A 144,179-nucleotide genomic window follows, 5' to 3' on the forward strand; every position below is an offset into this window, starting at 1 on the left:
TAAGAAAACACATAGTATAGTGTTGTAAATGTACGAAAATATAATAGTTTCTAGATATACAATGCTAATAATTGTGGAAATGCATGCACATAAACACATGAGTGTGTAAACGGGACTTTTATTTTGGTCTGGTGATGTGACGTCATATAGCGGAGCCTTTAGCCCTGCATTTGTTGTGATTCGGCTGAAGAAAGGTTTGTGCTTTTTACGTTTTTTAATCAGTGCAACTGTTGTCATTGTAAACGTTTTTACAAGCTACACAAAATAAACGAGTCAATCTTAAATATAACATTGTAATGCTTTGTTATTTTTAGAAAAGTAAAGTGCACCCTCATATTAATTAAAGAAAATGTGCGACTCATTTTGCTCCTTACCCAGGCACATGACTGACCTTCAACGTTGAAATTTGGTTGAAATAAGGTCAGTTGTTGTTTCAACGGTGAAACAACGTTGATGTGACGTTGAATGCTAAATGGTTGAAGATCAGTCAACACATGACCGAAATTCAACGTTGAAATTTGTTTGAAATTAGGTCGGTTGTTGTTTCAACGGTAAAACAACTTTATTAAAACTTTGAATGCTAAACGGTTATATGTGCCTTCAAAAGCAAGTGTTTAAATTATAATATTAATAATAATAATAATAATAATTAACAAGGTTAACTTATAAATCAACATAAGATATGTCTTCAGCATACAAAGAAATGTTTGCCTTTTAAATGATTATGGACAATATTATTAAAATATAAATATGTTAAATATAATCACCAACAATAAAACTAAATACATTTCGCAGAAACATGCTGAAACAATTCCTATTGGTTGTTTTACCATACTGCTTTGATCATGATTGGTTCATCTGGCTGTCATTCAGGAACCTGACAGGTGGAACTGCGCGGGCCTTTGTAATTTAAATTTCGACCGTTACCGCATTCTCTGGTGAGGTTGTGAGCTGCATAGACTGTATGAGAGCTGCTGCTCACCGAAATTATTCAGTTGGTCACGAATTATTTTATATTTTCCTTTTATATTTTTATTTTGAGCGTATTTGAATTGTGAGATCTCAACGGAGAACAAAAACCGGAACACAAAGGAAATAGACGTGAGCTGCGAGTCTCTGAAAACATACAGCACTGGCTAAATCAGGTGAGACAATAAGTATTTATTATTAAGTTACCTTTTAAAAAATAGTACAAGAGTTTACAAATTGGTAAAGGACATGTAAACTGCAGAAGTTAAATACTTGAGTGTGTGTTTGTGCTGCTTTATTATCACAGACAGCAAAAGTTAGATGCTAATCGCATTTAGCGCGCTAGCAATATTAGCTCATTTGGTCGTAGATATATCTGGTGTTGTTGTGTGTTGCTAGTATTTGTTAATGTCTGTCTTTTAGAGATTCACATTTTTCTATATAAATGCCATGCATTACTGCAGGTGTGTTTACATTTTAATCATATAATAACTAGGGGTGGGACGATACAGGTAACTCACGATTCAATTCTGTGGCGATATGTGGCCCACGATATCGATAATATCGCGATTCACGATATCTACGATATTCAATATATTGGAAGAAATTTCATCAACAATATATCACGATATATGTGACTGAAAAAGAAAAAAATACCCATGATAAGAAAATCTTATGCATTTATTAATGCCAACATTTCCAACACTGTGCAAAGAAATATGCATTTGCATAATAACTCACTGCCTCCTGGTCTTAAATGTAAACACTGTACAGCTAGACAGATAAAAGTGCCTGAACATTAAAAAACAACATGAACATTAACTAACATGTGTAAACCTAAACGTCAGTAGTAAGTTTACTGTAAAGTGCTTTATGTTAACCTGGACAGTGGTCTCATCAAGGCATATTCTTCTTGAGGAACAATAACGCCTGTTTCACACATACTCCGTCTGCAATGTGTATGCAGTCCGTGTGCGTTACGTATGCGATGCAGAAGCAGCACGGACTCATTTTGCTTTCACACAGGACACGTTTGCAGTCCGTTCCTGATCCGCGGCTGTTTACCACAAACACACCATTTATCCGTTATTTTGATTTCAAATACAAACGTGCTTTTTCAGCATTGTGATACTCTTTTATCACAGTACACTAATACAATTCTAGATATATTCACGTTTAAACTCAACGTATAATAAACAACGTATTATTCAATGCACTTGCACAGCAACCGCGTGCAGTGTGAACGCTCTAATCCGTTAACATGGGTGCGGAAAAAAATACTCAACGCATTAGCACTGCAGACGGAGTATGTGTGAAACAGGCGTAACTGATCAGCATGCTCAACTAGCGGGTGCGTCTTTGATTTGTTTTTCGTTATCTTCCGCCATTCTTCTCACTTCTCTTTTTTTCTGCGCTTCTTCTCTGATGTTGTCAGATAACTTGTGTTCTTCACTGGCCGCTGCTTCTTCTTCTTCTTCTTCTTCGTCTTTTATAATGGCGGGTGGCAACCGGCATTTAAGGTGCATATCCGCCACCTCCTGTGCTGGAGTGTGGGCCAGAAATGTAAGCATCTAATCACGGTATGACTCAAAAAAAAAAAAAAAAAAAAAAAAAAAAACTTTACTTTACCTTCTTCCTACCTTTATAATTACTTTACCAATCAATTAAATCCTTTTCATTAAACCAGTTTCTCTTAAAAAGTTAAACAACTCTCCCATTATCTGCTCTCCGATTTTAAAAAGATTTTTAAGGCTCAACATGTTTTCTCCAAACTTCAGTACTTCCTCTTTTAATTTTATCCTTTGTTTTTCATATTTGACACATTCACTAATCACATGTTCCGCTGATTCCTCTCCCCTTCCACAATCACACATACCTGAAGGGTGCTTTTTAAATAAATACATAGTTTTATTTAATCCAGTATGTCCTAATCTCAACCTCGAAATAATGCTACTTTCTCTAGCACATCGACCTGTAGGTTTCCTTTTCCCCACTTCTTGCATAATATTGTATAAATGCCGCCCTTTCTTTCCTTCATCCCATTGTCTCTGCCATGTCTTCATAACATTTTCCTTTATTTTAACTTTAACTTCAGCTTTACTTACTGCCACTTTTGTAATTCTGTCAAGTTTCAAAGCTTGCTTAGCCAACATATCTGCTGTTTCATTTCCTTCAATCCCCCTATGAGCTGGAATCCACATAAATCTGACCGCTGCATTAATATGCTGCAGTCTGTATACAGTCTCATATATTTCGTACACAATATCAAGTCTGTTATTAGATGATACCGACTGAAGAGACATTAATGATGATAGGCTATCAGAGCAAATTAAAACCTTGGCAATTTTGTTTTGTTCCACCCACTGTAATACCCTTAAAATAGCTAACATTTCCACAGTAAATACTGTCAGATGATCAGAGGTTCTTTCCTTAACATTTACCTTTAGTTCTGGAATAGTGAATGCAAAACCGGTAAAACCACTCTTAGGATCTTTTGAGCCATCCGTAAATGCAGCTATAAATGAATTATATATAGACCTTATTCTATCCTCCACCTTTTCAACCCAGTTTCCTTTCCCATTAAGTCTTTTTATTTCTCCTTGAATATAGAAGTCTATAATTAGTGGTGAAAACAACCAAGGCGGCGTCCTTGAACAAGGAACAGTAGGACTGAACTTACTCTCCTGCAATTTCATTTCAATTGCTATTTTACTAGATGCCCAAGCAAAGCATTCTGTCTTAGCCTTCCCACTTTCCCAACAAGGGGTAAGACACTTAACTGTAGGATGCCATCTTTCATTATGACCTTTTAGATTGGCCCAATAATTCATCATCAGTTGCTCAAATCTTAAGCTTAATGGTAGCTCACCCACCTCCACTTGCAATGCGCAAGCCGGTGAGGACCTTATTGCTCCACAACAAATTCGCAGTGCTTGATTTTGTATACTTTCCAGCTTCTTTAGTGTTGTTTTCGACGCAGATCTAAACACTATACTTCCATATTCCATCACTGGTCTTATTAAAGCCACATACACCCCTCTTAAGGCTCCTTTACTAGAACCCCACTCTATCCCAGTTAAGCACCTCATTATATTTAAAATCTTCTTACACTTTTCCTCTACTTTCCTTACCTGCTCTGTCCAAGTTAGTTTAGAGTCAAATGTTACCCCTAAAAACCGAAAGGAATTTACCTGCTCAATTTGATTTCCATACAGTAACACCTTAGCATCTTTATCCCTCTTTTGAGTAAAAACCATCATCTTTGTTTTTTCCACTGAAAATTTAAAACCCCATGCATAAGACCATTCTTCAATTAAACCTACTGCTTCCTGTATCTTCTCTTGTACTAAAAGTAAGTTCTTGCCATTTTTCCACAGGGCAGCGTCATCAGCAAATAATGACTTCCCAATATCATACTTTATTTTACTAAAAACATCATTGATCATAATAGAGAAAAGTAATGGGCTTATCACACTACCCTGCGGGGTCCCATTATCTACTTTAAATTTATTAGACACTGAAGCACCAATTTTAACCTGAATATACCTTTCAAATAGAAAACTTTTGACCCAATTAAAAGCTCTTCCCTTAATACCCATTTTATCTAATTTAATCAGTAGCCCCTCTTTCCATACCATATCATAAGCTTTTTCCACATCCAAGAAAACTGCCATAACCGATTCCTTATTTATCAAAGCTTTTCTAATTTCTGTTTCCAAACAAACCACAGGGTCCATTGTTCCCCGTCCTTTCCTAAAACCACTTTGGTAGGGGGATAAAAGACATTTACTTTCTATATAAAATGTCATTCTTTCTACAATCATCCGTTCCATAATTTTCCCCACATGCGACGTTAGGGCAATGGGCCTGTAGTTTGCTGGATTTGTTGGATCCTTACCTGGTTTTACTATAGGTATAATAATAGCCTCTTTCCAACTTATTGGTAATCTCCCTTCTTCCCAGCTCTTATTATATAAACCTAACAGTTTCATTTGCATTAAAATTCCAAACTGTTTCAACATCCTATAACTAATCTGATCTTTTCCTGGAGCAGTTATCTTAGCTTTATCTATTGCCCGTTTCATTTCGCTTAATGTAAAAGGGTAATCCAAAGCTTCCTCTGTACTTTCTTTCCTTATAAGTGCCTCTGGGTATGAATTTCTAGTCACTTCTCTCCCTCTTTTGCCAGCCTCTGACAGATTATTAGAACTATGAATTTCAACCAAAGCCTTAGCTATGATATCAGCTTTTTCCCCATTTGTTACTGCTATGGTTTCTCCTGATTTTAATACTGGAAACTGCCAGTCTTTTCTAATTCCCCTCATTTTCCTTATCATTCCCCACACATTTCCTAATGGAGTCGTTCTACCTATTTTATTACAATATTCTCTCCAACTGTCTCTTTTTGCCTTTTTAACTACTTTCCTAACTTGAGCTTGGGCCTTTTTGTACTCTATTAATCTTTGGAAGTTAAGATTATTCTTCAGCATTTTAAATGCCTTATTCCTTACTTTAATGCTTTTCCCACATTCTTCCGTCCACCATGGAACTGGTTTCCTATTCATTTTTCCTTTGCTTTTTGGAATACATAAGTTAGCCACTCTAAGCACTACGTCTTTAAATTTTCCATCAATTTCATCTATATCCTGGCTTAAATCAACTTCACTACTTGCCACCTCACATAAATATTCAAATTTACCCCACATAGCCTTATTTAATATCCATTTTTCCTCTCTTCCCTCTTCCCTCTCATCCTTTCTCACACATAACTTACATAAAACAGGAAAATGATCACTACCCATAGTAGACTCCTCCCATAACTCCCACTCACAAATACCTGCCACCTCTTTTGACACCAGTGTTAAATCAAGCGCTGAACTTTTACCTGTGTGAACATCTATTCTTGTGCTTCTCCCATTATTAATGCATACCAGATCCAACTCATCCAACAATTGTTCTATTATTAGACCATTTACATCTGTTTTCCCCCCTCCCCATAATGAACTATGGGCATTAAAATCTCCACATAAAATAGTGCGGCCACTTGCTAGCTCAACAATCTGTTTTAATTTATCACCATCTAATCTTCTACATGGATTATAATAATTTGCCACAGAAAACTTATCTTGCTTAGTCCATATTTTAACAATAATATACTCTTCCTCCCTTCCTTTTGATATAACTTGAAATGGAATACTTTCCTTGATAAATGTAGCACACCCACCCCCTACACCATCTTCCCTATCATTTCTTACACTAACATAATTACATATACTAAAATCTAATTTCCGTGATAACCATGTTTCCTGTATACAAATTACATCAGGTGCAGTTGGTAACGAACTAATAAAATACTTTAATTCCTGTCCATTTGCCACCAAGCTTCTTGCATTCCATTGAAGAATAAGGACCATAATATCAGCCAACAGATGAAACTTCCTGACTGGCCTGAGCACTTAGCTCATTCCTCACCTCTTCCCAGGACAAATCATTCAGACTAAGATGGTTCACTGCTGCCTTTACTATTATTTGTATCCTTTCCGTTTTTGACTTCGCCTCCGTTGTAGCATTGATGACCCCTGCTATAAAAATGATTAATTTCCTTAAATCAACCAGAACTTTGCCCTCTTTACTCTGTTCATGTTGATCATTTTTCAGATTCTCACTTGCCTCATTTACTACTCTTTCCTCCCTGTGATTCACCAGTCTAACAGCCTCTGCATATGATATTTTATTTTTAACTCTGACCTGCTGGATCTCAACCTGCCTTTTCATTACTTCACATCCCCCATATGCCACACTGTGATTCCCTCCACAGTTACAGCATTTCAGTTGTACATCCTTTCTACATTTCTCATAGTCATGGTCTTCTCCACATCTAGCACACCTTCTTTTCCCTTTGCAATTCATGGCTGTGTGACCAAACCTCTGACATTTAAAACATCTCAAAGGTTTAGGCACGTATTCTCTCACATTATACATCATATACCCCAGGGATACTTTATTAGGAAGCATTTCATCCTCAAATTCCAACAATACACTTTCACTAACTTGTCTCACCCCATTCTTAAAGCTGGTCAATCTTCGGGCATCTTTCACTTTCCCTCCTTTTAAGTTTGCTTTTATTTCTTCCACATTTACATCAACAGGAATGCCCCAAATCACCCCCCTCTTCCACATGTTTCTCTTCTCCACGCGACTAACACTACTTACTTTATGCCTTCCTACCTCCTTCATTCTACAGGCCCTTTCTCTTTGATCTTCATTTTTGCATATTATTAAAAGGTTTCCATCCCTCAACACTTTGGCCATTTTGACATTACCCACTTGGTTTTTCAAAATCGTAGTCAACTTCACTGGATTCATACCAAGCACTCCATTTTCCTCACCAAATCTAAGTATTACTTTGAACTCATCATCTATCTTCGGATTATCATCCTTTCCATCAACTTTAGTCGTCATCCCTTTGAATTTCTTTGACCCCGCTTTTCCACTCTCACCACCCCGTTTCTCTCTTATTCCATCTGTTTCCTGACTAAACTCCACATGATCCTCGTTCTCAGTGTCATCCGAGTAAGCCCATTCTGGCCCATTTCCAGCACAGCTTTGCCTACCCGACATCGTTGTCAACGCTTTGTCACGCTTCCCCATTTCTTCCAAAAAAGTTCCTTGTCTTCTCTTCATTAGGTGACAGCAACTCGAAGAACTTTTATCATCGCTTCTTCAACTTTTCCTCCCGCGTAAACTTTTCAAAAGGTTTAGCCGACAACCAGTCAAACTTTGTGTAAAGTCTCGTTCCTCCTTCCCTGGCCGCTGCTTCCGCCACTTTACGCCTATTTACTCGAACAGCGCCCCCCGCAAACAGAATGGTAGATATTGGGTAGTGACAGTGACACTGACGACGGGTAAATTAATCATTTGTGTTGTAATAAAATATCGATATTGGCCGTTAGTGTATCGATTATTTATTGCGACAGAGAGCACAACAATATATTGCAATATCGATTTTTTTTTCCCACCCCTAATAATAACAGTCCTAAAGATGACATACTTTATCTTTCTTTTCTGAATATCATATAACGGAATTCATTTAAATGAATTAAGATTGTTTAAAGGAATGGTTTAAAACGAAAAACAGCTTTTTAAGAAAATTCCAATAAATCATTTATTCTTTCTCCTTGTAGAATCATTAAGGATCCAGCTTATTGGCAGTTTGGTAAGGAATTGTTCATCTTTGCACTGTCAGTTCTGGTAGAGATTCATTGATCTTTTGTTATAAGTTTATTTAATGTAATACAAATGTACTCAATATGATTTGAATTGTTTCAATAAGTACACTGTTTAGTTTGAATTGTGATTAAAACCATGTTGTTTTAAACTTTAATCTGAATATGTCAATTTTATAAAATGTTATTTTTGGTGTTTTTGTTTATGCAGGACAGTACAGAAGGCACACAAGTGGGAGAGAGAGAGGAGGGGACAGCATGAGAGAGGACACAGAGCTGGGACTCTTTCAGGGATCACCCGAAGCACAACCATGCTATATGCACAAGGCTGTTGTTATTATCAGAATTTGAAGAAACATTTTGGCTTAAATAATAAATACATTTCATTTAAGGTATTTCCTGCCTAAAGAATTTTAAGGCGATTGCTTTTTGATCCCTTCACCACGACATGGTTTCTTGTTGCAGGTTCCATTCTCAAAGTCTTTTATCCATTTGCACTGCACAAATGTACACATCTCTTATAATGAGACACAATTGTAAACCTGTTTTCACAGAACCATAGTTAACCACCAAATAAGAGATCAAGTGGTTTTAGTCAAAAAAAGGTTTCTCTTGTGCAGCGCAAAATATGCATGTTATTGTACAAAAACTTTGAGTCTTTAACCTTCTGGGGTCTAGGGATTTGGAGAAGTTTAAACCCTGACATCTGTGTGTTTTTTTCAGTATCAGAAAAAAAATACACTACGAGTCAAAAGTTTTTGAACAGTAAGGTTTTTTTTATTTATTTTTTTATTAAATTTCCTTCTGCTTTATAATATTTTTATTATTTAAAATGATATTTAATATTTAAAATATTTTTAAATGTAATTTATTCCTGTTGCTCCAGTCATCAGTGTCACATGATCTTTTAGAAATCATTCTAATATACTGTTCAAGAAACATTTATTATAATCAATATTTAAGCAGTAGATTTTTTTTAGGATTCTTTGATGAATAGTAAGATCCAAAGATTAGCATTTACTTGAAATAAAGCATTTGTAAAATTATATACCATACTTCAAACCTTTTATTTAGCAAGGATGCTTTACATTGATCAAAAGTGATAATAAAGACATTTATAATATTACAATAGATTTCTATATCAGATAAATTGTTTCATTTTCAGTTCATCAAAGCAAACTGAAAGAATTCCACTGAGCTGTTTCCAACATAATTTTTTTGAGCAGCAAATCAGAATATTAGAATGATTTCTGAAGTTTAATGTGACTGGATCTTGAGTAATGATACAAATTCTGCTTTCACATCACAGGATTAAATTACATTTTCAAATATCTTCAAATAAAAAACATTTTAAATAGTACAAATATATTTTATTCAACTTTTCTGTACTTGGATTGGTGAGCAGAAGAGACTTAAAAAAAACATTTAAAATTTTACTGTGAGAAACTTCTGACTGGTAATGTGTAATAAAGTCTGATTACTTTGTATTCATCACAGACTGGGCTACAATAACATGTGAGCAGAATTAATGTATTTGTATTGTTTTTGGAAAATGTTTTTGACAGTTTTTATTTTTTATTTACAGTGTATGTTTCCAAAATAAAACTTGTTTTATAATATTGATCATGTGTTAGTTTATTGAAGTTGATACCATTGCTGCTAGTCATTTGATTTTTAACTAACATGTAGGTACAGTGTTGATCTAAATGCAAACTGGTTGTAATTGAATGTACAGTTGTGTATTCACCGTTGTTGAAAGGTAAGTAAGACGGTGAAACTAAGTCGCGATTTCAACGGTGAATCAACGTCATAATATCAACGTTGAAAATTTTTGCAAATCCGAAAGGTTATTCACCGTTGATCCAACGTCGACAGATGACCATAACCCGAAAGGTAAGAGGGTGAAACAAAGTCGCGATTTCAACGGTGAATCAACGTTGTTACTTCCACGTTGAAAAGACGTCACAATATCAACGTTGAAATTTTTTGCAAATCCGAAAGGTTTTTCACCGTTGATCCAACCATGGTACCTGACGTCGTTTCAACGGTGAATCAACGTTGAAATGCCGGCTGGGTAAATACAAGTCGGTTCAAGTAGAAAGTGCGAGAAAATGAGAATCCGAATCAGTGGTAAAATGATTTAGAGATTCGAATCGTTTGAATCGACTCATTCAGTGACAACAAACTAACAAACAAACATGTATAATGATTACTTTTTTTAATTATTAAATGTTATGTACAAATAATTGAATGCCAAAACTAAATAATAAATGCCTATATCTACTTTAGTCTGGTCATTTCCCATTAAGTATTACTCTGACGGAGTCTCTTACCAGTGCACTGACCGCTGTAGTGAACACATAGAGATTTAGTTTACATTTATTTTTGAGAATAATTTACTGTTAATTATTCTAATCTTACACAGGACAAAAGTGTTCAAACACACAGAGAAAACCCTCCTGAATCAACTGAGATCCACGTGACACACTATTATAAAGATGGAGTTTATTAAAGAGGAGAGTGAAGACATGATGATTGAAGAGACATTCAGAGTCAAACATGAAGATATTGAGGAACAAACAGGTTGGTTTTTATTTTCAAAGCTGAACTGGTTTAATCCTTAAAATGTCTAGCTCTACAGAAATGAATGATATTTATGAGAATGTTTATGAGTGTCATAATTAAAGGCACAATATGTAATTTTTCGCCGCTAGAGGTCGCATTGTTTAAAAACAATAACAGAGGCGACGCTTGATGATGCAATTACGGAGCGTAGAACGATGGCAAATGTGTTTTCACAAATCATGTTCACGGATGAGATACTGTCTTTTTTGCCTACCAATCTTATTGAGTATCACTGGAAGAAGCTATTGTAGATAGTGTTTGAAGAGGCACTCCTCCTCTAACAGAGAACTGCTTAACTTTACACTTAGGATGTACTCACACTAGCCACAATTGCCTTGAACCGAGCCTGAGCGCGATTACTCCGGCCGAAACACACTTACGTACGAGATAACGGCGAAAATAGATTTTTCTAATATTCTACCTAATAATTAATAATAATTCATCTATGCCGTTCATTGATTTTCACTTGTATGTATCAGTGAGTTATTACGGAGAGAGAAAGAATATGAACGTTAGTTAAAGAATTTGCAGCTTTACTGGCAACCTACAATTCCTGTTCATCAATAAGGAGACAACCAGACCCATTATAAACTTAAATATACTTTACTCAAATTAAATTATTTGAAAAGTGTTGTGTTGGTAATTATAGGATACATTTGTAGACACAGAATTGTATTTGTTTTGTGCTCCGACGCGGTTAGCGCTTAAACTATGCGTACCGCGCCCGAGCCCAACCGAACTGCTCTCTGACCCACCTCTTTCAGCCGGGACAGGGCCAGCTAAACGAACCGCGCCCAAGCGCGGCACGGAGCACTTACACAAGTCAAACGAACTGGGCTTTGGGCACGGTTTAAAACGTCTAGTGTGAGTACACCCTTACATACTGCAACATACTGGTCATTTATTTCACCCGTACGTTTGCGCTTCACAGAACGTGCAGGCAAAGCATAATCATGATCCATAACTATGTTATTGATTGAGGTATAAATACTAATATAAACGATATAAATATAATAGTATCGATCAAGACTAGCTACTACTTTTTCTTCTTCATCTCTTCTTTGCTTCTGTTCCCCTTTGTATTTGGCGGTTCCGCAGGAACTTAGAGAAACTAGAGGGGTCAAAGGTTATATGACGCCATAGATGGGCGACAAAACGGAAATAAAGAAACGGACCCGTGTCTTCGAATTAAACAATAAATTTCTCCGGATTTGAAAGTTCGTGGAAACTGTCGGGATAATGTAAGTACACAACTAAAAAATATTTATAACATAGATATAGTGATTTTTGCTATTTTTAAAGCTGAAAAATTACATATTGTGCCTTTAAAGTAGTTGTGGACAGACATGTTGAGATCACATGACCAGACAAATAATAAAATCCTGCTTTCACATAGGAAATTTGTTATTATGGCATCTTGCTTTCAGGTTGTAACAATAAAACAGATTTAGCCTGAACATTTATGTTCTGTAACATTAAGCCCAAATGTCTGCTTCTAAAATTAAAAGCATTCATTTTTATCACTTAATTATGCAGCAGTTTCTGTTGTGCCAATTTTCTATCCAATAAGTCAAGAGGCAGAAAGCATTTAGTTATTTAATTCTTGTAAGAAATGTGGGCAGTTAATTGAAATACAATGTCAGCTTCCACCGATTATGAAAATACAATAATCAAGATAAAACGATTATTGTCGCCCATTCCCTTTCCAGTGGAGCGGTTTCACTCCTCCATTAAACTTACTGTGCAAATCACTGAAATTATGTGATCAAAATTCTGCACTTGGTGATTATTCACATAAACCACCGTCAGTTTTGTCTTAAGTGAACAAAAACAGCTGAGAAAGAAAATATGTGTGTAACAGTATATTGGATCCATGCAGCTCTTAAAACGACAACAGCTCACACTATTCCCTCTGCCATCTGTAATAATTACCAAACTACAAAAGACAAAAGCTTCTGTAGCTGTAATATTAAACAAATCGAGTTTAATTCTTACAGTGAAGGCTATGCTGTTTTATTTTACATTTAATTCTATTTCATTTCTCTTCAGCTGTTAGCTCATAATTAGATAAAAAAAGAATAAGATAATACAACATTTTAAGTAGGCCACACAAGTAACCTAAAACTGAACATCATATGATACCTTATCTAATTCTTAACATGATTTAAATCTAATAAAAAAAAATGAAATATGTAAAAACAAAAATCCATGTCTTTAATATGAAATGCTTCCACTGCAGGGGGAGATGAGAATAGGTTTTGCGATTACGTTTAATAGTTTAGTATTTATAAGATCTCAATGTTGCTGGGCTTGATGTTTGTGCTTTGAGTAATTAAAAATGTGATTAAGGTGAAAAGGTGTTAATTTGGATTTGTCTTCTTTGCATTAGACCTGATGACACTGAAAGAGGAGAGTCAAGAACTCAATGAAAAGGAAGATGATCTCCAGCTTGAGAAACATGATTTCATGGCTGGAGAAAAATCATATAGTTGCTCACATACTGAAACAAAAGCACAAAAGACAGCAAAAAGAAGTGTTTTTACCTGCCCACAATGTGGAAAAACTTTCAGCAGAAAGGAATACCTTAAAGTCCACGTGAGAATCCACTCTGGAGAAAGACCTTTCACCTGTCAACAGTGTGGAAAGAGTTTCATTCGAAAAGACAAACTTCAAAACCACATGAAAACTCACACTGGAGAGAGGCCTTACACATGTTCTCAATGTGAAAGGAGTTTTGCACATAAACACGTCCTTGATGCCCACATCAGATTTCACACTGAAGAAAAGCCTCACACCTGCAAACTATGTGGAAAGAGCTTTAGTCGAAATTCAGACCTTAATAAACACACGAAAATTCACACTGGAGAAAAAACTTTCACGTGTTCTCAATGTCCAAGGAGTTTTACACATAAATATCACCTTGATGTCCACATGAAAACTCATACTGGAGAGAAAGCTTTCACTTGTCAACAGTGTGGAAAGAGATTCACTCATAAAACAACACTTAAAAGACACATGAATATTCACACTGGAGAAAAGCCTTACACTTGTCAACAATGTGGAAAGAGATTCACTGAAAAAAGAAGCCTTAAAAGACACATGAAGATTCACACTGGAGAAAAGCCTGATCAGAGATTTGACTGACATTGAGTAGCTCTTTAACATGTGCACATTGTACACAATCACACCAGAGTGATTAGACTTCAGTTTGTCATTTGATTAACGGCAAAAAAAAAAAAAACTGCTAAATTCAAATATGCTTTTGTGCTTTGGCTGGTGCTGAGCCAGAGATGGACATATTCAGCGCTTGTGTAACGGGTCGGAAATGTGCTTCCACTTGCTATAATTATGTTTCTCTCTGGCCCAGATCTTGACGTATAATGAACTGGTTCCAGTAGGGTCATTAGGCTACGTTTACACTGCGGGCTAATGTGGCCCAAATCCTGTTTTTTGCTCACATGTGACTCAGATCTGTTTTTATCATGACAGTGTGAACAACACAAACCGTATGGAATCTGATCTTTTCAATTCCGATTTCTGCCAGAGGATATTGTATGTATGCAACCTCTCTAACATGATTTTTACCTCCCCAAACATGGTTGGGCTAGCTTCAGAGTAGTTTGAGAAGCAATTTGGCAGATTTAGTTGTAAAATCTTGGAAATCCTATTAGTATCATTCTGTTGTGCATACAGGCCAGTTCAGAACCATGATCTGTTCACACTGGAAAACTGATATTGGTCACATTTAAATCAACAGCTATGCAAAAAAAATCTGAAATAGAGCACTAAGGGGTTGCAGTGTGAATATAGATGGACTGAGAGAGACACTATGATTAAAATATATTAATATAAATAATCATTTTTGTTTGTAACTTTATAAAAATCTTTCATATATTCTAGATTCCTTACATATAAAGTAAAACATTTCTAAAGTTTTGTTAAAATTTTTATGATTAGAGATTCCAGCTCATGAAAGTCAAAAATCCAGTATCTCAAAATATTAGGCATTTTGGCTGGCCAATCAAGCACATTAATATCATATTCAGCAAAAAAAACTTGGAAGTGGTTTTGGCACTGTGGGCAGGTGCTAAAGTTCTACTGGAAAAGGAAATCAGCATCTCTATAAAGCCTGTCAGCAGACTGAAGCACTGATTTTAGACTTGATAAAACACAATGGACCAACACCAGCAGACGCCATGGCACCCCAAATCATTACTGACTTCAGAAACTTGACACTGGACTTCAAGCAGCTTGGATTCTGTGCCTCTCCAGTCTTCCTTTAGACTCTGGGATCATGATTTCAACATTATAACATTACTTATAAATATTTTGAGGTTTTTATCATTTTATGATTTATATTTCTTGTGGAAGTGGATTACGTTGCAGGACATGATAAAACTGAAAGCCTATATCAATACAAAAAGGTGTGTAAAATACAAAATTTTATTTTAATGTCTAGCAAATTTATTATTTTTGCAAAGGTTAGAAAGTTTATAAAATAATACTAAATCAATGTGAAATATTTTTTTTGCAATAGCTTGTGGTTTCTTTCTTTTTGAACCCATTTCACTACCAAGTAAACTTAGAATACAGCTGACATGTGGTATGTATATATTTTTTCTGCATATACAATGTATGTATGGCCAACACAGGACTTTTATTTTGTTTTAGCGATGTGACGCCATAAGACTGCGCTCCGGTGTTTGTGATTCGGCTGAAGAGAGGTTGGTGTTTTTAAGAGTTTAAAGTGTTTAAATATCTAGAAATCGTTAAGGCAGTGCAATCGTTTTTTACAAGCGGTGTAAAATTAATTGATAATCATTCATTGTAACGTTGCAGTGTTTCATCGAACATTTAATATTTTAAAAATAATAATAATAATGTGTGTGAGGAAAACCTACCTGCACGTGATTAACAAACAGTGCTTTTCATTTCGCTACCTATATTGTCAATAAGTTTACAGTAAACATGAATTCAGTCACTGGTTACCCAGCAAACACAGTACGTTGTGAGGACGTCGCCAGTTGGTCGTCATTTGGTCAGCGCGACATTACTTTATGACAACGTCGTGAGGACGTTGTGGTAAGGTTCCATATTTTTGAATTTTGGCTAACGTCCCAGAAACGTCGTAGGCACGTCCTTAAAAGACGTCGCTGGTTGGTCGCGTGGGAAACGTTATAGCGACGTGGTCAGCAGGTCTCCAACTAACTTTTCATATTATTGCACTACATGTATTAAGCTTATTTTTAAAGGTGTAAACCGTTTTAATAGCCCATAATATGGGGAATATACTGAATTCGTCAAGCATTTTGCTTGATGGAATGAATTATTATAATAAGTATAACCCGTCATTTAAAATATAGAAATGTTTGTCATCAAATTAATGGCAAAACAAAAACCAAATAGTTTGCTTAGCAAATGGTGATAATTTATGGTTGTGAATGGTTTATTGAAAGGGGGAACGGGACAAATGTTAAAACCAGCGCACGTCACTTTCTGAGTGCTGCGTAAGTGCGCCGTGCGGGTGCCCGTCATTAACGGTCAACTTCCAGAAGACGGACGAGAAGGAAAAGGTAAGCGCTTAAAATCTACTCTTATTCATAATTTTTTGCTGATATAACGTTAGATGACACGTAAGATAAGTAGTGTTTTGTGTTTTTGTAGGTTTTCTATATTAATTTAATAAATAAATGCCCTGTTTGGTTAATATTAACGTTAATTAGCTTAGTTCTGGATGCGGTCTGTGGTAACGTTAAGTTAACTTTTAAAATCCTAAATTACAATGTTATACCTTATTTTTAGTCTAGTTTGAAATTTACCCACGATAACATACAGTATTCATTTTTTTTTTAATTCTACCATAGTAATGTTGACTGCTTGTCGTTCGCATCTGACAATGCTCATGCTAGCCTAGCCGTATTGTAAACTTAAATACAAACCACTGATGTTATATAAACTTTTAATTAGACCGAGGCTGCCGAAATCCCATTCAGTGTATGTGGGATTAATAATGTCCTGCTTTCCTGTCGATTAACAGGCCTGTAAATGGTGTAATTTGCTCGTTACATGTTATTGGTTTTTACATACAACATTTTTACATAACTTGCATAATTTTTATGCTAGTGACTTTTCATTGACAAACAGATCTGATAGTTTAGTTTTAACAAATATGTATCCAACAAATAGTTTACTATTTTATGTCCCTACTGCCAGTGAACCAGTTGAGTCATTCAGTGAGTTGCTTATTAGAAATGATGTTCATTGATACTACGTAGTAGTTTAAGGATTTTGGCTAAGGTCCCAGAAACGTCGTGGGCACGTCCTCAAAGCTGGTCTCTGGATAATTTTTCATATTATTGCACTAAATGTATTGAGCCTATTTTTTTAAGTAGTAGTTTGAATGCTTTATTCATTGTTCATTGTTTTATCAATGTTTTATTCAAAACTAACATACTTTTTTTAATAACAGGTGGAGAGAGAGTCTGGGCAGCAGCAACACGACAACCATGATTATGATCAGGGATGGGTATCAAGTACAGGTAACTTACTGATTTGGTTCCTGACTTGTTCAGTACCAAAAAATATATATAAAGCAACAGGACTAATGGTGCTGCTATTTGTATTTTAGACACAACCACATGACATTCAAACCATCTCTAAGTGTATGGCAGAAAGGATCCAGGATCAAGAGATCATCCATCATGAAGACTGTGTTCAGAAGAACCCAGAAAATCCTCGGTAAAAAACTAAACCTCATTGTTTCAGTGTCGCTCAGGCACAACTATAGATTTAAATTGATTTCAGTGGCTTAAATATTTATAATTCAGGCCTCCCTGACCCTTCTGTTGTCCTGGATGTGAAGACATGCTGGAACTGCATTTTCTCATGGTTGGAGTTGTGCAGCAGTATCCTTCCTGGACCCACACAACAAAATGCTCAGGAGGAGAGACAGGTAATCCACAGGGTTGGATTTATCATTTCAATTACTCATAGCTAGATAGATATCAATTGATAGTCTAATTCCAGAGCCTGTGAATGATTTTGTTTTTTCCTCAGTCAGGAGACATTTTTTTTTAAATTGTTGATGCTCGTATGATTGTCATATGTCATGGTAACTTACAACAGTGGTTTTCAAACCTGGACCTGGGGACACACAGCACTATACATTTTACACATCTCTCTTTACTGACAGATTTGTTCATGAAGCTCTTTCCTAAGGAGCTGATGATCTGAAGAAGGTGGGTTTAACAAGAGAGACATACAAAATGTGCAGTGCTGTGGGTCACCTGGACCACAATTGTAAACCACTGCCTTCATGAGCACCTCCTGTGCTCCTGATCATTTTTAAACATGTTTAAAAAATATTTGAGTTGGCCTGAATTTGACCAATGTAAGACTCCCCTATTTCTAAATCATACACAACCACATCACTTTGCTGTGTTTCCCACAGGATTTGTTTGAGACTTTGGGGGCTGGACCTTCGTCTGTCTGGGGCATGGCCTAGTGTACAAAAGTATGTACTGTACATTTTAAACTTAATTTTTTCTATCTGGTGCACTTTGTATTAAGAGCTCCGACCCATGCTTAGTGTGGAAATTTAACAAAGAAAAAGTCAATGCAAATGACGTATCCCTCTTTTTGGTTATTGTGGACTCTTAAGAGTTTCATGAATAAGTTTTAAGCTAAATCTCCTTGCCAGGTCACCTAATAGTAAGATCAAATTCTCTGTGAACATGGCCACAGATTGTGCCTTTCCTTTAGAAGCTGGAGAATAACTTAAGATTTCAAAAGGAAGATTTGCAGTTTTATACAAACTTATACAAACTGTCTATAAAATTAATTGGTTAATTAGTTTTATTTATATTTTATGTGGATTCAAGGGAAAGGTGAAAAATGAGAAGGCCTAGGAATGACTGAGGAAGGCAGCCGTGAGGAAAATGAAGTAATCACCAGAATGTAAGTTCTTTGCAATCTGTGCATTGTTTATTACAAGGTGTGTTTTCATTTAAATTCAAAGCTGAATTTTCAGCATCAATACTCCAGTTGTAGGTGTTCAAAATCATTCTAATATGCTGTGTTGCCCAATTTAGTTGTGTACACTAGGTTGGAGTCACTTAAGTTTTTTTTTTCTTTATGAAGACCTTAATAGCAAGGATGCATTAAACTGATCTGAAGTGGTAGTAAAAACATTTATAATGTTACAAAAGTAAAAAAAAAAAAAAAAAGGTAAACCTTAACTATGTATTTATAAAATTATCCTAAAAAGAAATCACAGTTTACACAGAAATATTAAGTAGCACAACTGTTTTCAACATTGATAATAATCAAAAATGTTTTTTGAGCATCAAATCATATGAGAATGATCATGTGAAACTGAAGACTGGAGTAAAGGCTACTGAACAATTCACCTTTGCCTCACAGGAAAGAAATGCATTTTAAAGTCTATTTGAAAAACAACAGAAAACGTATTTTAAATTAAAATATTTCACACTATTATTGTATTGTAAGTTAAATATAAATATAGCTTTGGTGTGTCGAAAAACATTAAAAAAAACTGAAAGACTGCAGATTTTGACTGGTTGTGTGTACATACAGTAGCAACATTAACAAGGTGATTCTCCCTTTCAGCTGCCAGAGAAGGATATTGACAGTACAGCCTCAGGATAGCGAAGAGGAAGAAAAACACCTTTGACATAATTTTCTCATACATTTGCCATGTGTTATAATAAAAAACAATAAACCTGACTACAATAATATGGTCAATTTTATTAAAAGTTTCAAGTTTGCAAAGAATCTGGAGTATGTGGCACTGCATTAGAGGTACTCTTTGCTGAATAAGACCAAGTGCTTAGCAGGAACCTTATTCTTTAGCAAAACTCCTCATCAACTCTCCAAGAGTAGATCAAGAGTGAAGTGTCACCCTCCTATCCTTCCCTCAGAAGAGAGTACCTTCTGCTGCTGTGGTAAGAAAGACATTCTTCTTTTTCTCTCACAACTGTCCAGAACCTAAATTCTCAGCAAAGAGTCTTCTCCACAGCTGGGGACAGATCTAAGATTTTTCTGAAAAAGTCAACAGGCTCATTTACTGTATGTTTTTTGGGTGGGCCTAATACAGGGGAGATGTAATCTCTACATTGTTATATTAACATGTTCTTACTGTTTATTAATGTTGCTATTTTCTTTATTTCTGTTATCTTCTGAGAAGAATTACGGTCCTTTGGTAATTGTTTAGGTTTTGCTTCTGAGAGTGAAGCAGTATTACAGCACTTCACCACCAGATATTTGTAGCAGGTGTTTCATACACAGGACACTCAGAAAACAAATTAACTTAAAGTAATACAGAAATCACTACTGAATTGTTTCTATCTTTGTATCAGTATTTTTGTACCAAACTAGGGGAGTTCTGTTAATAAGAGTAGGCTACTGATAACTATTATTATACTATACCCATCATTAATTAAATATTTAATATTTTTCAATAAAAGTAAAACATTTTAATCAGTGGTTGTATTATTCTTTGATTACTATGTACTTTATGTGATGTGTTCAATTATCTGTGCTAATGACTTGGCAGCACTTTACATGGTTAAATAATAGGTGTCATGTTTAAAATGCAATGGCTTAGTATATGTAGAAAATAACTGAATAAATGGTGATTTAATAAATGAATGCACTGTGTTCTTGCTGATTTTCTGTTGGAATTTAATGATTTTGTATTGGTTTGCATGTATGCAGTGAATATATTTACAAAAACTACAACAATTTGAAAACATAAGGATTTAGTGTTTGTTTTTTACAGCAGAAAATGTTTGAGTTTGTCATTATATACTGATTTCAAGGTGGTAGGAACACATCCTCGGACAGGACTAAAGGTGAGAAGCAAATATTAAAAATACTGGGAAGGTGCTAGTTTGGTCGTTAGGACGTACTTGCCACGTCCTAGCAACGTAACGCAATAACGTCGCTAAGACGAATATGGGAATCACAAAGTTACGTCGTTGGTACGTTATTTGGAACGTCGCCGCGACCAATGTGGTCCTTTATAGTAACGTGCTCACGACGTGCCAGTTTGGTCGTGGAGACGTACTCATCACGTTCCAGCAACGTACCAAATAACGTCGCTACGACGAATATGGGAATCACAAAGTTACGTCGCTGGCACGTTATTTGGTACGTCGCTGCGACGAATATGGTCCGGTCCAGTAACGTCGTCACGACGTAATTGTGTTAGCTGGGTAGTAGTGATGAGAAACGGAGCTTTTTGAAACTCCGAGTCAATTGAATCAATTGCTTTCCAAAATGATTCAGTGATTCGAAGCTCTCAAAACAGTGTGAATGCATTTAAAACGACAAACTCAAAGCTGTCACAGTTCTCACGAAAGTGGAATCTATTGAATGTAATCTAGAAATTATTACATGCCAAATATACAACCGAAAATACCTTATTAATACTTATTAACAGAAATATGTATTTATTTTTGGGCTATTTGGATCATTTAAGACCATTAACTTTTACTCTAATCGACTTCCTCTGATTGAGATACACACAGAGATTAATTCTGGATTTATATTTCTTTCTGTTAATTATTTTTATTTTAAATCTCCAGACACATAAAATCTCATGTGAAGCGTCTGAGATCCACGTGACACTATTATAAAGATGGCGTTTATTAAAGAGGAAAATGAAGGCATAAGGATTGCAGAAGTATTCAGTCTGAAACAAAAAGAGGAACAAACAGGTTGGTTTTTCTTATGAAAGCTGAGATCAGTCATTTGATCCTTATTAAAATGTATAAATGTCTACAGAAATAAATTGTATTTTCAAAGAATGTCATATTAGTGTCCTATTTAAAGCAATTTTATTTGACTATTTAATACAAATATATTGTGTAACATTTAAAAACAATGTAAACCATTAATTTTTAGTACTTAATTATGCTTATTTTTCATAAGCAAAAGGTGAGCCATCAATTTTTAATGGCAATGGTGAAAATGTATTCTAGTAATACAGTCAAAACAATATTGAGTATCAAAACTTTTCAATTTGCAAAATCACAGGATGTATTCAGTTTACATTTTTTTGTGTAACTCCTCAGAACATATCGTTTCAAAGTAGCTTTACAGAAAATGCATATTTCTACATTATAATTAAGATTGATCACAGTCCATATGACATATAATGTACAGTTTTAATGTAATACAAATCAGGCAGTTAGGAAATGATGGTATCTAAGCAAAAAAGTGAACACTTTTAAAACAGTGACTGCATTTTCAGAAAAGATTGGCAGTTTTGTGTGTTGGTTCAGGGTTGGCGTCATTTAAAGTCCTTGCAGGTTTTTGTGTCATCTCTGTTCATGTGTTTAGATCATCTCAGATATTTGTAAGAGGCTGGATTCAATATGTAGCTGGTGTCATCTATAGATGGAAAAAGAAAAGCAGATAGAAAATAATTCATAAAAAAGATATAAAAAGGTAAAACTGGAGCACAAGGTTATGGGATGCATTATGTGAATGGCTGAAGAGATGTGTCTTTAATTTAGATTTAAACAGAGAGAGTGTGTCTAAACCTCAAACATAATCAAGAAGGCCTTTCCGGAGTTTGGGAGCTGGCGTGATGTTTTATAGTGCGATAGAAAATCAATTTGGGTAGGGCCTTAAAGGAACACTCCACTTTTTTTGGAAATAGGCTCATTCTCCAACTCCCCCCGAGTTAATAAGTTGATTTTTACCGTTTTGAAATCCATTCAGCCGTTCTCCTGTTCTGGCGATATCACTTTTAGCATAGCTTAGCATAGATCATTGAATCCTATTAGACCAGTAGCATCGCGTTCAAAAATGACCAACGAGTTCCGATATTTGTCCTATTTAAAACTTGACTCTTCTGTAGTTATATCGTGTACTAAGACCAGCGGAAATGTAAAGCTGCGGTTTTCTAGGCCCATAAGATTAGGAACTACACTCCCATTCTGGCGTAATAGTCAAGGAAGTTTGCTGCCGTAATATGACCGAGGCGCAGTTGTTGCAGCTGTCAGAGTTGCAGCGTGTAAATTGTTAGTGGCTGGATTTACCTGTGTGTGATTAGCTATGGTTATGTATGTGCATTGTAAGGGGCTGTGATAGTAAGTCGAAGACGTACTCTACTACCATGTTTCATAGAATTCCCACGAAAAAAAAACAATTCCGACTAATGAATCAATGGCTGGCTGCTCTGAACATGGATCTCAAAACACCGTTAGAAACGATCAAGAAATGGCGTGTTTGCTCCGAGGATTTTGAACCAGATGACTATTTGGATAGTTTTACCGGTACTACAGCACGGCGTCTAAAGGACACTGCGATCCCAACAATCTTCAAACTAACGTTACAGACAGGACAACGAGGAGCATCGCATGTAAGTGTAACATGACTAATGGCTATTGTTGGCTAACGTTACCTGTGAAATGCAATCCCTGACAACTAGTTTTGGGCGAACAGTTGGCTTACAGTATTTGCTATGACCAAATTCCATGTGTGATTGCAAAAGAAAGTTATTGCGAACAGTCGGTGGTGTTTTAAAGTGAGTTTTGAGTAAAAGTGTACATCATGAATATAAGCCTGAAACTGTAAACTGACAGTTTGCATTCAAAATCTTTATATTATATATTGTAGTGGTTTGCAGGAATAACTTACTCTTGCGACAGCTGGCCATTAGGTCCACTCGGCGTGTGACGTTCTTTCCAGTTTATTTTGTCAAACCGGAAAAAAAATCTACTACTGCAGGCTGCAGCATTGCATCCAAGTCCTCGTTCCAAAACCTCAGCTTCAGTGAATTCTGGTTCAAATTGATACGGTTCAGGATCTGCACCAAAGTAAATATCTTCTAAATTGTCTCTCACAAATGTCTCCATGGCGAGGAACGGAAGTAAACTTTCCACATGTGCTGTGTGATATTACTGCGCCCGCTTCGGTCATATTACGGCAGCAAACTTCCTTGACTATTACGCCGGAATGGGAGTGTAGTTCCTAATCCTATCCGCCTAGAAAACCGCAGCTTTACATTTCCGCTGGTCTTAGTACGCGATATAACTACAGAAGAGTCAAGTTTTAAACTCGTTGGTCATTTTTGAACGCGATGCTACTGGTCTAATAGGATTCAATGATCTATGCTAAGCTATGCTAAAAGTGATATCGCCAGAACAGGAGAACGGCTGAATGGATTTCAAAACGGTAAAAATCAACTTATTAACTCGGGGGGAGTTGGAGAATGAGCCTATTTCCAAAAAAAGTGGAGTGTTCCTGTAAGTAGCAGGTTTGCCAACTTCAGAAAAGGAAAAGAAGGGACAATTGTTGTTCTTTATAGAAAAATAAGGGATTTATATCATTTTATAGCAAAAAACTCTCTTGATATTTTAAGAATCATTACAGAAGAATAAAACAAGGCATATTTCGTTACCTTTTGAAACTTAGAAGGGTTTAATTTAAGCAGATGATTTTACTATCGCCATCATTCAGAGCGCTCTTCCACATTTCATTCAGCATCTGGCTTATATTCGCAAAACTATCATTTTCAATGACTTCAAAATCATTATTTTGATCGCTGGCAGCTTATTCATCACATCCACCATCAAATGACACTGACATTTATGTTTTATTACATACAGTAATTGCTCTGCAGTGAAGCCATTCAAACCAATTCTAATTTTGCTGATGATATCTTTTATTTTATTTATTTATTTTTTATTATTATTTTATACAAAAATGAATCAGAAAACAGACATTCTTTTATATTTAATTAGTTTTTCTTGTTTTATTGTTCATAACAAATAGATTGAGGAATACTAAGAAAGCTGATGCCAAACTTTAAAAAAATGAAGAAGGGAGAGGGTAGTAAATGACTTCCCGGGTTGCTAAAGACCCGAGGTATGCATTTAAAGGTTAAGCATTAGTCGACTGGTCATACATTGATTTAAAAAATATTTAAATCATAATAATGAGCCTTTAATTGGCTATATAGCATAGCACACCGGCAGAAGTAATTATTATGAATGTGTCAGAAAAATAGAGCAAAGGAGACTGCATTAACATTTCAATAATTTATTGATAAACCAGTGCTTTCTTTTTTTTTTAGCTTAAAATATAAAGTCGGCAACACTGACTCGTCATCTCCGTAGTAGTTGATGCGTCTGTGTGCATGTTTCAGACATTATATAATCTGAGAATATTTGTTATCTGTTTGAATTGGTGCATTTGAAAGTAGACATTTAACTTTCTATATATATTTTTCATGTCTGAAAGGCCAGTATCCACAGAGTGACGCAATGAAGTTCACAGAGATGGCAGAAAGCGCATCCTGTTTGCTTTCATTATTTTACAAAATCACAATGTTTTGTTGCTATTCTGAGCACACACAAATACACATAGATTCTTGATTCAAAAGATGTATTACTTTTATTTGTATGACCAAAAATGAGGGAGTATTTTAAACACGCTACTTTTTTGCTTCCACACTCCGTACAGACATTAAATAGTGCACATTTTTCTAGGTGAGCGGCCATGTAGAGCTGCTACTACTTATAGGTTTCAAATGTCAAGCCATATTTGAGGTCGATGAATGAGTGAGCATTTGGATGTCTTGACCGATGTACAATATTGTCACAAAAACCAGTCATTAACCTTCTAACCGTCACAGACCGTGTGACTTATCCACTTCCTGTGTTTGTTTGTTTTTTCTTTTTCAATGCAATACAATTCCGGTCGACCACCCTCTTCTCGTCGACTAACGGTTAGTCGACTATTTGGGGCAACCCTAATAATTATAGATTAAATAGTTTGCTGAGGAAACTAATGTAGGGATGCAATGTGACAAGAAATCATCAGACTAACATTTTTTTTTTGAGAACACTTACAGCATATGAAAATGAACAACTAAACAAACACACACACTAAAAAACTTAGTAGAATCCAAAGCAGGTCACAGTCCACGGATGATTAATAAAAAGTGATAGAGTGAAAAAAGTCTTATCTATTTTCCAGTTCACATGCCAAAATGTCCAACATAGTTGTCCATCTTAATCATGCCTGTTGTAATCAGTACCAAAGTTCCCAGCAAACTGGAAGACACGTATGTATCGTACACGAATGATGAATCAATGGTGAGATCAAGATCTTTGTAAATAAAAGAAAATTTTTAAATTCCTCTCCATATCAAACACCATATTGCTCCACAGAACAAAACGTCCTTTTTCAGTTGAGCATAAAACGTACTCGGTTACTAACGTAACCTCGGTTCTCTCAGAGAGGGAACGAGTACTGCGTAAGATCTCTTACGCTCAGGGAAAATCCTTTTCTGCGAGAGATATTGAAGCCAAAAAATTATCCTTAATTTTGTATTAATGTAAAACGCGTTGCAGCAGTATACAGACATAGGCGAGGCGGCTCGCGTGCCTATTGGCTGCTCTGCGGCAATTGCAGCAGCCTATCGAGTGAGGCCTGGCACGGTGCCAGCTCTAATGAGGGCATTTCGCGCCCAATACGTCATCTCCCGCCAATAATGGCGTGATCCAGGCCTATAAATACCTCTCGTAGGCAGCTATACACTGGTTTTTTTCATCATAAGAGCGCCCAGAGCGTGCGCTTGCACGGCAAGATACGCAGTACTCGTTCCCTCTCTGAGAGAACCGAGGTTACGTTAGTAACCGAGTACGTTCTCTTACGAGAGGTCTCTCGTACTGCGTAAGATCTCTTACGCTTGGGGACCCAATGTAAAACGCCGTGCATGCCAAGATCTGATACCATAGACCCAAGGGCAATAGCCCGGGGTTCATACAGTGCTTGATCGTATAAGGGGCTTATGACAGTAGTAACACTGCCTCATAGTACATCCAGGCGGTTAAACGACCTGGATTAACATGGAATATGGGTCTGCATATCTATTAATATCTAGACCGATAACAACTTGGCCTGTAGGGCGGGAACCTCCAAGTTATAGAATCTTATGAATGTAGACGGAGAGGCCCAGCCCGCCGCCGTACAAATGTCTTGTAAGTCAATCCCACTCGACCAGGCCCACGACGAGGCCACGCCCCTCGTGGAATGTGCTCTGACACCTAGCGGGCATCGCATGCCCTTGGACTCGTATGCCAGTGCAATAGCATCCACTATCCATCTGGATAAGCTCTGTTTTGACGCAGCTATTCCTTTAGAATGGCCGTAAAACGAGACAAACAGCTGTTCTGTTTGCCTAAAAGCAGACAAGCGAGACACATAGACTCTTAGTGCTCTAACTGGACATAAGTGTCTCGCGTCTGCCTCTTCATTCACAACCGGTAGAGCTGACAGGGCGATGACCTGTGCCCGAAACGGTGTGTTAATGGACTTTGGCACATATCCATGCTTGGGTTTGAGTATAACTTTAGAGTCATTAGGTCCAAACTCCATACATGTTGCGCCCACGGAGAGCGCGTGCAGGTCTCCCACGCGCTTCACTGAAGCGAGCGCTAGGAGAAATATAGTCTTAAGAGACAGGTATTTTAGATCAGTCGCCTGTAGTGGCTCGAATGGCCCGCCCTTCATAGCGTCCAACACCACAGAAAGGTCCCACACGGGGACTGAAGGCGGTCTGGGTGGATTTAATCTCTTAGCTCCTCTAAGGAAGCTGATGATTAAATCGTTCCTTCCTATTGACTGACCTAGCGTTGTCCTCGAGAACGCTGCTATAGCCGCCACATAGACTTTGAGCGTGGACGGGGACCTGCCCTTGTCCAGTAGCTCTTGTAGGAAGGAAAGCACATCTGTCACTCCACAGTTGGTGGGTGAAGATCCGCGGGCTGTGCACCAGCCCGAAAATACCGACCGTTTTGAGGAATAGAGCCGTCTAGTGGACGGAGCTCTAGCCTGTGTGATCGTTGCTAACAATCCTGTAGGGAGTTCGTCGTATATTCGCTGGTGACCCAAACATGGAGGGACCACAGCTCGGGGTGAGGGTGCCAAATCGAGCCGCCCGCCTGAGAGAGGAGGTCTCTCCTCACTGGTATTGGCCACGGTGCGATGCTCGTCATCTGCATCAGCGCTGGGAACCAGGGCTGGTTTTCCCAAAACGGCGCTATTAGCAGTATTGCGCACCCATCCTCCTTGACCCTCTCTATCACCTGAGGTAGGAGAGAGACAGGGGGGAAAGCGTAAAGAGGACGGCGGGGCCACGCATGGGCTAGCGCGTCCATGTTTTTGGAAAAGAATTCCAGACAATGAGCGTTGTCCTGAGATGCAAATAGGTCTATCTCCGCTCTGCCTAATCTTTTCCATAGCAGTTGCACCGTTTGAGGGTGCAGAGACCATTCGCCCGCCGGAACATTGTTCCTGGACAGTCTGTCTGGTCCTATATTTAGGGTCCCCTGCACGTGCGCTGCCCTCAGCGAGCGCAGGTTGCGGTGAGCCCATACCAGAAGGCGTTCTGCAAGCGTGTATAGCAGGGGTCTTCAACTAAAACGGCTCGAGGTCCGGTAATGAACCCTGCGCACCAGCCGAGGTCCGGACAATATATATAAAAAACTATTTATGTTTTTTTGCGAGACCAGGGTATCTGCAGCATATTTTATCTTAAATTTCTAGACATTTAAATACCTTTTTAAAGACCTGAACAAAATTAAATTAATAAATAAATAAATTATTAAAATGACTGTAAAAAGCATGATTTACAATTGAGATGCAGGTTTCACGAAACAAAAAAGATTTCTTAAATTATAAAATTCAAGAGTCAAAAGTATCAATTCTTATATTAATTTAAACAATTATTGTCAATCAAGTATTATATTAATTAACATATATTTTATTGCCTTAATTGTTTAAATTTGTATAACACATTGTCGATCCATCAGTTAACATTTACAACTCTACGTGTTTGGTGCTTAAAACCATGGACTGATTTTTTTTTTTAAATTGGTCTTTTTGACAACAGCAGACGTACGAGCTGATTAAAAATGTCAGATCATTCTCTTCCAGCAGGAGGCGCTATCAGAATGATAAGCAGCACGCCGCAGCTGACTTTGAAATGCGCAGCGCTCATTTTTATTCAATGGATAGCCTTGTAAAGTTTCATCGCAATTCTTGCCTTTCAGTCCCCACATTTAAGACCACCTGAAATCATAATTAAGACTTTCTTAACCCCTAATAATACTGCAGTCATCAAAGAAAATTAAGAGCTTTATTTCAAGAACCGACTTTCAAAAACAACCCTTAGCCTACACGAAATACGTTTCCTTTTATTTTTTCCCCACTGTGTTCGGTGCACAAGAGAAATATTAGGGAAGTAAATTAATATCAGCATATGAAGTATATTCGTCTATCATTGTCTCCTAGAGAGAATTTGCACATCAGATGCTGGAAGCACTGTTTTTACTTTCACTTTATCATGCAGTTTTCACGTTGCTTGTGTGATATCCATTGGCTCACCGTCGTGGTTTAAAACATAAATAAAAAATAAAATAAAAATACAGTATAAAAAGATATATTTTCAATATTTCGTGACGTAACCCCAACATAATGCGTTTTCAACCAACGTTTTTCACTCACTGAAAGCTACATCTGTATGCCGATCTCTGTTCTCTTCACTGCACGGAAGATTGCACCCAAACGCTGACCCTAGTGTGCTTGATATAAATTTATTTATTAGAAATAGCGTTTGGCTTCACGGTCCGCATGGACGCATCTTACGGTCCGGATCCGGACCGCGGTCCGCCAGTTGACGACCCCTGGTGTATAGGTTTCTGGACCTGAGACCGCCCTGGCGATTTATGTAAGCCACCACTGACATGTTGTCGGAGCGGACTAATACATGACTTTCCTTCAATAAGGGAAGAAACGCGTCAGCGCATTCTCCACTGCCATCATTTCGAGGCAGTTGATATGTAGTGATTTCTCGCATTCTGACCACTGGCCGAACGACGGTCTGCCCTTGAGCAGTGCTCCCCATCCCTTCACCTTCGAGGGTCTCTCCAGGGTGACACCTGTTCGGTACCAGTCGGCTGCTCTCCACGGCATCAGGGCTGTAACGCACTTCTGATTGATCGTGAGACGGAGTCGACCGGATGCCCACGCTCGGCACGGCACTCGCGCTTTCAGCCAGAACTGCAGTGGGCGCATGCGGAGCATCCCTAACTGTAGAACTGATGATGCTGAGGCCATAAGACCTAACATTCTTTGAAATTTCTTGAGCGGGGCAGACGCGCTGCAGCAGAGCGAGTTCACTGCGCTCTGGATGTTCAGCGTGCGCCTTGGCGATAGCTTCGCTGTCATTGACAGCGAATCCAGTTCTATGCCCAGGAAGGAGATATTCTGGCTGGGAGTCAGCGAACTTTTCGCCCAGTTGACTTTTAAACCCAAATTCTCGAGATGATCGAGTAACATGGTCGTATGCTCCATGAGCATTGTGCGAGATTGCGCTAAAATCAGCCAATCGTCCAAATAATTCAGTATTCACACTCCCTTCAATCTGAGCGGGGCGAGCGCTGCGTCCATGCACTTCGTAAACGTACGGGGTGCTAGGGACAGACCGAACGGCAGGACAGTGTACTGATAAGCTTGGCCCTCGAAGGCGAATCTCAAAAATCGCCTGTGACGCGACGCTATCTGTATTTGAAAATACGCGTCTTTCAGATCCACTGACACAAACCAGTCTCCGTGGCACACTTGTGCGAGGATTTTCTTGGTTGTGAGCATTCTGAACTTCCGCTTCACCAGCGCTTTGTTCAGTTGCCTTAGATCTAGTATGGGCCTGAATCCCCCGTCCTTTTTCAGTATCAGGAAGTATTTGCTGTATAGCCCTCCTTCGCTCTGATCTTGTGATAGGGGTTCTATGACTCCTTTGCTCAATAATGTGGCCACTTCGGCTCGTAGCAGGTGTACTGCATCTGCCTGCATAGTGGTCTCGACGCGCGCCGTATAACGGCGAGGGCGCCGTCGAAACTGGAGCGAATAGCCTCTCTTTACGATGTCCAGCACCCACTGTGAAACCCCTGGAAGCTTCTCCCATGCATTTGCATGTATAGCAAGGGGGTGGGTGCGAAGCGCGCTCCGATCTGTTAATAACAGAGCGGCTTCGGTGCGTTGTGACGCACGAGTGCTTGTGACATGCAAGGCTCGAGGCACGCTGACAGCGGGGACTGCTATTTTTGTGTGTATATGTGGTTGCGTGGTAACGGGCACATTTAACACACTCGACGTGGCTTTCAGACACGTAGACGGGGTGCAGTCCGGTTTCGTTTTTACAGAAACCATAAGACCTGCATGATGTGATATGTGTGGGCACCGTGGGGTGGGCACATTTATCACATGTGAAGCGCAGTCGATTTGAGTCGACTTTATGTGCGCGGGGTTTGTATGACAGGTTGTGCTTATGTGTAGTGATGGGCACTGGGTAGTGGGCATGCATTCTACACACGAAACACCTTCGGCTGTGGCCAGAACACCAGAAAATACACTCTTTTGAGGATTTATTTGGGTAGCCGTGAGAACGGCTTTTGAGTGCAGACAGGCGGGCTGCAGTGCCGGCTTGATGACTGCGGATAATGCTGGAACAGCCACATTTCTTGGGACTGAGCGAGCGAATACTTTCGGTGGGAGTCTGGCAGCCGCGGGACTCGCGCACCGGCGTTTTCCTAGCTGCACTAGGCCTGCTTCGGAGGATCAGGTTTTAGCTCAACCCTGGGCCTCTGGGCGCGCGCTCCGTGGCGGCGGCCTGCAAAGCGGGAACGAGGTCTCGCTCCCTGCGCCTGGTGACGCTGTGTGACAGCTGCAGCGGGCTGAGGCTGGGGTCTGGAGCTCTGCGCTGGCGGCTTCGGGCGGCCGGTAGAGCTGGACCGCTTGGGCAGGAAGTGCTTCATCGCTTGAGAGGTCTTCTGAACTTCAGCAAACCTCTCTGTGAAGTCCTTCATAGAGGTGCCGAACAGACCAGCCAAGGAGAACGGCGCATCGAGAAAGGCTGTACGCTCGGGCTCCGCCATCTCTGAGAGCGTGAGCCATAAGTGCCTTTCCGTGACCGTCAGCGCCGCCATGTTGCGTCCGATGGCCTGAGCTGCCGATTTGGTGGCGCGGAGTGCGAGGTCCGTGGCGCTCCTCAAATCCGGCACGCAGATCGGGTCCGGGCCTTCCTCGTCCAGCTTTTGGAGAAGGTCGGCCTGGAAAATCTGCAGCGTGGCCATAGTATGCAGCGCTGAGGCGGTATGCAGCGCTGAGGCGGCCTGTCCCGCGGCGGCGAAAGCCCGGTGGAGTAGGCCCGACGTTTGTCTACAGGCCTTAGACGGCAGCGCCGGCTTAGCACGCCGTCCAGCAGAGGGCGGGCATAAGTGGGCCGCTATCGCTTCTTCCACTGGAGGTATCGAGAGGTATCCTCTGCTCTCGGCGCCGTCCACTACAGAGAACGCCGGGGAGGAGGATGGGCGCACTCTCGCCGAGTAGGGGGCGCTCCAGGACTTTGCGAGCTCCTGATGAAGCTCCGGAAGGAAAGGAGCCGGTCTAGCGTGCAAAGTTCTCTCCCCCTTCGGAAGGAACCGGCCATCCAGCCGGTTGTGAGCAGGCTGCTCGGGTGAGGACCACTCCAGGCCCAAGCTCGCTGTGGCCTGAGTTAGAATCCTCATGAGCTCTGACTCGATAGAAGCTCTCGCGCTGGGTGGGGCGCGGGCAGGAGGGGCGGTATCCGCAGAGCTCGCCCAATCCTCGCTGCCTGACGCTGCCAGCGAACAAGAGTCCTCCCCCTCCTCCATCACACTCCCCTCGTCAGCGACGTCAGCGGGCGCGGCGGCTGACAGCGGCTGCTCCAGATCTGGTACGGAGAAGGCGAGGGTTGGTGAAGCAAGCGGGCGCGCCGGCGAGCTTTGACGGCTGGAGGACGATTCCAGAAGCCTCTGGGCACGGCGCTTTTTATGGCGCGGCGCCACAGCAGGCACGGGAGCAGGCTGTGTGAAGTAGGCCAGGCGAGTCCACAGAGTCGCCATGGCCAGTGATTCGCAGTGAGGGCAGCCGCCCTCGGCGAGCGCCATCACAGCGTGCTCCTCACCCAGGCAGGAAACGCACACGGCGTGGCGGTCCCCGTCGCTGAGTGCGACTCTGCACGAGTCGCAGGATGGCATCTTTACAAAGACGCTAGCTCTTTTAGAGTATATAAGTGAAAAAGGATATAGCCGCCGGAAAGCGCAGCAGGAAGGCGGCGTAGCCAGCAGCTTCAGACTCGTCCCGCTGAGATGCTCCCAGTCGACGGCGGCTTCTTCTCCAGCTCCAGCGATGCGAAGGCGTCGCGTGAAGGATGAAAAATCAGTGTATAGCTGCCTACGAGAGGTATTTATAGGCCTGGATCACGCCATTATTGGCGGGAGATGACGTATTGGGCGCGAAATGCCCTCATTAGAGCTGGCACCGCGCCAGGCCTCACTCGATAGGCTGCTGCAATTGCCGCAGAGCAGCCAATAGGCACGCGAGCCGCCTCGCCTATGTCTGTATACTGCTGCAACGCGTTTTACATTAATACAAAATTAAGGATATTTTTTGGCTTCAATATCTCTCGCAGAAAAGGATTTTCCCCGAGCGTAAGAGATCTTACGCAGTACGAGAGACCTCTCGTAAGAGAACACAAGTTTCTCAACAAGGACGCAGAAGTTTGGCACATGGCAACAAATCTGTTTTCAGTTGAGCATAAAACTAAAGTCCCTCAATAAAGCCAAGTTTGGCCTGGTTTCAGCCATTGCATGTTGTACTCTTCTTTTATACCATGACATGACTTATAGAGAAAATATTGCACTTTAGTGATATTTCTATGCATAATGTGCAGTAATCACAGCAGTAGTACACATTATATACAAATACGAATATTTTTGTTGTATTTTTTTTAGAATCCATTGATGGCACCAAAGATGATAGAGATGGAATAAGAAGATGACAGAATGAAAGAAGTTGGAAGAAAAGTGTTAATAAAAGGAGAAGAATGATGGGACAACCGTATGTTGGGATAAGCAGGAATGAACAAGTTAACATGGAGCCCCGAGTGATGGGACCAAGATGTCAGTCAGCTGGATGCGTGAAGTCCTCCAAGCATCACTGCGGTACAATTGAAGAAGCAGACAGAGAGAAGATTTTTAAATGTTTCTGGGAGAACATGAACTGGGAAGAGAAGAAAATGTACGTGTGTGGTTTGGTCGATGTAATGCCAGTAATGTGGAGGAGAGGCTGTGAAAATTCAAGAAGGGTGTCTACTCTTATTTATATCTTAAAAGTTGATGGACAGAGAAGAAGGGTGTGTAAAAGTTTATTTTGGCAACACTCGGAATAGGGGAATGGTGTGCTCTTAACTGGGTGCAAGACACAGGAAACACACCACAGAATACAGCAGCAAACCTCAGACGTGAGGATCGTGAGTTCATGAAGAGTTTTCTGCAGGATCTCCCAAAGGTGGCTTTATGCAACTGTAGGTCATTAACATCAAAACAGTACCTGGAGCCTGTCTTCCAGTCCATGACTAGCCTGTATAAAGTCTACCATCATGCTGCTGAAGAAAAGATGCTGAGACCCTTCTCGAGGCAGGTGTTCTCAGAAGAATTTAAAGAGCAGAACCTGGGTCTTTACCATCCAAAGAAGGACAGATGTAATACTTGCAGTTCCTTAAAGACTGGTAACTTGCCAGATAATGAGTTGCAGGTCCACTTTCCTAAAAAGGAAGAGGCCTGTGCGGTAAACGTGGAGGACAAAAATGATCTAAGTGTTAAGCTTGAAATCAAAAGCGAATGGTGATAAAGTATTCTTCTTGTTCTGAAAAGACTGATAAATTTTTAATTTAGATTTTAATATTTGTTGTCTTGTCTTCATACGGCATATGCCTGTGTGTGCTGCTTTCTGTTTGGCTTTTATGCCTTATATGCGGTTGATTTTGTATTATAACAGTCATCCCAATATTCTTAACCTGGTAAGAACTCTAGAAGCTGCATTTTGCACTAACTGTAGCTTATTAAAGATGCAGTCCAGTCTAGAGGTCATGAATGTGTGACCTAGCTTTTCTGTTTAATGAACATGGCATATTCTGCACCTTGGAACTGTTTCTAAAGTGGAAGAAGGCTGTTTTTGTAAAGTGAAATCCATTTTCAAAAGTTCTACTGTCGAGAAAGAAGTAACAGTACATCTGTCTAAATGCAAATTATATTATAAAAGCTGCTGTGCACAGGTTTTTAGCCAAATAAGTCATATTTCTCTTATCTGAATTTAATATGAGAGAATTTTTATATCTGTAACACAGTTTTAATTCAGATCATTTAGAAATGCTGCAAAATTTGGATTTTCTAATAAGTTATATTTTGTGTGGATTGCTCCTGAATAATTGCCTTTAAAATCAGCCCTTGTGAGTATTTAAACTGTTGATCACCAGTTATTTTTGATACATTTTAACTATCACACTGAACGAAGACTAAGTGAGATCATTAAGTCAGAAAACATGTAATTTAATTAAATAAAAAGTTTAATGCACTTCTTGTTTCAGAATGAAGTGTGTTACTGTGTTCATTTAGACCAGAGGTACTCAACTTCAGGGGTCAAGAGGGCCACATTTCAACCACATGAAATACAGAGGGCCACTGGCATATATTAATTTATTTAATAATAAGATAATAACAACAATTTAATGCCCATACAAACGTCTTTATTCATTTAAACCAGGTTTTGGAGATTAAACAGAGTTTTGCATTGTAAATGTAAAGAATATGAGAAAACTATAACTACACATTGGTTCTTACCAATCCTTGAAGCACAAAAACATTACTGATTTTTCAATGAATGAATCCTTATTTGTAAATACTGCATAATCCTTGTGTTTCAAATGTTCATGAAAACCTACTAAAGGCAAATTATATTTCACACATATGTTCACATACATGTAAAAGTACAGTAAGTTTCAGGATCATTTCTGAGTAAGGCAATCAGTCCTTTCTCCTTTCCGACCATTGAAGGCGCTCCATCGGTAGTTACAGAAACAAGCTTTTTAAGGTTAATGTTTTTGCCTGGACCGTGGAAAAAATCTTTTAGTGCAGAGTATATGTCCTCACCTCGCGTTTGGCCTTTTAATGGTAGCAAAGTCAACATTTCTTCTTCAAATTTCTCCTCTTTGAGAAAACGTACCCAGACCATAAGCTGCGCGATGTCTGTGCTGTCAGTGCATTCATCCAATGCCAGACTAAAATACTCGGCACTCTCAATGTCATTTAAGAGCTGTAAAAAGAGATTATCTGTAATGTCTTCTACTCACCTGGTAACCGTTGAATCAGACAGTTGTAGTTTTGAAAGTTGTCTAATAATGTCATCCTCCTTTTTGAAATCCGAAATTAGTGATTCCGTGCAGTCAATAAATGTTTTTTTAGGAACTCCCCCTCTGTAGCTGGTTTCTTTGCTTTTGCAATATTCCAGGTGATTCTGAATGATGCCTCAGTAACATTGTCACTGCATTTAACGTGACTGCGAAACAGGAATTGTTGGGACTGATATAGCCATCTCGCAAAGTCTTTATTTTATGTTTTCTGATATTACTGTCCTGAGGGTACGTGGACCTTGCAGTCGCGTGAAGCTGTTCATGGTGTCGTTGCAGATTAGCCCGCTTTAAAACGGCAATCGTCTTTTAACAGATGAGACACATTGGTCTGTCTTGTACCTCAGTAAAAGCAAATTCAGATTCCCACGCAGAGTTAGAAGTCCTGTTTTCATCATCTACCTTTCTCCTTTTGGTCGCCATCTCAACAATAATAAGAGCTTAAAAAGTTCTGTGACAATAGCTAAGAAATTAAACTGATTTGCCGGTTTCACGCACTAGTCTCGCGATGGGTTGCATGAAAAACATGCATGCTATTAAAATAATTTTAGATTAAAAAAAAAACATTCAATATACTGTGTGTACTAATTAGTTTACTCTTGATTGCAGCATACTTTTATTTATAAATAAAAAATTATTAGGTATCCTCCACTCTATTCTGTGCTGTGCAGACCAATCAGTATATGACGTCAAATGTCCCACGAGAGGACGTTATATGCTGATCGGTCCGCGCTGCTGCGGGCCACATTTTAAAGGGCAATGGGCCTGATGCGGCCCGTGGGCCGCCTTTTGAGAACCTCTGGACTACAGCTTGCTACATTACCCAAGGCTGTAGCTTTAGTGTACCTAAGCTTCATTTAATGAAGAGTAACTATTAGCTTAGCTCACTACATTTTCCAAGTAGCTTGCCCATCACTGGTCTTAGGACATCAATGTATCGTCACGGGCCGCAGGGTGTAATTTGGATTCGTTTTTTTTTTGTTTTTTTTTTTACTTTTAAAGGTTTGGTGCCCATCTACTGCCATTATATGGCTGACAGACTGCACCGGTTTTCGTAAAAAATCTGTGTTTTGCTGAAGAAACAAAGTCGCCTACATCTTGGATGCCCTGGGGGTAAGCAGATAAACATCAAATTTTCCTTTTTGGGTGAACTATGCCTTTCATCATAAGACTGTTACAAGACTGCTCTGACACTTTTATCATACTTACAAGCACTGTTGCACTATATTGTTTGCATGGTTTGCACCATGTGCCCTTATTTGTATATTGTATTTTTCATTTTTATATATTATATGTTTAATTGTATTTATTCATATTTTTAAAAAAATCTACCTTTTGTATTTAATGTTACTTGTATTGACAGTAAAGTTGACTTTGACTTTGAATAACACATGTAGGCTGGTTGGCTGGTTTTAGCTGGTCAGCAGGCTGGTTTTAGAGGGGTTTTGGCCACTTTTCCAGACTGGTCAGGCTGTTCTGAGCTGGTCAGACTGGGAAACCACCATCTAAAACCAGCTACTTCCAGCTTAGACCAGCCAAGGCTGGTTTTAGCTTTTTTTTTTTTTTTTTTTTTCTTCAGCAGGGGACTACTACATCTTTCAAAAATCAACTTTTTTAACTTTTCTGTATTTGAGAAAACAAACAAATATTTATCTTACAAAATAATTTTTTTTGAGTCATTTAACTCAAATCCGAGTCAAGTCTCAGGTCATGACTATCAAGTTAAAGTCAAGTCTTTTATGAATATTTGTCAAGCATGTCTCAAGTCCTAATATTTGTGACTTAAGTCTGACTTGAGTCAAGTCATGTCAAAAAAACGCACAAAATGTTCATGTTATTCTGGTAGATGTGCAAAGCATTGAATGTTATATGAAAGGCATGCATTGATTCTGTCTGGTTTTATTGATGATAGGCAGAAAAATAAACGATTAACTGCCCTATTTTGCACTTTGTCTCATTAAGTATAAATTGTGTACACTGTAATGATGAGAATATGAAAACAAGGAGATGCCCTGTCAACTCTTCCTTTCTCATTTTACCTCTGCATTTTACTTATTGTCAACCACAGGCAAATAAAAAAAGTGCTTTGTCAAATATCTGTATCTCTTTTAAATAGTTAAATGGAAGCTTAACTGACCTTAAAAATGGTCATACATATTTTGTTAATGCATAAATTCTCTTCGTGATATATGAACTATATGGGCCTAATGTTTATTGGGTCACAAGTATTTATCGACTTTAAAATGTGGGTCCCCAGAAAAAAAGTTTGGGAAACACTGATCTAGAACTCATACCCCTTCATATTTCCACAGATTATAATGTTGCTGCCTTCTGTTAAACTGCTTTAAATTACTTTTTTTCCCACATCAATCTTCAATCCATACAACTAAATAGCAAAGAAAAACCAAAAAGTTTTTTTTTTTAAATGACTAAACTTAAACGATTACACTGCATACGTATGCAAACACAAATTTGGGACAATTAAAATTTAGCTCAGGAGCATTCATACAGCTTGTAGATGTTACAACACTCAGAGGAGAGTTAAACTGTGGCAAATTCAGTTGAATAAGTATGATGTGAAAATGCATACAGCTAAAAATACTTATCAGAGCAACATGCATAATGAAGCTCAATTGTAAGCATCATAATGAAGGAAACCAGCTCTGCTCATCAACACCTACATTTAATAGATCTGATGAATTAAAAAAAAAAAGGTAACATATAACTACTTTTTAATTTTTAATAAATGCACAAAATTTGGACAATTCTGTTTTTGCTTTCTCGTGTATGGAGTGTCATACCTGCAAACTCACAAGAGGTCCAAAAGGTGACATAGTTCGGAACCTTACCCTTATATGGGGGGTCTAGGGTAATTACCCTACAGAATATGTTTTTTTTTTTTTTTTTAGAATTTGACATGTAAATTAAGTGTTCTGGTTCACTATTTTTGTGCATTTTTTTATTTTAATGTTTATATTAGAGTGTGTATACTATCAAATTTTACTAAACAAAGAATCTTTTCACTGCAGAGGAAACAAATAGCTGCATTTGAATTGGCATTAGATGTATTTACAGACTGTGTGATGAAGCAGAGATGCCATAAATGCATTTACACCACATAATTTTAAATGCATGAATAATTTAAGATTTACAGTTGCCGCGCATAGAACGATCAGTGTTTAACATCCAAGTACCATGAGAGATTCGAAGCATGCCAAGCCATCTGCTCTTTGTAGCTCTTGCGGTGCTCTGATGTCAGGCTGCGATCGGTCTGCACAGTGCTGCTTATGATCGAACACACCTCTTTAGCTGTAAAGTCTTGCAAATTGATCCGAAATTTTTGCACGTTAAAAAAAAAAAAAAAAGCTCACGTTGTGTCGCTCATGTTCACATCACTGTCATGATCTGGGCTGTGGGGCTTCCCTCAGCCACCTGAGGTCGCTGTTTTCCCTTCCCTCCACTGCACTTCCCCAAATTGTACACTCATGTCTTGTCATTAGCACTGATTACACTCACTCCTGCTCACAATTATCTTGTCTATAAGAACTCTCATTTCCACTACTCTTTCTGGCTGCATTGTCTTATGTCTTCTGTCGTGTGTTATGTTGTGTGTTTCTGATCCCGGCTCTAGACCTTGTTCTTGTTTTGTTCTTTTGAGTTTAAGTTGTGTGTGCCGTGTTGGCCTTTGGTTTTGGTTTTGTTTGTGTCTTGTTAATTAGAATATTCTTTCCCTGCAATTGGACCCAGACCCTTATTCCAACCGTGACAGAATGCAGCCAGCATCAGTGGGTCCAGCAGGGAGGATTTCTTTTTTGCCCTTCAGGGAGAAGGTGACGTTGCCCAAAGAGACGGCGGCCATTTGCGGTCGTTGGGCGGCGGAGGCGGTCGTTGAGGCGACTGAGCCCGAGTGGATGACGGCCATTTTCGCTCGTTGGGCGGCGGAGGCGGCGTCCACTGTCCCTGTTCCTGATGCGGCGGTGACCGCTCTCTCTGTTCCGGATGCGGCGGTGACCGCTCTCGCTGTTCCTGATGCGCCGGTGACCGCTCTCGCTGTTCCTGATGCGGCGGTGACCGCTCTCGCTGTTCCTGATGCGGCGGTGACCGCTCTCGCTGTTCCGGATGCGGCGGTGACCGCTCTCGCTGTTCCTGATGCGGCGGTGACCGCTCTCGCTGTTCCTGATGCGGCGGTGACCGCTCTCGCTGTTCCGGATGCGGCGGTGACCGCTCTCGCTGTTCCTGATGCGGCGGTGACCGCTCTCGCTGTTCCGGATGCGCCGGTGACCGTTCTCGCTGTTCCGGATGCGGCGGTGACCGCTCTCTCTGTTCCGGATGCGCCGGTGACCGCTCTCGCTGTTCCGGATGCGGCGGTGACCGCTCTCGCTGTTCCGGATGCGGCGGTGACCGCTCTCGCTGTTCCGGATGCGGCGGTGACCGCTCTCGCTGTTCCTGATGCGGCGGTGACCGCTCTCGCTGTTCCAGATGCGCCGGTGACCGCTCTCGCTGTTCCTGATGCGGCGGTGACCGCTCTCGCTGTTCCTGATGCGGCGGTGACCGCTCTCGCTGTTCCGGATGCGGCGGTGACCGCTCTCGCTGTTCCTGATGCGGCGGTGACCGCTCTCGCTGTTCCTGATGCGGCGGTGACCGCTCTCGCTGTTCCTGATGCGGCGGTGACCGCTCTCGCTGTTCCTGATGCGGCGGTGACCGCTCTCTCTGTTCCGGACGCGGCGGTGACCGCTCTCTCTGTTCCTGACGCGGCGGTGACCGCTCTCTCTGTTCCTGACGCGGCGGTGACCGCTCTCTCTGTTCCGGACGCGGCGGTGACCGCTCTCTCTGTTCCGGACGCGGCGGTGACCGCGCTCCCTGTTCCGGACGCGGCGGTGACCGCTCTCTCTGTTCCTGACGCGGCGGTGACCGCTCTCTCTGTTCCGGACGCGGCGGTGACCGCTCTCTCTGTTCCGGACGCGGCGGTGACCGCGCTCCCTGTTCCGGACGCGGCGGTGACCGCTCTCTCTGTTCCTGACGCGGCGGTGACCGCTCTCTCTGTTCCGGACGCGGCGGGGACCGCTATCTCCGATCCTGACGTGGCGGTGACCGCGCTCTCTGTTCCGGACGCAGCAGTGACCGCTCTCTCTGTTCCGGACGCGGCGGTGACCGCTATCTCCGATCCTGACGCGGCGGTGACCGCGCTCTCTGTTCCGGATGCGGCAGTGACCGCTATCTCTGTTCCGGACGCGGCAGTGACCGCTATCTTCGATCCGGACGCGGCAGTGACCGCGATCTCTGTTCCGGACGCGGCGGTGACCACTATCCCCGATCCTGACGCGCCGGTGACCGCGCTCTCTGTTCCGGACGCGGCGTTGACCGTGCTCTCTGTCCCGGGCGTGGCGGTGACCGCGCTCTCTGTTCCGGACGTGGCGGTGACCGCGCTTTCTGTTCCGGACGCGGCAGTGACCATTCCCTCTGTTCCGGACGTGGCGGTGAGCGCTTTCTCTGTTCCAGACGCGGCTGTGTCCGCTTTCTCTGTGCCGGAAGTGGCGATGACTGCTGGCGTTCCTCTGGTGGCGAAGCCAACTCACGTTCCTCCACTGCACGGGCCTGGCCCGCCATCCCTCCCCCTGTTTCACCAGTCCTCCGTTCCACCTCCCTCCAGACTTATTTTGGCCTCAGGGAACGTCTGGAAGCCGTTCCGTAGGGGAGGGGTACTGTCATGATCTGGGCTGTGGGGCTTCCCTCAGCCACCTGAGGTCGCTGTTTTCCCTTCCCTCCACTGCACTTCCCCAAATTGTACACTCATGTCTTGTCATTAGCACTGATTACACTCACTCCTGCTCACAATTATCTTGTCTATAAGAACTCTCATTTCCACTACTCTTTCTGGCTGCATTGTCTTATGTCTTCTGCCGTGTGTTATGTTGTGTGTTTCTGATCCCGGCTCTAGACCTTGTTCTTGTTTTGTTCTTTTGAGTTTAAGTTGTGTGTGCCGTGTTGGCCTTTGGTTTTGGTTTTGTTTGTGTCTTGTTAATTAAAATATTCTTTCCCTGCAATTGGACCCAGACCCTTATTCCAACCGTGACACACTGTCTACTAGCTTGCATATATTTCTATTTATCGCTCTATACGGCTAGCAAATAAACTTTCTGGATCTAGACGATTCTCATAAATTACACATCTGGATTCAAAATGGCGATTGCTACAAAATTCGCTGAAAAGTGACAAGTTTGCAGTCTAACATAAGGCTACAACATACCAAAATGTGAAGGAGAAAAAAATTAAGGGGTCTGAATACTTTCACAAGGCACTGTACTTTACATTTTAGTTAAACAAATGTCTTTCACACAGGGCTCATTGTTTTTACCTGGTCAAAAACACAATTTACCCAAGTTTAGGAAAGAGGACCTCAAGTTTATATGTCTTAATGCAACATTTTAATTTAATTTTAATTTAATTTCTTTAGCTAAGTTTCTTGAATGTTGCAATACAGTTACTTACTTTTTCTCTGTCTGCCATTAAAGATTGCTCAAATTCAAAGTCTTGTTCTTGCCGCAAAGCTCGCCACTGCTGCAAGTCCTATCAACACATAAAAGCATCTGAATTAAATAACTATTATGAAAAAACAAATGCTCAACGCAGACTCTATACATTCTAGTTCTAAAAGTTCTGAGCGTATTCTTAGTTACCACTGTGCTGTCTGCAATGTCCTCTGTGCTGGCACTAAGGTCCTGATTAGTTAAATCAGTAAGGTCAATCACCACAGCAGGAATTTTGTCAGAATTGGTTCCTGGTTCAGGTTCAATTTGTGAAGAACACAAAGCATGTGCTGATTCCTGTACAGGTAATTGTAACTGTTAGCATTAACACCACAGCACAGTCTACTCCGGCCAAGATATTTCTTTAATTCTTTGACAGAAGCAACCTGACATTTCTGTAAGTTCTTTCCTCTGTCAGCCCTGGCTAACTCATATCCGATCAAATTCAGGTTGACATCTGCCAAACTCCAGTTCAATTTGATTTGGGCCAGTTTTTCTTTACCTGTGTCATCCACAGGGTTACCTAAAACAAAGAAACAAATAACAATAATAATTACAACTTAGCTAAACATTTGTTACACATTTGATAATCTGATTATTTTCCAAAACTCATAATTCACTGTGCTGTTACCAAATCCAGTTTGTGTTATTTGTCTTCGTAAAGGTTGGGCCAGGAAGCAAAAACAGTCCAACATTCCAACAAAGGTTTTACCGTCTTCCAGACATACCTTTAAACAGAAAATAAACAGTGTGAATATACAAAGTCAGAAAACTCAAGACAACATTTTACCAGCTTGACATGCTACTTAAAAAGGAATAACAAGCAAATGTATGTTAATTAATAAACATGTACATGTGTAAATGTATTTGTGTTTAAGAGTTACATTTGTCAGGTTTTAGTTGTTGTTTAAAAATCAGTTCATACAGATGTAAACACATACAGACACTTGGTTGTCTTTTAATTGCAAAAACAACAAAATGCAGTTGTATTTTTACACATTTAAGTATTCGAGAGCAGTAACTAATGGTTATCTTGGTTATCACGTAATACTGATTATTGTGAAAATTGAGTAATCGATAATTTTTTTTGTAATAAAAACAGACCTAACATTAGCATGTGAAGGTGAAATGATTAAATGTACATAATGTTTACAGAAACTGAACTTAAGTATTTAATTTCCATGTGGTAAAAATACACACAGAGACGCCAATGCGGCAAAAAGCTCATTTGGGACGGATATCTTCTTTTACACTAAATTACGGACCACATGGTCTAAATCTAACAATCTCAACAGTCTTTACAAATTATTTTTCAATGGCAAAGCTATAGTCCTAGAAATAAAAAAAAAACATAATACTACTGCATGTTTTCGTTTTATTGTTTTAGGATACCCCCACAGCTGGCAACCATACTCACACACGGAAAGAGCACTGCAACATTACAAATGTTCAATTAAAATAAACGTATTTTTCTCTGTACAATGTGTCTGCTGTCTTTGATTAGCCTAAAAGTAAAATAAACTGACATCCAGAGAACTTAAAGTGAAAGTCCCCTAAACGTCCCGAACGGCCGCTGCAGGTCCTGTAAACGTCCCCGTGAATGTTCGGAGAACGTCTTCACGGACGTCCGCTAGACGTAATGGGGACCCTACACGCAGACGTACGGGGGACATTCGTAGAGGCCATTTAGGGGACGTTCTGGGGACCTATTTTTGTTAGCTGGGATGTGACTGCCATGAACAGGGTATATGCAGGAATCCTAGAGATAATTTAAATACCTTTTTAAGACTTTTTAAAGACCTCATCGCCACTTCAAGTTCTAATCAGTATCAAACCTTTAACTTAATAAACAATTGTAGTTAAATAAATCAATGGAGCACAACTATGCAACAGAACTCAGATAAGCTCGGAAGAAACAAAGCTTGAAAGAATAAATTAAACCAAAGGCAAGATTTATTAAAATATACCTTAATTAACAAGTTGAGCTGTTGTGTTGGGTAGTGGTGTGGCTGGTGCTGCATAATAACTGGTGATGGACGGCTGCAGCTGTTCTCTGTGGCCAACAGCAGCCTTGTGGCTAGCACCCTGCATTTGGGACAGCGTTTATGCCCATCGACGATATACTAATTTACAATACAGTAGGCCTCGCGTTTGTTTTCAGCGACAGTCTTCAGCCACTGTTTAAACTCATCTTTCTCCAACCAGGAGTACGCAAACTTACATTTTCCCATTTTGCCGTCTGTTTCGCGTGGATCGAGCATGCCGTTGTTAATATTAGGAGGAAAATAAATATATTTATGCTTTTTTGGAGTCAAACATTTTGGACAACGCTTGAACAACATTTAAGACCTCGTAAAATCGTGATTAAGACTTTTTAATACCTTTTAGCGGGCTTCATTTTCTCATAATTGATTTATCAACTTTCAATACTTTTTAAGACCCCGCGGACACCCAGATGAAACTTGTAGTTGTCCTTGATGTCCAGCAATCAGTGGTCAGACACACAGCTGAGGCTTTGCTGACTTTCATCAACACGTCTTCTTTTATTTTGCTGTAGAGCTGTGGTACCAGGGTGTTTGATATAGTCTTTCTGTTTGGTAAAATGAATGATGGATCAAGTACCTTTCAGAATCTTCTAAAACCTGTGTCATCAACAATTGAAAAGGGCTGTAAATCCAGTGCAATCATTTTAACTAACTCCTCATCGACTTTGCTTTGTCTGACAGGGCCAATCGGCAGTGTTACTGTTACTCATGTTACTGTAATTAAGTACATTTTTGGGGTATTTGTACTTTCATGAGTATAATTTTAAGTCTGTAATTTCACTTGTACTTGAGTACAAATTAAGCTAAGTAATTTACTTCGTTACTTTTAAAATTACAATTCGTAATCACTGTCGAGTACTGTAAATTTGAATTTATATTTCAACCACTGACCGGCATTTCGGTAGCCAATAAAAATATCTCATCCTAACGGACCAATGGAAATCCTGGTACGTTATTTGAACCGAAAAATAAAAAAAGTTCTGGCTACTGCAGATTTACGTCAGTTGACCGTCATCATACACATGGAGATTCAAATCAATAATGAATATGAAGAATGCAGAAATGAGGATGAGTGCCCATGGCCACATCTGGAGGAGCTGTTCACCTATAGAGGGAGGAAAGGGGGCAGTGTGCTGATGCAGTGTAAACACTGTCTGCCATCTGCTGTGATTTCAGCTTACAAGACTTCAGCCTCTAATCTAAAAAAACACATTATGGTAAGAAGACTTATGGTGCGTTCACACCGCACACTTTGTCTGCATCAGGCAACGCTCCCAACGCATCTAGTTTGACGCATGTACATTGAAGCTTGCAACGCTTGCAGACGGCTACAATAACCTTGTCTTTCATTGTTGAAAATGATTATTTTTCTGCTCCCGCTTCATTCAAGATACGTGTCGTGACGTCGCTACAGTGAGAAGCTCTGATTGGTTGACGCACTGCGTCAAGTGCGTCAAGTCCGTCAAAAGTTCAGCTAGCTGAACTTCTGCGTTGCTTGCGTTTGCTGCGTTGACGCTTGAAACGTAGGTAACGCTTGAAAAGTTGACGGATCCAACGCACACAGCGCAGCCTCTGACGGACCTCTGACGGACTCAACCATAGGCTTTACATGTAATCTTGCCGCAACTGACACTAACGTTTGGGGCGGTGTGAACGCAGCATTATAACTCTATTTGTGTGATATTTTATTTATTTATTTATATGTTTAGGCACTAGGCAGTGTTGTTCTGTGATTTCTGATGGTTCAGTTCGTGCGCTTAGGTTAACAGCAAAGTTTCTCCATAATTTGCAAGTGATTTTAATCCCTTCAAGTCAGCAAAGGCTTTGGGGCATTTTGCTGCATTTTTTCTTATTAAATCGACTTTTGATCGTACAGATAAGAGAAAGTAGAAGGGTCTATTTTTATTCCTGTATATTTCTGTAGTCTTTATACTCACAATAGCAAAACATTGTTTTTGTAAAATTGCGAGTAGGGTCTGGCTGCGTCCCGCAAGAAAGGGGCGTGTCGCGAATAGGCATAACTTTAGAAAAAGGCGTGTCTTTACTGTTCTGAAAGTCGATCATACCACAGCCAGGGAGATGGCGGTAGTACACATTGCTTGTGAACTGCCAATGAAAGTCACAGAAGAAGAAGATTCACATTTTATTATTGCAGAGGTTTCCCCGTCAAACACATGGAAACGACTGTGGCATATTTATGCTGACGGTGAGATTTATTTTAATTATTTTAGCTTTACGGTTAGTTCATGTCTTACTACCACCCATGCTCTCACCCATCATTTTATGCTCTTTGTTTTTGTGCAGTCTGCCTTTTACATTGCTCTGAATGCTCCTTTTGACTACACAATTGTAAGGAACTGTTATTTCTATTTGCTTGGGGTAGCTTTTAAAATATATATTTAAAAACATATTTACTAAAATGTTATTCTACCTTTGTTTTGTTCAGGAGGATATGCCAGTGCTGAGGAAATGGTGGTGTGTAATGTTGATGGAAAATTTCCCACTGGACAAGTAATGACAAGTATTTCTGATGTGGGGAAAATGAAATAACTACCTCCAAAAACTACATTTTCTAGCCATGAAGAAGTGTTCGCTCACTGGACAGAGGCGTCAAGGGAATTGCTGAGCGGCATTCGGCAGCCAGTATTTCGCCTGAGGAGGTGAAGACATGAGGAGACGGACGTAAAAGTTTGTAATTTCAAGGCAGTCATAACAGAAACTCATGGCACAACAAATGCAGAACAGACTTTTTCTCTTAACCACGAGTCATCTGCAATTCATGTAGTGAAATGGGAACATAAAACTGGCTGAAGTAGGCCCAGTGGCCCTCAAGTTTTCTGACACATGACAATCGCTGTTTAACTTGACTTTGTGATTACTTTATTAGGCTGTTGGCGAAGCAAAACGGGGGAAGAATGATCCCTTCATTTTGGATGATGCCTTGGTCAGTTTTCAGTTAACACTTCAAAAGCATCACAGTAGGATCACACCAAGATCACAAAGTGTTAATGACTTTTTTTTTTTTTTTTGGTCAGATTGTCAGCATGAATGAAGAGAAAAGCCATGAAGATGATCCATGGTAATACCCACCCTCTCTCATCTGTCATCTTGCCTTTCCTACATAATCTATTTCTGTTATATCAGAGCTCCCTGGATGGCTGGACACACAAAAACAACATGGTAGACCAGGGCAGGGGAGGTGTGTATGTGGGCTCCTCAGGTGTTTCACTGCATGCCTCCCCCCTTTCAATGCAAAGACATCTTCGATGAGGCTTATATCAGTGCTTAGGTTGGGCAAAGGCAGTGTGGGGGTGGAGATATAGGCATGTTTTCACCCCTTCACGACACTTCTTTTAATGTAACACATCAGATTAAGCACATATTCTTTTAACATCCATTCTAACATAGGACAAGTTTGGGGTGTTGAGGGATAGGGTTAGGGTTACCCCCACACTGACCCTGCAAACATGGGCCTGGGTGAAAGCGTCAAGCAGGGGCAAACAGTTATTCAAAACCTTGAAAATGAAAGTGCAAGAAATCATCTGGACCGTATTATAAAACAGTGGTATCCAAACTTTTTGCTGTGTGCCCCCTTTCTAATATTTGACACCGTTCCAGCACCCCTTCGATTAAACTCCACATTTTCTAACTACAATAACTAAATACTAGGGGTGTGACGAGATCTCGTGGTACGAGATCTCGCGAGACTCCGATGTGTCCCGCGAGATCTGACTGGTCTCGCGAGAACGTGATGATATCATGGCAAAACATTTTGCAATGTTTATATTAGGGCTGCATGACTAATAGTTATAAAAATATCACGATCTCTATTCATACACCCATGCGATCTTATTCATGAATGACTGTGATTCAGCATTGTCTGTTACAACTGTTTCACGCGCTCCACTGACGCTTACCATGTGAACGTTATTGAAGACATTCGAATCTGCATTCTTACTGCTGTGGTTTCAGAAAGCAACACAAACAGTATTTTTAACCACATAATCATCATCATGTCTTTGTTACAGACATTTAAATAACATAAGTACTGGGATAAAAGCTTATAGTTTGGATATACACACTTATTGTCTACAGTAGCGATCAAAAACGAAAGTATAACACGTATGTAGAGTAACGTTTATTCTCTTCACCAGGAGAGGGCAACAACTGCACGTTTAAAAAAATATTTGTCATTGAATTAAACATTCAAGAGATTCCAATAGTGAAAGTCTTTATTAATTGAGACACGGGCTCCTTCATTTTTTTTAGTTTTTTTTTTCTTTTCTCAGACTTAAGCAATGAACATTATTTCAGAACCAATAGTAAATTATGTCATTTTGTTTAATTTTCTAATCCTTTTTTTCTTCAGAATCGTGATCTCCAGTTTATAAAAGAAAATAGTTTTTCAGTTTACCCAGAATCATGCAGCATTTTTATTACTGCATATAATTCATTAAAATATAAGTTTAATTTCATAAAGTACAAGTTCATATCAAAATGCACCTACATTTATTTATTTTTTTGCATTTTGTGTTTTTTGTTGAATAAAATACTATTGTCCCCTATATATTTCATCATTGAGGATTTATTTAAAAAAGTTAAAAAATCTCGTCTCGTCTCGTTCTCGTGAGCCCAAAATCTCGTCTCGTCTCGTCTCGTGAGATAAGTGTCACGTCACACCCCTACTAAATACACATATTTTCTCTATATTAGAAAATATCAACATATCAGTTTTGAATAAAAACATTGCTTCTTACCTTTTTAGTGAGATGGATGAGTATGGAGTTAGAATTGTTGCATAATTCCAAATAAATACATTATGATCCACAAATAAATGTAAAACGATTGACAAAAAACAAGCGTATACACTAAATAAATAGAATGAGATCCACAAATAAATCTTAGAGTTCCACAAACATGAATTATATTCACAAGTAAAAAAATTTGAATTGCAAATAAAAAACATACTCACAAACATTTTTTTTAATCCTACAAACACAACTTCGCCCTGCATTTATATGTGAAAATTATAATTTGTGTGTGTCTTGTTTGTAAGTGCCGAACCATATATGAGGGCTTAAAGCCCTGTTCACACTACACGCGACTTCTGTCGCTGCATGTCGCCAGAGGCTGGCGATGAGGTCGCTAGTGGGCGTTCTCATTACTGGTTGCTTAGTAACTTATGTATAAATTAGTAATTTATGTCCCTATATGTGGGCAGGGACATGTCATATAAAACAGGACAATTGCTAACGGCAAGAATTAATTTCTCCTTCATCACTGCTGGAGCTGAAAGGAGAATGATCACATGAGCACTGTCGTCTTCTTTCCTATTGGCTGTCGCTCCCGAAAGTCGCTCTTCATTTGCATAAAGTTGAGAGATTCTGAACTTTGTTGCGTCGCTAGACACGCCCACATCCGGTCACCAACGGTCACTTTGCCGGAAATCGCCAGCTCTCCATTAAAATGAATGGGATTGCGTCGCTTTGTCGCGTGTAGTGCGAACGGGACTTGAGACTGCTATTAGCTAAAACCTCACCGCAGACTACACATTGCGGATTTGGATTTTCTGCATCTCCAATCCATGTGAACCCGAAACCAATGTAACTGTTGTTATATTTGCATTTCTTACTTGACATTTTCTCACTTTTTAGCGTAGGCCTAATTCTCTTCATCAGTACATCTCTGCTGGATTTCTCTGTTCCAGCCTGCGCCTCTTCACCTCGTTCGTTATCCTCCGAGTCCATATATTCAAGGCCGCTGCACATCTCCATAGAAGAGGCTGATGTTGATGGTTCATCCCTACTGTCACTTGACTTCTTTAAAGTGCCAGTTTTTAACCAGGTGTCCATTTTGATGAATTTAGTAAAGCAAAAAAATTACGAATGTACTATCACTTAGCGCCTAATGTGAAAGGCTATTGTTGAGCAAACGTGAAAACCACGAGATCAGTAATGCATAGGTTGTAAATTACAATTTGTAATGTGATTTTTTTTCTCTCTCAGTGAATATCTTTTCTCTGACAAATATGATATGTTAAGTTTACCCAAGATAAATTCATAAAAATAATCAAATATTTTTTTTCCCCCACTACAAACATTCTCTCGCGCACCCCTGGTAGTCAGATTGCACACCCCATTTTGGGAACCGCTGCTATAGAGACATCAGACCCAGTGGCAAATTCCATAAAGTCTGACCGAAGTGGATTTGGACATCTAGCATGACACCTTCTGTAAGAAATGCAGTTTTGATAGGGACAATGTATACTAATGAATATTTGTATAAAATATAGCATGTATGTAAGCTGAATTATAGCAACATTGCTAATTTATATTCACAGACCCTAGATAGGTATACATAATAACACATCAAATATACATACAAACTTCATACAGAAAACAAAATACTCCAAAACAATTTACACTTACACAACTGCCAAAAGTGATTTTTGAAAATATGATAAGGCTGTATGGCACCGCACAATCTCCTCCAATGACAGACCTGCTACTCCTTGGGTTTCTGGATGATATGGACTCGAAGTCCTATGAGAAATCTTCAAGGTCTTTAACACTTGGGCGAAGAGATTTGACATAAAATTTGTACCTTGGTCAGTTTGTACAACTCGGGGAAGACCAAACGTTGAAAAGAACTTTACCAGAGCTTTGATTACTACGGGTGCTGTAATTTTCCTAAGCGGTATCGCTTCGGGAAAACGAGTTGCTGTGCACATTATCGTCAATAAGTATTGATTACCGGCTTTTGTTTTGGGCAAAGGACCCACACAATCTACAATAACGTGCTCGAAAGGTTCTCCCAAAACTGGTATAGGAACCAATGGAGCCCGCGGAATGGTCTGGTTCGGCTTACCTGAAAACTGACAGGTCTGACACGTTTTACAGTACTTCACTACATCTGTCTTTAAACGAGGCCAAAAAAAGTGTTTTAAAATTCGGTGATACGTTTTCTTGATACCCAGGTGCCCGGATAAGTCATGGTCATGAGCCAAAGAAAGTACAGCCTGCCTGTAACAAACGGGAATGACTATCTGGCTTGTCACATTCCATTCAGCATCACTCGTATCGTCAGGGCACCACCTACGCATCAACACTCCATTCTCCATGTAAAAAGCAGTTTTTCTCTCCTGTGCCACCTCTGGAGAAACAACAGAAGAGAAACATTTACGCAAAGTGAAGTCATCTTTTTGTGCAGTGATAAGGTTATCACGCGTTACATGTAATTTCGACTCGTCTGAATTTAACACTACAGATTTTTCTTCAGGTTTACCATCGTCAACCATCAATGTATCGTTTACGAATGTAGGGGCCATAAAAGTAGAAAGCAAATCATCTGCATCAGCAAATTTGCGAGCTTGAGCACGTGTAATGGCACAGACAGGGAAAACTTCTGGAAACTTTTCTGACAGGTCATCGGTGGATGTGGACAACTCAAGTTTATCACAAACCTCCAACAATGGCATAACTTTGCCACCAGCTATGTCATTGCCGAGAATGAAATTTACGCCTTCCACAGGTAAACTGTCCCGCACCCCAACTTTTACTACTCCAGTAAACAAATCTGATTTCAGATAAATCTCATGCAAAGGAACTTTGACTGTGCTCATCTCAATACCTCGAACTAGCACATGACTACCGCAAAAAGTTTGTTCAGGACCAGGCAATGCGTCAGTCCTTATGAACGACTGCATGGCGCCAGTATCACGAAGCATCGTTACTTTAACCTGATTAGTAAGCTTGTCGTCAACAGACACCAACCCTTCCATCATAAAAGGTTGATAGCTGGCATCAAACTTATCACAGCGCTCAATTTTAGCGACATCAATGGTTTTTACGAAAGCCACACTTTTAGTATTAATGCCTTGCTGCTTGCGTTTCAATGCAAGACAGTCAGCAATAACATGTCCCGGTTTGCGACAATAATAACACTCCCTATCTTCTTTAACTTTTGTAAGGTTACTTTTCGAGGGTGACTGATCTTTTGAAGTGAAGTGAACAGGTGAAACTTTCTCAGTACGTGCTGAAGTAAAAACACTTTTATGCGTCAATGTGAACTCGTCAGCAAAAACAGACGCTTGAGTCAAAGAGGTTACTTTTTGTTCATTAAGGTAAACTACGATGCGTTCAGGAATACAACTCTTAAATTCCTCCAAGAGAATTAGCTCGCGCAACGTCTGAAAATCTGACACTTTGTTTGATGTGCACCACTTGTCAAACAACACACACTTTTCTCTAGCGAATTCTACATAAGTCTGAGCGGAACTTTTCTTATGATTCCTAAAGCGTTGTCTATACGCTTCTGGTACGAGTTCATATGCTCGCAGAATTGCCGTTTTAACAACGTCATAATCTAAACTGTCTTCTAAAGACAGAGCAGCGCATACTTCCTGAGCCTTTCCTGTTAACCTACATTGCAGAAGTAAAGGCCAAACATCTCTAGACCACTGCAAAGCAGTAGCAATTCGTTCAAATACATTAAAATAGGAATCAACCTCGGCTTCCCGAAATTGCGGTACGAGAGTTATGTGTTTACTCACGTCAAATGTATTCCTGGAGGACACTGAGGCAGTCGACAATGCAGCATTATGCACAGGTTGCACAGGTGAACTAGGTGGAACCGGTGTGTGTCTAGCGGTCAATTCAAGCTCTCGCAGCCTGACTTCCTTGTCCGCTTCGATTTCAAGTCGGCGAATTTCAAGTCGAAGTTCCCTTTCGGCGCGACTTTCCGCTTGTCTCTCGCGCTCTTCCCTTTGAAGTCTAGCAATGCGCGCTTTGAGACGCGCATCGCCTCCAGACTCAAACTCAGCTGGGGAGAAAGGCTCGAAGGGCGGCAAAGCAGCTTTGGCTTCGGAACCCTCCGCCGCAGCAGCTCGACTCGCTTCCCCCTTACCTACCCCAGAACGAGCGTCAACGCCAGGCGAACTTTCAGCCAACAGCAACACACCCAACTCCCCTAAATGCTGCACGACACTGCTTTTAATGTCTCGCTTTAACTGCTGTCTGTTAACTGGAATGCTAAAATGTTCCGCGACTTTTAACAAATCATCCTTGCGACACACATCTAATTGTTCGACAGTTGGTGCACTAATGAAATTATCCAAATCGAAGTCAGCCATATCAACTATACTCGACACATGTGCTAAACAGCCTCCAATTTAGCGACTATTCAAACAATACTCCGTTGAAATATTTGATCCGTCCTCACACCAGCAACAATGTCTCACACATCATCCCAAAGGAAATTATAATCCCATCAAATGGAATCAATCCATCCCACCGCTGCCACCAATAAATGTTACGTGTTTGATGTTTAAAAGGGATGATAGCGTAACATTTAAGTGAGACAGTTGTTGTTGCGTTGTGAGGCAGATCAAAAGATGACAGAAACAGAGTACGTTTAAAGTATTTACTAATTAAGTTGTATTGTAATTGTACAATTAAGTGCAAGCAGAAAAACATGTAACATAAATAGCAAAAGAAAAGATGAGTGTCACCCAAATCAAAGAAATAAACAGAACAAAACAGCCTTAGGTCTAACCTCTAAACTGCTTAAAAGAAAAATAAGAAAAGAAAACCGAAATCTTCAGCGTATGCGACGCTCTAACTAAACTCAATTAAACTAAAAAGCAGAAATACAAAAGTGGCATGACACACACAAAACTAACTAACAACGTACAAACTAAACTCACAAGAACAAAACAAACAGGACTATGGCGGTTGACTAATTGTTCTAATTGTCACAAAGGCAGTTATGGTTAACAAACTCAATGCTCAGAAATCTCAAGAAGGTGCATTCTTAACTTTAAATTTAGCATGAGGTACTAAAACTCCATACGGGCAAAACAACCTCTCTCTACATTCGATACAAGTCAATAGCCAAAACAAATCTAATCAATAGATCAAATTACACTGCACAAAGCATTACTTCGAAAATCAGGATACTTTAAGCATTTGAAGATACTGGTGTAGCACACGAGACTGAAAGCTGACCGCGTGGAGCACAAGGTACGCTGGCGAGGCGCACAAACACAGACTGAGCTCGAGGCCTCAAATGCAGCGGGCAAATCAGCGGATTGGCGGAACGTGATGACGTCATAACGATGACTGACAGTCCGGTCAGCCAATAAACAGAGACCTGGAAATTAGTAAGAAAATAACACAGAAATGGGGAAGTAATGAGAAAAACAAAATATACACAAATGAGGAAACTAAACATACACAAAACACACGTGGAACGTAACACCAGGTTCACCACTTTCTATTATCTTAACCCAGTCTTTTGGTATTGCACTTTTGATAATACCATACTGTTTCGCAATCTCTTTCTTAATGTAGTCCTCCTTCTCATCCTCCATTGCATCAATGACAAACTGAACCGGTAAAAAACCTTTTTGAAACTCATAAAACACATCTCTCACTTTGACAATCCCCACATCACACCATTTCTTAAAAAACAATTCCTTTCCTTCATTGACAATGCTCTTGTTTAAAAACAATGGTTGATTTAAAATATCATCTCTTCCTTTAGGAACATACTGCACATGTTTCAAAAACTCTCCCCAGGCACTTAAGAGTTCTTTGTAAAAGTTAGGCAGATCTTTGCACATCCAATTTTTTGTCTTTATCCATAAAATGTTCTCTCCCAGATTAAAATTCCCACATTTGCTTAAAAAGTACATCATAGTTTTTTTCCAGACCGTGTCAATATTTTCATTTAAAAATTTCTTCACCATTTTGACTCTTAAACTTTTCTTCCTCAATGCTACGTCTAAAAGCCCCAAACCTCCCTTCTCAGCCACCCCTATAAGGGTATCATATGATATTCTCGGTGGTTTCTTTTCCCATAAAAAATCCATAAAACTTTTCTTTAGCCTTTTCTCAACCCAAAGTGGCATGCATGCAACATGTAAAATGTACCATAGCTTCGACACCATTAAAACATTTAATACTAGAACCTTCCCTTTCAAGCACAAGTTTCTCAGTTTCCATAAATTCAACCTTCTTTCAATGGCTCTTAAAATCTCTTCCCACATAATGTCATTCGTTTCCCTGTCATCGTGCCCCATTAAAACTCCTAAAATTTTCACTTCTCTAACTTCTTGAAAAGTAAAAACAACTTTTAAAATAGTAGCTTCACCAAATCTCATGTACACAGTTTTATCCTGATTCACTTTCCCTCCTGATCTACTGCAGTATTCCTGAACCACTTCCATTGCCACTTTGACGCTCTTTAGATCTCTTATTATTAAAGTTGTGTCATCTGCATACTGAAAGATACTATTCTCCTGCCCTCTGCCATCAATTTCTATTCCTCTTACATCCTTATTTTTCATTATAGCAAGACCCAAGGGCTCTGCCACCAGAGAGTATAATAGGGCTGAAAGGGGGCACCCTTGTCTGACAGACCTTGTAAGTTTAAAACTCTGAGTTAAAAAGCCATTACACTTGATTCTAGTCACCACACCTTTATATAAAATTCTTATCCACTTTATAAAATTCTCTCCAAAACCAAATATCTTTAAAATCTCAAATAAAAACTGATGCTCCACCCTGTCGAAAGCCTTTTCAAAATCAAGACTTATCACATACCCTTTCATATTTTTCTCTTTTATGTAACTTATTATATCTTTAATACTGAATGTAGTGTCCGCGATGTCTTTGCCTTTAACTCCGTAAGCTTGATTTGTTTTGATAATTTTTGGTATCACCTCTTTAAATCTGTTAGCTAAAACCTTGGATAAAATTTTAAGATCGGTATTTAGCATAGTGAGAGGTCTATATTTTTCAGGTCCATTTTATCTCCTTTCTTTTTGTATATTATCTTCATTAAGCCCATGCCCATTCTTAAGTTCATTTGTTCCTTTTTAAAAATGTCATCGTACACTTCCTTTAAGATACCAGCTAAAACATCTTTGAAAACTATATAAAATTCACCCCCTAGCCCATCAATCCCTGGGCTTTTCTTCCTGTTTAACTCATCTATAGCTCTTCCTATTTCTTCCTCACTTATTTCCCTATCGCAAAATTTTTTGTCTTCCTCCTCTACTTTTGCTTCTATTATTTTGAGCAGTTCCCCACCTTCGTCCCGCACGCCTTCCGTTGTAAATAATTTCTCATAATATCTTTTTATCTCCTCTAGTATACCTTCATTATTTTTTACTTCTTCACCAATCTCATTTTTAACTATTTTTATTATTTCAGCTTTCCCCTTCTTCCTCTCTAAATCAAAGAAATATTTTGTGCATTTTTCACCTTCTACAGTATATTGGGCTTTACTTCTCAAGCGAGCACCCTCATATTTTTTCTCTTCTGCATCTTTAAGTTTATCTTCCAATTCTTTTATCTTAAGCATGTCTTTTTCTTTCTGATTTAACTCCTTTTGTAAGTTCTCTCTTGTTTCTTTTTCTGTATGCCTTTTACATTTTTCTATCAGTCTACAAAATCTTTTTGTGTGTGATTTAATTAAAAACTTAACATTTTCCCACCACATTCTTTTATCTTCCACATACATTTCATTTGCCTTTTCTCTTTCAATAATCTCTTTAACTTCCTGGATATAGGTGTCTCTTTTTAAAACCTCTGTATTTAAAATCCACACACCCGGGCCTCTCTTAATTACACTCTTATCAAATCTCACATATAGTGGCTTGTGATCACTTAAACTAGTTTCACCGTAATTCACATTCTCTATAAAATCTTCTATCTGCCTCGAACATAATATAAAATCAAGTCTTGACTGGAAAATAAAGTTTCCCCCCTTTTGTCTTCTTGAATACTGCCATCTTTTCCCATTCTTTTCTCTCCACACATCAACTATCATATAATTGTCCATTATCGATTTTAGTTCTTGCCTTCCCAAGTCATTCCTAAAGACCATGCCATCAGCCACATCTAATTTACTTAAAACAGTATTAAAATCCCCCATTAAAATGGCATGCTTGTACTTAGTTAATCTGTACTTAATCTCACACATATGCTTTTCTCTCCAGTTTGTTTCTTGTAACATAATAACATCTTCATTTTTAAACATTTCCTTCACTTTTTCAAATTTGTTAAAATCAGATAATCCTCTGGCATTAAAAGAAGCCAGATTTAAAACCATAAAAAATAGATAGAAAAAAACAGTCAAAAAACCCATGTCCTTAGCTTATGTCATTCATGTCCCTCAAAAGTTCAAATCTATTTTTTAGTAAGTCTTTGTTTACCACCTTCTTCCTTACTCCTTCTAAATTTGGCTTTACCTTTATTTGACGTCTTCTTTTAAAATTCATTGCCTCTGCTTCCTTTTTTGCTCCGTCGCTATTATAATCCTCGTCTCTGTCTGTCCACCAGTGCATGTACAATCCACAGAAAGTTTAATCCAAAATTTGCAGGTGGTGAATGGAAAGGTGAGCTCTAAGATTAGCAACTCCTCAATCCAACAGTTTGGTGACTGTCCGTTGTTTGTCATGCTGCTCTCTTATGCAGTTCTACTTCCTGCTTCCTGTCATGTGTCTAGTCACATGACAGGCCAATCATCCATTTATGAAAGACACATACACTTAAAATGTTAAGAGTAATAAAATGGCCTAAAAAACACATGTAAAACACTTAAAACTCTATAATACATTTAAATGATTGTAATAAATAGAGCGCTAAAACACGTCTTTCTAAAAGCCAGCATATTATATAAATAGTGAAGAAAAGGCAAAAGCTTACAGCACCTGGTATTCCCAGGCGGTCTCCCATCCAAGTACTAACCAGGCCCGACGCGGCTTAGCTTCCGAGATCAGACGAGATCGGGCGCTCTCAGCGCGGTATGGCCGTAAGCGAGGGCTGCTCCAAAGAGTGGGCTATTTAAAGATCAGCCTCCGTAAAAGCCAGCATATTATATAAATAGTGAAGAAAAGGCAAAAGCTTACAGCACCTGGTACTCCCAGGCGGTCTCCCATAAAAGTGTAACAATCAGCCTTATCAGCCGAGTTACAAGACTAAAATGGGGTCAGATTTAACTGTGAGAGATGACTAGTGGTTAAAAGAATGAGACATAAAAGAAAATTGGTTTAAATAGATTTGGTGTATTTACAAGGTTCACATAAAAGACTTTAAAACAACACGATAAAACTAGGTCAACTCTGTTAAAAGAATACAGTTCATTTGTCCATACCCTAAAAACAGTCCAAGAATCCCAGTGTGTTGATAAGTCCAATGTGAGTGTCCACCAGTGTATATACAATCCACAGAAAGTGTAATCCAAAGTTTGCAGGTGGTGAATGGAAAGGTGAGCTCTAAAATTAGCAACTCCTCAATCCAACAGTTTGGTGACTGTCCTTTGTTTGTCATGCTGCTCTCTTATACAGTTGGATTTCCTGCTTCCTGTCATGTGTCTAGTCACATGGCAGGCCAACCATCCATTTATTAAAGACACACACACTTAAAATGTTAAGAGTAATAAAATGGCCTAAAAAACATGTAAAACATTTAAAATTCTATAATACATTTAAATGATTGTAATAAATAGAGCGGTAAAACATGTCTTTCTAAAAGCCAGCATATTATATAAATAGTGAAGAAAAGGCAAAAGCTTACAGCACCTGGTATTCCCAGGCGGTCTCCCATCCAGGTACTAACCAGGCCCGACGCTGCTTAGCTTCCGAGATCAGACGAGATCGGGCGCTCTCAGTGCGGTATGGCCGTAAGTGAGGGCTGCCCCAAAAAGTGGGCTATTTAAAGATCAGCCTCCGTAAAAGCCAGCATATTATATAAATAGTGAAGAAAAGGCAAAAGCTTACAGCATCTGGTATTCCCAGGCGGTCTCCCATCCAAGTACTAACCAGGCCCGACGCTGCTTAGCTTCCGAGATCAGACGAGATCGGGCGACCTCAACGCGGTATGGCCGTAAGCGAGGGTTGCTCCAAAACGTGGGCTATTTAAAGATCAGCCTCCGTAAAAGCCAGCATATTATATAAATAGTGAAGAAAAGGCAAAAGCTTACAGCACCTGGTATTCCCAGGCGGTCTCCCATAAAAGTGTAACAATCGGCCTTATCAGCCGAGTTACAAGACTAAAATGGGGTCAGATTTATCTGTGAGAGATGACTAGTGGTTAAAAGAATGAGACATAAAAGAAGATTGGTTTAAATAGATTTGGTTTATTTTAGGGATGGCCCGATACCGATACTGGTATCGGGTATCGGGTCGATACTGTCCTCATATACTCGTACTCGTACTCATAAAAATGAGCCGATACCACGCACCGATACCACGTACATTTTTTTTAAACGAAACTGGCCGCCGCGAGCCGCAGCTTTGTCTAGGAGGTTAACTGAAGAACGTAAAATGTCGGCGGTTTGGGCTCATTTCAAGATAAGGGAGGATGACAGCAGCAAGGCAGACTGTAAGTTATGTTCAGCTAAAGTGTCGAGAGGAGGAAAAGAAAGTACATCGTTTAACACCAGCAATCTCATTAAACATCTGAAGACGCATCATAGCGCTGAATACACACAGTTTAGTCAAGCTAAACAAGCAAATCAGCAGCCAACATTGACACAGGTTTTACAGAAGCGCGAGAAGATGTCAAGAGATAATCCACGGGCACTAAAAATAACAGAGGGAATTGCATACTTTATTGCACTTGATGACCAGCCATTGTCGGCGGTTGAAAATATAGGATTTCGACATCTTCTTGGCATACTGGAGCCGCGATACGAAATTCCGAGTCGCCATCACATTACAACCGCTATGCTACCGAAAGTGTTTCATGACGTGAAAAAGCAAGTCAGTGGACTGTTGCGTGACGTTTCGGCCGTCAGTTTTACTACAGATATTTGGTCAAGCAGTGTCTGCCCAATGTCTCTGCTCAGTTTAACTGTACAGTGGATTGATGACAACTTTTCTCTTCGCCATGCTACCTTGCAAGCAAAGCCGTTTCGGGGTTCGCACACCAGCAAAGCCATAGCAGACGCGTTTGATGGGATGCTTCAGACCTGGTGCATTCCGAAAACCTCTGTCCACGTCGTGCTACGAGACAACGCTAGAAATATGATTAAGGGCATGAATGATGCTGGACTCCCCAGCTTACCTTGTGCCGCTCACACTCTCCAGCTGGTGGTCCACGAAGGACTTTTGTCTCAGAGAAGTGTTGCTGATGCATTGGCTATTGGACGCAAAATCGTTGGCCATTTCAAACATTCTCCTCTAGCCTACTCCTGCCTCGAAGACATTCAGTTAGAGATCGGTCAGCCTGCAAAACGTCTACAGCAGGACGTACAGACCCGCTGGAACAGTACATTTTACATGATCCAGTCTCTGATTGAGCAGAAACGGGCTCTAGGAGTTTTTGTGTCCGAACATGAACTTCCTGATAATCTTACGGCTCACCAGTGGGCACTGCTGGAGAAGGTTGTAACTGTTCTGGGTCCGTTTGAGGAGTTAACACGAAAAGTTAGCTCTTCTGAAGCTATGGCAGCAGATGTGATTCCTGCTGTCACTGTACTGCAGCGATTTCTGTCTAGAGAGACCGACGATGACCATGGCATCAAAACTATGAAAGGGACTTTAGCTGCAGCTGTCAGGAGGCGATTTTCTGATGTGGAAGAACAACCCCTCTACAGCATCGCTACTCTACTCGACCCCAGGTAGGTGTGTGTGCGTCTTTCTGTGTGTGTGTGTGTGTGTGTGTGTGTGTGTGTGTGTCTGTCTGTCTGTGTGCGTGTGTGTGTTTGTATCTGTGTGTGTCTGTCTGTGTCTGTCTGTGTGTGTCTGTCTCTGTGTGTGTGTGTGTGTGTGTGTGTGTGTGTGTGTGTGTGTGTGTGTCTGTCTGTCTGTCTGTCTGTGTGTGTGTGTGTGTGTGTGTGTGTGTGTGTGTGTGTGTGTGTGTGTGTGTGTGTCTGTGTGTCTGTCTGTGTGTGTGTGTGTGTGTGTGTGTGTGTGTGTGTGTGTGTGTATCTGTGTGTGTGTGCGTGTGTGTGTTTATGTGCGTGTATGTGTGCTAGATAGTGAGTTCAAAGTTGCCTATGTATTGCTGAAAAGTACATTTTAGTATTTAATTTTCATTTAATAAATTATTTGATTAGGCTATGTTATTTTAATAAATATGTATTGTCAGATGCCTAATTTTCTCCCTCTGTTATAGGTATAAAAATCTTTTTTTCTCTAACACCAACACTGCTGCAAATGCCAAGGAGATGCTGATGCATGAGCTGTTGAGGTCGTCTGGAGAAGAGGAGAATCATGACCTGCACGAACCTCCTGCCAGAAAACCACGCAGGGACCAGGCAAGCAGCAGCCTGGACAGTATATTTGATGAAATAGCAGATGAGCAAGCACCAGTCTCTCTAAACAGAGCTCAAGTAGGTTCTACTGCACAATTAGAGACATACCTAGGGGAGACCACAATTTCTCGAGAAGACAAACCACTACAATACTGGGCAGTTAACAAAGTGCGGTTCCCTACTCTGGCCAAAATGGCATCCAGATACCTCTCAGCACCATGCAGTAGTGTTGACAGTGAAAGACTGTTCAGCTCAGTGTCACATATTGTGAATGAAGACAGAAACAGAATCACAGCTGATCATGCAGAGATGATTTTGTTCATCAAAAAGAACCTGCCTCTCATTCTCCCAAAAAGTACCTAAGCTAGTTCAGATCACATTGCTTACTGAAATGTTTGTTTAATTGAAACAAGGGTACTGTCACTGTGCCACATAGTTTAATTGTTGTTTCATTTAAATATGCAGTAGTTTAATTGAGACTTGCAATAGTTACATTGATGTTTTGTTTAATTGAAATATGTAAATGTTTAATTGAGACTACACAACAGTTACATTGAAATTTAGTTAAATTGAAAGCTGGAGACGCTGTCAAATATTTCATTGATATATTGTTGAGTTGACAGTTTTGACTGTACAATATGTTTTATTTATATTTTGTCAGTTGTGAAGACAGTGCCAGCATTGAGGCTTTTTGTTTACACAGAAATATATATAATTTATTTTTGATTTGAAATTGCCTACATTTATTTTTTTAATCATTATTTATTTTAGACTTGTTAAAAAAAATAAAAACAGTCTTCTTACCTGTGTTCTAAAATAATCTTCTGTCTTCTTTTCTGGGAGCCTGTAGTTACTTTTGCGGTAGAAATATCGGTATCGGTACTCGGTATCGGCAAGTACACAAATTCAAATACTCGTACTCGTATCGGTTTGGAAAAAAATGGTATCGGGCCATCCCTAGTTTATTTACAAGGTTCACATAAAAGACTTTAAAACAACACGATAAAACTAGGTAAACGCTGTTAAAAGAATACAGTTCATTTGTCCATACCCTAAAAATAGTCCAAGAATCCCAGTGTGTTGATAAGTCCAATGTGAGTGTCCACCAGTGTATATACAATCCACAGAAAGTGTAATCCAAAGTTTGCAGGTGGTGAATGGAAAGGTGAGCTCTAAAATTAGCAACTCCTCAATCCAACAGTTTGGTGACTGTCCTTTATTTGTCATGCTGCTCTCTTATACAGTTGTACTTCCTGCTTCCTGTCATGTGTCTAGTCACATGGCAGGCCAACCATCCATTTATTAAAGACACACACACACTTAAAATGTTAAGAGTAATAAAATGGCCTAAAGAACATGTAAAACATTTAAAATTCTATAATACATTTAAATGATTGTAATAAATAGAGCGGTAAAACATGTCTTTCTAAAAGCCAGCATATTATATAAATAGTGAAGAAAAGGCAAAAGCTTACAGCACCTGGTATTCCCAGACGGTCTCCCATCCAGGTACTAACCAGGGCCGACGCTGCTTAGCTTCCGAGATCAGACGAGATCGGGCGCTCTCAACGCGGTATGGCCGTAAGTGAGGGCTGCCCCAAAAAGTGGGCTATTTAAAGATCAGCCTCCGTAAAAGCCAGCATATTATATAAATAGTGAAGAAAAGGCAAAAGCTTACAGCACCTGGTATTCCCAGGCGGTCTCCCATCCAAGTACTAACCAGGCCCGACGCTGCTTAGCTTCCGAGATCAGACGAGATTTTTTTTTTTTTTTTTTTTTTTTATTATAACAAATTCTTATATACAGTACATAATTTGCAGTCATCAGTCATCTAATAACACAAACTTTAAAACAAAAAACAAAAAAACTAAGAAAAAAAAAAACAAAACAAAAAAACAAATTGAATTAAAACACAATTTTGGGATTTTCCTATAACAACAAGTTCTGATATACATGACATTTTTGCAAACATGGTAAATGCAAATTTGGTAAAAAGATCCAAACTTTAAAGCATACAAAATTCCACATACAAGGGATCTTCTTATAACAGCAAACTCTAACATATACATCATAGTTTGGAATCAACCTTCTTTTGGTAATAAAACTTTAAACCCTGTCCAAGTCCTTGTGACATAAGGATTATTTTTAACAATACTTCTATCAAATATTTCTATATTATTGCACATATTACAATAATCATATATTACTTGTAATTCCTCTGTTAATATCTGCTCATATAATGCAATTACAGAAATTTCTTTTCCCTTTTGTCTCATTATATTTCTTCTTTTCCATATTGCATATCTGGCTATAGATAACATAAAATTAATCGCATATTTATTTTTAGATTTGCCTCTAATTCCAAATAAAAGTAAATTATCCCATTCTTTTATATCTATTTGTTCATTGTATATAAAATTAGTCACCATCTTTTTTAAAATTTCAATAATACCATTCAACTTTCTGCAATTCAAAAAAATATGTAGTACACCTTCTGCTTTTTCCATACATATCTTACATCTGTCATCTTGTTCCAGCCCTATTTTATGTAAAATCATTCCTGTCATCAAACAATTGTGTCTTAATAAAAAATCAAAATTTTCTATAGTCGGGCTTTTAAAATTCATCCTTACATTTTTCCATATTTCTGAAGCATCAAAATCATCAAAGATCTTTTCCCAAAATTCTATTGCTTTTGGTTTTATGAAAGCATTATTGCGTATTAAAGTGTAGAACAATCTAACAGCACATTCATTAAAAACAATCTTATCTTCACCTACTTTTAAAAATATTTTTGTTTTCTTTTTCTCACTTTCTTCATTATTTTCATCAATAGTTTTAATCCATTTTTCTGGTAAAGCTAACTTTAATTTTGCATATTGCTCCTCAATTTGTCCTATATTTTCTATTTCCTCTCTTTCTTCCAACGAGTCGATTATTGCTTGTGTTGGTAAAAATCCAGGTATAACTTCATATAATATATCCTTAATTTGTCTAAAGCCTACTGTATACCAATTTTCATAAAAGATTTTACTATTATAGTTCTGATTTAAAAACAGAGGTTGTTTTATTAACTGTTCTCTCCCTTTAATTTCTATGTGCACATTTTTATAAAAAGCTTTCCACGTTTTCAACACTTCTTTATAAAAATCTGGTATATTTTCTATCATATTGTCTCTAAATGCCATCCATATAAAATCATCTTTTATTAGCCCACACTTATTAACAAAATAACTCATTACTCTTTTCCAAGGAATATCATCCTCATTTGTAAATTTCTTCACTGTTTTAATTCTCATACTTTTCATTCTTAGCCATGGATCTATTAATCCTAATCCTCCATCTTCTATTTTACCTATCATAGTATTGTACGCTATTTTAGCTGGTTTACCATCCCATAAAAACTTTAATATCATTGCTTTTATTCTTTTATATATTCCCATAGGAAGACTAACTACACTTAAAACGTACCACATTTTAGATAAAAGTAGGGAATTAACTACAAGCACCTTCCCCTTAAGATACAACGCTCTCTGTTTCCAAAAGTTTAGCCTTTTTTCCATTTTATTTACAACTACATCCCAATTAATTTCCTTATTTATACTTTCATTACATCCAAGTGTAATTCCTAAAATTTTTATGTTTTCTTTTTGTTCTTTAAAGTGCCAGTTTTTTGATGGAATTTCTACTTTACCAATTCTCAAGAATTCTGTTTTATCTTTATTAACTTTAGCTCCTGACCCTCTACAATATTTATCAATTATTTCCATTGCTTTGTTTACACTGTTTATATCTTTCAAAATCAAAGTAGTATCATCAGCATACTGAAAAATGTTTTGTTCAACTTCATTACACTCTATTGTTACTCCTTTTATTTTTCTCTCTCTATTTATAGCTAAACCAAGTGGTTCAGCAACCAAAGTATACAATAGCGCTGATATAGGACATCCTTGTCTTATAGATCTGGATATTCTAACAAATTCTGTTAAAAACCCATTTATTTTAACACAACTATAAATATCAGTGTAAAGGCATTTAATCCATTTTATAAAATTATTTCCAAAACCAAATTTTTTAAGCAATTCAAAAATATATTTATGTTCTACACGATCAAAAGCCTTTTCCAAATCAATACTAACAAGGAAACCTTCATCATTCTTCTCTCTTTTGTACCATATTAAATCTCTTATGTTCATTACCGTATCTGCTATATCTCTTCCTATAATTCCGTAAGCTTGATTGGTTTTTACTATTTGTGGAATAACTTTTTTAAGTCTGTTAGACATAATTTTTGCTAATATTTTATAATCTGTATTTAGCATACTCAATGGTCTATAATTCCTCAGATCATCTCTATTCCCTTTCTTTTTATAAATTATTTTAATCATCCCTTTTTTCATACTTTCACTTAATTGTCCATTTTGAAAGATGTTAAAAAATAAATCTTTCAGAATTGGTATTAGAACATTCTTAAAAATTTTATAAAATTCTGATGATAGACCATCAAGCCCAGGGCTTTTCCCATTACTTAGCTGCATTATAGCTTCATCTATTTCTTCTTCTGTTATCTCATTATCACACATTTTTTTATCTTCCTCTTTTACTTTAGCTTTAATTTGACTTAACAAGAACTTTTCATCTATTTCATTAACCCCTTCTGCCCTAAATAAAACTCCATAAAAATCCTGTACCGCCTTTAAAATCCCTTCCTTATCTTTTATATTTTTATCTTCCACTAAAACATTCTTTATCAGATCAGCCTTTTGTCTGTTTTTTTCTAGTTCAAAGAAAAACTTTGTACTTCTTTCTCCTTCTACAGTATTCCTTATTTTACTTCTTATTTTTGCACCCATACATTTGTCGTCCTCCATTTTTTTAAATTTCTCTTCTAACTCTACTATTTTCTTGATTTCCATATTTCCTTCCTCTACTTTTTCCATTTCCTTTTCCCAATCTTTATTTAACTGCATTTCTTTAAAGCTTTTAGCTTTCCGTATTTTCTTTGAACATGCTATAGAAAATCTTTTAATATCAGATTTTAAATTATCCCACCACACACATAATGCTTCGGTATAAAACAGATCTTATATACTATTTATAATTAGGTTTTCTATCTCCATTTTATAAAAATTATTTTTGAAAAGTTCTGTGTTAATAACCCATACACCAGACCCTCTTTCTACTTCACTAAAATCTATGTTTACATATAAAAAGTCATGATCACTTCCACTATAAATTTTGTAAAAAACTTTAAAAATAGCTTTCTCAAAATTTTTATCACATAAAACAAAATCTATTCTACTTTGTTTTAAGCTATTATTTACCCATTGTCTTCTTGAATATTCTCTTTTACCTTTATTTCTATCTCTCCATACATCAACCAATTCACATTTATCCATTATTGTTTTTAGTTCCATTCTTCCTATATCAGCCCTATATACCATATGATCATCAATATCTATCCTTTCTAAAACTGTATTGAAATCACCTATAACAATAACATTTTTCCATAAATTCATTAAAACACTCAGCTTTTAAAAAAATAAGGCTCTTTCTCCATTTTCATTTGGAGCATGTATATTACAGATTGTTATTTCTTCTCCCTTCTCTATAATTTTCACAGTTAAAATTCTTCCTTTGTTATCTTTAAATAAAACATCAGCTGATTCTACTGCTCCTCTTCTAATAAGTATTGCCAAACCTTTTCTCATATTTATATCATTGCTGCACCATATTTCTCCATCCCAACACTTTTTTAAATCATTCTGTATTGTTTCACTCCATCTAGTCTCTTGCATACATATAATATCAGCTTTCTTTGTTAAAGATATTATATTTTCAAACTTGCATTTAGATGACAACCCTCTAACATTGATTGAGACTAAACATAAATCACTCATAAAAAGAAAAACAAAAACAAGATCAACCACAAACTTAAAACAGGTCATCATCTAAATTATATTTATATTCAAATTACTTATTTACATTTGTTTTCCCTAATAACTCTTTTCTTTCTTCTCTTCTTAACTTTTGTTTCTTTAATACTTTTGTAATGTCAAGTTGTCCCACATTTGTCTTTTTACGCGTTTTATTCATAATGTCCAGTATTCTATTGTCTAATTTAAAAGTCATTGGATTACTATCTTCCTCTCTCACCTCTTCTTTGTCCCATCCAGCCATAGCTCCACTTGTTGTTGCACATTCCTTAAGTTCCACTTGTCTATCATTCGTATCTGTGTGTTGTCTATCAGTCTCCTTTACATGCTCCCCGCTTTCTCCAGCATCCCTGTCCTCTTCTTTGTCCCATCCAGCCATAGCTCCACTTGTTGTTGCACATTCCTTAAGTTCCATTTGTCCATCATTCATATCTGTGTGTTGTCTATCAGCCTCCTTCACATACTCCCTGCTTTCTCCAGCATCCCTGTCCTTTTCAATTTCACACATTTCCCCTGCTTGAGCCACTACATCCTCAGTACCTTCGTTTGTCTCCTGTGTTTGATCCTTTCGTCTCTCGTTTCTTGTCTCCTCTGTGTATTCCTGTATGTCTGTTTCCATTTCTATATTGTCCTCCTCCTCTGATTCACACATGCATCTCATCCATGTCTTTCCACAGCCTTGGCACCGCGGAGCTTGACAGTCCCGCGCAAAATGCCCCTGTTCAAGACATTCCCTGCATTTGTATTGTGGACAGTCCTTTTTTTCATGACCTGCACTTGCACACAATCTGCAGGTTTTTAGTTGATCATCATGGATCACTCTAAAATATCTCGGTCCCTCTTCAGTAATGATTCTCAGATTGTTCGGTAGAGTTTCAACGTTCTGGGGGAATTTCACTCTTAGAAATCTAGTCCCATCCGCTACTGTCGTTCCCTGGTAATATCTCCTTCTAACAGGGAGGATCGGATTTACTCCCCAGTCCACCAATTTTTGCAGTATTTCTTCATCTTTTATATAATTTGGTAAGTTCAGAAAAGATACAATTTTCTCTGTTTTACATAATTTTTTGATTTCACAAAACTGTTCATCTACAAATATTCCTTCCTTTAACTTGTCATAATCCGTTTCTTTTTCCATAGTTAATTCAAATTCAAAGTTACTTTTTTTCCTCAGTCCATGTAGCTTTCCAATTCCAGTTTTTTCTTCCACAGCCTTTATTATATTCATCACTGTTATCTTCTCCGGATTCTTTACAGTCATTGTTAATGTAGCTTCTTTTTTATATTCTCTTTGGTATTTAGATCTTTCTTTCATCTTTTGAATTACATCTTTTGTTTGAGTTGATTCCCTCCTTTCTATCATTTGGTCTCCACATGATTTACCTTGGCCTTGTTGTGTCTCCTTTGTCTCTCCCTGCTGTGTATTCATTCCATTCTTTTTCTTCTTAGAAACAATTGTTGCCCATGTTTCACCCTTCTCTTCTTCGTTGTTTGATTTATAGATCCTTTCAGTAGTTTCTTTGTCCACAGCGTCTTCGTTTGTAGAATGATCCATTGTATCGTCCATGTTAGCAATCCAGTTCAAAACCAAAAAGCTGTCCAAAAAAAGGAAACCCCAGACAGTAAAAACTGTCTGGGGTTAAAGTAAAAAAAAAAAAAAAAAAAAAAATACTAACTAAAAAAATAAACTTCAAAATAAATCAAAAACAAAATATATACAAAAATATAAATACAACTAAGGGAGAGCCTTTCTCTCCCAACTGCTGCTTAATCACTTCCTGTTAGCAAGTGCGCCCTCAGGTGGCGGTATCAGTGCGGTATGGCCGTAAGCGAGGGCTGTTCCAAAACGTGGAAGATTGGTTTAAATAGATTTGGTTTATTTACAAGGTTCACATAAAAGACTTTAAAACAACACGATAAAACTAGGTCAACTCTGTTAAAAGAATACAGTTCATTTGTCCATACCCTAAAAACAGGTAAACTCTGTTAAAAGAATACAGTTCATTTGTCCATACCCTAAAAACAGTCCAAGAATCCCAGTGTGTTGATAAGTCCAATGTGAGTGTCCACCAGTGTATATACAATCCACAGAAAGTGTAATCCAAAGTTTGCAGGTGGTGAATGGAAAGTTGAGCTCTAAAATTAGCAACTCCTCAATCCAACAGTTTGGTGACTGTCCTTTGTTTGTCATGCTGCTCTCTTATACAGTTGTACTTCTTGCTTCCTGTCATGTGTCTAGTCACATGACAGGCCAACCATCCATTTATTAAAGACACATACACTTAAAATGTTAAGAGTAATAAAATGGCCTAAAAAACATGTAAAACACTTAAAACTCTATAATACATCTAAATGATTGTAATAAATAGAGCGGTAAAACACGTCTGTCTAAAAGCCAGCATATTATATAAATAGTGAAGAAAAGGCAAAAGCTTACAGCACCTGGTATTCCCAGGCGGTCTCCCATCCAAGTACTAACCAGGCCCGACGCTGCTTAGCTTCCGAGATCAGACGAGATCGGGCGCTCTTTTTTTTTTTTTTTAATTAAGAAATTTCAAATATTAAAATACAATAAAATTAAAAGTTTTCCATAAACAAAACATGTTCATATTACATTCTCTATCTATACATTCAGAATTTCAGAAATCTCTTTCAAATTCTGGCAGTTTCCACATCAAATCTTTTAAGACAGAACAAACGTGTGGAGTAAAAACATGATAAAAATCATCTAAATTATTTTCACACTTAAAATGCACATACAGTCTTTCCATGTACACGTCAGTTTTCCTTTTAAACACATTCCAGACATCCAACACAATTTTTTCTTTTTTAGCCACAGTTCTTCTTTCCCATATTGCACTTTTCATCAACATTACCCACAGATTTATAAACTTTTTGTTTTTACACTTCTTTTCCCACCCCAACATCACCACTCTGTTCCAGCCAATTACATTTTCATCCCATTCCACAGTCAAATCCCTAATTACACATTTACATTTGTTTAAAAAGGCCTCCAATTCTTTACAATATAAAAACATATGTAAAATCCCCTCCTCTTTCTCCTGGCACACTTTACACATTGCGTTTTGTTCCATCCCTATTTTCTTTAAAATAACCTCAGTAAAAACCACTTTATGTATTATAAAATATTCTAAACATTCCAATTTTGTCTCCACACATCTTCCTCTCATGTTTCTCCATATAAAATCTTCTTTTAAATCTTTGAATTTTTGCACCCAATACTTATTTACAATTGGTTCTTTAAAAACACTATCCCTAAAACCACAATAAAACATTTTTACAGTACATTCTTTAAAATCAAACAATTTCTCCCCCAATTTCACATAGATCTTCTCTGTTTGCACTTCTTCCATACTTTCAATCCTTTTAATCCACTCTTTTGGTATTGCATTTTTTATGGTTTCATAATTGTTTGTAATTTCTTTTTTACTATATTCTTCTTTTGCCATTTCCATTGTGTCCTCAATGTATTGTGTTGGTAAAAAACCCTCTTTGAACTCATATAAAATATCTCTCAACCTGGTTATCCCCACTCCCATCCATTTCTTAAAAAATATTTCTTTCTCTTGTTTTAAAATGTTGTTATTTAAGAACAGAGGTTGATTTAAAATGTTTTCTCTCCCGTGTGGATTGTACTCAATGTTTGCTAAAAACTTCCCCCAGGCACTAAAAATTTCTCTGTAAAACTCTGGTAAACCTTCTGTCATCCAAATTTTTGTTTTCATCCATAAAATTCCATCCCCCATGTTAAAATCACCACATTTGTTTAAAAAGTATTTCATTGTTTTCTTCCACTCACTTTTGTTCTCCTCTTGCGGGTATTTTTTTCACTATTTTCACCCTTAAAGCATTTTTTCTCTGTTCTACATCCATCAGTCCATAAAATTCCAATCCATTTAATAAAATTCTCCCCAAAACCAAAAGTCTTTAAAATCTCAAATAAATATCTGTGCTCGACCCTATCAAAAGCTTTCTCGAAATCTAAACTGATTACATATCCTTCTTCTTTTTTTTCTTTCATATACCATATTTTATCTCGTATACTCATTGTAATATCCGCAATATCCCTGCCTTTAACCCCATATGCTTGATTTGTATTAATTATACTTGGCATTACTTCTTTTAACCTATTTGCTAAAACCTTTGCTAAAATTTTAAGATCTGTATTCAACATAGTAATGGGCCTATAGTTTCTTAAATCAGCCTTTTCTCCTTTTCTTTTGTATACAAGCTTCATTAACCCCATTCTTGTTCTTTCATTAATTTCTTCCTTTTCAAAAATTTCTTTAAAAACCTCATTTAAAATCTCTAATAAAACGTCTTTAAAACATACATAAAATTCAGTTCCCAAACCATCTATTCCAGGACTTTTCTTTTTATTCAGTTGACTTATTGCTCTTTCAATTTCTTCTTCTCTAATTTCTTGGTCACACTCTTTTTTATCTTCCTCACTTACTTTTGCTTTTATTTGATTCAACAGTTTCTTTTTTTCCTGCTCTTCCACACCTCTTGCACTAAACAAATCCTCATAAAAATCTTTTATTTCTTCTAAAATCCTTTCATTCCCTTTGACAATTTCCCCATTTTTTCCTCTTATTTCTTTTATCATTTCTGCTTTCCTTCTCCTTTTTTCAAGATCAAAAAAGAACTTTGTACATTTTTCTCCCTGCACCACATATTTTGCCTTGCTTCTTAATTTCTCATATTCTTTTTCTTCTATTACTTTCAATTCTCCCTGTATTTCCTTTATCTTTTGTATGTCCTTATTTTCTTTGTTCAATTCCATTTCTAAACTTTCTTGCATTTCCCTTTTGTTGTTTCTTTTGCATTTCTGTATTAACTTACAATATTTAATTGAAAACTTTTTGATTAAAAACTTTGTATTCTCCCACCATATTCTCTTATCCTCTTCATACATTCTGTTTTCCTTTTCCTTTTCTATCATTTCTTTAACCTTAAAAACATAGTCTTTATTCTTTAAAATTTGTGTATTTAAAATCCAAACTCCAGTCCCTCTTTGCATGTTACTCCAATCCAAATTGAAAGTTAAAAACTTGTGATCACTAAAGCTTGTCTCCTTATACTTAATATTTTCTATAAAATTGTCTACATTTCTTGTACATAAAACAAAGTCAATTCTCGTTTGGCATACAAATCTCCCCACTATTTGTCTTCTTGAAAATTCTTTTATCTTTTCATTTCTTTCTCTCCACACTTCTATTATATTATTTTCTTCCATTAACGCTTTCAATTCTTTTCTCCCCGTATCAGTTTTATAAACCATTCCTTCAGCCATATCCTGCTTACTAAAAACTGTATTAAAATCACCCATCATAATAATTTCCCTATAGTTCTTCACAAGCCGCCTTAAAACCATAAAAAATTCTTTCTTTTCATTTTGTTCATTTGGTGCATGGACATTAACTATAATTACTTTCTTTTCCTCATACTCCATTTCTACAGCCATACATTTACCTTCATCATCTTTATATACAGTTTTACACTTTGCCCCACTGTTTTCTTTTATTACAGTTTTTTACAGACGCTAGGACACATTTCTCAATACTTAGGTCACTTTTGCAAAACTCTACACACAATTCTCCTAACTGACTTTCAGCTTGGCAAAGCAGTTCATTTCACATTCAAAATGCACTACAACTACCAAAACACTTTATTCAGGTCTCAAATAAACTTATTCTTCCAGAACACTAGCAAAGGTTGACAGCCGACAAACACACTTTGTCACCCACAAAACAATGACCTAAAAAACACTAACAACATGTAGCATTACACAGTGTTTTTTTGTGTAAAACAAGGAAACATCTGTTTATAATTGCAATATATATTGTTTATAACTGCAATATATGTTACTGGAATGAATCAGACATGATGCAGAATTCGTCAATATTTTATGTTGTTTATTTATTTTTTAATTTTAATTATTTAATTTTTAATTTTACAGTTTTTTACAGACGCTAGGACTCATTTCTCAATACTTAGGTCACTTTTGCAAAACTCTTCACACAATTCTCCTAACCGACTTTCAGCTTGGCAAAGCAGTTCATTTCACATTCAAAATGCACTACAACTACCAAAACACTTTATTCAGGTCTCAAATAAACTCATTCTTCCAGAACACTAGCAAAGGTTGACAGAAGACAAACACACTTTGTCACCCACAAAACAATGAGCTAAAAAACACTAACAACATGTAGCATTACACACTGTTTTCTTGTGTAAAACAAGGACACATCTCTGTTTATAATTGCAATATATATTGTTTATAACTGCAATATATGTTACTGGAATGAATCAGACATGATGCAGAATTCGTCAATATTTTATGTTGTTGACTCATTTTTATTTTTTTGCACTAAGTAATTCCAAAATACAAGAATTTGTATACACACCATCCACTGTTACAGATACAATAGTAATGCTAATCTACTTGCATTTTTAGATTTGAAATATGTTTCAATAAAATATTGCTGTTGAATTTTGCTGTCTTATTCAGTTTTGCATTATGTTACAGTTTTTTCCAATTGCTAACACACAATTTTTCAAACTAGTCTGGTTTTATCAAAATACTTAACACAATTCACAAAACCACACACCCAAACGGCAAAATACCTCATATATCCTGTAAAATGAAGCACTGCAACCAAAACTACACATAGCATTATCAAAATCAAACTTTTGCATGAAATGGCACACACTTCATTCATATTACCAGATTTTTGCCTAACCAACTACACACTCTTGGGCATAATGAAAAGCACCCCCATCTTTAGTATGCTTTGCCATAATACTAAAATATGTATCAGATTGCTCACATGCACAGAAATATGCAGATACACACACATCCTGTTGCAACATTTTTTTTTTTTTCACTACAGTAAACAAGTCAGTGCAACATATGCACAGCAGATATATTGTAAGGAGTGAAATTATCTCCTCATGGCTGTAAGGAGTGAAATTATCTGCTCATGGAATTAAAATACTGTACAAACAGATGGCATGCAACAAAACAATAAACCTAAGGGATCTTCAAAGAAGACCAAACAACCCCACCATGCTACTTTGAATTCCCCACCTCTCACTCTCACACCCACACCTTTCTCCCTAAAAGCTTTTGCTTACAGTTTTTCTCAATTGCTTAAACACATTTCTTGAAATTATGCCTCTTATTTGCGAAACTCTAAACACAAATCCACAACTCCTAACTCATTTCCCCAAACTTCCTATATTGAGGTCAAAATGAAGCTCTCCACTCAAAACTATTCAATCTTGCTGAAAAACCAAACTTTGCTTTCAGACATGACACACAAATCCTCAAAAACAAACACACTACAACACAGTTTTACACACTGATGAGATAAATTCAAAACAATACTACAAAAACAATACAAATAAAAAACTTTTCACATGATGAACACAACAAATCTATTCCTTTGCAAGTGTTTTATTCCTTAATTTAATGTACTGTAGAGTACAGTACAAAACAGCAAAAAACAACAAAATAATTATTCTGCCCAGCATCCTGTCTTTGGTCTGGGACAGGCCAAAGAACCTCTTCAGCATCACAGGCTAAATTAGCCCTGGCCAGGCAGCAGGAGTAAAATCCTCTTGCATGCCTGATCCAACCCTGGCACTCATTAACTAAAATATATGAGACTGCTTGTCTTCTTGCCCTTGCTCTTCCTCTGTCTCTTCCATGTTGTTGTCATCATCGTCCTCCTTCTCCTCTTCCTCTTTCACCTCCTACTCTTCCTCTTCAAAATGACACATTTCTGTACAGTATGTGGGATATTGATTGAAAAAGACTGGATAGGATTCACAGTTACACTTGTACTAGTGGTCTGACAAAAAATAAAAAAATAAAATAAAAGCACACAACGTCATTGTGAAACAGAAAAAAAAATATATATATATATATGGGCACAAAGGTGAAAATAAAAATAAGAAAGTCCACTGTCAGAATTTGTAACTCCTGAGCTGTTTCAGAGAACTGCTTTATCATTGGTTGATCTATATTATCTTCATTAGTGAAAGTCAAGATTCACTTGAATAATTCATGGCAAATTTACAAAAAGTCTAATAGAAATGTGTAGAATATATGATTGACAGTTTAGGACAACTAGATCAAAAATTTTGCATTTAGGTAATTATTTATACGATGAGCTAATGACTTGATGTTTTGAGGGGTAAGACTATTGCACAGAGAACTACAGTATATAATACATTTTGAGCAACATGACAATAGCAACTGATAATGTAGGAAACTGCAGACAAATGTATATTTAATTTCTGATCTGAGAAATGCACCAAAGTGACTGAGAAAACTTTTATCCTTTTATCTCCATCGAAGGTTCTGATTGGTGTGTGCTAAATTTTGACTCCTAGTGTTTCCAGTTGGGTAATTGTGTGCTAATTGAGCTCAAACTTCGCAGACTTGAGTGAACAATATTGAATGCTTGTGCTTTCTAAATGACCTCATGGTGTAAGCACTGAGAAATGTAGGGATTTGTGTGTAGAGTTTTGAAGTAACAGTTCACCAAATATAACTCATGTGTCAAAGCAGGGAATAGTGTTTATAGTTTAGGGAAATGGGTGTGCTTTTTTAAAAATGGCGTTATAGTTTTGAAATTTTAGTTCAAAAGACTGGTTATAGTGTTTTAGCAATTGAGAAAAACTGTAAAGTCACATGTGGAAGATGCACATGATACTCATGTTATATCTTGTGAATGTATTGTTTTTTCCCCTTCATGTTTAGAATCATTCTAATGGTCTCTGTGCGATTGGTAAAATGGTCTCAATTTCATAGCAGTCACATATACTGTAAAAAAGATTGAAAACTTCCACAGAATTGGGTTTGCTGCTATTGGGTGTGTTTTCCCTTTAGGGGCAGATGGGAACCTCCAACCAGGTGCGAACCTGGGGTTGCGAGAACTCCTGAAAGACCAAAAGGTCTTTGTATTTTTACAGCTGATTGGAATATTTGTTTGTTCTGGTCTGGTATATAAGGCAAGTGATGAAACACAACTTGGGGATTTTTGTAGCCAAAACCCCCACACTGTATGTATGCGAGGGTCTCTGGAGCTAAACCTCCAGGTCTCTCTCATGCTGCAGTGTGTCTCTCTGGTAGTCAGGTATGTCTTTCCCACTCTTAGATACATCTTTGAGTCATTGAGGTTATGTATTTATCTAAATTGAAACTGAATTGGGTTCTCATTGTTTAATTGTGTAATTGGCATGATAGATTTTACCTGACAAATAAAATGTTATATTTGGCTATTTTGATATGTCCTGAAATCAATATGACTATTAAATTGTGAGGAGACTTTTGTTATAGACATTAGGTCCTCCAACGAACGAATAATTGAAAATATGGAATGTCTAGAATAATCAAGTAGTTAATTCATAATCAATATTTGTGATAACCTTTTGATTGGAAATATAGTCTAAATTTAATGATCACTTAAAATTAGAGTCAGATTAGAACGGAGCAAGACTAAAATTGAAACGCAAATCTTGAAGCGCTGTAAAAGACCGAACATGTAGTAAACCTTCATCCAGATCGCTGGAACTTCGTTTTCGGGCCAGTGAATCGGTCCTTTCAATATTTACATGGGACTGAACAAAAATATTCTTACAAAAAACAGTAAACTGAAAAATAAAATTTCAGAAAAAATATATTACAGTTAAAAAAATAAATTAAAAAAATAAAAAAAAATTATCACCCGTGGTCTTTTTATAGTGCTTACATCCTGATTGAAGTGTTCACAATTAACCATTGAGGTGTTTGGCCAGGTTGCACATGTAATTGGCCAATTAGCTCATGCAGTGTCATTTTGAATAGCAGTGTTTTGAAATGGCAAGCATGTGACTTTATGTCAGATTGTTGTGTCTTATGCAGAGAACTGTTTTCAGTGCATTTAAAAAGTGTCATTTTGAATTGCAAAATGTGTGTAAAGCAGAAAATGTGTTTAGACTTTTGAAGACTTGAGAAGAAGTTTTGCTGTCTGTGTGTCAGTTTAAATAATTGTGCTGTGCATGTCATTTTAGTGTGTTAGCAATTGGAAAAAACTGTATTGTTTTGAACATAAGTTTAACAGTTTTGAAAACAGTATGTAAGCATGCGCAAAATGTCCTGTACGTACAAAGATTTTTGGCAGTTGTTGTGTCTGAGTGAGAAAAGAATTCATGAAATTTGAGAGATGTAGTCATTGAATGCATTTTGTGCCAAAACAATGATAATTGATCCTCAGTTTAGCCCACATAGACTTCTGTTGTGCTCACTGTGTGAAGAGTTTTGCAAAAGTGACCTAAGTTTTGAGAAATGTGTCCTAGCGTCTGTAAAAAACTGTAATTATAAGTAATTCCAAAATACAAGAATTTGTATACACACCATCAGCTGATACAGATAAAAAAGTAATGCTAATCTACTGCATTTTTAGATTTGAAATATGTTTCAATAAAATATTGCTGTTGAATTTTGCTGTCTTGTTCAGTTTTGCATTATGTTATTGTTTGGAACATAAGTTTAACAGTTTTGAAAACAGTATGTAAGCATGTGCAAAATGTGCTGTACGTACAAAGATTTTTGGCAGTTGTTGTGTCTGAGTGAGAAAAGAATTCATGAAATTTGAGAGATGTAGTCACTGAATGCATTTTGTGCCAAAACAATGATAATTGATCCTCAGTTTAGCCCACATAGACTTCTGTTGTGCTCACTGTGTGAAGAGTTTTGCAAAAGTGACCTAAGTATTGAGAAATGTGTCCTAGCGTCTGTAAAAAACTGTAAAATTGCAACTCCTCTCCCCAACCTTCCATCTCCATTATTATACAAAAAACTTCCTTCCCATCTCTTTTTAAAATCATTCATCGTATCATCTTTCCAGTTCGTTTCCTGTAATGCAATGATATCTTGTCTTTTACATTCTTCTTTAACTTTTCCAAATTTGTTTAGGTCCATCAGTCCTCTTGCGTTAAATGTCACACAACTTAAAACCATTAAAAAGAATAGAAACAAATTAAAAGCCATCCTTTCAGTCCTCCTCCTCCAAACCTCTCAACACCTCATATCGGTTCAAAAACTTTGCTCGTCCTTTTTTCATAACTTTTCTCCTTGCAAGCTCTAGATTGGGTGTTACCTTTATTGTTTGCCTTCTTGTTCGTCCCTCTGCTTTGTCCTTTTTGATTTTCTCCACTTTTTCCTCTTCTTCACTGCTCGTTTATTTGTTTTGCTCCTTTTCAGCTTGTCCCGTTTTTTCCACCCTTTCCACAAAGTCCTTAAAACTCGAAGTTAATTCCATTGGTGTCCATGTTAAACTCTGTCCTTGCGTTTGCTCCTCATTATTTTTTGGTCTATTTTCTCTGTCCTCCTCATTGTCTGTTTCCTTTTCCATTTCTCCTTGTTGTGATCGCTCTGTTTCTTTCTCTTCTTTGTTAGTTTCTGGGTGTTTGTTGCCTCTTTCATGCATTTGCCCATCCACCTGGCTTTCTCCACCCCCTTCCTCTTCCTCCATCCAACACTCACATCTGTTTAAAATCTCTCGGCATTCCGGGCACTTAACCGCAGGGCAGTCACGTGCGAAGTGTCCCCTCTCCTCACATTTGAAACATTTAAAATCAGAGCAGTCTTTCATCAGATGTTCTGGGCTCATGCACAGCCGACAGGTCTTCACCTGGTGACTGTGCATCACCCTGAAATACTGTGGCCCTTCCGCTGTGTCCAGCTTTGTGCTGTAAGGGAGGGAGACAACTTCTCTTGGGAACCTTGCCTTGGTGAACCTCGTGCCATCTTCAATATTAGTGCCCGGATATAACCTTCTTTTAATTTTAGATACAGGGAGAACTCCCCAACCATTCAATTTTTCTAAAATTTCTTCATCATCCAGGTAGACAGGCAAATGCATGAAAGAAACAACATAGTCCCTGTTTTGTAGTTTTTTTACCTCACATGTTGCTCCTCCTATTGTCAGTCCATCCATCAAATCGTTGCACATTTCTTCCTTTTTCAGGGTCAGTTCATACTCTTTGTCTTGTCTTGGCCGTACTGCTAAAATTTTCCCTTCTCCAATCTGTTCCGCTACCGCCTTGATAACATCCACCGCTTTGGCATTGTTTGTTTTTTCCACATTAATGATCACCGTAGCCTCCTTCAAATATTTTCTTTTCTCAAGCACTCTCCTCACTTCCGAATCAGGTCCACGTCCAGCTCGTTGTCCATATTCCAGTCCAGCATTGTTGTGTTTCCTTGTCTCTCCAGCCATTTCCGTGTTGTTTGCCATAGGTCCGTCCATTTTAAGAAAAAAAAAACACTGATAAGAAAATAGAGAAACCACCCTCCAGCCAGCCTAAGGCCGCTGTTGGGTGGTTAAAAAGACAAAAAAAAGCTTTAGGAAAGAAAAAAACAAAAAACAAAAACTATAGAAAACAAAAAACACTAAAGAAAAACAAACAGGTGTGGGAGAGCCTTCCTCTCCCCTCTGCAGCCAAACTACTTCCTGTTGACTCAACAGCGCCCTCAGGTGGTGGTATGGCCATAAGCGAGGGCTGCTCCAAAATGTGGGCTATTTAAAGATCAGCCTCCGTAAAAGCCAGCATATTATATAAATAGTGAAGAAAAGGCAAAAGCTTACAGCACCTGGTATTCCCAGGCGGTCTCCCATCCAAGTACTAACCAGGACCAATGCTGCTTAGCTTCCGAGATCAGACGAGATCGGGCGCTCTTTTTTTTTTTTTTTTTTTTTTTATACAAGTTTAAAATTCATTACATGAATGAAATAAAAATGACAATTAAATTACATTTGAGCATATACAAGTCATCATCCACAAAATACATCAAAATCAAAACATCAATTTTCTGGCATTTCAATCCCATTTCCTTTTAACACTTCCTCCACTTGTTTTGAAAATATTTTGTAAAACAGCATCTCTTTTTTTTCCATTTTAAAATAATTCCACAGTGTTAAAATGTACTCCTCAACCTTACATTTAAATAATCTCCACAGATCTAATACACACCCTTTACTCTTTCCTAAATTCCTCCTTTTCCATATAGCACTTTTCGCCAAAACCAATAACAACTCTATCACTTTTTTATTCTTGCATTTTTCCTTCACTCCCAAAATTAAAGTTTGATTCCAGTCACTCTCTTCTTTCCCATCCCTTAAACTCTTAATCATTTTCTTTAACATTTGAAAAAATGTTTCCAATTTTTCACAAAATAAAAACAAATGTAGAATACCTTCATCCAGTTTTTTACATATTTTACAAATGGCATCACTTTCCTTCCCCATTATACAAAGCCTCATTTCCGAAAAAATCACATTATGTCTGATAAAATAGTCTAGACACTCCAAATCTGTACTTACAATCCCACTTCTTATATTCTTCCAAATATCATGCAGCTGTTTACTTTTTCTTTTAGTTCTTCATCTCATTCAGCTTCTGGAAGAACAACTTTTGTGAGAGGACCAAGTGACTTTAGGTTTTTTACGAACAGGCTCTGAACATTTCTCTTTTTTCGGGGCTCTGTCATATATACAAGCTCAGATGTCTTAGCAGAGGATGGTTTCGATCCATCGACCTCTGGGTTATGGGCCCAGCACGCTTCCGCTGCGCCACTCCGCTTGACTTGATGTGGAGCTCGTGCACTGGTCTTTTCAACATAACATGATTCTTGCACAAATTTCTAACATGTCTTGAAGCACTTGGGCACAAATAAAAGTGAAACAAGCTTAGCAGAGGATGGTTTCGATCCATCGACCTCTGGGTTATGGGCCCAGCAAGCTTCCGCTGCGCCACTCTGCTTTACCTGATGTGGAGCTCGTGCACTGGTCTTTTCAACATAACATGATTCTTGCACAAATTTCCAACTTGTCTTGAAGCACTTGGGCACAAATAAAAGTGAAACAAGCTTAGCAGAGGATGGTTTCGATCCATCGACCTCTGGGTTATGGGCCCAGCACGCTTCCGCTGCGCCACTCTGCTTGTCTTGATGTAGAGCCTGTGCACTGGTCTTTTCAACATAACGAATCTTGCACACATTTCTAACTTGTCTTGCAGCACCTGGGGCCTCATTTATAAAACTTTCTTACGCACTGATTTGATCTTAGAGTGTTCGTACGATCAAATCCACGTCAAAGTACAGATTTATAAAAACCGTCTTTGACGTGGAAAAGTACTTATCTCCACGTCAGATTCCAGCTTGGCGTACAACCGTTTCCTTGTGATAATGCCTGGTATTGCTGATAGTTCAGCCTCACTATAATTTGATTTCTTGCACTCCTTTTTACTTGCCATTGTCACAGAGTTTTTGCTTTAGGAATGAGCTCATTTTATATGTTAATTAATTAAGCAGGGGCGTTTCGACGGCGGAACATTCAGCTGCACACAATTCCACGATCATTTGTGATTTATAACCGAATGACTGGCGGACGCATGGATTTCGTGGTACGTTCGTTTTCTCTGAATCGCTCTTACGATCAAATCAGAAAAGTTCTTAGATAAAATCAAGGATGGTTTCTACGCAAGTCTTTATAAATGAGGCCCCTGGGCACATATAAAAGTGACAAAAGCTTAGCAGAGGATGGTTTCGATCCATCGACCTCTGGGTTACGGGCCCAGCACGCTTCCGCTGCGCCACTCTGCTTGACTTGATGTAGAGCTCGTGCACTGGTCTTTTCAACATAACATGATTCTTGCACAAATTTCTAACTTGTCTTGAAGCACTTGGGCACGAATAAAAGTGAAACAAGTTTAGCAGAGGATGGTTTCGATCCATAGACCTCTGGGTTATGGGCCCAGTACCCTTCCGCTGCGCCACTCTGCTCGCCTTGATGTAGAGCCCGTACACTGGTCTTTTCAACATCACTTGATTCTGGCACATATTTCTAACTTGTCTTGCAGCACTTGGGCACATATAAAAGTGAAACAATCTTAGCAGAGGATGGTTTCAATCCATCGACTTCTGGGCACAGCACGCTTTTGCTGCGCCACTCTGCTTGACTTGATGTAGAGCTCGTGCACTGGTCTTTTCAACATAACATGATTCTTGCACAAATTTCCAACTTGTCTTGAAGCACTTGGGCACAAATAAAAGTGAAACAAGCTTAGCAGAGGATGGTTTCGATCCATCGACCTCTGGGTTATGGGCCCAGCACGTTTCCGCTGCGCCACTCTGCTTGTCTTGACGTAGAGCCTGTGCACTGGTCTTTTCAACATCACTTGATTCTTGCACAAATTTCTAACTTGTCTTGCAGCACCTGAGAACATATAAAGGTGAAACAAGATTAGCAGAGGATGGTTTCGATCCATCGACCTCTGGGTTATAGGCCCAGCACGCTTCCGCTGCGCCACTCTGCTCGCCTTGATGTAGCGCCAGTACACTGGTCTTTTCAACATCACTTGATTCTGGCACACATTTCTAACTTGTCTTGCAGCACTTGGGCACATATAAAAGTGAAACAATCTTAGCAGACGATGGTTTGAATCCATCGACTTCTGGGCACAGCACGCTTTTGCTGCGCCACTCTGCTGAAAGTCACCCCAGATGGGACTCGAACCCACAATCCCTGGCTTAGGAGGCCAGTGCCTTATCCATTAGGCCACTGGGGCTGTCATGCAGCTGTTTACTTTTTCTTTTAGTTCTTCATCTCATTCAGCTTCTGGATGAACAACTTTTGTGAGAGGACCAATTGACTTTAGGTTTTCACGAACAGGTTCTGAACATTTCTCTTTTTTGGGGGCTCTGTCATATATACAAGCTCAGAAGTCTTAGCAGAGGATGGTTTCAATCCATCGACCTCTGGGTTATGGGCCCAGCAGGCTACCGCTGCGCCACTCTGCTTGACTCGATGTGGAGCTCGTGCACTGGTCTTTTCAACATAACATGATTCTTGCACAAATTTCTAACTTGTCTTGAAGCACTTGGGCACAAATAAAAGTGAAACAGGCTTAGCAGAGGATGGTTTCGATCCATCGACCTCTGGGTTATGGGCCCAGCACGCTTCCGCTGCGCCACTCTGCTTGTCTTGTTGTAGAGTCTGTGCACTGGTCTTTTCAACATAACAAATCTTGCACACATTTCTAAATTGTCTTGCAGCACCTGGGCTCATATAAAAGTGACACAAGCTTAGCAGAGGATAGTTTCGATCCATCGACCTCTGGGTTATGGGCCCAGCACGCTTCCGCTGCGCCACTCTGCTTGACTTGATGTGGAGCTTGTGCACTGGTCTTTTCAACATAACATGATTCTTGCACAAATTTCTAACTTGTCTTGAAGCACTTGGGCACAAATAAAAGTGAAACAAGCTTAGCAGAGGATGGTTTCGATCCATCGACCTCTGGGTTATGGGCCCAGCACGCTTCCGCTGCGCCACTCTGCTTGACTTGATGTAGAGCTTGTGCACTGGTCTTTTCAACATAACATGATTCTTGCACATATTTCTAACTTGTCTTGCAGCACCTGAGCACATATAAAAGTGAAACAAGATTAGATGGTTTCGATCCATCGACTCCTGGCTTAAGGGCACAGCACGCATTCGCTGCGCCACTCTGCTGAAAGTCACCCCAGATGGGACTCGAACCCACAATCCCTGGCTTAGGAGGCCAGTGCCTTATCCATTAGGCCACTGGGGCTGTCATGTAGTTGTTTACTTTTTCTTTTAGTTCTTCATCTCATTCAGCTTCTGGAAGAACAACTTTTGTGAGAGGAACAAGTGACTTTAGGCTTTTTACGAACAGACTCTGGACATTTCTCTTTTTTCGGGGCTCTGTCATATATACAATCTCAGAAGTCTTAGCAGAGGATGGTTTCGATCCATCGACCTCTGGGTTATGGGCCCAGCAAGCTTCCGCTGCGCCACTCTGCTTTTCTTGATGAGAGTACCATACGCCGGTCTTTTCAAAACCACTTGATTCTGGCACACATTTCTAACTTGTCTTGCAGCACATGAGCACATATAAAAGTGAAACAATCTTAGCAGAGGACGGTTTCACTCCATCGACTTCTGGGCCCAGCACGCTTTCGCTGCACCACTCTGCTGAAAGTCACCCCAGATGGGACTCGAACCCACAATCCCTGGCTTAGGAGGCCAGTGCCTTATCCATTAGGCCACTGGGGCTGTCATGCAGCTGTTTACTTTTTCTTTTAGTTCTCCATCTCATTCAGCTTCTTGATGAACAACTATTGTGAGAGGACCAAGTGACTTTAGGTTTTCATGAGCAGGCTCTGAACATTTCCCTTTTTTGGGGGCTCTGTCATATATACAAGCTCAGAAGTCTTAGCAGAGGATGGTTTTGATCCATCGACCTCTGGGTTATGGGCCCAGCAAGCTTCCGCTGCGCCACTCTGCTTTCCTTGACGAGAATACCATACGCCGGTCTTTTCAAAACCACTAGATTCTGGCACACGTTTCTAACTTGTCTTGCTGCACCTGAGCACATATAAAAGTGAAACAATCTTAGCAGACTTCTGAGCCCAGCACGCTTTCGCTGCGCCACTCTGCTGAAAGTCACCCCAGATGGGACTCGAGCCCACAATCCCTGGCTTAGGAGGCCAGTGCCTTATCCATTAGGCCACTGGGGCTGTCATGCAGCTGTTTACTTTTTCTTTTAGTTCTTCATCTCATTCAGCTTCTGGAAGAACAACTTTTGTGAGAGGAACAAGTGACTTCAGGTTTTTTACGAACAGACTCTGAACATTTCTCTTTTTTCGGGGCTCTGTCATATATACAAGCTCAGAAGTCTTAGCAGAGGATGGTTTCGATCCATCGACCTCTGGGTTATGGGCCCAGCAAGCTTCCGCTGCGCCACTCTGCTTTTCTTGATGAGAGTACCATACGCCGGTCTTTTCAAAACCACTTGATTCTGGCACACATTTCTAACTTGTCTTGCAGCACCTGAGCACATATAAAAGTGAAACAATCTTAGCAGAGGATGGTTTCACTCCATCGACTTCTGGGCCCAGCACGCTTTCGCTGCACCACTCTGCTGAAAGTCACCCCAGATGGGACTCGAACCCACAATCCCTGGCTTAGGAGGCCAGTGCCTTATCCATTAGGCCACTGGGGCTGTCATGCAGCTGTTTACTTTTTCTTTTAGTTCTTCATCTCATTCAGCTTCTGGATGAACAACTTTTGTGAGAGGACCAAGTGACTTTAGGTTTTCACGAACAGGCTCTGAACATTTCTCTTTTTTCGGGGCTCTGTCATATATACAAGCTCAGAAGTCTTAGCAGAGGATGGTTTCAATCCATCGACCTCTGGGTTATGGGCCCAGCACGCTTCCGCTGCTCCACTTGATGTAGAGCTCGTACACTGGTCTTTTCAACACAACATGATTCTTGCACAAATTTCCAACTTGTCTTGAAGCACTTGGGCACGAATAAAAGTGAAACAAGCTTAGCAGACGAATGTTTCGATCCATCGACCTCTGGGTTATGGGCCCAGCACGCTTCCGCTGCGCCACTCTGCTCACCTTGAGGTAGAGCCTGTGCACTGGTCTTTTCAACATAACTTGATTCTGGCACACGTTTCTAACTTGTCTTGCAGCACCTGAGCACATATAAAGGTGAAACAAGATTAGCAGAGGATGGTTTCGATCCATCGACCTCTGGGTTATAGGCCCAGCACGCTTCCGCTGCGCCACTCTGCTCGCCTTGATGTAGAGCCCGTACACTGGTCTTTTCAACATCACTTGATTCTGGCACACATTTCTAACTTGTCTTGCAGCACTTGGGCACATATAAAAGTGAAACAATCTTAGCAGACGATGGTTTGAATCCATCGACTTCTGGGCACAGCACGCTTTTGCTGCGCCACTCTGCTGAAAGTCACCCCAGATGGGACTCGAACCCACAATCCCTGGCTTAGGAGGCCAGTGCCTTATCCATTAGGCCACTGGGGCTGTCATGCAGCTGTTTACTTTTTCTTTTAGTTCTTCATCTCATTCAGCTTCTGGATGAACAACTTTTGTGAGAGGACCAATTGACTTTAGGTTTTCACGAACAGGTTCTGAACATTTCTCTTTTTTGGGGGCTCTGTCATATATACAAGCTCAGAAGTCTTAGCAGAGGATGGTTTCAATCCATCGACCTCTGGGTTATGGGCCCAGCAGGCTACCGCTGCGCCACTCTGCTTGACTCGATGTGGAGCTCGTGCACTGGTCTTTTCAACATAACATGAATCTTGCACAAATTTCTAACTTGTCTTGAAGCACTTGGGCACAAATAAAAGTGAAACAGGCTTAGCAGAGGATGGTTTCGATCCATCGACCTCTGGGTTATGGGCCCAGCACGCTTCCGCTGCGCCACTCTGCTTGTCTTGTTGTAGAGTCTGTGCACTGGTCTTTTCAACATAACAAATCTTGCACACATTTCTAAATTGTCTTGCAGCACCTGGGCACATATAAAGTGACACAAGCTTAGCAGAGGATAGTTTCGATCCATCGACCTCTGGGTTATGGGCCCAGCACGCTTCCGCTGCGCCACTCTGCTTGACTTGATGTGGAGCTTGTGCACTGGTCTTTTCAACATAACATGATTCTTGCACAAATTTCTAACTTGTCTTGAAGCACTTGGGCACAAATAAAAGTGAAACAAGCTTAGCAGAGGATGGTTTCGATCCATCGACCTCTGGGTTATGGGCCCAGCACGCTTCCGCTGCGCCACTCTGCTTGACTTGATGTAGAGCTTGTGCACTGGTCTTTTCAACATAACATGATTCTTGCACATATTTCTAACTTGTCTTGCAGCACCTGAGCACATATAAAGGTGAAACAAGATTAGCAGAGGATGGTTTCGATCCATCGACCTCTGGGTTATAGGCCCAGCACGCTTCCGCTGCGCCACTCTGCTCGCCTTGATGTAGAGCCCGTACACTGGTCTTTTCAACATCACTTGATTCTGGCACACATTTCTAACTTGTCTTGCAGCACTTGGGCACATATAAAAGTGAAACAATCTTAGCAGACGATGGTTTGAATCCATCGACTTCTGGGCACAGCACGCTTTTGCTGCGCCACTCTGCTGAAAGTCACCCCAGATGGGACTCGAACCCACAATCCCTGGCTTAGGAGGCCAGTGCCTTATCCATTAGGCCACTGGGGCTGTCATGCAGCTGTTTACTTTTTCTTTTAGTTCTTCATCTCATTCAGCTTCTGGATGAACAACTTTTGTGAGAGGACCAATTGACTTTAGGTTTTCACGAACAGGTTCTGAACATTTCTCTTTTTTGGGGGCTCTGTCATATATACAAGCTCAGAAGTCTTAGCAGAGGATGGTTTCAATCCATCGACCTCTGGGTTATGGGCCCAGCAGGCTACCGCTGCGCCACTCTGCTTGACTTGATGTGGAGCTCGTGCACTGGTCTTTTCAACATAACATGATTCTTGCACAAATTTCTAACTTGTCTTGAAGCACTTGGGCACAAATAAAAGTGAAACAGGCTTAGCAGAGGATGGTTTCGATCCATCGACCTCTGGGTTATGGGCCCAGCACGCTTCCGCTGCGCCACTCTGCTTGTCTTGTTGTAGAGTCTGTGCACTGGTCTTTTCAACATAACAAATCTTGCACACATTTCTAAATTGTCTTGCAGCACCTGGGCACATATAAAAGTGACACAAGCTTAGCAGAGGATAGTTTCGATCCATCGACCTCTGGGTTATGGGCCCAGCACGCTTCCGCTGCGCCACTCTGCTTGACTTGATGTGGAGCTTGTGCACTGGTCTTTTCAACATAACATGATTCTTGCACAAATTTCTAACTTGTCTTGAAGCACTTGGGCACAAATAAAAGTGAAACAAGCTTAGCAGAGGATGGTTTCGATCCATCGACCTCTGGGTTATGGGCCCAGCACGCTTCCGCTGCGCCACTCTGCTTGACTTGATGTAGAGCTTGTGCACTGGTCTTTTCAACATAACATGATTCTTGCACATATTTCTAACTTGTCTTGCAGCACCTGAGCACATATAAAAGTGAAACAAGCTTAGCAGAGGATGGTTTCGATCCATCGACCTCTGGGTTATGGGCCCAGCACGCTTCCGCTGCGCCACTCTGCTTGACTTGATGTAGAGCTTGTGCACTGGTCTTTTCAACATAACATGATTCTTGCACATATTTCTAACTTGTCTTGCAGCACCTGAGCACATATAAAAGTGAAACAAGATTAGCAGAGGATGGTTTCGATCCATCGACCTCTGGGTTATGGGCCCAGCACGCTTCCGCTGCGCCACTCTGCTCACCTTGATGTAAATCCCGTACACTGGTCTTTTCAACATCACTTGATTCTGGCACACATTTCTAACTTGTCTTGCAGCACTTGGGCACATATAAAAGTGAAACAATCTTAGCAGACGATGGTTTGAATCCATCGACTTCTGGGCACAGCACGCTTTTGCTGCGCCACTCTGCTGAAAGTCACCCCAGATGGGACTCGAACCCACAATCCCTGGCTTAGGAGGCCAGTGCCTTATCCATTAGGCCACTGGGGCTGTCATTTAGTTGTTTACTTTTTCTTTTAGTTCTTCATCTCATTCAGCTTCTGGAAGAACAACTTTTGTGAGAGGAACAAGTGACTTTAGGCTTTTTACAAACAGACTCTGAACATTTCTCTTTTTTTGGGGCTCTGTCATATATACAAGCTCAGAAGTCTTAGCAGAGGAAGGTTTTGATCCATCGACCTCTGGGTTATGGGCCCAGCAAGCTTCCGCTGCGCCACTCTGCTTTTCTTGATGAGAGTACCATACGCCGGTCTTTTCAAAACCACTTGATTCTGGCACACATTTCTAACTTGTCTTGCAGCACCTGAGCACATATAAAAGTGAAACAATCTTAGCAGAGGATGGTTTCACTCCATCGACTTCTGGGCCCAGCACGCTTTCGCTGCACCACTCTGCTGAAAGTCACCCCAGATGGGACTCGAACCCACAATCCCTGGCTTAGGAGGCCAGTGCCTTATCCATTAGGCCACTGGGGCTGTCATGCAGCTGTTTACTTTTTCTTTTAGTTCTTCATCTCATTCAGCTTCTGGATGAACAACTTTTGTGAGAGGACCAAGTGACTTTAGGTTTTCACGAACAGGCTCTGAACATTTCTCTTTTTTCGGGGCTCTGTCATATATACAAGCTCAGAAGTCTTAGCAGAGGATGGTTTCAATCCATCGACCTCTGGGTTATGGGCCCAGCACGCTTCCGCTGCTCCACTTGATGTAGAGCTCGTGCACTGGTCTTTTCAACACAACATGATTCTTGCACAAATTTCCAACTTGTCTTGAAGCACTTGGGCACAAATAAAAGTGAAACAAGCTCAGCAGAGGATGGTTTCGATCCATCGACCTCTGGGTTATGGGCCCAGCACGCTTCCGCTGCGCCACTCTGCTCACCTTGATGTAAATCCTGTACACTGGTCTTTTCAACATCACTTGATTCTGGCACACGTTTCTAACTTGTCTTGCAGCACCTGAGCACATATAAAAGTGAAACAAGATTAGTAGATGACGGTTTCAATCCATCGACTTCTGAGCCCAGCACACTTTCGCTGCGCCACTCTGCTGAAAGTCACCCCAGATGGGACTCGAACCCACAATCCCTGGCTTAGGAGGCCAGTGCCTTATCCATTAGGCCACTGGGGCTGTCATACAGCTGTTTACTTTTTCTTTTAGTTCTTCATCTCATTCAGCTTCTGGATGAACAGCTTTTGTGAGAGGACCAAGTGACTTTAGGTCTTTACGAACAGGCTCTGAACATTTCTCTTTTTTCGGGGCTCTGTCATATATACAAGCTCAGAAGTCTTAGCAGAGGATGGTTTCAATCCATCGACCTCTGGGTTATGGGCCCAGCACGCTTCCGCTGCTCCACTCTGCTTGACTTGATGTAGAGCTCGTGCACTGGTCTTTTCAACACAACATGATTCTTGCACAAATTTCCAACTTGTCTTGAAGCACTTGGGCACGAATAAAAGTGAAACAAGCTTAGCAGAGGATGGTTTCGATCCACCGACCTCTGGGTTATGGGCCCAGCACGCTTCCGCTGCGCCACTCTGCTTGTCTTGATGTAAAGCCTGTGCACTGGTCTTTTCAACATAACTTGAATCTTGCACGCATTTCTAACTTGTCTTGCAGCACCTGGGCACATATAAAAGTGACACAAGCTTAGCAGAGGATGGTTTCGATCCATCGACCTCTAGGTTATGGGCCCAGCACGCTTCCGCTGCGCCACTCTGCTTGACTTGATGTGGAGCTCGTGCACTGGTCTTTTCAACATAACATGATTCTTGCACAAATTTCTAACTTGTCTTGAAGCACTTGGGCACAAATAAAAGTGAATCAAGCTCAGCAGAGGATGGTTTCGATCCATCGACCTCTGGGTTATGGGCCCAGCATGCTTCCGCTGCGCTACTCTGCTCACCTTGATGTAGAGCCCGTACACTGGTCTTTTCAACATCACTTGATTCTGGCACACGTTTCTAACTTGTCTTGCAGCACCTGAGCACATATAAAAGTGAAACAAGATTAGCAGACGATGGTTTCGATCCATCGACTTCTGGGTTATGGGCCCAGCACGCCTTCGCTGCGCCACTATGCTGAAAGTCACCCCCGATGGGACTCGAACCCACAATCCCTGGCTTAGGAGGCCAGTGCCTTACTCATTAGGCCACTGGGGCTGTCATGTAGTTGTTTACTTTTTCTTTTAGTTCTCCATCTCATTCAGCTTCTTGATGAATAATTATTGTGAGAGGACCAAGTGACTTTAGGTTTTCATGAGCAGGCTCTGAACATTTCCCTTTTTTGGGGGCTCTGTCATATATACAAGCTCAGAAGTCTTAGCAGAGGATGGTTTTGATCCATCGACCTCTGGGTTATGGGCCCAGCAAGCTTCCGCTGCGCCACTCTGCTTTCCTTGACGAGAGTACCATACGCCGGTCTTTTCAAAACCACTAGATTCTGGCACATGTTTCTAACTTGTCTTGCTGCACCTGAGCACATATAAAAGTGAAACAATCTTAGCAGAGGACGGTTTCAATCCATCGACTTCTGGGCCCAGCACGCTTTCGCTGCGCCACTCTGCTGAAAGTCACCGCAGATGGGACTCGAACCCACAACCCTTGGCTTAGGAGGCCAGTGCCTTATCCATTAGGCTACCTGGAGCAGGATCGCCTGATTCCGCGGCCGTCTCCTCCAATCGCCGATCTCGCCGTCCATTGTGAGAATGGACGAGAGCCAATCGCGTCGCTCGCCGTCCATTGTGAGAATGGACGAGAGCCAATCGCATCGCTCGAGCTCCATTGTTGAGAGCCACTCACCGCGCTTAGTTTCATTCTAAGTCAGGTTCAAAAATCAGACGAACGGAATATAGGATAACTTTTCAAAGTAAGTAATACATGTTTTCTACTTTCTTCCTCTCTGTTTACAATGTTCTCAATTGGTAACTCGTTACGTTTTCGTCCGTCGTTCATCCGTGTTTGGCGTTCACAAACTTTTGACTCGCGAATTGCCCATAATGAAACACTGTTTAAATGTAATCTAACTTTCTAAAGTCCATTTACTCGTTCTTAAGTTCGATTTAAATGGGGGAAAAACGCGTTTCAGCTGTAAGTGCAGTCATCCCTTATGACAATTTACCTTGTTTTTACTATAGTAAAAGCGTAGTAACCATGTTGTGTTTTTGGCTGATCGATTACAACTGTATGAACACAGTCTTACTATAATGGAAAATCTGAATGAACAGCAACAACAAAAAACGTTGTGCTTGTGTTTGTCGTCATTTACCATGGCTTTACTATAGTGAAAGTGTAGTAATCATGTTTTCTTTTCATTACTTGCCTATAATCTCACATATTAAACACAATTGTGCCTGTAATCGTACTTATTAAACTCAGTTTACTCGTTCTTTAAGTGTAAACACAGTCTTACTATAAATAAAAATATGAATGAAAAAAAAACAAGTCATTTACCATGCTTTTACTATAGTGAAAGTGTAGTAATCATGTTTTGTTTCCATGATTTGCCTATAATCTTACATATAAAACACCATTTGCCTGTAATTTTGCATAGTAAACACATCTATTCTATTTAAAGTTTGATTTGGATTTAAAAAATATGTTTAGTTGTAGACATTGTCATTTCTAATTAACATTTAATGTGATTTTGCTGTGTGAATGTAGTAATCAAGTTTTGTGTTTGCAGATGGATTACTATTTATATAAACACAGATGCAAGTGCTACAAATAATAATTTAAATGAAAATGCAATGTTATATAGACATCCCTTACAAAAATTAACCATGGTTTAAGTAAAGTGTACTTACTATGTTCTTTGTTTTTTTTGTTTTTGTTTTTTTCTCAGATTGATTATCATATGTATAACCACAGCTTTTAACTAACAATGTACTTTATTTTACATTGTCATTAATACATGCTATATGTAGTTACTATAGTAATAACAGTAAATTATGCATAATTGGATGCAACTAACTGTAAACCAAACAAAACAATAATCTTATCCCTATCGTAACTGCATGTAGTAATTTCATATTCAAATACTTATATGTATAATTGTAGTGTAACACCTTTAATTAAATGTGTAACCTTGTTTTGCTTTATTAGCAATAAAATAATGTTTAATTGTTGTAATGGGTGCCATTATTTAGTCAGCTTGAATATATATTGTTGTATCATTATAAAAAAATTAAAAACATTTGTGTAGTTGTCCAATACCTGCAAAATGCACATTACTAACTATTTTTTCCCTATTATATTTAGATGAGCACTAAGCCAAAGAGCCACAAGGTCATGGGTGTTGGCGAGTGGATGGCCAGGTTGAGGACTTTTGCCAGCTCTGGGGTTTTGTCCGTCTGGAGGCAACAGACCAGCACCACGGGAGTGGAAGTGGTACAACCTCCATCAGAAGGTAAAGTTACCTGTATCTTTTTGTAGAATATGAATGTGTACATTATTTGTCAAACATTTTTACACGTGACTGTGTTTAATGTTTTTGAAAGAAGTGTCTTTTGCTCATTCAGCCTGCATTTATTTGATCAAAAATATAGTAAAAACAGCAATATAATTTGTACTGCATATTTGTATTTATTTTGTTATTTTTTAATGAAAACTGTGATACGTTTTGCAGAATTCATTGATGAATAAAAAGTTAAAAAGAACAGCATTAATTTCTTAAAAAAAAAAAAAAACTTTTGAACAGTACTGTATATTGTTACAGAAGATTTTCTATTATATTTCTAATGCTGTTCTTTATTTAACTTTTTAATGATTTCTAAAATGATTGCTAAATATATTCAGCGTTGATGACAGAAATAAATTAAATTTAAAGAATATGTAACTGTAAATTTAAACTGTATTAACATTTTATAATATTATTCATGTTTTTTATATTTTTTATTAAATAAATGCAGGACTGATGAGCATAAGACACTTCTTTCAAAAACATTAAAAATAGCAATGTGTCCAAACTTTTGACTGATCCTGTATTTGTGTGTTTTATTTATTATTATTTTTTTCATAGGAGAGCTGCTTGCTCAGACTGGACAGCCCCTGGTAGTGGACCCTGACTCAGAAGAGACAGAGAACATGCTGGAGGATGTGGATGAAGGTGAGGATGAAGAAGACGAGGGCTTCAGGGAGGACCAAACACTTGACATTACTGAGTCGAGTCTTACTGATGACCCAAGCTTCTCTCTGTCCTCCACTCAGCCTGATGCCTCCTTCACGCCAGGTGTCTCAGCATCCCCTGATGAGTCTGTGGTATGTAAATGTCTCATTTAATGTATGTATGTAATTATGTTTTATGTAATACTGTAAAATTTCTAGGGAAAACATAATAATTTGTGCTGACCTGTAGCTTTTTGTCTGAAGTTGACAAAAAAAAACATCTAGAAAAATATATTTTTTTTTTGTTTGTTTTTTTTGTCCCACTTCACTGTACTCATAATGTTGTTCATTTCATTTTTTTCTTTTTGTTTGTATTTTTCTCACAGGCTTTGCATAGTGCTTGTGTGCTGGACAAAGTGGACAGCCTTGCGGAGTATCTTGTGGAGCTCAGGAATCAGCCATCTCTGGCTCTCACCAACCATCAGGTCAGTTTCTCTTCTTGACCTGTCATATGTTAACACTACCACTTGTTTTGTTTTCTCATTTGCCATGTATTATATGCTCTCTCTGCTTAGGTGAGCAATATAGTTGGCAGAACCTGCTGGATTACGATAAGAAGAGAGTGATGTTTGCTGCCAGACACCAGAGCAGGCTGGACACAGGTTCACTCCAGGAGTGGAGAGTGTGAAGAGGCATACATTCACCACCGCTGTCCAACTTGCCCAGTGGCCAGATTGTTGTCGCCTGATAGAGACCATTTCAAGCTCTGTGCCATCCATAAGAGTCCAAAAAAGAAAGGGGATAAAGTTTTATTTATGTTCATTGTTTTCTGCTTTCTGTTCTTTTGCAATGAATGCACTAGTGCCATGGACATTAAGACAGTTTTATTTAAAAGTATAGTTTTGTTTTCTGTTCTTTAGCACTTGCAAAACATGCACAGGAGTCATTAATATTTTAAAGTTTTATTCATTTGTATTGTTTTGTGCTTTCTGTTCTTTTCACTTGCAGTTAATGTAATTGTTTATATGTAGTTCTGTTTTCTGTTCTTTTGCACTTGCAAAAAAGGCACAGGAGTCATGGACAATAGAAAGTATTATTAAGAGGTATTATTCTGTTTTCTGCACATGCAACATAACTATAAGAATAAAAATGTAAAAAAAAAAAGAATAATGAATAATTGGCTATGACTGATTGAAAAATAAAAGTTTGGTCATGATCAAATAACTCTTTTTGTTTGTCATTGTTACAGTATCATTAAACATTAAACAGCCCTTTTAAAAATGTTGATAAATTTGGGGATGATTCAATAAATAAATGTACAATTTTTTGTACTATAAGTTTTAGAACATAACTACAGCCGAAATATATTTAAAGTGCAAAAACTTTGAATAAAATATCAATAATCAGTAATATAAATCTAATAAAATATTAATTTGTCATTTCAAAAATGATTTCATTCATTTGGACACCATTTATGTGATAATTACTGATAAATAAAACATTCAGTAAACACTTCAATGTATGGCAACACTGTAATATGAACTGGGAAGCTTGTGATCATCCTTACTCCCATATAAATGTACAGGAAAATAGAGAAAACATTTTTTTTTTCAGATAATTTATTGTAAATATACACTCCAAAAACATTGCTTTAAAGGACAAAGAGATAAAATTCCCTTTCACTTCTTTTCTCCTCATTTTTTCCTTTTCTCTCTCTCTTTTCTTTCTTTTTCTCTTTTCCCCCTTCTTCCCCCTCCTTCCTTTTCTTCCCCCCCCTTAATAGACTATTGTTCCCCAGCTTTGGCGCAATCGGTTAGCGCGTTCGGCTGTTAACCGAAAGGTTGGTGGTTTGAGCCCACCCAGGGACGTGTGAATTGCCGGTGTTTTGCATGCGCGTCAGGTGTCCGCTAACGCCTATGCCGTTATTAGTGTTGCGAGGCACAACTTTCGCAGGGCGTTTATCCTGTGCACCTTCAATAAGCTGGCTTGTTTTAAAAGAAGTCAGCGGAGGGTGTTTGATGAACATTTTCACCAGCTCGAGTTTGCTGTGGCATGTGGATTCATTCTTTACTGATGATCTGTCTCTGGGGCTAATCTAGTTGACATGGTATCCGCTGACATTTGGCTGAAGGTGCTGATCAACCATCTGCTCTTGGTACGGACTGGATCCGGGAGACTGCACTGACCATCTGATCGGAATACAGAATGGATCTGGCGGCTACGGTGACCTCAGAATAAGAAGAAACAGACTAATATTAATGTAGATGAAAAAGTTCCATGTTGCCACAGTGTCAGATTGGAGAGGATCTGGTTTTCACAGTCTTGCGTCGATGGCCGTCTAGGTGAAGAGGTCTTCACTGATGATCTGTCTCTGGAGTTCATCCAGCTTGCTATCACCTTGTCGGTTCACATCCACGTAGGTGCACAAAAAGGTCACGACCGTCACCGGTATTCTATCACAGAGGCAATATTTCAGCTTGTGTGGTGTGATCATTGCTGGTTGAAAACTTTCCCCGATATCCCAACGGAATGCTTTGAAATACAGTCAGCTTCGACAGTTTTTGTAGGTCTCTCTGGACGCTTCTTGAAAAAGATAGTTTTACTTCGTTTTGTTGGAGTGGCTGGTTGTTGGTCCTCGTCAAAGAGGTGTCTACAGATCATAGCGTGCCGGAGCCAGAAGATTTGTTGTTTTGTCAATATGTTCTCAAGACTTCGCTGCAGGTTTCATTAAACTACAGCACAATTACAGCTCACCGCTACCCATCGTAAACAGGTTGGGCCTGTCTGTTCCGGTGGGCTCTCAGTGGTGCTAATTCATCAAATGAAGAGGATGGGATTCAAACCCACACAAACCAAGGTGTGCCGAGCACAATGGATTAGCCTTGCATCGCCTTAACCACTCGACCACCTCGTCACTTTCCGTGGTCTTTTTATTTAACACTCCCGATTCAGACTATCAGCTCATTAGTAGAGCTCTCAGTGAACTGAACTGAGTGTGTCAGATAAGGAGGACACTCAAAAAGTGCAGAGTGGGGTCCCCAGGACCGAGGATTACTGCTAAAGGAGCCGAACGACAAGGATGGGATTCGAACCCACGCGTGCAGAGCACAATGGATTAGCAGTCCATCGCCTTAACCACTCGGCCACCTCGTCATTTTACATGGTATTTTTTATTTAGCACTCCTGATTCAGATCATCAGTTCATTAGTAGAGAACTCTAAGAACTGAACTGAGTGTGTTAGATAAGGAGGACACACAAAAAGTTTAGCATGGGGTCCCCAGGACCTGGATTAAGGTCCAGTGCTAAAGGAACCGAACGACAAGATTGGGATTCCAACCATTGCACAGAGCACAATGGATTAGCAGTCCATGGCTTTAACCACTCGGCCACCCCGTCCCCTTGCTGACCGAGACAGGCCATGCTGCGGACCTTTTCAGCTGCTGCTGCCGTGCATTCAGCAGGCTGTTTTGAGCACGGAGGGAACAGTGAATGAGCCGTCTTTTACACACCTCTAATCTGTTCCGTGGAAACACGGTGCAGCAACCCGTGCCAGGACACTGTTTGTGCGTCGTTTAAAGCTTGCTGCCACCTTGTCTTTTCACATCCACGTAGGTGCACCAAAAGGTCACGACCGTCGCTGGCATTCTTTCGCAGAGGCAATATTGTAGCCTATGTGGTTTATCGAAAAAAAAAAGCTGTCTACTGATGATGGAGTGCCAGAGCCAGAAGCCTTGTTGCCTGTTCTCAAGACAGGTATCGTTAAACTGCAGCGCAATTACAGATCACCGTTACCCATCGTAAACAGGTTGGTCCTGTCTGGTCCGGTGGGCTCTCAGTGGCGCTAAAGCTTCCAATGCGTGTCGAGCACAATGTATTAGCCTTCCACCGCCTTAACCACTGGACCACCTCGTCATCTTGCGGGGTTTCCCAGGTGAAAAAAATATATACTTAAATGCAATTAAAATACACTTAAATACCCGCAAATACATTTTTAGTACATTGTTTTTTTTTGTGTTAAATAAAAGTTTGATGGTTATACACTATAAATATACTAATTAAAAGTATGTTTATACTTCAGTAGGACTTTAGTACACTTGACAAAAGTATACTAAATACCAGTAATACTTAAATAAATTTTTAGTGTACTACAATAAAGTACACTACAGAAAAAACATCCAAAAGAGTTTTATTAGTGTGTTTTTCAAAAGTGTGCTTTAAATGCTTTAAACATTAGTTGATTTTTAGTACACTGTTTACATACTAATCCTGAGTTTAAAATAAGTTAATATATAAAAAATCTATTAGTAATGTATTGTAGTAGAAGTACATTTTCCCAAAAGTTGTACTTAAGTACACTTAATATGAATGCATTATTATCACTAACACTTAAATTGATTTTGAGCGTGGTAATTTTAAGTTTACATTAAATTGATTTTATTAAAAATCTATTAGTAATGTATTGTAGTAGAAGTACATTTTCCCAAAAGTTGTACTTAAGAACACTTAATATGAATGCACTATTATCACTAACACTTAAATTGATTTTGAGTGTGGTAATTTTAAGTTTACATTAAATTGATTTTATTAAAAATCTATTAGTAATGTACTGTAGTAGAAGTACATTTTCCCAAAAGTTGTACTTAAGTACACTTAATATGAATGCATTATTAGCACTAACACTTAAACTGATTTTGAGTGTGGTAATTCTCCCAGGTTAAAAAAAGTGAACTAAAATACTTTTTATTTAAGTATACTTAGTAAACTTTTCAGTAATGTACTAAAAGTGCTCTATTTTCGCACACTAATTTTGTACTTATTGTACTAAAAAATAGTATTAAGTATATGTTAAGATAAACTTAATACCATCTAAGTGTACTCAACTGTGCTATTTTGAGACACCATGAAATTGAACTAAAATGTGCTTTTAACATACTATATCTGTATTTAAAAAAAATATATTTAGTTACAACTAGAAATACACTTGAACCCTACTTTTGAACATTTGTAAATATATTTATGACTAATTTAAAGTATAACAATAATATATTAAAAGAATATACAAAGTGTGAAAAAAGTGTGCTAAAATACAATTTAAGTACACTTAGTGCACTTCCCTAATGTACTTAAAGTGCTCTATTTTCGGCCACTAATTTTGTACTCAATATACTAAAAGTTATTCTTAAGTATATGTTAAGATAAACTTAAAATCATCTAAGTGTACTCAACTGTGCTATTTTGAGACACCATGAAGATGAACTAAAATGTTCTTTTAACATACTATCTCAGCATTTCCAAAAAATGTATTTTGTTACCATTTCTAATAGGATTGAAACATATTTCATAAACCTTTAAATATACTAATTATACATAAAAATAAACTTACTGATTATTTAAAATACATGAATAATATATGATAAATGTATACAAAGTGTATGTCACGCCCTTGGACTGTTTGTCTTGGTATTTCCCAGTGTTTCCCCCATTGGACTCTCTGTTTGGTTTCTCCCATGCCCTTTTTTGGTCTTCCTGCTCATTAGTGTGATCTCCTCCACCTGTTGTTGTAATTATCTCCCCTTTATAAGTTTGTTTGATTTCCTTGTTTCTTTGTCCGGCTACAAGCGTTACACCTATGTTCCTTCGTTGTGTGCGCGTCTTCTCCCGCCATTCCTGTCTATTGTTACTCTGCCTGAGGATTTATTGAAGACTTTTTATTGAATACGTTATTTTTTGCTTTCCTACATGTTTCGTGACAACGTATTTATAATGTATTGCCCATACATTTTTATTCATTATAATACACTTATTAATTAATTAAAATATATCAATTATATATAATAAATTTATACAAAGCGTAATTATAATGTCTTGCCCACATATTTTTATTAATAAAAAATACACTATAAATACGCTATGTATACATTTATTATATATTATTCATGTATTTTAAATAATCATCAAGTGTATTTTTTATTAATAAAAATATTTGGGCAATACATTATAAATACGCTTTGTATACATTTATTATATATTATTCATGTATTTTAAATAATCAACATAGTATTTTTTATTAATGAATATATGTGGCCAATACATTATAAATACGCTTTGTATACATTTTTTATATATTATTCATGTATTTTAAATAATTAATAAGTGTATTTTTTATTAATAAAAACATGTGGGCAATACATTATAAATACGCCTTGTATACATTTGTTATATATTATTATTGTATTTTAAATAATCAGTAAGTTTATTTTTTATGTATAATTAGTATATTTAAAGGTTTATGAAATATGTTTCAATTGTATTATAAGTGGTAACAAAATACATTTTTGGAAATGCTGAGATAGTATGTTAAAAGCACGTTTTAGTTCATCTTCATGGTGTCTCAAAATAGCACAGTTGAGTACACTTAGATGATCTTAAGTTTATCTTAAGGAGTACTTAAGAATAACTTTTAGTATATTAAGTACAAAATCAGTGCCCGAAAATAGAGCACTTTAAGTACATTAGGGAAGTGCACTAAGTGTACTTAAATTGTATTTTAGCACACTTTTTTCACACTTTGTATATTCTTTTAATATATTATTGTTATACTTTAAATTAGTCATAAATATATTTATAAATGTTTAAAAGTAGGGTTCAAGTGTATTTCTAGTTGTAACAAAATACATTTTTGGAAATGCTGAGATAGTATGTTAAAAGCACATTTTAGTTCAATTTCAGGGTGTCTCAAAATAGCACAGTTGAGTACACTTAGATGGTATTAAGTTTATCTTAACATATACTTAATACTATCTTTTAGTACATTAAGTACAAAATTAGTGTGCGAAAATAGAGCACTTTTAGTACATTACTGAAAAGTGTACTAAGTATACTTAAATAAAGTGCATTTTAGTGCACTTTTTTTTTACCTGGGTTCTTTATTTAACACTCCTGATTCATGTGCATGTGTATGCATTCTTCGTCTTTTGTTTCAGCCGCCGAGGGCCTGTTTTCCACTGAGGCCCTGCGCCAAACTCCCTATGAGACACAATCGAACGTTAGTAGTAACCTCCGATTACGGCTGAATGTGGATTCTGCTCGGACGACGGGGCACTGGTACATCCTTTGTAGCTTTAGCTTATTATCCAAACGCTACACCAGTTTGCCATTTCCCATGAAATCATCCTTGATTTCCATAAGAAAGGTGCCCCAAATTGGTGGAAAAACACCACTCAACCATACGCTGTCCAAAGCATTGAACCGCCTTCACGCGGCAAAACAGAACATGTTGTCTCTAAGCCTGCTTTAAGCCCCACCCACGGGACTGGTTGACAGTCTCGCACAACGCGAGTGCATCAGTTTCGCCTGTGTAATTTGGGGGCCGATGAAAATTGCATCCGACTAAAATTACAAAAAAAAATTTAGGACTCTAATGATGTTTCAGATGTAACTTTTCTCATCTCTGTTGTTAGGTTGTCACCATCTCTGAGACTCAATGTGTCAGAAGTCGTGTAAGCTGGTTTTGCAAAATGGAGGCCAAGCCTATACTTTCAGGGATCATTTCTATAGTTTCTAACTAGGAAATGTGTTTCAAAAGTGTAGTGTCTCCCAAACTACGATGATGAGCTTTGATACTCTTTTTTGAGCGTGAATTGGGTGTGGAGTAATGGTTTGTTTCATATGTTCCACACCATTGATGAATGTTCTGTGTGGCATTTATGCAGCATAGAAGAAGAGAGTATGATCAGAGTGGTCTTTGAAAATTTTAAATATCAAATTAAAATTCTTGGGAGTAGATGTGATTGGTTGAATATCGGATATGATTCTGTTTGTAATTAATTGTTTAGCTCATAATTGGTGTATATCTGATGAAACTACTTTTTTAATTTTTTTTTTTTTTTTTACATTTTTGTTGGTGGGTGCCACCATCCTTGAGATTCAGAATGTCAGGATAAGATGTCAACTGGTTCTATCAACTTAAAGTTGCCATAAAATGCATTGAGAGAATATTTTAATTTGTTCTTTGATATCTACATAGAAGGTGGTCTTCCAAATAGGAAATGAGAAGAGTCTGTGAGGACCACAGATATATATATATACACTGTATCTGGGCAATGATTGGTCCTTTGGAAAGGCCAGAATTGGCCTCATTTTTTGGTATAGAAATGCAAATTTTTCTGTAACTGAAATGAAACAGGCATTGAAATAAGACTAATGGGTGGGACAAATGTTGAGTTTCAGCTGTAAATGTGAAAACGGGCCGTTTGCATTTCTTACAAGGTCCCTAAGCAAACCTTTCACACATCCAAGGAGTGTGAGACATAATCCTCAAGATTCTTTTATTACCATTCCTTTGTTTGATTTAGCCATTTTCTCCTAATCTGGCATTTTAGTGTTGCTAATTCCCCTAGGTCACATTTTATTTTATTTCTTTTACAAGCATTGTTTCTTCAGCATTAAAACTTTAATGGACATAATATGTAACTATTTAAAGCTCTTGTGATTTTACTTAGTTGCAATAATTGTGAAATCATGGTTATTGTTAAAAAAGAAACGTTTGTGTGATATAAAATGACATCAATGTTTTTGTTTAAAATAGCAGGCAGATATTTTAGCAAAGGCAACTATGGTTCATATGTAGTGGAAAACATCATATATGATATATGATATTCTAATTGTTATGTATATTTAGACACTCGATTGTATTAATTTGTTGTTGTCATAATGCTTAAAACAATTTCTTTGGAATGTGTGTTTAATGATTTAATTTCAGGCAAGGTTTTCATAGGATAATCAGAGTTGATTGACTGCCTGTTTTTATTTTATTTAATGCCTGAGATAGACATCTGAATGGCATTTGTATTGTACCGCTAGATGTGAAATTTTTGGACCTGTGAAAGATGGACAAGATGTGGTTTGCAAAGTTGAAACTTAAAGGCTGGGACACAACAACCCTACACCAACCAACTAGCGCCGATGAAAGCCGACCATCTTGTCGCCTCTAGTCGGCTGCGTCTGCGAGCGTCTGGGCGATTAGACTGAGCTCGAACACACCGAACTGACGAAAGCCGACTACAAACTAGAAGGTGCTTTCTGCGCATGCGTGAGGAGATACACCGTTGTGTACCTGAAGATGGCAGTAGTCTCTATAGTAGTCTCAGTATTTTAACACTGAAATTGGTGCAGTGCCTTTTCAATGGAACATAATCTATTTTGTGTATATTTGATTTACATTGCATAATTGTGTACAACACTGGGCCTTGTAAATATTTTCAGAATTTTCACTATAGAGTGCAATTGCTAAATAAAACATTTAAACTTTATAATAGTTTTCTAGTGTTATTCGTAATCTAAAAAATGAATAACAAAAGTATGTTTTATCTTCAAAAGTATGTATTTACACTTATACGGTCAGTGATGTAAAAGGATTTTGATCAATCCAGAAATACAAAGAAACTTATGGAATTGGAATTTTTCAAACAATAAGAATGTGATGTAATAGGGTATGCAATCTTTTTTTTTTTATATAGAAAATGTAGTTAATTAAAAGAAATTTCCAGAAAAAGCAATTATGGCTATTGTTAGACAGTCGCACCACATAATATATTACAGTTTTCATTTAAAATAAAAGTTGTTTAAAATAAACAACTGTATGCACCCTATTATTAATGTAGATGTGTATTTCAGTAATAAACTAAAGTAGGAGAGTTTCAGTTACCAGCATTTATATCAAAATATGGATCCCATGTCTGCAAAACTAACATTTTAAATGAAATATTGATAGCTAATCAATATCGAATTGAATCGAATCGAAATCGAATCGAAACCATAAAAATAAGAATCGAGGGCCGATTTTGTTAGTTATATTATATGGTAAAATAGGTCAAACTGAGCTTATAATGAGTCACGTGAAACATTATTATATATGCGTGTATGTAAATGAAGGATATATATATATATATATATATATATATATATATGAATAGTTTGATGTATTGTTGGTTTCTGCACACAAAACTTATTGCAATAAATACAATTATTAGAAAATAAAGCTATATTTAGATTAATATGAACATCATGCTCTAGTTATTTAGCTGTGGTAGTTAATAAATAAGAATAATGTTTGTTTTCGTTTTATTTGTCATATTGAGATTAATAATTGTATTATCTTTAAGTAGAACACTTTTAGCATATATCCAGGTCAAATAATCTCTTTCTAACAGCAAACACTTAGAATAAATTGAGATGATCCTTTGAATGTTGTTGAATGAGGCTCATCAGTATTAACAGCTACTGTAAAGAAAGACTTTTTATTTTTATGTCAATAGCTCCTGTTCTCACCTCATTTCTTATGCTGATGTCTTCAGATCGTCTGTGAATTGCCACTTAATGCTCATTTCATTGGTGTCAACAGAAGGTAGGCTATTGATTTGGCAAATATGTACATTTATTTGTGTCTATGCCTTCCAAATGCTTTTCATACAGTTCTTTACTACTTTTATAGCCATTAATTTAGAAACACAATGTTAAAATTAAAAATAAAAATGTGTGAATTAGCATATGTTACTTTATGATACACAGACTCAAATGCATACATCTGTCTGTTAGTATACAGGTCAAAGGCAAAAATGGGTTTATATAACAAAAACTAAATGTGTGTGTATATATACATAGAGAAAGAGAACAAGAATCATTCAATAACACATTTAAACCCTATTTAAGAAGCACAGTGCAGCCCAAAAATACTCATTAATTGACTTCTTTTATCTTTATACTCTTGAAAAATGTCTTTTGGACCACTAAGGTATACTCAAGGTATACTATATATTATTTTATTGCAGACACTAATTTTACATCTGGTTTTTCACACTATAAAAACAAACTCCGTAAAGGCTATATTTTTTATTTTTGCAGTTTAGCTCCTCCTACACTGGAATTCATCATCAGTGAAGCTCCTCCCATTGCAGTTCAGCTATAAATGCTGGAAGATTCCCATCAGTTCAAGTGAAGATGAGCATCAAAGCATCGGGAAGAGCTGAAATCTGTAAAGATTTTTTCAGTCATCCAGAACACTGCAGAATGAAACACACTGAAGAACAAACAGGTTAGTGTTTATTCTTCGTTCATGATAAGTGATGCAAAATTCTGGGAATTTTCAAAGTTGAAAAACTTCCATTAGAATTAAAAGGAATAAACTGGTTATGTTATGTTAGCTTAAAACAGGAAAATTAACTGTAGTTTTGCAGCATGAACTTAAAACAACCCAAAAACTGACCATGTGCATTCTTCAAATTATCTTTTGTGTTGAGAACAAATAAATTCACATGGGTTTAGAACAACATAATAGATGACAGAATTTTAATTTTTGGGGTAACTGTCCCCTTAACCTGCTGCTAGCCTTTATCTCAGAAATAATGTAACTACTCTAGTCATTTAGCAACTGGTCCTAAAGTCATAGTGTATGAAATATTTTCAGTAATTTATTTGTATTACCAAACTTCCCATTAATTCCCTTTAATTCCTGTAAATTCTGTCCAACTTAAAATATTTCTAAAATTAAGTTCATCTGGAAATTTTCCACCCCTTTGCAACCATAATCATGATGCTGAAAAACATTCATGTTAGAAAGCGTTGAGCACTTAAACACATTCAGATAAAGCTAAAATATATAATTTACAACATTATTTTTTGTTATATTTCGTACACAGATTGTATAACCAATCCCCTCCAGTTTTTCGCGATTCTGCGATCGCTGAATTTAACACAAAATCAACATAAAGGTTGTATCAGCGATTTCTAGCCTAAAACATAAAGCGTCAGGGGGTTGGTGTTGTGGACTTTCCTACTGGTGCATGGATGTGAGGGAGGCGGAGTGAAAGTCCACAACACCAAACCCCTGACGCTGATTGGTTGGAACACTGTTTGTTTATCTGTGGAAAGGTTGGTAGTGCCGATTGTTTTTTTAGCATATCTCGGACCCTAGGCTGACCAGAGAGACGCGTTTTTTTCACAGACAATTTATGGGGCAGGCAGCGAGCGAATCATGATGAAAGGTCAGCTGAAATTGACACTTTATGTTTCAGGCTAGAAATCGCTGATACAATCTATAATGTCAAATTTTTTTTGCAATCCTGCATAATTCGTAATTTAAACAAATACTTAAATAATAATAATATATATATTGTACGTTGATAAAGACTCTTGAAAACATATTTGATCGACATTTAGATTACTATTTGATTTTCTGTATTTAAAAAAAAAATTGAAAAGCTTTTTTATTTTGTGCTAGTTTAATAAATTTTCGGGATACCAAAATCTGAAGAGTACCTGCCTAAAGGGCTACCAGAGAGTTTTCAACATTTTGCGAGCCCTGGACAGAAATGGCGAACGCGTGTTTCTATTTATTTTCCACTGATTTAGGTGATTTAATTAGCTTGTCTCTGGTATTTTAAACATAAGATAAATAGTTCTCACTAAAAAAATAATTTGTTTCTCAGTCATGCACTTATAAAAAAAATACACTGCAATGATCCATGTTTTACAGCAGCTGTCTTATGTCTGTTATTACATTAGGACTTCCTTTCATATTTTTCTCTTTAAAATGCTTTTTTTTCAGACCTGATGGAAGAGAGCGAGGAGAGTGACGAACTGAGTGAAGAGGAGGAGCATCATGTCAAACCAGAAGAAAAAACTTTGAGTCACTCAAAGACTAAAAAGACATTTTTAAAGAAAAGAACAGCCAAGAAATCGGTGTGCACTGAGTGTGGAAAGAGTTTCACAGAAAAACTTAGTCTTAAGCGTCACATGAGAGTTCACACTGGCGAAAAGCCATTCACATGTGATCAGTGCGGGAAGAGTTTAACATCCAAACATAGTCTCAAGCGTCACATCAAAGTTCATACTAGAGTGAAACCGTTTACATGTGATCTGTGTGGATTTCAATTCGCAGAAAAAGGAAACCTTAAAAAACACATGACAATTCACACAGGAGAAAAGCCATTTACATGTGATCAGTGTGGGAAGAGTTTTGCAACCAAACATTATCTTGAGTTTCACATGAGAGTTCATACCGGAGAGAAGCCATTCATGTGCGATCAGTGTGAAAAGAGATTTTCAACCAAAAAAAATCTTCAGTGCCACATGAGAGTTCACACTGGAGAGAAGCCATTCACATGTGATCAGTGTGGGATAAGTTTTGCACAACAAGGAAACCTTAGCGGACACATGAGAGTCCACACAGGAGAGAAGCCGTTTCCATGTGATCAGTGCACAAAGAGTTTCTCACACAAACAAAGTCTTGAGCGTCACATGAGAGTTCACACTGGAGAGAAGCCATTCACATGTAATCAATGCGGAAATCAATTCAAAGAAAAAGGATCCCTTGAAAAGCACATGAAAATCCACACTGGAGAGAAGCCGTTTTCATGTGATCAGTGCGGGAAGAGTTTCTCAGACAAACCCTGTCTTGAGCTTCACATGAGAGTTCACACTGGAGAGAAGCCGTTCCCGTGTGATCACTGTGGTAAGAGTTTCAGACAATCATCAAACCTTACAGTACACAGGAGAATTCACACAGGAGAGAAGCCGTACAAGTGTGATCTATGTGAAAAGAGATTCGCACACAAAAATGCTCTTGAGGGTCACATGAGAATCCACACCGGAGTGAAGCCGTTCATGTGCGATCAGTGTGAAATGAGATTCTCAAGGAAAGATGGTCTTGAGTGTCACATCAGAGTTCACACTAGAGAGAAGCCATTCACTTGTGATCAATGCGGAAAGAGCTTCACGCAAAGAGCACATCTTAAAACACACTTGAAAGTTCACACTGGAGAAAAGCCACACACGTGTGATCAGTGCGGGACGAGTTTCACATACAAACATGGTCTTACTGTTCACATGAGGATCCACACAGGAGAGAAGCCATTCAAGTGTGATCAGTGCGGCAAAACATTTCATACGTCATCAAATTTAAAAACTCACCTGGCCGTTCATACGAATGAGAAGCCACATTCCTGTTCTGAATGTGGAAAGACATTTTCACAGCTGAGGAATTTACTTTTACATCAGAAAATTCATACTGGTGCGAGAGAGCACTTGTGCTTTGAGTGTGGGAAGACTTTCACTACAGCGAAACATTTAAAACTACACCTGAGAGTTCACACTGGAGAAAAACCTCACAAGTGTTCATACTGTGACAAGACATTCAGTCAGTTAGGAAATATGAAAACACACGAGAAGATGCATAGCAGAGAGAAGCGTCATACCAGGTGTGATCAGTGCGGGAAGAGTTTCTCTTCTAAAAGTCGCCTGAAGCTACACATGAGGATCCACACAGTGGAGTAACCACATCTATTTGGGCAAAGGTTCGTCCAATTACTTTCTTTATTCACACATATTTCTTTGAATTTTCCAAAGCATAGTGGCCAATGAACTTGTGCCATGTAGGAAAGAATTTTCCTTTTCACACGGAGCTTTTATTCCAATAACGTGATATTTAGGCCCTGGAATGCAAATTTTATTAGGGAGACCAAGCCAAAAACATGTATTTCATGTCCCCGGGGGACCCCCACTTCGAAACACCTTTGGGCAATTTTTGAGTAGCAATTGGGCGGGTTTTGTTGTGAAAACCTTGCAACCCTGATCCTGACTTGCCATCTACTCATTGGATGCACGTTTAAAGTGTTTTGTTTTCGATCTGAATTACTTGGTTTAAAAGTGAAGTAATGATATAGAGCTTTCTATTGATATTTTGTGTGTGAGGCAATTAGCTGGGGGTCGGTTCAGTTTTTCTGCAGCGCTCCTGTTCAACAACAAGACATCAGAAAGCGCATTCAGTTTGTTTTCTTTATTTTACAAAAACACATTTTGTTGATACTGTGAGTGCACACAAACTAAGGTAGACCCTTCACAGTTCCAGATGATATACAGTCCTCAGCATGAATAAGTACACCCTCTTTGAAAAGTAATTTCAATGAACAAAAAACAATTTACAAAATGTTGACAAGACAAAGTTTTATACTTATAACTTATAACATGAAAGTAAGGTAATTAATATAACTTACTAATTTAACAAGAATTCAACCATAGTTGAGTCTAACTATTCATTACGCAGGTGTCCAGCAAACAGTTGACTATAGAAGTGTGTTACTTAAAGAAAACCCCTTCACATCTCATTCTGTCAGCAATGGCACCACATGGAAGAGAAATGTCAAAACTATTTCTTTACACCAGAAAGGTGAAGGCTGCAAGATCAGCCTATCTTTACTCATCAGCCAGAATACTGTAACAAAAGTGGTACAACATTTTTTTAAAAGATGAAACTGCAACAATCTCATCCAGGTGGTCCACGGAAGTTAACACCTGAGCTGGTGCATCTTCTGATGAGAAGGGTTGAATAAAAAAACATGCAAGTTTACTGCAGGTATCTAAAAAAGTAGAAAGCCACACAATACAGCGTAAACTGCAGAGGAATGGCATACATAGGTGCCATCAACGAAAGAAGTATCTCCTAAAGCCCAGGCACAAAAAAACCCACCTAGACATGTTATATATAACTTTTCATAGTTCCTAGCACTATTGGCAGAAGTTACTGCTTTTATGTGTATTCGCACAACAGGAACTAGGAACTCAGTTTGCGGGAACTGATTTCCCAGATAACAAGATAGATCTCCCATATAGGTCTAGAAAGCAGACGTCTGTAGGATGTCAGTTTTACATACATTTTAATTAATAAACACCGTAAAGACTTCTTATAGATGTCTGTTTGACATCTCATAGGAAATGTCCAATAGATGTATTGCAGATGAGCAAACTATGTCTTGCAGATGTAAATGCAGACATCAAATATAGTCCAAATACGTCTCTGAGATGTACGTGTGCTATCAGGGTTAGCTCCAACTTCAGAGTAGGGTCTTAAACAGTTCTATAGGAACTACCAGTGGTCCAGTGTATGCTGATTGGCCAAACAGGCACGAAACACTGGTTACTTGGCTTTTTTTAAAAACCATGTAAACATTTAATCCATGAACATGAAAAACAGGGGTAATGTCTAGAACTCATTAGAACATTTTTCCCAGTTAAAAGATATTTCCATATCAACCATTTTGGCCGTCAGCTATTCTGAATTTTGTTGTAAAAGAGTATATTTTTGTGAATGCATTTGTTATACCCCTGGAAAAGGGGAGAGAATTAATCATTCACACTCGACGATGCTTCTCCACTGCCAACTTTATGCATAATGTCTTCTGTTAACAATTAACAATAAACTATTTTTCAAAACAGTGCTGTTTGCATTTTCTTCTTAATTCACAATTGGTACAATAAGTGGTTGACAAGATATGATCTTTGGTTATCTATAAATCAACAATACCTCAGTGAATTAATACATATTTAATGGAATTTCAGAATTATCTGAAAACCTATACACGCAAAATGAAATAAAGTCCATGAAACGTTAACTTACTCCTTTTCTCTGAGGTGAATCAATAAACATGTCAACTTCTTGTCAAATAAAGGGAACTCTCTGTAATAGAGCCGGCACTAGCCGAGCGCTGAAGAGGGGGCGTCTGAAATTCAAAGAGGGGGCGATCATTTTAATGCAAATATAACGCTCCCAAGTAAGAAAAAACAGATAGCTATGGTACATTGCTTAAGTTTTAACACGCCATAAACCAACATATCTGCTACAAGCAGAAAAACTGCAGCTAGTGAGCAACGTCCAGAGCTCTGAACCAACGGTCTTTATATGCGTGTATATATATACACAAAACAGAAGTTTTAACCGGAAACGCAGACACGCAAGACCATCAAACGCAATTTATGCCTGCTACCCTACATGTTTGTTTAACATAGTATTAAAACAACCTGACAGCACTGACAACTGTGACTAATAATCAAACTCTTTAAAGCATCAGCAAAATATTTAATCATACCTTTAGCCTCATTAGAGCTGCAATCTTCTCTTCGATGAGTGAAACCTCCTCAGCAGTAACTCTTTCCATTCTTCTCTGAACTTTCTTCTAAGGTCATTTTCTAAAGCCAACTTGATCAGATGCGCTTTTCGCATCATGCTGCGTCGGTGCTCAGAAAATACATTCTTCAACGTTGAGAAAGAGTTCTCGCACATAGCAGTCAAGCCCCAAATGTTAGCGCGTGTTTTAGGGCAGTCAGCACCACTGGCATGGCTTGGAAAACGCTGGAGTAATTTGAAAGAAGTTTGACCAAAGTCATTTTCTTGTCCTTGTCTTTGAACAATGTGTGCCAAAACTGGCGGGCAACGGTGAACTGAGACTCTACAGTTTCGGTGTTCGTTAAATCTAGTAGTGGTTTCAAGCTTATCCAAAGCTGACATGTACTGGCTATTACGTTTGCTGAAACTCACGGACATTTCTCCGAGAATAGAGTCAATAATGTTAAAAAACAGCCGCTTGCACTCCTGTTCAATGTTCGATTCACGCTGACCAACACTTCATTTTACAATATAGTCCTGCAGAGACTTGCTGGCCTGTCGCTGCCGTTTTGGAGCAGTAGGAACCGCATCATCTGAACTTTTGATGCTTTCAGCCCACAGTTAACTGTACTTTTTTCAAAATTGAGTAAATAGCTTTTCATTGATGTATGGTTTGTTATAGGACAATGTTTGTCTGTGATACAACTATTTGAAAACCTGGAAGCTGACGGTACAAAACAATCTAAATATTGAGAAAATCGCCTTAAAAGTTGTCCAAATAAAGTTCTCAGCAATGCATATTTCTAGTTTATGGTATATTTATGGTAGGAAATTAAAAAAATATCCTTATGGAACATGATCATTACTTAATATCCTAATGATTTTGGCATACAAGAAAAATCTATAATTTTGACCCATACAATGTATTTTTGGCTATTGCTACAAATATTCCTGTGCTACTTAAGACAGGACAGGGTCACATTTATGTATTATTGCAGTGGCCCATGCCGTGAAGCAGTTTTAAGGAAGAAACAGAACATAAAAGACCATTTTAATGTTCAAAAGATAAAAAATATTTTCCTTGGACCTATTCATTTTGATTAGAAATTGTTGTGTATTAAATTGTGTAGGTTGTGAAACCTAAAAATTTTCTTCTCTCTGTTAAACTCAATAATAAAGAACAGCTGTTATGTTAAACTCTGAGTGGTCACTATTGAAACTATATGTGGCCCCTGATGTATTGTATTGTTAGCCTGGGTTTCCCCATCCTGCCTTGCGCAGCGCGATTTTATTCACGCTGCTAGTCAGTCTGGAAACCATGGACCTAATTTTCACCTAAGATAGGGAACCAATCACAGAACGGGGAGGGAGCAGCAAGACGATGACGTATTCTATGCGACTCACCGAAGCAGTTTGTTACTATGGATCCAGCATGGCAGCAGACGCGAAGTTATTTTTCGTGTCTACACCGGACGCGAGCGGCGTGACCAGACGCGACAAATGACATTAGAACCTATTATGCTGTCTACACTGAATGCGGCGCGACGCGGCCCGACGGTAATCTGCTGCCGCGTTCTATTTATGACGTGCTCACACAAAGTTTAAATGATTTGCAACGGTCGCCTTGTCGCGTCCAGTGTAGACAGACTTTAGCTGTTGCGGCGCGGCAACTGTCGCGTCCGGTGTAGACACGGTATAGTGTTCTAAGTAGTTTAGAACGCAAGTTTATTTTGAAAAAAGAGCAACTTTTGGCGTTCGCTCTACATACGTCATCCGGTATAATTGAAACGAGTGGCTATGAGCTACGCACAGGCGCATTTGATAGACATTCGTATCGCCCAATAAACGGCTCTGGGCATTCGTAAACCACGCCTCAAATACGAGAAAATGAACATGTGGTTCCCAGACCACGAATCATGACGAAGTCATAACGTGGTCTGGCGATAGCCAGGCTATTGTATTGTAAGATTGTAGACAACAGGCTTTACTGCAGAGTATAGAAATAAAACAAACATATTAAGGAAGGAATTTTATTTCACTATTTAAAATTTTTTAAATATCAATTTAAGGCAATTTTTGACCATTTTTAAGATCCGCAGAAGTAAAATGAACAGTATGAGTAGGATTTGACAATGTACGGTAGAATATTAAGGCATAAAATGGCATGATTTATAATTCAGATACAGCTTCACACAAAACAAAACAAAATTTCTTATACAATGGAATTTCAGCCTTTATAACATTAAAAGGGATAAATCGAGTTTATCATTTATTATATTTATTTAAAACATAAATATTACTGTCTTATTTGTTTATATTTTTAGAAGGCACATTAACTTCTTTCACATTTACAACTCTGTGTTTGCTGCATAACAACGTAGGTCGATAATTGCAATAATTTGACCATAAAGAACTGAAAAAATGTAGAAAAGAAAAATTCATTCTCTGTCACGAGGGGGCCTTTAAGAGTGCTGAAATACTACGGTTTCCATAGGAACGGCTCTATACAAATTAGCATTAACGCTGTTTTATCAGGCAATAAATGAAAAAGATAACGATACGTTTCTGAGGACAGGCGGTTCCCCTCAGATACATTCATACAGAGACATCCGTGCCGCGTTTTGACTTTGAAACGCGCAGTGCACATATTTATTCAATGACATCATTGCCTTTTAAAGTTTAATCCAGGCCTATCGCGATTCTCATTTTTCCGTCCCCAAACGTACGACCTCCTAAATTATAATGAAGTATTTCTAATACTATATTTGAACCTTTTTATGGCCTTAAATTTGATTGATTTAATTAACTAAATTGAGGAGTATTTTAAGGACCTGCAGGTGCCCTCTCCTTTAAAATACCCCGTCTGGCAGCCGGTGAAACTTTCTGGTAGCCCGACTGGAAAACACTATAGCCCCAGGACGTCGGGCTAGCGATTTTGCGAGCCCTGCATTACATAAAAAAAGAGACCAGATCCAAGGTGCCAATGACGTCCCTCTCTCCCCCCAAATGCAAGAACGATTCACGAAATGAAAATGCACTTTTGTTTACATGACGACATGAACATTATCGGCAGCTATTTCAGAGCCGACTACATGTGTACAAACTATTAAAAAGTATAAATACTCGTGCATAATCTCTTTTCTTCACGTCATTCTTATAATAATAAGTAAAGTTACAACTGGTGAAAACACGACTTACCAGCAGCCACCAACGTTGTCTATCTAGGTGATAGACAACCCCCCCTCCCGCACGTGCCTGTCATAACTTTACACACACAGCCACCTTTTACTGTAAACAAACATGACAAGATTTATAACTTATCTTCCCGCTGATTGTTGAGCTTGTTTATGATACTTACACCATTACAACAGTCACCCTGATCAGTGTGGGGCACCCGCAATATATGGTAATGTAAACAAACAGCTGCACTCATCAAAGATTAGAATATTAATATAAAATTGTAAAAGACATATATGTTTAGTCATGAATTGTAAAGGATTATATTTAATGATAATTGAAATGTAAAAAAATATGAGTTTCAAATAAAATTGTGCTTCTGCGCTAGAGCTACACGATTTTGAATAAAATGAGAATCACAATTTTTTTTTGCTTAAAATCACGATTCTCTCACGATTCTGGAGAACTTTTTTATTTGAAAGATTTACACCTGAACATTAGGTTATCAAACAGCAGGTTATTAAACTTTGCTTTAAATTTAAAGACATTTAATGAAAAATAATGTAAGTGGGAAAAATCACCATTAAACATAAAAAAAACATACAAAGGTATTATGTCAGAGTAAAGAGATTTAAAGATTTTAAGTTAGAAACACTTGCCTATCAACATTTTATGGCCGTCACTGTCCACTCTGTGGGATGCCCAAGTTTACTTCACCATTTTACAAATATACTCTAATCTAATCATGACTAACCATATTACATTGGAAAGGTCTAAGGCTCCTAAATTGATATTTGACTTTTTGTTTTGCTACAAATTATGTAGGGAAAATTATTTATGACAAGAGTGTCATAGATTATTTTATGACAAGAGTGAACCTCAAAAATCTACTTCATATCAGGAGTTCTGACCTTTTAAACAAACAGACTTCCGCATTGCCTTTTTCCCTATTACACTTTAGAAATAATAAGAAATGATATATCAGATGAAAACTTAATTTCAAAATTCATCCTTTGAAACCATTTTAAAATCACACATTGCATTAACATGGACAAAGTATCATCAAATCATATTATATTAATTCAATCATATTACAAAATGTTTTTGCCCATGAGTTATAAAGATTTAAGTTTCAATTCTTCATTTTCACATCTCTGTTCAAAAATGGGAGTAACAGTTAAGGGGTTAATGGATCATCATGCTCATATATGGTTCCATTGCTCTGCTGGTCCATAAATCTGTCACGATCAAAGTACTACTCTTTCATATTACAAAGTGCAAATAGAGACCGAAGTTTAGTTTACCTAGTTTTATCGTGTTGTTTTAAAGTCTTTTATGTGAACCTTGTAAATACACCAAATCTATTTAAACCAATCTTCTTTTATGTCTCATTCTTTTAACCACTAGTCATCTCTCACAGTTAAATCTGACCCCATTTTAGTCTTGTAACTCGGCTGATAAGGCCGATTGTTACACTTGGATGGGAGACCGCCAGGGAATACCAGGTGCTGTAAGCTTTTGCCTTTTCTTCACTATTTATATAATATGCTGGCTTTTACGGAGGCTGATCTTTAAATAGCCCACTTTTTGGAGCAGCCCTTGCTTACGGCCATACCGCGCTGAGAGTGCCAGATCTCGTCTGATCTCGGAAGCTAAGCAGCGTCGGGCCTGGTTAGTACTTGGATGGGAGACTGTCTGGGAATACCTGGTGCTGGAAGCTTTTGCCTTTTCTTCACTATTTATATAATATGCTGGCTTTTAGAAAGACGTGTTTTACCGCTCTATTTATTACAATCATTTAAATGTATTATAGAGTTTTAAGTGTTTTACATGTTTTTTAGGCCATTTTATTACTCTTAACATTTTAAGTGTGTGTGTCTTTAATAAATGGATGGTTGGCCTGTCATGTGACTAGACACATGACAGGAAGCAGGAAGTACAACTGTATAAGAGAGCAGCATGACAAATAAAGGACAGTCACCAAACTGTTGGATTGAGGAGTTGCTAATTTTAGAGCTCACCTTTCCATTCACCACCTGCAAACTTTGGATTACACTTTCTGTGGATTGTACATGCACTGGTGGACACTCACATTGGACTTATCAACACACTGGGATTCTTGGACTGTTTTAGGGTATGGACAAATGAACCGTATTCTTTTAACAGAGTTTACCTAGTTTTATCGTGTTGTTTTAAAGTCTTTTATGTGAACCTTGTAAATACACCAAATCTATTTAAACCAATCTTCTTTTATGTCTCATTCTTTTAACCACTAGTCATCTCTCACAGTTAAATCTGACCCCATTTTAGTCTTGTAACTCGGCTGATAAGGCCGATTGTTACACTTGGATGGGAGACCACCAGGGAATACCAGGTCTTTAAATAGCCCACTTTTTGGAGCAACCCTCGCTTATGGCCATACCCCCACCTGAGGCGCTAGAGAGCTACAGGAAGTGAGTTGGCTGCAGTTGGGAGAGGAAGGCACTCCTCCATCTTGTGTTTATTTTTTGTTGTTTGTTTTGTGAGTTGTATTACTTTAAGTTAGTTTTTTGTGTGTTTGTCAACTTTTAAACCACCTAACAGCAGCATTCTTGCTGTCTGGAGGGTGGTTAGTCCCCCTTTTTTTTTCTCTTCTACAATGGACGGATTAATCGATAATGACGCAGGATCGGCCGGAGAGACACGAATGGCAAACGACACTGGACTGGATAAACGACTACGAGCTGGAAATACAAAAGATAAAAACATCAAGGGAACATCTGTGGAAAGAAAATACCTAAAGGAGGCTACGGTGATTGTAAATGTGGAGAATGTGAACGAGGTGAGAGCAGTGGATATTATCAAAGCAGTGACGGACAAATGTGGAAATGGTAAAATTCTGGCACTAAGACCAAGGCAAGGAAAAGAGTTTGAATTGACAATGGAAAAGGAAGAAACATGTGAGGAATTTATTGATGGACTTGTAATAAATGGAGTGAATTGTGAGATAAAAAAAAAACTGCAAAATAGGGATTATGTTGTTTCCTTCATGCACCTGCCCGTCTACCTGGATGATAAAGAAATTCTGGCAAAATTGGAGGGATGGGGAGTTAATCCCTTATCAAAGATGAAAAGAAGATGCTACCCGGGCACTGAAATTGAAGATGGAACAAGGTTCCTAAAAGTAAGGTTCCCCAAAGAGGTGGCATCGTTGCCCTATAGCACTAAGCTGGAAACAGCAGAAGGGCCACAGTACTTTAGGGTGATGCACAGCCACCAGGTGAAGACCTGTAGGCTGTGTATGAGCCCGGAACATCTGGTGAAAGATTGCCCTGATTTTAAGTGCTACAAGTGTGAAGAAAGGGGACATTTTGCAAGAGATTGCAATGCAGTCAGATGCCCGGAGTGTCAACAAATTTTAAATAAGTGCGAGTGTTGGATGGAGGAAGAGGAAGGAGGTATGGAACATCGGGTGGACGGACAGGTGCATGAAGGAAACAGAGAAGAGGAAGGAGAATCTGATGAAGGGCAAGAGGAAGGACTACAACAAAAAGAAACAGAAGGAGGAACAGGCAACCGAGAGGAAGGAGAAGAAGAAAAAGAGAACGATGAGCATAAAGAACAGACAACAGAACAGGACACTCAATGGACAGAAATGGAAATATCGGACAGTTTTAAAAGTTTCCTGGATGACGTAGAGGGAAATGGACAAAGAATGGGAAATCAAAACAAAGAAACAGACAATGGAGAGGAAATAAAGATGGACAACATGCGAAAAGACAGAGAGGGGAGAGGACAAATAAGAAGGAGAACCTTAAATGTAAAACCAAATGTGGAAAATGCCAGAAAAAAGATCATGACAAGTGTAAACAGATATGAAGTGTTAAGTGGGATGGAGGAAGAAGACAGAGAATAATGGGTTTTAGGTATTTATTCTTCTTTCTTTTAATGGTTTTAAGTTGTGTTACTTTTAATGCAAGGGGATTGATGGACATGGAAATTTGAAAGACTGAAAGAAAAATGTAAAGAAGAAGATGTTATTGCTTTACAAGAAACAAACTGGAGTTTCATGATGGACTACAAAAGGAAATGGGAAGGGGATATTTTATATAATAATGGGGATGGAAGGCTTGGAAGAGGAGTGGCATTTTTAATGAGAAAAGATGTTTTTAATGCAAGCAAAGTAGTTTATAAAGATAAGATGGGGAAATGTATGGTGGTTGGAGTTAACTATGAAGGTCGTGAACTGATCTTAGTGAATGTACATGCACCAACAGAAGAGAAAGAAAAGAAAGAATTTAAGGTTTTAAGAAATATTGTAAACAAGTATAAGGAAATAATTATGATGGGGGATTTTAACACAGTTTTTAGTAAACAAGATATGGCAGAAGGGATGGTGTTTAAAACTGACATGGGGAGGAAAGAATTAAAAGTACTAATGGAAGAAAACAATATGATCGATGTGTGGTGAGAAAGAAATGAAAAGAAAAAAGAATTTTCAAGGAGGCAAATAGTGGGGCAGTTTGTGTGTCAAACAAGAATTGACTTTATTTTATGTGCGAGAAATGTGGAGAATTTTATAGAAAAGATTAAGTATGTAGAAGCAAGTTTTAGTGATCACAAGTTTTTATTTTTTAAAGTGGACTGGAGTAAAGTGCAAAGAGGGCCGGGAGTATGGATTTTAAATACAGAGATTTTAAAGAAAGAGGATTATGTTTTAAGTATAAAGGAGATCATTGAAAAGGAAAAAGGAAATGAAATGTATAATGAGGATAAGCGAATATGGTGGGAGAATGTGAAATCGTCACCTTGGAATTATAAGGTTCTATCTGACATTTTTGTCAAAATTGAGTTATTCACATATTCTTATTCTGTGACAACTTATTTACATTATGTGATGGTTTTTTAAAAGTTGTGTACATTTTAGGACTTTTTATTTAGAAAAGAAAAAGGTTCTATCTACAAAGTCGAACTATAATTTGGCTCTATAAGGTTCTATCTGTGAGCCAATCAGCACTTCGAATGCAAACAAGAGGACCAATCAGAATCAACTTTCTTTGTCATGTCACCAGGACTGCTCCATAACAGCAGGAAATATTACACGTAAAACAACAGTAATTACACGTCTTTAGAATTAATAAGTGCAATTCACATTTAATCCTCAAAGTGGCACTGTTTAAAACATAATGATGGCCTGATTTTTTTTACTCATAATTACCGCTACCGGCATTATATTACCGGCATAAAACAAACAATAGTATCTGCAACTGGCTTGAATGGCTTTACTGCAGAGCAAATGCATAATGTAAAGTACATAATGAAATATAAGTGTCACTGTCGTTTGATGGTGAATGTGGTCAACAGCGATCAAACTGTTACTATTAAAGATATTGAAAACGATAGTCATATTCGAATATGATTGAATATGGCTTTTAGTGAAATAAAGTCCCGGTCAGATGGATTAGAGTAGCTGCTTTTTTTTTTAAACTGTTTCTGCAATAATGTCTTTAATTACCTACTATAATCATAAAATTAACATCTGCTCTGGACAAAATATTCAGCACTGCTTTTTATGCCTAACTTAAGAAAAAAAATATTTGTCCTATAAATAAAATAAATGTGATAAAGAAAGCATTTAATTGACCTTTCTCATACACGTTGACACATTGTTACAACAGTAATTTATGTTCTAAAACAAATTGTAAGTAAACTACTTTTATTTCTTGAAAATTGTTGCTTTAATTAATGTTTTGCGAGATAGAACCTTATAATTCCAAGCAGAAAACGACTTTTTAGAATTAGAAGGTTCTATCTGCATTTGACCTGTTCCCAAAATCCCCATTTAAAAATTTGAGAGGATTTTGATATTGTACATTTAGAATACATTTAGAGTCTCTGTCATTCTCATGTAGGAAAGAGACTTGTTCCCCATATCGTTTTTGCTATATAGAATGCAAAAACTTTGAAGCTCAATATCTCAAAACCACTCGGAACGCAGATAGAACCTTATAATTCTAAGGTGACGAAATATCTGGTTAAAAAATTTACAGTAAAGTATTGCAAATTAACTAAAAAATGTAAGGGAAATAAGGAAAGTGAGCTAAGACAAAACTTAAATAAGGAACTGGGTAATGCGGAACAAAGCATAGAGAAAATAAAAGAAATGGAGGGTAGACTGAAGGAAATGGAAGAGGAGAAATATGAAGGTGCAAGATTAAGAAGCAAAGCAAAATATACAGTGGAAGGGGAGAAGTGCACAAAATTCTTCTTTGATCTGGAGAAAAGAAGAGGAAAAGCAGAAATGATCAAAGAAATAAGGGCCAAAAATGGTATGATAGTAAAGGAAAATGAGGAGATATTGGAAGAAATAAAATCATACTATGAGAACTCATTCTGTTCGGAGGGGGTAAAAGAAATAGAAAAAGTGGAGTTATTAACGCAAATAAAAGCAAGAATAGGAGAAGTCGAAAAAAAAGAATGTGATGATGAAATAAGAGAGGAAGAAATAAAAAGAGCAATAAGTGAATTAAATAAAAGGAAAAGTCCGGGGATAGATGGGTTGGGGAGTGAGTTTTACATTGTTTTTAAAGATTTTTTAACCAGTATTTTAAAAGAAGAATTTGATGAGATTTTTAGGAAAGATGAGATGAACCAGAGGATGGGAATGGGATTAATGAAGCTGATATATAAAAGGAAAGGAGACAAATTGGAGTTAAGAAATTATAGGCCTATAACAATGCTTAAACCACTTAAGCTCTGGCCACGCCCTTGGAACCACCGGTGGGTCCGTGGGGGGGTCATCGTATTATTTAAAAAAAATCTATTAATTGTGAAGCACAAAACTAGACATATATGGTATTTTTTGAAAGCTTAGAACCTCTGCTTTCTTGCAAATCCCATGATATTTGCATTAATTTTACATAGAAGAAAATACAGTCTAAATTCGTTATTGCGCAACACCCCCCCCCCCCCCCCCCTTGAAAAAATCAGACAAATAATAATGTTTCATATTTATGGCACACAAACTCACTAAAAATAGACAAGTCATACATCAAATGAAAGCTCTTAATCTCAGGAATATCGATGTTTACTTTATTTCACAGATCTTTCACATTACAGTAAAATATCGAAGAATAATTTCAAAATAATCACAAAAACTGAAATGACTCCTGTGAACAAGCAAACTTTTGCATCGCATTCCTGCACTGATAACTACATCTGTGCTCACATACTAGCCTAAAATCTTATATCAGCTTTTATCGTAGGTTGTTTTCTTCAAAATGAGACCATTTCTGTCAGTTTATTCCGAAGTATATGGGTAGGGCGCCCTTTGGTGTGTCTACTGCTTTCAGAAATTGAAAAAAAATTACTAATGTAAAAGCACAATTGGAGATTCTTATGCCTCCTTTCAGTCAAAGCTAAATAACTTTTGCTTGGAAGATGTTATCAACAAAATTCTTTTTTCCCGTGTTTACTGCCACCTTGTGGAATCAAAAGAAACCTCGTGGACCAAACTGGTCCTAAATTACAGACATCTACATAAAAACTTAATAAAAAAAAGAAATAAAAATCTGACTTTTTGTCTGTGTTTATGACAATATTACAAACATATAAAATACAAAATATGCAAAAATTTACTCATGTTTTAAAATTCAGAAAGTTTCCTGTCAAATGAGACCATCTTTATCAATTTATTCCAAAGTATGTGGTTAGGGCGCTCTTTTAAATTCTGGTATGCCTAATTCTGTAAAAAATCCAAAATATGCTGCAGAGCTTAAGGGGCTAAAGTAGATATGGAGTAGTTAGATATATTGATTTATATAAACTTTCTTTTGTCTTGCAGTTTGTTCCAGTGTGTGGCATAAGTACTGCCTGAAGCAAGAGTTGCCTCATGTGCATCAGCTTTACTTTTTTAAATACCATTTCTTTTTTTATTATACAGCATATTGTTCAAATATGTTTTATATGTTTAGGAGAAACATGATTTTGTGCCCATTGACTGCCATTATATGACTGACAGACTGCATCTTTGTTCTACTGAAGAAACAAAGTCACCTACATCTTGGATGCCCTGGGGGTAAGCAGATAACATCAAATTATCATTTTTGGGTGAACTATCCCTTTAATCGCAAATTAATCACACATTAAATTTGGCTGAGAAATTACTCCCGAAAGATAATTTAAAGTCATTGTTGACTAAAGCATCAAACAGACATTACAAAAAGTAGCTTCAGCACAAAATATACAGTTTGATTCAATATAACATTTAGTACACAGTAAATTATGACAACATTTTAATTTTTGTGTGGGTGAACTATATTTTAATCATTTTTATTATTATTACTATGGTAATAAGAAATTATTTCTGTAACACTTTCTAATAACTATACTCTATGAACCATTAGTAAAGCTTTAGTAAATAGTCAATTCTTCATTTATAAAGCATTATCTCCACATTAATAGACAGTAGTAAGCAGTTTATAAATGCAGCTATAAATGTTTTGTTCCTGATTTATAAGCATATCTGTAATGTTTTTAAGAATTTTTCATAATGTATTAATGATCAATTTATCATTTCTAAATTAAATATTATATTAATAACAGACCAGTTATTTAGGAGTTGTCAGGTTCATACGATCATTTAGAAAGTGTAACTAAATGATTAATAAACTTTAAGTGTACATTTATACATATTTAGACAGTATAGTGTCTATAATAGTAATAATAGTTACTCAGCGTCTTAATAAATGCTTTATTAATACATTCTTACTGTAGTTCATGATTAATTCAGGTAGTTGTTGTCAGTATCTATTTTTTGAGCTCATCTAAAGTGAAGACCATTTATGCCTCGTAAAACTTTTACAAAGCAGATTTAAGGCTCAAGATGCAAAAAAAAAAAAAAAAACTGTACACTTGTTATAAAATAAAAAATAAACCTCTGCAATGTCACAGAAAATTAAAAATTCCTGTACACCTCCAAAAAGGAGGTAATGAACCTAATCCTCTGAAATCTAATAAAAAAAAATATATTTTTTTATTGTTTGTTTTATATACAGTTTATGTTTCTGTTTCAGCTAATTGTGAGTCTTCAGTTTGAAAGAATTTATTTGAAATTTACCACACTTGGTATGTACTTGTGACTCACTGTTTGCAATTAATTTAAAGACTGCCATGAAACTTGAGACAAGAAAATTTCCTTACTTCAGCAAAATATCTTGGTTATTTTTTTTGTTGCTTATTTTGTTGATGTATATTAATTTTGTTTATATATATATATATATATATATATATATACACACACACACACACCGAGCTTTTAAATCTTTTAACACACTATTACTATATTTATAAAATTATTAACACGCTATTACTATATTTCTAAATATGTATGAATGTACATTTAAATAGTTGATTAATAATTTACTTACACTTTTTGTGAATCACTCTTGCAGTACATACACTAATTGGTCTGTGCAAGACACTTTAAATCCAACAAGCCTAATGGTTCACCCAATTCATTCAAAATGTGGATCAAGAAATTAAATTTAGGTGTGTGTTGCTCGGAGATATGGAGGACGAGAAATGAGTAAAGTATAAATAATTTAATAAATAAATAAATGTAGAAATACATGATTAAATAAATTAATAAATAAAAAATGAAGGAATAAATAAATAAATGTAGAAATACATGATTAAATAAATTAATAAATAAAAAATGAAGGAATAAATAAATAAATGTAGAAATGCATAAATTAATCAATAAATGAATACTGAAATAAATAAATGCAGATATAAATAAATTTGTCAAAGTGCAATTTTTAATTGTGCTTTTTTGTACCATTTTGTGTTATACTACATTTATTTCTACATTTACTTATTTCTGTATTTCTGTGTCCATATGTTAATAAGGTAGGCTCAGTGCAGGATTGGTTAAACAGGATCGCTATCATTACGACTGTACTACTGAGGATACTACTAGATATAGATCATTCACCAAGCGACTACCTTCCGTTTCATTTGGAACGTGTAGTTGATGATTTAGTTCAGCTCAGTGCTGATACGCATTTAGACCTTGAACCAGCTGTGTTCTCTGGTGTTACGGTTTAGCTGGTAGCCGTGTTATCTGGTGACACAGTTCCTGCCTGTTCCTCCGCTGCAGATGGATTGGAATGACCGCAGCATATTCGCTGATTCTGAAAGCAAAAACTGACGTGATATTAAGCTTTCTAAAAAAGGCAGATTCTTGTAAAGATTACAATTTATTGGTATGATCGCCTGTGAACAAAAAGCACAGTTTAATACGTTTATATTAAGTATAATAAGCAGTGTTTCCATTAGAATATAACGTTTACATGTCATTCACTTTTACAGTCAAATGAGAAATGAAATCATGTTTCCAATGTATTTCAAGTAGGAAATAGTGGTGAAAACAATGTGGAAATAACGTTAAGTTTTTAAATGAATCAAATGAGACATCAGCTAGTCTCTGAAGAATTTGTACCATGTTTTTACTATAGTTTTTTTAATGAAACCATAGTAGCCTCGAGTTTACTATTGTCTGAGACTCCATGAAATGCAAGTTAACATCATAAACTATAAAATTTAATATACATTTTACAATAATAAAACTATGGTTGGTTTTCATAATGGGTCACAAATCCTGACTTCAATTCAAAAATCTGTGGCTTAATCTGTTCGGGTTGATAGCTCAGTGCTTTTCTGTTGCTTCACAACTTGGCTTTTTTAATGCGTGTTGAAAACCCGTGCCAAACAGACTTTGCAGAGGACCAGGCAGAAACTTACCAGATAACACATCTACCAGTTAAACCGTGACACCAGAGAACACAGCTGGTTCAAGGTCTAAATCCCTATCAGCCCTGAACTTGTGAAATTATTCATACCCCTTCATTTTTTTTCACATTTTGTTATGTTGCTGCCTCATGTTAAACTACTTTAAATTACTTGTTTTTCCCACATCAATCTACACTCCCTTTTCCATAATGGCAAAGCAAAAAATTGTTTTTTAACATTTGTGCAAATTTATTAAAAATAAAAAAATGAAAAGATCCCGTTGCATAAATATATCACCATTAGTAACATAAGTCAATCTGTTTATTTTACAGGCTGAGCATGAAGAGACTGGACCTGGAGTTAGTGTGGCAGCACCACCACAACCATAAGTGATACACCACCTAAAGCTTAAATGAGACCAGTACAAGCTTCAGTGTTGAATATTTGTTGTCGTTGTTTTCGTTTCAAGTTTTTATAATATCATTTTTCTTTTAAGTGTGCTGTTTATACTGATCATTTTTGTTGTTCACACTGTTAAGTTATTGGAATGGTTGTAATGTTAATAAAAAAGTAAAAAGAATGGTTCAGGGACATTATTCTATCCATAAATTAATATTAAAGAATGTGGGCATTTTAATGTTTTTGGAATGTTCTAAATAAACATATTAATAGTGAAATTGTGGTGGAAAGAACGTTGTAGGAATGTTCTGCTAACCTTAAGATAACGTTGTCCTAACATTAAAAAAACTGTACAACTAAAGTTTTTAAAACGTTACAAATAAACATTCTTTGAACGTTGTATTAATAGTGAAATTGAGGTGGAAAGAACGTTGCAGGAACGTTATGCTACCCTTAAGGCGAGACACGGCAGGCAAAAACATCGTTTTTTTTTTATTGGTCAATTTTGAGATTTTTGGATATTTGTCTTCAATAACATGTCTTCTTTTAGACTTGTGGTGATAAAAAGTCCGAAATACACATTTAGGTCTTTATTTTACTGCACTTTGTCTGTTTGCGTCTGTAGATTTCTCATAAATTCAACAAAAGTTGGCGTTCTAAATCAACATGCTGCTCCGCGATCTCTGCCTGTACCCAGTCATCACGTACACTGCTGGAAAGCTCTCTCTCTTCTGTTCAATGCTGTCGGATCCAAATATGGTTATTTCCTTTGGTAACACTTTATTTTGATGGTCCATCTGTTGACACTCTACTAGTTCTCAGTATTCATTTAGTTGCATGTCAACAGTGCATCAGTTGACATTCAACAACATTGTTTCAACAGACAAGCAACATACATTCAACTAACTGCCTGTAGACTATAAAGTGCATGTTAGTTTCTAATTTATAGATTTTACAAAAAGTGCATATTGACTGTCAGTATGTCTTTTGCAACATGTTATTAACTAATAGTCAGCTAACTTTCTGTAGATTATGTTACCATCTTCTAAATTGTCTACCAATTTATTAAAATTAATCTGTCAGTTGATAGTCTACAGTCATGTCAACATATGATCAACAGCATATTATATCATCCTTACTTAAGAGCCTCAAATACATTAAATTAATAATTACTTAACCATCTCATTTTTATCAAAATCACTAGTTTGTTATCTGTTGACAGTTAACTAAACATTAGTTGTGCATCTGTTGTGTGTCAACTAATATAAAGTTTACATTCAGCAGACTATTAGTAGGCATTCTCAACTAAGCATTTGTAGATATATTTTAGGACTATCCAATTAAAGTGAAAAACAGTTGATAACAGTAGAAAGTCTATAAACTATCAACAGAACACATACAAGCATGCATTAATTGTATGCAATATATTTGCAGTTTAAAATGAAAGTCAATAACTGTTACCAGACAATGAAAATACAATAGAACAAACACTACAGGCAGGATATTGGAGAAAGTTGTTTTATTAACAATATATTTACACAAACCCACTGTTTGCAAGTGTATCAGATCTGAACAGTCTGATTATGTGTGGCAAGTTTGACATCAATTAACAAATATTTATATATAAAACCAACGTGATGGCATGATAATTCGTATTTATTTTACGTAAAATGTGGTTCTACAAAATGTACATTTACTTACGTTTTTCCAGACACTAAAACGTACAATTCTGACGTATTTACAGCATCTAAACGTACAAATACATACGTATTTTTAGCATTTTAACGTACAATACTACAGAGGTGGGTAGTAACGAATTACATTTACTTCGTTACATTTACTTGAGTACATTTTTGGGGTAACTAGTACTTTTAGAGTATATTTAAAGATAGGTACTTTTACTCTTACTCAAGTACATTTATAGTGAAAAAACTTTACTTTTACTTCGCTACATTTGATGGCGTTCCTCCGTTACTGTCTTCAGAAACGTGTCGTTGGCATTTTCATTTCATGTCTGATAAAACTGCTGCTGTGTATACAGCTGTTACTATGGAAACCGTAATATTTCAGCGCTCCTAAAGCGCCCCCTCGTGACAGATAATTAATTTTTCATTTCCAATACATTTTTTTCAGCTGTTTATGGTCAAATGATTGCAATTATCGACCCATGTTTTTATGCAGCAAACACAGAGTTGTAAATGTAAAAAGTTAAGGTGCCTTCTAAAAATCTAAACAAGTACAGTAATATTTATGTTTTAAATAAATATAATAAATTATATACTCAATTTATCCCTTTTAATGTTATAAAGGATGAAATGCCATAGTGTAACATATTTTGTTTTTGTGTGAAACTGTATCTGAATTTTAAATCATTCCATTTTATGGCTTAATATTCTACTTTACATTGTCCAATCCCATTACTGTTTATTTTACTTTTGCAGATCTTAAAAATGGTTATGAATTGCTTTAAATTAAATATTTAAAAATTCTGCAGATACACTAAATGAAATAAATATAATGAAATAAAATTACTTCCTTGATATTTGTTTATATTTGTGTATTAAAAACATTTTTGATTAGGCTCCTATCTGATTTTCTATATTTTAAAAAAGGTCTTTTTTTATTTGGGCTAGTTAAATAAATTTTCGGGCTACCAAAATCTGAAGAGTACCTGCCTGAAATTTTGCGAGCCGTGTGTGTGTGTGTGTGTGTGTGTGTGTGTGTGTGTGTGTGTGTGTGTGTGTGTGTGTATATATATATATATATATATATATGTTTTCAAGGAGAGGTGTGCGGAAGCTTTCCAAACAGTTTGAAATTCAGGGTCTTCACTTCATATCAAGAAGTAACTAGTAACTAGCTACTTGAGTACTTTTTCCATCGGATACTTTTTTACTCTTACTCAAGTAACTATTAAGATTGTTACTTTTACTCATACTTGAGTAAATATTTCCATAAGTACTTGTACTTTTACTTGAGTACAGATTTTTGGTACTCTACCCACCTCTGCAATACTAACATATTGACGACACCTAAAAACAAATCTTTATGAATATTGAAATCGCAGCACTAATTTAATTATTATTGCTGTTTTTAGTTGTCATACAAATTGCCTTGTGTATTCAACTGCATTATTAAATAATTTAATAGTTAATTTCATATTAAGTAATAACATTAACTTACACTCTGTTCTGTGATTTCGGTTACCAGCTCGTTTCCAAGAACAGGTCTACAAAATGTTCAACAAGACTACACTTTAAACCATTAAAATAAATGACATTTCTGCAATCGTTTAAGCATTCATGTAATATTAATTAACTTTGTTTGCCGTGGTGGGAGTCATGGGACACAACAGGCGTTTTCTCTGACATGCTGTGACTAACATTAAAACCATAAAATACACCGAACACGCATCTTAATTACAAAATAAAACGATTTGATTTGGGCGCTGTAATCCAGATTTTCAGAATTCATGCGATTGCGAGGACCAGACCCAAATTCAAGCCTTTATCAGACGATCTTCATTTCCATCCAAAGCAGCGAGTCCAGCAGCAACAGCCATAAAACCGCGCTCAAATGCATTTTGCAATTTCAAATACAGACGCACTAGGAAACTACAGGTTTTACGGCAGGAAAACCGAACGCTCATTGGCTCTTGCCAGCATTCGCCACAGATTACGACATGCCGTGTTTCTGGTGAGATGCGTTTGAACGATACGCGGGCGCCTAGACGGAGAGGATCAGGATAATAATCTGGATCATATTTTCAGCCATCAACAACTTAAATCCTGCTCTGCACCTCAAAGAAACCTACTGTATTCCGTCAGAGACGACTGCGGCTGCAAACGCATAGTCATTTGGATTACTTTTTGGTACAGCTGTTGACATTTTTGTTTATGAATAAATTATTGCGATTGCACGTTTCCATATTTCATGTTTTTTTTATTACTGTACAGAGATATATGGTTAACGTTAGGTTTCGAGGTAGGAGTGTGACTAGCGACTATAAAAATATTTTTATGTTTTATTATCAAAATGAGAATTTTCCTGCATATTTTGGTCAGTTACGTTTTAGATCCTTTTATATTCGCTATTAAATGGGCAAGTTATATCAAACAAACAGCACCATGTCACCTCAGGAGTAAAGTAACTTCTGTTTGTTTGTTTTATATATAAATATTTGTTAATTGATGTCAAACTTGCCACACATAATCAGACTGTTCAGATCTGATACACTTGCAAACAGTGGGTTTGTGTAAGTTAAATATATTGTTAATAAAACAACTTTCTCCAATATCCTGCCTGTAGTGTTTGTTCTATTGTATTTTCATTGTCTGGTATTGACTTTCATTTTAAACTGCAAATATATTGCATACAATTAATGCATGCTTGTATGTGTTCTGTTGATAGTTTATAGACTTTCTACTGTTATCAACTGTTTTTCACTTTAATTGGATAGTCCTAAAATATATCTACAAATGCTTAGTTGAATGCCTACTAATAGTCTGCTGAATGTAAACTTTAGATTAGTTGACACACAACAGATGCACAACTAATGTTTAGTTAACTATCAACAGATAACAAACTAGTGATTTTGATGAAAATGAGATGGTTAAGTAATTTTTCATTTGATGTATTTGAGGCTCTTAAGTAAGGATGATATAATATGCTGTTGATCATATGTTGACATGACTGTAGACTATCAACTGACAGATTAATTTTAATAAGTTGGTAAACAATTTAGAGGATGGTAACACAATCTACAAAAAGTTAGCTGACTATTAGTTAATAACATGTTGAAAAAGACATACTGACAGTCAACATGCACTTTTTGTAAAATCTATAGATAAGAAATTAAAAAGCACCTTATAATCTACAGGCAGTTAGTTGAATGTATGTTGATTGTCTGTTGAAACAATGTTGTTGAATGTCAACTGATGCACTGTTGACATGCAACTAAATGAATACTGATAACTAGTAGAGTGTCAACAGATGGACCATCAAAATAAAGTGTTACCTTTCCTTTTTATCAGCAACCAATCGTGAAAGTAAAAGAGGGGATTTAACTCTAAATGCGCAATCTCATTGGCTGAAGATAATTTCTGACAACGTGATTCGTTCAGAATCGTCACATGGTATGCTTTGACGCTTCATTGTTTGGTTTAGCTTTCAGCGGTATCTTTTGAGTGAATGAATGAAAATAACTTCGCGTCAGTCATCGAAAAGAGTACAGCAGTTGTCACTTGCAAGGGGGAAAAGGAAAATTAGTAATGGATTACTTAGTGAAGTGCCCGCGGGAAGCGCATCTGAACGTAAGCTGTCGATGGGAAACCAGGGTGGTTTAGATATAAGCCAATCTATAAATAAAGTGCACTCTACACAACAATGGCTGCTTGTTCATGTATTTGTGGTTCTCTGTGGTTAGTTGAAGGTCTCATTTGGAAATGTTGTTTTATTCAGTTTACATTGTTATAAATAATGACTTGGCCAGTTGTTTTGCTTGTTAGCAATGTTTTCATATAAAAATGTGTGGAATTTTTACAATATAAATCTTTAAAGCCCATTTTCTCAAAATGACTTTTCTCTCATACTCCAAGTCCGAAATCTCCACTTCAGTAGCACCTATATACACCAAACTTTACAGTCTTGTACCTAGTTATATTATGAAGACTATTACAGAGGGATTTGTAAATATATTATTCCTAGCCTGATTTATATAACATTTTATTCCAAAAAACATGGCGAAAATACATTTTTTAAGGCTATTGACAGTATATTCTGATTTACAGGATAACAAAAGTGGATATCCATAAATCCCTCTGTAATTTTTTTCCCATCTAATATGTGAACACAATGAAAAAAGAATTTTGAACCTGGCTTTATCCAATTCTGAGATTTCGTTTTTTAAAATATAGGCAAATTAGCGCATATTTACTTAGATAATGCCTAATTTGCATATTTAAACATAAAATTACAGAAACTCTGTAATACATTTTTTTCTCATCTTAATGTAGGTAATCAACTGGGAAAGTTTCATGGTGATATCTGCTAGTTAAAAATTTTACCCTATTCACCTGTAGTGTCTCGCCTTAAGATAACGTTGTGCTAACATTAAAAAAACTGGACAATTCAACATTTTTAGAACATTACAAATAAACGTTCTTTGAACATTGTATTAATAGTGAAATTGAGGTGGAAAGAACGTTGCAGGAACGTTATGTTATCCTTAAGATAACATTGGGCTAACATTAAAAAACAGGACAATTCAACATTTTTAAAACGTTACAAATAAACGTTCTTTGAACGTTGTATTAATAGTGAAATTGAGGTGGAAAGAACGTTGCAGGAACGTTATGTTATCCTTAAGACAACGTTGTGCTAACGTTAAAAAAATTGGACAACTTAACATTTTTGTAATGCTACAAATAAACGTTCTTTGAACGTTGTATTAATAGTGAAATTGAGGTGGAAAGAACGTTGCAGGAACGTTATGTTATCCTTAAGACAACGTTGTGCTAACGTTAAAAAAATTGGACAACTTAACATTTTTGTAATGCTACAAATAAACGTTCTTTGAACGTTGTATTAATAGTGAAATTGAGGTGGAAAGAACGTTGCAGGAACGTTATGTTATCCTTAAGACAACGTTGTGCTAACGTTAAAAGAATTGGACAACTTAACATTTTTATAACGTTACAAATAAACGTTCTTTGAACGTTGTATTAATAGTGAAATTGAGGTGGAAAGAACGTTGCAGGAACGTTATGTTATCCTTAAGATAACGTTGTGCTAACATTAAAACAACTGGACAATTTAACATTTTTAGAACGTTACAAATAAACGTTCTTTGAACATTGTATTAATAGTGAAATTGAGGTGGAAAGAACGTTGCAGAGAACGTTGCAGGAACGTTATGCTACCCTTAAGATAACGTTGTGCTAACATAAAAAAAACTGGACAATTCAACATTTTTTAAACGTTACAAATAAACGTTCTTTGAATGTTGTATTAATAGTGAAATTGAGGTGGAAAGAACGTTGCAGGAGCGTTATGCTAACCTTAAGACAACGTTGTGCTAACATTAAAAAAACTGGACAACTTAACATTTTTAGAACGTTACAAATAAACGTTCTTTGAACGTTGTGTTAATAGTGAAATTGAGGTGGAAAGAACGTTGCAGGAACGTTATGCTACCCTTAAGATAACGTTGTGCTAACATAAAAAAAAAGGACAATTCAACATTTTTAAAACGTTACAAATAAACGTTCTTTGAACGTTGTATTAATAGTGAAATTGAGGTGGAAAGAACGTTGCAGGAATGTTATGTTATCCTTAAGATAACGTTGTGCTAACATTAAAAAAACAGGACAATTCAACATTTTTAAAACGTTACAAATAAACATTCTTTGAACGTTGTATTAATAGTGAAATTGAGGTGGAAAGAACGTTGCAGGAGCGTTATGCTAACCTTAAGACAGCGTTGTGCTAACATTAAAACAACTGGACAATTTAACATTTTTAGAACGTTACAAATAAACATTCTTTGAACATTGTATTAATAGTGAAATTGAGGTGGAAAGAACGTTGCAGGAACGTTATGCTACCCTTCAGATAACGTTGTGCTAACATAAAAAAAACTGGACAATTCAACATTTTTAAAACGTTACAAATAAACGTTCTTTGAACGTTGTATTAATAGTGAAATTGAGGTGGAAAGAACGTTGCAGGAACGTTATGCTACCCTTAAGATAACGTTGTGCTAACATTAAAAAAACAGGACAATTCAACATTTTTAAAACGTTACAAATAAACGTTCTTTGAACGTTGTATTAATAGTGAAATTGAGGTGGAAAGAACGTTGCAGGAGCGTTATGCTAACCTTAAGACAACGTTGTGCTAACATTAAAACAACTGGACAATCTAACATTTTTAGAACGTTACAAATAAACGTTCTTTGAACATTGTATTAATAGTGAAATTGAGGTGGAAAGAACATTGCAGGAACGTTATGCTACCCTTAAGATAACGTTGTGCTAACATAAAAAAACTGGACAATTCAACATTTTTATAACGTTACAAATAAACGTTCTTTGAACGTTGTATGAATAGTGAAATTTGAGGTGGAAAGAACATTGCAGGAACGTTATGCTAACCTAAAGGTAACGTTCCAGCAACGTTAAACAAACTGGACATTTTAACATTTTTAGAACGTTACAAATAAACGTTCTTTGAACGTTGTATTAATAGTGAAATTGAGGTGGAAAGAACGTTGCAGTAACGTTATGCTAACCTTAAGGTAACGTTCCAGCAACGTTAAACAAACTGGACATTTCCACGTTTCTAGAACATTTTTAAATCACGTTCCCACAACGTTCTCAGAACATAACTTTGTTAGCTGGGTACTAACAGACAGATGTATGCATTTGAGTCTGTGTATCATAAAGTAACATATGCTAATTTACACATTTTTATTTTCAATTTTAACATTGTGTTTCTAAATTAATGGCTATAAAAGTAGTCAAGAACTGTATGAAAAGCATTTGGAAGGCATAGACACAAATAAATGTACATATTTGCCAATCAATAGCCTACCTTCTGTTGACACCAATGAAATGAGCATTAAGTGGCAATTCACAGACGATCTGAAGACATCAGCATAAGAAATGAGGTGAGAACAGGAGCCATTGACATGAAATAAAAAGTCTTTCTTTACAGTAGCTGTTAATACTGATGAGCCTCATTCAACAACATTTAGAGTCAAAGGATCATCTCAATTTATTGTGTTTGCTGTTAGAAAGAGATTATTTGACCTGGATATATGCTAAAAGTGTTCTACTTAAAGATAATACAATTATTAATCTCAATATGACAAATAAAACGAAAACAAACATTATTCTTATTTATTAACTACCACAGCTAAATAACTAGAGCATGATGTTCATATTAATCTAAATATAGCTTTATTTTCTAATAACTGTATTTATTGCAATAAGTTTTGTGTGCAGAAACCAACAATACATCAAACTATTCATATATATATATATATCCTTCATTTACATACACGCATATATAATAATGTTTCACGTGACTCATTATAAGCTCAGTTTGACCTGTTTTACCATATAATATAACTAACAAAATCGGCCCTCGATTCTTATTTTTATGGTTTCGATTCGATTTCGATTCGATTCAATTCGATATTGATTAGCTATCAATATTTCATTTAAAATGTTAGTTTTGCAGACATGGGATCCATATTTTGATATAAATGCTGGTAACTGAAACTCTCCTACTTTGGTTTATTACTGAAATACACATCTACATTAATAATAGGGTGCATACAGTTGTTTATTTTAAACAACTTTTATTTTAAATGAAAACTGTAATATATTATGTGGTGCGACTGTCTAACAATAGCCATAATTGCTTTTTCTGAAAATTTCTTTTAATTAACTACATTTTCTATTAAAAAAAAAAAGAAAAAAAGATTGCATACACTATTACATCACATTCTTATTGTTTGAACAATTCCAATTCCATAAGTTTCTTTGTATTTCTGGATTGATCAAAATCCTTTTACATCACTGACCATATAAGTGTAAATACATACTTTTGAAGATAAAAAATACTTTTGTTATTTATTTTTTAGATTACAAATAACACTAGAAAACTATTATAAAGTTTAAATGTTTTATTTAGCAATATAAATTAAATATACACAAACTAGATTTTGTTGCATTGAAAAGGCACTGCACCAATTTCAGTGTTAAAATACTGGCACAATTTTTCTCTGTACTGCCATCTGCAGGTACACAACGGTGTATGTCCTCATGCATGTGCAGAAAGCACCTTCTAGTTTGTAGTCGGCTTTCGTCAGTTCGGTGTGTTCGAGCTCAGTTTAATCGCCCAGATGCTCGCAGACGCAGCCGACTAGAGACGACAAGATGGTCGGCTTTCATCGGCGCTAGTTGGTTGGTGTAGGGTTTTTGTGTCCCAGCCTTTAAGTTTCAACTTTGCAAACCACATCTTGTCCATCTTTCACAGGTCCAAAAATTTCACATCTAGCGGTACAATACAAATGCCATTCAGATGTCTATCTCAGGCATTAAATAAAATAAAAACAGGCTGTCAATCAACTCTGATTATCCTATGAAAACGCAAATTTACCTTGCCTGAAATTAAATCATTAACCACACATTCCAAAGAAATAGTTTTAAGCATTATGACAACAACAAATGAATACAATCGAGTGTCTAAATATACAAAAAATTAGAATATCACGGTTCTAGAACTTTAGTTCTGTCTCTGTGATGTTTTCCACTACATATGAACCATAGTTGCCTTTGCTAAAATATCTGCCTGCTATTTTAAACAAAAACATTGATGTCATTTTATATCACGCTAACATTTCTTTTTTAACAATAACCATGATTTCACAATTATTGCAACTAAGTAAAATCACAAGAGCTTTAAATAGTTACATATTATGTCCATTAAAGTTTTAGTGCTGAAGAAACAATGCTTGTAAAAGAAATTAAATAAAATGTGACCTAGGGGAATTAGCAACACTAAAATGCCAGATTAGGAGAAAATGGCTAAATCAAACAAAGGAATGGTAATAAAAGAATCTTGAGGATTAAGTCTCACACTCCTTGGATGTGTGAAAGGTTTGCTTAGGGACCTTGTAAGAAATGCAAACGGCCCGTTTTCACATTTACAGCTGAAACTCAACATTAGTCTCACCCATTAGTCTTATTTCAATGCCTGTTTCATTTCAGTTACAGAAAAATTTGCATTACTATACCAAAAAATTAGGCCAATTCTGGCCTTTCCAAAGGACCAATCATTGCCCAGATACAGTGTATATATATCTGTGGTCCTCACAGACTCTTCTCCTTTCCTATTTGGAAGACCACAACTTTGGAAGACTATAAGCTTCAGCTATATTGTTTCCTACATTGCCTACATTCAGAATTTAAAAAAATCGTTTTGTTAATCTAGTTCATTTGTTAATCTACTCTGTGTTCACCTACAAGGGACTACATAGGAAAAAACTGTGCTTTCTAAGCCATTTCTTATCTCATCTTTTTCTCTACAAAGTAAAAGGTAAGTTGCACATTCTTTATATTATGATATTTAATGATTGACATATGCAGATCTTATATAAAACATTCTTCCATTTTTTTTAGAAAATGAGACCCGGTAGCGTTTGTCCTGAAAAGGAAGCTTTGCACTTCATTGCTTCTGGGAAAGATAAAGACTCATTTGAAAAAAGATTCATCAGTCAAGAAAAAGGTAAGTTGCGATTCTACCCTCAATACTATGTGGCTTTGCAAAACTAAATTAAAGACTCAGTTTAGTAGCTAATGAATGTTGGATGGTGAAGAGGTTTTAGCTATCTGTTAACCCACTGCCAGAGTTAAATGTTAAGATAAGACGCTGATGTTTCTACTTAATATCTGTTGTGTAGGTGTGTTGTATGCTCTTTATGTATTGTAGTAGTTTTCAGTTGGAAAAAAGTGGACTGTATATGCAGATATTTTGAAATAGTGATTTTAATGAACAAGTTGACTCTGGTCCCCTGTTGGATTGTGAATTGCAATGTGTTTTTAGTTTGCTTTGTCATTTCTTACTTTAACTTAAGGTTACTAAGGTTTAAACTTAAACTTTTATGTTGACTTAATGTATAAAATATTGTAAGTTAGTTTTATTATATTTTGTGAATTGAATAACATTATAACATTGATACTTTAATTCAAGTAAAGATATTTAATACAACAGTCAACATAAAGCTTTAAGTTTATACCTTCAACATCTTTCATAGAGATTTTTAGATGGCTAAAGCTGATGTTTAAGTGTCATTGTGATTATTTTTTTCTTTTTATAACAGGGAACTGGTGTCTCTTTGTGTAGTAAAATCATTAAACCAAAAATTACTCTGACTCTTCATAGTGTTTTCAACGGTTTTAGTTATCTGTTAACCCCATGCCAGGATTTATGTTAAGATAAGATGCAGATGTCTCTACTTCAATATCTGTAGTGTAGGTGTGTTTGTGTCCTCTTTATTTTTTCACGTAGTTCTTAGTTGGAAAGAAAGTGGACAGTGCTTTTATGTTAATCTTATGAATACTCTCTTTTCTAGGTTTTGGGGTATTTGCCACCAAGAACATTGAGCCAGGAGAATTCCTGTTGGAGTTTGCTGGAAAACATATCACTGGATCTAAAGGAGAGGCTCTTTTCAAAGAGTACTCAGCTGAAGATGCAATATTTTTGTATTTCTACTCCTTACAGGGACAGTCTTACTGGTAAGACATTAATGAACTAATTAATGAGATAATTAAAGATAATTATGCATTTTAAAAATTCAACATTGTTTCTGAAAACATTTGACCACACAGTGTTGATGGCAGCAAGGATACAGACAGACTTGGAAGATTTATAAATGATGATCACATAAAGCCAAATAGCAAAATTAAAATAGTAAGTCTATAAATATTTTCTTATACTTTTCCTTGTTTTCTTTCATACAATCCCATCTCGAATGTAACATGATTTTTACATGATTACAAAATATGTAACTTGTAAGTGTTTATTTGATTTTTTTTTTTTTTACCAATAGGTAATGGATGAAGAGAAAAGACCACATCTGTGTGCATTTGCCAAAACAAAAATAAATGCAGGACAAGAAATTATGTATGACTACAGAGATCCTGACTGCCCACGGAGACATGTATGTACCACGTCTTCTAATATTATAATTTTCATCACCAGTAATCTCTTATCCTCTGCAATACTGCTGTGCAAATTGTATTTATTTTTTTGAACAGAAAATAGTGAGGAACTAACACAATACAATTGTTACAGTATTTGTTCATTTTTTTATGTTAATTTATAATCCATAAGTATGATAACAAATTATTATTTACTTACTAAGACAAATACATGCTGTTGAAGTAGTTAATTGTTAGTCTGTTAACTAATTACTGTAACCATGATAAATGCATTGACACTCAAAATATCAATGCTTTTAATAGATTGTTTCCCTGAAAACCTCCTCATGCGGAGAGAAAAGTGAAAATAAGGTAAATATATATAGAGATGTCTGTTTCATTAATTGATTTGTCTAAGGAATACACTGTATGGTCATTTTACAGTTAAATACGATATTAAATTATTTTCCCATTATGCTTTTATGCATTTTACAGGAATCACGATGGATGGGATCATTTGAAAACCTGGACTCAAAGCCTAGTGTAATGCAAATTGATGACCTTTTCATCAACACAGACATGAAGATTGCAAATGGATGCAATGCTGCAGAGATATTCACAGGAATCTTTTGCAAAAAAAAAGTTGCAGTGAAACGAGTGGCAAAACATGTTGCCAAAACTGAAATAGAAATGGCTAATTTCCTTTGTTCAAATATTTTACAAGCAAAACATCTTTTACAACCTATTAAAGTGTTGGAAGACTCTTACTTTGCTTATTTTGTCTCCCCTCTTTGTGAATACAGTTTGATGGAACTGATTGAAAACAAGGATTTTCCTGAAAGAAAATGCTTGACAGACAGCCGAAGACTAGAGATCTGCCAGCAATTGCTCAAAGGACTTCAGGAACTGCATTCATGTGGGATTTTGCACAGAGATCTGAAGCCTGAAAACATTTTATTTGGTAAGAGCAGTCTGTGGCATAGCGGTGATTATCCTATAATATAGATTTATAAGCAGATATTTGCATTTAAAATATGTGAGCATATGAGGATGTGGGTTTTTATGAAAAATTTTACTTTTCTACAGATATCTCCAATAAACTATACATCGCAGACTTTGGAGCAAGCAGGAAACTGGATCTGGCCCAAGCCACATTGCACTCTCAAATGGCTGGATCATTTTCTTGGTCAAGTTATGAAGATGTTGGAGGCATGCAATGCAAGTACAAGAAAGAATCTGATATCCAGGTAAGTCAGGTTTTAAAAAGAAAAAGTTAAAACCTATTAACCTGGATGAGGATGATATCCCATTAAAGTGTTCTTTATTTAAACTAGTTCAAAGTTTAAACCAGTGTGCAATTGTGCAGTGAAAAGGTAAAATGAAATTTATAACAAAACAATAGACCTAATGGATAAATAGCATTTAAGAGTCTTATTTAAAGGAGCTGTGTGTAATTTTTAGGAGGATCCATTGACAGAAATGCTATATCATATACAAAACTATGTCTTCAGAGGTGTTTAAAGACGTAAGTAATAATTTGTTTTATGTTCCACCACCATGTTTTGTGTAGATAACTGAGAGATTGGTTGTAATTCTTAGTCACCGCTGGAAATCCCAGACGGCTCCTTTAAGTAAAATAATTTTATTAAATTAAATGTTATATTATTATTGGCAATTGGCAACCTCATGAACTATATTTGGGACCACTGTGATTTCTCAAAAGAAAATATATAATTTAGCCAAAAAATTCACACACTATGTTCAACTGTCCTTCATGTCGACATTTAAAGCAAGTGTTATATGACCACAACAGGAATTCACTGAATTATGTTTTATTCATTCTGTACATTTTAATTAGGTGGTCATTACTGGGCAGTGTTTGAAATGAGCTTTCTGTATTGTAGGTAGCAGGATGCTTGGTGCATTACATCCTGACAGATGGGCAACACCCATTTCAGACATGTTTACCCTACTCCAAGGATCCAGTTGGGCTTTCCCAAAATGTCAGAATGGGTCACTTCACTCTTCAATGTGAAGAAAAATGGTCAAGACAAACACAAGTTATACGTAGAATGCTGTCTAAATCGATTCAAGAACGTCCCTCCATTGAGGAATGCCTGGAGTCTATTACATGTATGTGCCAAAACTTTCCTTTTCTCTTCACATCGTTGATAAAAGGTATTGTATGTTGTATAAGAATGTAAGTATTTAAAGTATTCGATGCCATATACAGGTTTTACACACCAGTCTGGAACCAAAGACAACGGCAGCAAAAACAATGAGATTGAAGTAAGTACTTGGATATTTATTTAGGTAGTTTTATTATAGTTTTATGCGATTTGAAGTCTTAAAAAGACTTGTATGAGATAAACAGCAGGCTTCTAGAGTGGTGTAAAAAAAATCTGATATTTGTTACAGGGATTAACACACTGTTATTGTTTTACAGGTCAGATCCCATACATCTAATCCTCAACAATCAGAGGAAATAGACATCCTGGGGAGAACTGACAAAGAGAAGCCAGAGGGTGTTTGCAGTGACAACATGGATTCATCTTCTAATTTTGAAGAGGAATTATCGCAGTGTAAATGTCACGGATTGGCCAGGTTCCACACCCTCAATCACACCCAGATCACCATCACCTGAATTCTGATCACCGGCACCTGCACGTCATCATCACAGCCACCTATAAATACTCACGCCACACACCACTCTATGTCCGGGCTCGTTCTACGAAAGCGGACTGTAGTGTCACTCTTCCCAAGAGTCTCGCTATCCTATCGTTACCTGAAAGTACTTACCTGAACTCTGTCTCGTTCCAGTTTTCCAAGTTCCTGTTTCCCAAGTTCCAGTCTTCTGAGTCCAGTCCTCCGAGTGTTCTCATCGGCAGTTCAACGTGGTGTGTGCCGTAAGTCATCCTCTGCTCCGTTCAAGGAATCAGCATCCCCTTCTCCGCTATCTGGATCCTGCAAGGAAGGATATCATCCCATTCAGTTCCAAGTTCACTCAACTCCAACATCTCATCGTCTGCCATACTCACCTAGGATTGGGTCTTCTCACATCTTCGACATCACTGCTCACTATAAATAAATATCATTGTTTCACTTACCTTGTTGTCCCGTCTGCTTCATAACAGTAAAATGGTAATAAGAGGTGTAATTATATGTATGGGAGATGAGTACTGCATAAACTATTATTATATTAGAAACAGTTTAATTTATAAAGTTGTTATTGTCGCATTCCCATTTAAGTTGTGTTTCTGTAATGCAGAACAACACTGAACACCAGTTTACACTGGAAATGTCAGAAGAAAAAATGTCAGTAGAAGAAGTGTCAGAAGAAGAAATGCCAGAAGAAGAAATTTCAGAAGAAGTTTCAGAGGAAGACATTTCAGAAGAAGTGTCAGAAGAAGAAGTGTCAAAAGAAGGAATTTCAGAAGAAGAAGTGTCAGAGGAAGTGCCAGAACAAGACATTTCAGAAGAAGTGTCAGAGGAAGACATTTCAGAAGAAGTGTCAGAAGAAGTGCCAGAAGAAGAAGTGTCAAAAGAAGGAATTTCAGAAGAAGAAGTGTCAGAGGAAGACATTTCAGAAGAAGAAGTGTCAGAGGAAGACATTTCAGAAGAAGTGTCAGAAGAAGACATTTCAGAAGAAGAAGTGTCAGAGGAAGACATTTCAGAAGAAGTGTCAGATGAAGACATTTCAGAAGAAGTAGTGTCAAAAGAAGAAATGTATGAAGCTCAAGCTAAAGGACAAGTAGCAGAAGTTATCCAAGGAAAATCACTTTGGAGGAAAATGGATGAAGATGCTGGCTGTAGCTCTCACCAACAAAATATCCCAGTGAAAACATCCTCAAACACTGCACATCAACGTATCTATGACAAAAAGAATTACTGTCTTTTCTGTGAGAAGGCCTATGTAAAAATTGCAAGACATCTTACACAGAGACATTCTGGAAAAGTTGAAGTTGCAAAGGCACTGGCACAAAGGAAAGGCTCAGCGATGCGAAATCTTTTGTTAACCAAGATCAGAAACATGGGAAACTACCACCATAACATTTCAGTCCTATCCACTGGGAAAGGGGTAATTGTACCAAAAAGGCAAGCAACGTATCATTCAACATCACATGACTATCTGCCGTGCAAGTTTTGCTATGCTATGTATGTCAAAACAGACCTTTGGAGACATCACAAACGTTGCAAGTTACAAGTTAAAGACTGTATGCCAGTAAATCGAAAAGTTCAAGCAAGTTGTTCCCTGTTGTTACCCATGGACTGTACAGTTTCTAGTGGATTAAAAAAAATGATTGAAGACATGACATATGATGCTGTAACTCAAGTGGTGAAATCTGACCAGCTGATTCTCTCACTTGGTGAAAGGATGTTCCTCAGAAATGGAGAAGTTCCACGGTACCGGGCAGACATTAGAAATAAGATGCGAGAACTTGCCAGACTTCTTATGACGGCAAGAAAATTTGACAAAGGCATTGTTACTTTAAAGGACTTGATAAATCCAGGAAAGTTTAACACAGTACTGGAGGCAGTAAAAATCATGACTGGATTTGATAGGTCGACGAACCGTTTCTCTGTTCCATCAACAGCCCTAAAACTGCGACACTCCCTCGTGAAAGTGTCACATATTTTGCAGGGAGAAGCTTTACGTCAAGAGGACGATGCCTTAAAGAGCCGAGCTGAGCACTTCAGTAAATTAATTGAACTGGAATGGACAATCCATGTTTCATCAAATGCATTGAAAACATTATATCAGAAAAAGTGGAACAGCCCACAAATGCTGCCTTTAGCAGAAGACATTAAAAAGCTCCAGGATCACCTAAAGTGTCTTGAGGAGACAAACAAAGAAGCACTCACTGACCACCCATCACAAAGATCATGGAGTGATCTCTCCCAAGTGACTTTAACACAGCTGATATTATTCAATCGTCGACGTGAAGGTGAGGTTTCCAGGATGGAAATCCAAACCTACCTGCAGAGAAACAACTACCAGATGCAGGATGAAATTTTGGAGAGCCTGTCAGCATTTGAGAAAAAACTATGTGAGAACCTAACCAGAGTAGAGGTACGGGGAAAAAGAGGACGTAAAGTGCCAATACTATTGCCAGCAAATGTGAAGGAATCTGTGGACCTTTTAATTAAAACTAGGGAACATGTTGGGATTTCCTCTAGCAATCCCTACATATTTGCCCGTCCATTTTATGGATCACAGGAAAGCATCCGTGGTTGTGACTGCCTAAAACGCTATGCAGAACGCTGCGGGGCAAAAAATCCTGAAAACATTACATCCACAAAGTTGCGAAAACATGTAGCCACAGTTCTCTTTCATAGGTTCACTCAACGCTGCGTAGAAGCTTACGTATCGGGAAACACCCCTGGTGTGACGATTGTCTGAAGCCCTATAGAATCACGCCAATTTATTGGCTGATGGCGCGAAGCTCCACCTCACGCAATACGTGACCTACCTAGATAGCGCGCGCGCCATCTTATTCCTCAGATTTTCCTCTCTTCAGAAGCGTTCGCTTCTCTTGGTTTTTCTGTAAGCCCAATTCGACGACTTCGTGAATTATATTCACTTCAGCGACCGCATTAGTGGAAATACTTCTAGCGGTGAGTGAATATGGATTTTCGCCGTTGCCATCCTCC

General features: G+C 37.6%; 1 protein-coding gene, 1 long non-coding RNA gene and 29 other non-coding genes across 33 annotated transcripts; 4 read left to right on the forward strand and 27 right to left on the reverse strand.

Moving 5' to 3' along the window:
* Window positions 1–10,639: 10,639 nt before the first annotated feature.
* On the forward strand, window positions 10,640–109,074 carry LOC141325593 (uncharacterized). Of its 3 annotated transcripts, XM_073834371.1 has the most exons (4): window positions 10,640–10,778; window positions 13,210–13,919; window positions 107,328–108,077; window positions 108,246–109,074. In XM_073834371.1, the coding sequence occupies exons 1-4, from the start codon at window positions 10,694–10,696 to the stop codon at window positions 108,864–108,866; spliced, it is 2,166 nt and encodes a 721-aa protein (XP_073690472.1). In that variant the 5' UTR covers window positions 10,640–10,693; the 3' UTR covers window positions 108,867–109,074. The 3 variants fall into 3 exon arrangements, with proteins under 3 accessions (XP_073690472.1, XP_073690473.1, XP_073690474.1); XM_073834372.1 differs by lacking the exon at window positions 13,210–13,919 and having other exon boundaries at window positions 107,140–109,074; XM_073834373.1 differs by lacking the exons at window positions 10,640–10,778; window positions 13,210–13,919 and adding an exon at window positions 105,594–105,627 and having other exon boundaries at window positions 107,140–109,074.
* Window positions 17,460–18,435, forward strand: LOC141325598 (uncharacterized). Its single transcript, XR_012353785.1, has 3 exons — window positions 17,460–17,558; window positions 17,648–17,772; window positions 18,271–18,435. It is a non-coding gene; the product is annotated as an uncharacterized lncRNA (long non-coding RNA).
* On the reverse strand, window positions 58,407–58,525 carry LOC141327839 (5S ribosomal RNA). The gene has a single exon (XR_012355112.1). It is a non-coding gene; the product is annotated as a 5S ribosomal RNA (ribosomal RNA).
* Window positions 59,277–59,395, reverse strand: LOC141326734 (5S ribosomal RNA). Its single transcript, XR_012354087.1, has one exon. It is a non-coding gene; the product is annotated as a 5S ribosomal RNA (ribosomal RNA).
* LOC141326879 (5S ribosomal RNA) lies at window positions 59,480–59,598 on the reverse strand. Its single transcript, XR_012354224.1, has one exon. It is a non-coding gene; the product is annotated as a 5S ribosomal RNA (ribosomal RNA).
* Window positions 63,435–63,553, reverse strand: LOC141326864 (5S ribosomal RNA). The gene has a single exon (XR_012354210.1). It is a non-coding gene; the product is annotated as a 5S ribosomal RNA (ribosomal RNA).
* Window positions 81,850–81,921, reverse strand: trnam-cau (transfer RNA methionine (anticodon CAU)). The gene has a single exon. It is a non-coding gene; the product is annotated as a tRNA-Met (tRNA).
* On the reverse strand, window positions 82,511–82,582 carry trnat-cgu (transfer RNA threonine (anticodon CGU)). Its single transcript has one exon. It is a non-coding gene; the product is annotated as a tRNA-Thr (tRNA).
* Window positions 83,224–83,295, reverse strand: trnai-uau (transfer RNA isoleucine (anticodon UAU)). Its single transcript has one exon. It is a non-coding gene; the product is annotated as a tRNA-Ile (tRNA).
* On the reverse strand, window positions 83,475–83,547 carry trnar-ccu (transfer RNA arginine (anticodon CCU)). The gene has a single exon. It is a non-coding gene; the product is annotated as a tRNA-Arg (tRNA).
* On the reverse strand, window positions 83,888–83,959 carry trnam-cau (transfer RNA methionine (anticodon CAU)). Its single transcript has one exon. It is a non-coding gene; the product is annotated as a tRNA-Met (tRNA).
* Window positions 84,246–84,317, reverse strand: trnam-cau (transfer RNA methionine (anticodon CAU)). Its single transcript has one exon. It is a non-coding gene; the product is annotated as a tRNA-Met (tRNA).
* trnar-ccu (transfer RNA arginine (anticodon CCU)) lies at window positions 84,498–84,570 on the reverse strand. The gene has a single exon. It is a non-coding gene; the product is annotated as a tRNA-Arg (tRNA).
* Window positions 84,983–85,055, reverse strand: trnar-ccu (transfer RNA arginine (anticodon CCU)). The gene has a single exon. It is a non-coding gene; the product is annotated as a tRNA-Arg (tRNA).
* Window positions 85,447–85,519, reverse strand: trnar-ccu (transfer RNA arginine (anticodon CCU)). The gene has a single exon. It is a non-coding gene; the product is annotated as a tRNA-Arg (tRNA).
* trnar-ccu (transfer RNA arginine (anticodon CCU)) lies at window positions 85,932–86,004 on the reverse strand. The gene has a single exon. It is a non-coding gene; the product is annotated as a tRNA-Arg (tRNA).
* trnai-uau (transfer RNA isoleucine (anticodon UAU)) lies at window positions 86,515–86,586 on the reverse strand. Its single transcript has one exon. It is a non-coding gene; the product is annotated as a tRNA-Ile (tRNA).
* trnar-ccu (transfer RNA arginine (anticodon CCU)) lies at window positions 86,766–86,838 on the reverse strand. Its single transcript has one exon. It is a non-coding gene; the product is annotated as a tRNA-Arg (tRNA).
* Window positions 87,179–87,250, reverse strand: trnam-cau (transfer RNA methionine (anticodon CAU)). The gene has a single exon. It is a non-coding gene; the product is annotated as a tRNA-Met (tRNA).
* Window positions 87,536–87,607, reverse strand: trnam-cau (transfer RNA methionine (anticodon CAU)). The gene has a single exon. It is a non-coding gene; the product is annotated as a tRNA-Met (tRNA).
* trnai-uau (transfer RNA isoleucine (anticodon UAU)) lies at window positions 87,716–87,787 on the reverse strand. The gene has a single exon. It is a non-coding gene; the product is annotated as a tRNA-Ile (tRNA).
* Window positions 87,967–88,039, reverse strand: trnar-ccu (transfer RNA arginine (anticodon CCU)). Its single transcript has one exon. It is a non-coding gene; the product is annotated as a tRNA-Arg (tRNA).
* On the reverse strand, window positions 88,380–88,451 carry trnam-cau (transfer RNA methionine (anticodon CAU)). Its single transcript has one exon. It is a non-coding gene; the product is annotated as a tRNA-Met (tRNA).
* trnam-cau (transfer RNA methionine (anticodon CAU)) lies at window positions 88,738–88,809 on the reverse strand. The gene has a single exon. It is a non-coding gene; the product is annotated as a tRNA-Met (tRNA).
* trnam-cau (transfer RNA methionine (anticodon CAU)) lies at window positions 88,918–88,989 on the reverse strand. Its single transcript has one exon. It is a non-coding gene; the product is annotated as a tRNA-Met (tRNA).
* trnam-cau (transfer RNA methionine (anticodon CAU)) lies at window positions 89,098–89,169 on the reverse strand. The gene has a single exon. It is a non-coding gene; the product is annotated as a tRNA-Met (tRNA).
* trnar-ccu (transfer RNA arginine (anticodon CCU)) lies at window positions 89,349–89,421 on the reverse strand. The gene has a single exon. It is a non-coding gene; the product is annotated as a tRNA-Arg (tRNA).
* trnar-ccu (transfer RNA arginine (anticodon CCU)) lies at window positions 89,834–89,906 on the reverse strand. Its single transcript has one exon. It is a non-coding gene; the product is annotated as a tRNA-Arg (tRNA).
* trnar-ccu (transfer RNA arginine (anticodon CCU)) lies at window positions 90,488–90,560 on the reverse strand. Its single transcript has one exon. It is a non-coding gene; the product is annotated as a tRNA-Arg (tRNA).
* On the forward strand, window positions 102,062–102,277 carry LOC141326970 (small nucleolar RNA U3). The gene has a single exon (XR_012354298.1). It is a non-coding gene; the product is annotated as a small nucleolar RNA U3 (small nucleolar RNA).
* Window positions 109,075–116,249: 7,175 nt separating the features above from the next.
* Window positions 116,250–116,368, forward strand: LOC141326904 (5S ribosomal RNA). Its single transcript, XR_012354248.1, has one exon. It is a non-coding gene; the product is annotated as a 5S ribosomal RNA (ribosomal RNA).
* The last annotated feature ends 27,811 nt before the right edge of the window (window positions 116,369–144,179 follow it).

The sequence above is a fragment of the Garra rufa genome, chromosome 2, assembly GCF_049309525.1.
Source record: "Garra rufa chromosome 2, GarRuf1.0, whole genome shotgun sequence".
Taxonomy (NCBI): domain Eukaryota; kingdom Metazoa; phylum Chordata; class Actinopteri; order Cypriniformes; family Cyprinidae; genus Garra; species Garra rufa.

Bases quoted from the DNA above. Each gene is read 5' to 3' on its own strand.
- LOC141325593 (XM_073834371.1), top strand. From the start codon at position 10,694: ATGGAGTTTATTAAAGAGGAGAGTGAAGACATGATGATTGAAGAGACA. The intron at 10,779-13,209 runs GTTGGTTTTTAT...TCTTTGCATTAG, and splicing joins AGATATTGAGGAACAAACAG to ACCTGATGACACTGAAAGAG. The intron at 108,078-108,245 runs GTACACAGGAGA...GATGGTCTTGAG, and splicing joins GACAATCATCAAACCTTACA to TGTCACATCAGAGTTCACAC.